This window comes from Cervus elaphus, chromosome 25 (genome assembly GCF_910594005.1).
Source record: "Cervus elaphus chromosome 25, mCerEla1.1, whole genome shotgun sequence".
In the NCBI taxonomy this organism is placed as follows: domain Eukaryota; kingdom Metazoa; phylum Chordata; class Mammalia; order Artiodactyla; family Cervidae; genus Cervus; species Cervus elaphus.
The window spans coordinates 70,901,112-71,014,513 of NC_057839.1; the positions used below are offsets into that span (position 1 = coordinate 70,901,112).

General features: G+C 59.7%; 2 protein-coding genes across 3 annotated transcripts; both read left to right on the forward strand.

The window, feature by feature from the left end:
• Positions 1-4,990: 4,990 nt before the first annotated feature.
• Positions 4,991-43,786, forward strand: LPCAT1 (lysophosphatidylcholine acyltransferase 1). Its single transcript, XM_043887300.1, has 14 exons — positions 4,991-5,232; positions 20,836-20,978; positions 24,567-24,781; positions 27,973-28,085; positions 29,328-29,388; positions 29,640-29,698; positions 30,654-30,688; positions 31,457-31,511; positions 33,072-33,154; positions 36,107-36,232; positions 36,780-36,933; positions 37,207-37,305; positions 40,501-40,639; positions 41,692-43,786. Exons 1-14 carry the CDS (start codon positions 5,098-5,100, stop codon positions 41,874-41,876), a joined length of 1,602 nt encoding a protein of 533 aa, XP_043743235.1. The 5' UTR covers positions 4,991-5,097; the 3' UTR covers positions 41,877-43,786.
• A 13,033-nt stretch (positions 43,787-56,819) lies between these two features.
• On the forward strand, positions 56,820-91,219 carry SLC6A3 (solute carrier family 6 member 3). Of its 2 annotated transcripts, none has more exons than XM_043887299.1 (15): positions 56,820-56,941; positions 58,638-58,965; positions 60,252-60,383; positions 64,105-64,330; positions 67,948-68,086; positions 68,723-68,857; positions 72,879-72,982; positions 74,341-74,465; positions 76,870-76,982; positions 77,949-78,077; positions 79,026-79,125; positions 81,651-81,751; positions 82,812-82,979; positions 84,342-84,413; positions 90,800-91,219. In XM_043887299.1, exons 2-15 carry the CDS (start codon positions 58,680-58,682, stop codon positions 90,821-90,823), a joined length of 1,854 nt encoding a protein of 617 aa, XP_043743234.1. In that variant the 5' UTR covers positions 56,820-56,941; positions 58,638-58,679; the 3' UTR covers positions 90,824-91,219. The 2 variants fall into 2 exon arrangements, with proteins under 2 accessions (XP_043743234.1, XP_043743233.1); XM_043887298.1 differs by having other exon boundaries at positions 74,299-74,465; positions 90,800-90,966.
• The last annotated feature ends 22,183 nt before the right edge of the window (positions 91,220-113,402 follow it).

Sequence of the window (113,402 nt, forward strand, 5' to 3'; positions counted from 1 at the left end):
GTAGATTCAACAAAAATCTCATCAAAATCCCCCAGCAGATGTTTTGAGACATTAACAAATTGATTGTAACATTTATAAAGGAAGTGAAAGGCTCTGGAAGAGGGAAAACAGCCCTGACAAAGAGGAACAAGGTTGCAGGACCCACGTGATCTAATTTCAAGACTTACCACCACGCTCCAGTGATCAAGGCAATGTGATGTTAGCAAAGGTTGTCGGCGTACAGGTAAACGGGACATGGGGTCCAGAAATGAACCCCAGATTCACGCCAAAAGTTGCCAAGGTGAGTCAAAGGGACAGGCACGGTCTCATCAAGAAATGGTGCTGGATACCCCGAGAGAAAAAAACGTAAGCGTCTGCCTCCATCCTCTCCACAGGGCCTCACAGGAGAGCAAAGCATGATCCATCACAGACACACATAAAAAGGCTTCATCAAAATTCAAAGCATCCTTTTTGAAGAACGTTGTTGATACTCAGAAACCACGCCAACGCTCAGGGACTCACTGCTTCTTGTGAGGCTGTGGTTTTCCTGGGAGGTTTGTGCCCTGCAGAGGCTGGGGTCCCTCACTCAGCTGTGACGGTGGGGGAGTGGGGGGCTGCAGGAACCCCCACAGGGCCCCTGACTAACCTCACTCAATCTTCAAGGTCAACAGTCAGTACTGTTCCTTCATGAGTCAGGAACAATTAGAAAAATGAATAAGAGACAGGATTCATTACTTTACAACTGCAAAATTACAACATATCCAGGAATCAGTCTAAGAAAATGCAGAATCTTTATGTAGAAAAAATTTATATGCTATCAAAAAATTAAAAGAAGACCAATATAAATGGAAGAATAATCATACTGTTGAAAGATAATGCTTCAAGTTGCAAAAGGTCTGTATCTTTTGCATTAATTGTCTTTTAATACAGATACTTTGATGTCTTGTGGAGAAAGAAATGGCAACCTACTCCAAAATTCTTGCCTGGAAAATACCCTGGGCAGAGAAGCCTGGCGGGCTACAGTCCACAGGGTCGCAAGAGCTGGACACGACTGAGCGGCTCAGCACACTTTGATGTCTCGGGGCCCGGCTGACCCTGAAGGACCACCCTTAGGGCTACTTCCGTGGGGTCATCCTTCCAATGCAGCCGGGCCAAGCCAGAGCCCGCACCCAGCCCTCCGCCACGGGGCTCGGATTCGCGGCGGCTGTCACAGCCAGCGACAGTCCACCGGGAAGCGCCAGGACCCAGGGAAGTGACCCACGCCAGCCAACTCTGAGCCTGTTCCCCCCACCCGGCCCGTGCCCGCCCACGGGCACCACTTTCTCCTCGCCCTCAGCCTCCTGAGCAGCTTCCCGGGGGCCCTGAGGCTTGTCACCACTCCTGTCTCCGGGGACCCCTGGGCCACGCTTCTTCCTCCAAGCCTGTCTTCCTGCATCTGTGTATCTTACCAAGTATAAGACAAAGTCCAGGTCCCCTTATAACACATTCTTACCAAAGTAATATAAACACTTCATGCAATTCAAAACAAAACTGTCAGTGGGAGTTTTGGGTGACTGCATAAACTGATTCTATGTTGTTCCAAAGCTAAGTCCTGTCCCACTCTTTGTGACCCCATGGGCTGCAGCACACCAGGCTTCCCTGTCCTTCACCATCTCCTGGACTTTGTTCAAACTCAAGTCCATTGAGTCAGTGATGCCATCCAACTGTCTCATCCTCTGTCACCCTCTTCTCCTCCTGCCCTTGATCTTTCCCAACATAAAGGTTTTTCCAATGAATCAGCTCTTCCAATCAGATGGCCAAAGTATTGGAACATCACCTTAAGCATCATTCCTTTCAATGAATATTCAGAACTGATTTCATTTAGGATTGACTGGTTTGATCTCCTTGCAGTCCAAGGGACTCTCAAGAGTCTTCTCCAACACCACAGTTCAAAAGCATCAATTCTTCAGCACTCAGCTTTCCCAACTCTCACATCCATACATGACCACTGGAAAAACCACAGCTCTGACAACAGGGACCTTTATCGGCAAAGCGATGTCTCTTCTTTTTAATACACTGTCCAGGTTTGTCCTAGCTTTTCTTCCAAGGAGTAAGTGCCTTTTAATTTTGTGGCTGTAGTCATGAAACCGATTCTATATTTGGATGGAAAAACTAAGTTCTATGAATCATTAAGACAGCTCTTCTTTTTTAATTTGGCTGCACTGGGTCTCAGTCGTAGCACGTGGGATCTTCATTGCGTCACTGGGGATCTCTCGCTGTGACGTGCAGGCTCAGAGGTTGCGTGCAGGCTTAGCTGCTCTGCAGCAGGTGGGATCTGTTTCCCCACCAGGGATCGAACCTGTGTACCCTGCATTGGAAGGCGGATATTTAACCACTGGATAGTCAGGGAAGTCCCAAGACAGTTCTTGAAACACCAAGTGGAATTCCTCCTACTGGGGACCACAGAAAGAGAGACTAGAACAGTGTGGAACCAGCACAGGAACAAGCCAACGTGGTAAAATAGAGCATCCAGAAATAGCTTTATATAGACACTTCTGTTCATACCCAAAGCAGGACAACAGTAGGAGAGACTGATCAATGGTGTTGAGAGTATCCACGTTCCAGGCGGAAAAGAAAAACCTGTAAATGGGTTAGAAACAACCCCGAAGGGCAGAACTAAAAACAAACATTGGAACAAAATGAAAGGACCTCTCTTCCTCTTCCTTAAATAACTCTAGAATTCAAAACATAAACAAACCCCCACCCCCACCCCACCCCCCAGGAACAGGCAAGGCCCGAGTGCACTCGGTGGACCTGGAGCCAGAGGTGGATCGCCTCCGTCTCCAGCCAGAGCAGGCAGCGGCAGGACGGAGCTGCGTCCCCGGAGCACAGCCAGCGCCCCTGGGTCCGAGGGTCCTGGAGGTCCCAGACGACGGGCTTCAGTGGTTCAAGGACACACCAGGCGGTTTCACCAAAACCAAGAAGCGAGGGCCCAAAGATAGTTGAGGCTTTTCTTCCTCGTCCACTGAAAGGAACTGCTGTAACTGCCCACCAAGAGCAGCTTCTCCCGACCAAGCTTCAGCAAAGTTCCACCACACCATGAGAACCAGAGCCCACCTGGGAGCAACCAGTGTGAGCTGGCGAGCTTCCCGGCCCCTGCCCCAGCCCCACCCGGTTCCCAGCTCCCTCACGGGGGACCCTCACCCCCAGAGGCTCCCCCCAACCCCTTCCCCTGATCTGGGACCCTTCAGGGTTTCCACCTCCCCTGTATGGGGCTGGCTTTCTGCCTCCTCCCAGACCGTCCCCAGGGAGCCTAACCCCTGGATCCTGACCCCCCTCCCCAGGCCTCCACCTCCTGCCTGCTCCTCCAGCCAAGCTTCCCCACTGCCCACTGCAGGTGGGTCTCCACCGTATCGACAACCACGGAGTGGCCATCCCAGCTCTATCCTGGCCGGTCCTCCCAAGGGGATGACCCCAGACTCACGCCTCAGTCCCCGGCCCAGCTCTCCCGGAGGGCAGCCCTCCACCCTCCCCAGCCACTCGGAGCCAGCAGGCTTCGGCCTGTGGTCAACAGGGATGCGCCTCTGCTCCCTTCCCCTCTGCCTGCCCAGACCCTTGCACTGTCCCACCAGCCGTCCCCGCCGTCAGAATAACCGGCAACTTAATGTCCAGGAGGTCAGCAGAGGGCTGCTGGCCTCAGAGTTTCCCTGGTCCAGCATGGCGCCCAGGGCTTTTGTGTGGTCAGTCACTGCTCCACTGGCCTCTTACAGGTGTGACTCCCGAGATTCTGAGGAGTGGTTACTCACCCAGGCGAAGCGTGAGGCTTCGGAGAAGCCTGGACCCAACCTGCACTTTGCCTCCTGTACTAACAACTCCTGTAGGACACCAGAGACTTCAGGGGGGGCCCCCTCCCCCCAGAGTCTCTCCATGGAAACACAGAAGGGCCTTCAGTCAGTGAGTCTTCACCACGTCACCTGGTGACGGCATCCGCTGGGTCATCAGAGGGCCGACCACTCCCTGACTCACCGCCCAGGCCCAGAGTGGCCCGGAGCCCGGGCCTTTGCAGAAGGCCAGCCAGGCGGGGCTGTGGTTTCAGACATCCACATGCCCGCTGGTCCTTCCTCATCGCGCACCCACCGCCTGGCCCTCTCCATCTCCTGCTGTCTGGGCCGCAAGGATGGACCGGCAGAAATGCAGCTGTTCCTGACACTAAGGGTCTGTGGCGACTTTGAAATGTATAGATTCTGAACAGGGTGTACTTTGCATTTACCCTAGTTAGCACTGCGCCCACCATGAACCAGGGACCCCAGTGTCCCCTCTTCACCCACAAGGTCATGCCAAGAACTAGAGTCATTACCCCCTTCTCAAACCACTGGGTCTGAGTCAGCAAACGCCTGGACCCTGTGATCGGAGTGGACCCCAGGCGTCTCGGATGAGGCCTGCCCTTCGGGGCTGCTGGTCCCCAGCCCAGAGCTGGGCAGGCAGGATCAAGCAGCGCAGCGGGGCGCATCTGAGGAGGACCGGGGTCTTCGGCGGGCATGCAGCGGACCTCACACGCGCGGCCTTGGCAGGCGCGGCCCAGCGGTGTTCCTCGGGGTCCGAGAGGACAGCCCGGAGGCTCGGCGCCCCCAGCCCGGGGAGCGAGTGCCGGCCGCGCCGGCTGCCCCCACGTGGCTGCACGGCGCCTCCTCTCCCGGCCGCGCCCCAGGTGGGCGCCCTGAGCAACGGAAGGGGACAACGTGGCGGGGACCCACGGGGCGCGTCCCTGTGGTCCCGCCGCCGCGACGGGCTCTCGGCCAGGGCCTCGGCGCCGCTCGGGACCCGCCCCCAGCGGTTCGCTGAGCCGACCGGGAGCTGGGCCCCGGGCGCCGAGCGGGGCGCGGGGCGGGCGGGGCGCGGGGCGCGGGGGTGGCCTCTGGGCGCCCGCGGGGCGGGGCCAGCACACGCCCCTCCCCGGCCCGCCCGCCCCTCGCCCCCCGCCCCGCCCGCCCACGTCATGCAGCCTCCCCTCCCGCGCCTGCGCGGCCGCGCGCCCGGCCCGCTCCAGCCGCCGCGCATCCTCACCCCGCGCCCCGCGCCCGGCGCCCTGCTCCGCACCCGGCCCGGCGCCCCGCGCCCATCGCGGCGGGCGGCGCGGCCATGAGGCTCCGGGGACGCGATCCTCGCGCCGCCCCCTCCTCCAGCGCGGGGGCCGGCGACGCGCGGCGGCAGGCGCCCCCGGGGCGGAACCCTTTCGTGCACGAGCTGCGTTTGGGCGCCCTGCAGAAGGCCCAGGTGGGTGTCCGCCGTGAGCCCAGGCCGCCCCGGGCCCGGGGCCGCGCCGAGGCTCAGGGATGCGCGGCCGGAGAGGGCCGGGAGGGGGACCTTGGGCGCGGCCCAGCAGCGCGCTCCCCGGGGCCCGCGACCGCCACCCTTCCCTGCGACCCGCAGGGCTCATCCCCCGCCGTCCGCGCCCCATCCCCGGTTCCCGCCACCGGCCCCTGGAACCTGGCTCCGCATCCCCCTTCCCCAGGTCCCCGCACCCGGCTCGTCCCCCTTTCCCCGATCCCTGGACACCCCCCGTACCCCTTTTCCCTGGGCCCTACATCCCGGCCTCGGAGCCACTCCCCGGTGGGTGGACGCCGCGCGGTCCCCGGTCCGGGCGCCCACTCCCGCCGCGTGCAGGCCCCGCGCCGGACTGGAGCGGCTCCCCCTGGATGTGAGTTTGTCACTTGATGCGCTTCGTGTGTGGGGACCTCGCTGGTCCCCAGAGTCAGTGCAGCAGCGGTGGGGGCGGACTCTGGGGTCCTGGGGTAACTAGCAGAGGGGTTTGGGGGGGGTTTCTGGCCTGCCCCGGTTCCAAGTTGTTCTGGGGGATCCTGGTGCTTGTCTGGGGCCTGAATGGGTTACACACAAGCAGGTCCAGCCCGGTGAACAGTCCAGGCGCCTGCTCTCCGCACGCTTTGCCTGTGGGCTGCTCTCGCCCTGACTGGGGGGCACTCGGGGCGCCCCTCACCATCGGTCCTGCCTTCCCCCGCCCCCGACCTGGCGGGCTGCTTCTCTGCCCTGGTGGGACCTCCGAGTGGACCGTGCGGACTCTGCTTGTGAGCTGTGTGTGCCTGTCTGTAGGACTGCTCACAGGCCGGCCTGTCTGTGACTCCAGAACTACCAGTAGGAGGAGCAGAGAGTTCCTGGTTGTCCCCGGTGATCTAGCCGGTGGGGAGCACACCTCCACCCGTGACAGAGCTTTTTGTGGGGAGATTGGGGTTTTTAACGTGTAGGGTAATTCATCTGAAGTAATGTTAAAGTGAAAAGTTCTTGAAGTCAGTCTAAGGTGGTCATTTCCCCAGACACCTGCCTTTTTCTCTAAGTGCCAATTCGGCAGGCCTGGTGATTGTCAGTGGGGCAGAAACCGGCAGATTGCAGGGTGGGGTCGGGGAGGGGACAGAGCGGCAGTCCTCCTGGTGACGTGAAGGGACAGAGCTGTCCCCGCTGGCTCTGGGGCCTGTGCCTACCCTTGTGGTCCCTGGCGCCTCCCTCTGGGAGTTCTGGGGTGAAGTGGCCCCCTAGGAGGGAGTCCCCTCCGCCCTGGGGGTCCTCCTCCGTGTCCCTGCTGGCTGCCCCGTTCCCACAGGTGCCTAGAGGACAGCTCTGTGCTGACCGGGACTGTGCTTGCCGCCCCCCGTGGGGTGGGGGGGTCCCCGCGGGAGCCAGCTGGCTGTTGAGGGGCAGAGGTGAGCACCGTGGGCCCCGGAGGCTCCGGCCTGGCCCTTCTCCCCGGCGTGTGGCTGAAGTCCGGGAAGAGCAGGCGGGCCGTGTTCTCATCTCCGGGCAGGGCAGGCATCCTTGGTGCGTCCCTGGTTGCCAGGCAGGGTTGGGACCGAGTCCGTGTTTCTGTCCAGAGGCCTGCGGCGCCAGGCCCGATGTGGGGTGTGCGGTCCACGGACCATCCCCATGCCAGTCCGCGGAAACGTTCTGCTTTCCGCCAGCGGCGTTCCACACTGCTCTTCCCCTTCGTGTGCTTACTTGTGGTAGAGTTTGCAGAGCCGACTGGCCTGTCCACGCAAGGGCAGCCTTCCTCTCCAATTCAGCACATAAACAGATCCCTCGATGTCCGAGACGACCCAGGGCCGCTCGGAAGCTCGCCTCCCTTCATCCTGAGTTGGGACCGACCAGTCCGGCGCCTGTGTTTACCTGTTGGCCTTTGCTGGGGGGGGAGGGGCTGCTGCCTGTCTGGGGATTAATGACCCCTGCGCCCATCTGTCACTTAACGGCAGATTTAGTGAGGAGCTTAAGCATCTCTTAGGATGGAAAACAGCAAGTTGAGATCTGAGAGCTATAACTCGTGGGCCGTCGGGCCCTCGCGTGGAGATGGTGTAGCTTCGCAGTCGGGCAGTGGTCTTTGGCACCCTCCCCCAGGTCTGGGGACTTCCCGCTGGAAGCCCCAGGCGAGCACGCCCCGCAGCTCTGATACTTCCCCATTTCTGAGCCCCTGCACCGGTGTCGCGGAGAGTTTACTTCCTGGACGGCAGCCTGGTTTCCCCAGCACCCTGGAACTGGGCCCCAGGGGTCACCAGGAGGGTGAGTCCAGGGCCAGGCCTGTCCGGGGGCCCTGCGTGCAGCCTGATCACCCAGGAGCGGGTGGTCTTGGTCTGATAACAGAGCAGCAGCAGGTATCTGGGGGCTCGTCTGGATGCAGCATTAGTTGGGGGGGCCTCTCGGGGAGGGGAGCTGGGACGCTCCACTCACCAGAGGTCTGATTCACATCTGCGGTGGCCCCGGTAACCTGCCCCCACAGGCACACAGACCAGGCCCCGCCCTCTCCCCAAGTCTGGGTGCTCCTTGCAGGAGCTGCCCCCACCCTGGGCAACCCTTCCTCCAGCCCCTCCTGGGACCCCCAGGCCCTGCCTGGTTGGGGCGGAGAGGATGGGTGAATGAGGAGGTGGCCTGGCCCAAAGCCCGTGTTCTCAGGGGACTGGTGATACAGCAGCTGGGAGAGAGGGCTGGGGGTCCCCTGGGAACGCATGTGTCCCAGGGCAGGACCAGGCTGGTCCCCTGGGGATCGGAGAGGCTCGGCCCCGAGGCCCCGTCACCTTCTGACAACAAGGAGCGCGGCCCTGAGACCCGAGCAGGTGAACAGTCGGGCTCTGTGCCCTCCTCCAGGCTCGGCCCTGAGGCCCCCCGTAATCTTCTGACGACCAAGAGCGCGGCCCTGGGACCCAGGCAGGTGAAGAGTCAGGCCGTGTCCCTGCATCCAGGTGAGGGGCCGAGGCCAGGGCCCGTGCTCTCCGTGGATTCCAAGCCGCGTGCACTGGCTCTGGGCAGATGTCTGACCTGCCCACTTTCTCCCCTCCACCCGCCGGGAGCCCCCTGTGACCCGAGCATCATTTTCTGCAAGGCTCTGCACTGAAGCCGAGCTGCGGTTAACGATGAGGAGTGAGGAGGGGGTTCAGCGTGGCGGGCCTCCTCCGTTCTTTTGTTTGGCTATGCTGGGTCTTGGTTGCAGCCGGTGGGATCGTGTTCCCCACCCGGGGATGGAACCCAGGCCCCCTGCATGGGGAGCATGGAATCTTAGCCTCTGGACCACCAGGGACATCCTGGTGCTTCTCCATAGTCACGCTACTCTGTCCTGGCAACGTGCACGCGGACACAGTCTTCTCTTACCCCCGCTCTCATCTCTGAGCGCTGAGCTAAGCACAGTCAGCCTCACTGCTCCTTTAAAAAGCAGGGTTTTGTCCCCAGGAGTGGACCGCACACGCCTCTCCCCGCAGGCAGGACCGTCTGAGGAAGTGCCCGGGCTGCGGTGCCCGGTGTTCTCAGCAGAGCCCCCACAAGCCCCTGTCACCTGGCTGGACCTGCCCCCCACCCCGGGGCCGTCACCACACGGACAGGACAGGGCCCCCGTCCCCAGCAGCCTGGCCCGAGCGGAGTTCTCCTGTGTTTGCTGCGGCCTCAGGGCTGGTGTTTCTGAGTCCCGTAAGCCCCTCTTCTCGGTGTGAGTTACTCCGGGAGGAGCCCAGAGGCAAGTGTGTGTCAGGAAACCCCTTGTTGAAACGTGGTCCCGCTGTGTTCCCCGGAAGCCCGCCTCGCCGCCCCGCCACCCATGCCCCTTTGCAGTGTCTGCTCATTCACACAGTGCTCTGAGTTTAGTCCACCTTCCAACCTGTGAGCCAGTGTGTGTGTGTGTGTGTGTGTGTGTGTGTGTCACCGTGGCCGAGCGCCCCCTCACTGCCATCTCAGCCTCCCTCTGGGCCTCCCCTGGGCCTCCGGGGCTCCCTCCTTGGGCATAGTGTCCTGGGCGGTGCTTGGCAGGGTTCCTGGGCAGGGGCTGTGTCCGGCGGCCTGGGGCCTTAAGAGTCCTTGTTTCCATCTCGGAGCCGGAGGAGTGACTTCTTTTCCCTAAAACGTGAGTTGTTTAAACACTTTTCTGGACCCTCCCATCCTGGGGCGGGGCACACAGCCGGGCTTTGCCGCAGGGGGCTGCACTTGGGGTCCTGAGGTCCGGAGCGGGTCGCCTGGCGGGCCCCAGCCCTGGCCACCCTCGGAGCCCACGCTCGCAGGGCAGCCTCGGTGCCAGGACCACAGGGTGCTGACGGGCTGGGCCAGCCTGGGGTGGGGGCCTCTCCTCTGGGGTCCGTTTGCCCCCCAGGCCAGCCCTGGAGGACGACAGTCCCTCGTCCAGAGCAAGCGGCATGACCCCCCTCCGTAGCAGTGGGTGTTTCTCCCCAGCGGGGAGTCCGTGGTCACTGCTGCACCTGTGACTCTCGACCTGCACCCCGCCCTGGCCCGTGGGTCCCTCCAGCTGGGCGCCTGTTACCCCCTCCCACCAGCTCCCCTCATTCTGCTGGTCGGGGGGCCTGCGACCACCCAGCGTGAAGAGGCCATGTGGGACGTGGGAGCCCGCTCCCCCCAGTTTCCCCACTGCCCCCAGAGGAGTGGCCGCCTGGCGGGGGTCAGGCTGCCCGAAACCCTCCCCCCGCTGCTGTGGCGGGGCCCCAGTGTGCCCAGCGGGCGAGGCGTTGCTGCAGCCAAGGGGGCCGAGCGGGGACGTGGGGGGTCTGTCTGCTACTGGGAAGTCCCCGCCTGGGGGTCACCTGCAGCCAGAGGGGGGGTCCTGCCGCTGCGATCAGAGCCAGGATGTGGTTGGGGGGAAACTCCTTGCAGTTGGGGGTGGGGGCAGGATGTGGGCCTGGACCCAGAAATTTGGTTCAGGGCCTCTCCAGCCTGTGGGGGTAGGGTTGAGCTGGGAGGTCCTGGCGGGGAGGCTCCGGGTACCTGAGGGCGGGTTGGTGTAGGACGTGCCGGTGTAGGACGTGCCCAGCCAGGAGCCCAGGACCCAGGGTAGGGGGGCTCCCACCCCTGCCCTCCTGCTCTGGGCAGGGATTTGCTGAACAGGCGAAACCCGCAGAAAAGGCTGCAGGTCCAGAACTTCGAGATTCTTTTACTCAAACCCTGAAGTAAGGGCCTTGCAGAGCAGGCGTGTCCCACAGCACCCCCTGAGATGATGGGGGGGGGCTGGTCCGAGCTTGTCAGGCCCCTCCTCTGCAGGCGGCTCTGTTGCTGGGCTGTCTACGCACCCCATCCCCACCCCCCATTCCCATGGCTTCTGCCGCTGCTGGCCACCTGCCAGGGCACCCACTCCCGACCGTAAAAGTGTGGAAGGTGTGTCCTTAGAGCCCCGAGGGCAGGGACGCCATCAGGGCCTCATGGGTTGGTAAGCACGGCCTCCGGCGCTCAGACCCCAAGGTGCCCCAGCTCCCCGCAGCCCCCTGCTCCCGCCCCCTCAGGGAGACGATCCCCGAGGCTGCGGGACACCCTGGGCCAGAGCTTCTGACATGTCTGTGAGACGCGCAGCCTCCTGCATCCATTTCTGCAGGTGAGCCCATGGACCTGTGATTCCAGGGTGTCCCGGCCGCACCGACCAGCCGCCTGTGGAAGCAGCTCAGTGGCCTCTGTGTCTCTGAGCCCCGTCTCTGGGGGACTGTCGGGTCCAGGAAGCCGGCCAGCCTTCCTGCTCCTGCCCGCCCGCCCTCCTGGGCACGGGCAATGCGGGGTGCTGGGCTCGGGGGACCGGGCAGCCGCAGGAGGGCTCCAGCCGGGGGTTGGCTTCACTGCGAATGTCGCGCCCAGAGGGGGCAGGAGCTGAGGTCACAGTCACCAGGGCCTTGGGATGCAGGGGTCCTGAGAACCCGGAGGAGCTGAGATTTTGTGCAAACTTGAGTGAGTTGGGAGAGGAAGGAGAAGGCCCGAGGAGGGTGCAGGCAGGCCCATGGGGGCCCTGCCCACCCACTGGCCCGCCCGCTCCTCCAGGCCCAGCCCCACGTGGAGAGTTCTCCCCTTTGCGCCTCACATACTTCCTTCCATCTCTGCTTAACTCCCACCCGTTATTATTGTAGGGAGCTTTCTCAGCTGCCCCGGAGACACGAGTCCGCGTGGCAGGCGGCTGGCTCACGGTGGCCCCAGGGTTCGCTCCTGCGCAGGCTCCTGTGTCCCGAGCCCTCCAGCCTGGCCCAAGGGCTCTGCCGGCCCCTCCGTGCCTCCAGAGCTGCCGTCTCTGCTGCAGTCCCCCGGACGGCCCCAGCAGTCCCACCACGCTGACTGCAGGCCCTGGGGTTGCTTTCCTGACTCCTTTCCCCATGGACCGTGGGCCCTGCTGCCCCCGGCTGCCCATGGGGTCCGGGAACTCAGGACCTGTATGGGCCAGCCCTCTGAAACCATCGTTTTGGGGCCGTGGGCCAGAGGGCAGGATCGGCAGATGTGAAGGTGTGACCCCCCCCCCGCCCCAGACCAGTGGCCGGGGCTGCAGAGTCTCACACTTCGGGGTCTGATCCCCCAGAGAAACGTACGATGGCCAGGGCTGCCCCCACAGTGGCCCCACCATCAGCTGTCGCGTGCCAGGAGAGGCGCGTGTGGTCGTCCGGGAAAGCCGCTCTGCGGTCTTCTCTCCTGTGGGACAGGTTTGTAAACTCCGTGAATTACTGAAAGACACCCGTTCTGTGGAAGCCTGCAGCCTGGGCGATCCGCGCTAAGGTTTGAGTTGAAAGCTCTTGAATAGAGTGACTGGGATGGTGGGGAAGCTGAGCCTGCCTGAGGGTTTGAAAGAAAAAATAGCTCTTTTAGAAAAGCTATATTTAATTTTAGATTTGAGTGGGAGAGCTCAGAAGAAACAGCTTCTGTACACAGTCAGCATGGGCTCTGAGAGGAGAGTTTTCCCAAGTGGAGGCACAGGTTATCCCCATAGACACACAGCAGGGAGGAAAACCCGAGGTCAGAAGACACTCACACCTTAGTAAGAAAAAGAGGGTGAACCCGGTGTGAGTTTGGGCACAGGATTTACCTCCACAGCAGACCCCAGAGGAAGCCCAGATCCCAGCAAGCATAAGGTGCCCCCTCAGCAGGGGGCGGGACTGGGATCCCTGGACCCCAATGGCCCTCCCACCCACCCTCGCTCACTGCTGACCTTGGGCCTCTGGCCACACTCGGCGTTTTGTTCGACAGTAAAGGGGAGCCTTATCTGGAGGTCAGATGTGTGTGATGAGGTACAGCCAACAGCCTGGGTTCAGACTGCCAGCTCTTTCCGTTTCACTTTTGCTTTCACGTGTTTGAACTATTCGAGTTACTTGTGAGGACTGCTTGTTTGCTATTTGAAAGCAGGATATGGTTTGAACTGGAAGGCGTTTTACGTTTAATAAAGGTGTTTTTACAGACGGGGCAGGCAGAGGGGAGGCGTCTCCAGGCCGGTTTGCTGGGTTTGCGCCTCACTGTCGGGTCCCCCACTGATGCTCCTCCTTTGCTGCTGTGAATTCGGGGGCCTGGGGGTGGGCAGTGCCAGCTGGCGGGACCCCTGGGACACCTCTGTCACTGCCTCCTCGCAGGAGAACAGTGAGGTTAGCAGGCGTGTCGCTCTTCTCTCGCCGCTGCGTCCAGCAGACGAGTGTTTCCGAGGCTTTGCCCACCTCCTGCCCCGCAAGGCTGGGGTGCAGCCCCACGCTGCCAGGGCATCAGTGTTGCCTTGGCACTTTTAGCATCTTCTGTCCACTCTAAATCAGGAGTCTCAAAGACAGCTGGCTTTATCATTTTTGATTTGTTTCTTTTTTAATATAAAGCAAAAGTGTTAGTTGCTCAGTCATGTCAGACTCTCTGCAACCCCATGGACTGTAGCCCACCAGGCTCCTCTGTCCATGGAATTCTCCAGGCAAGACTGGAGCGAGTAGCCATTCTCTTCTCCACGGGATCTTCTCGAGCCAGGGATTGAACCCATCTCCTGCATTACAGGTAGATTGTTTACCATCTGAGCCACCAGGGAAGCCCTTTTTATTATGAGTAGCAGCAAAAACAAAAAAAAGGTGATTTCCAGATAAGGCTCCTGTGTCTGTCCTGCGTGCCTCGGAGATCTTTGTGCAGAATTTGCGAGTCTTGTATCTAATCTGCTCCTCTCGGGACACCCTGGAGGTGCCCATGACCAGCTCCAGGGGAAGCGCATGCCAGCCCCAGAATCCACGGCTCCCTTGCCTTCAGCACTGACTCCTAACCCCTGCTTCTTTCCGGGGGTGACCTCTGCCCAGACCGCAGCCCGTCCGTGTCAGCGGTGGCAGGTGACTCCTCCGGTGTTTGGAGAAGGGCAGGGGCTGGAGGTCTGGCCCCTCACCCTCTGGGGGTCTGGCACGGCCCTTCCCTGGAGCTGATGGGTGCGGGGCTCAGGAGCCCCTCTGGCACTTTGGGGAAGGCACCCCCTGGGGAGGTACCAGCCTAGGGGAGGGGACCTGGGGCCTGAGGGTGACTGCAGCCCCGCATGCAGGGCGGGGAGGGGTCTGGGCTGTACCTGGGGTGGGGGGGATGGGATTCTGAATTTGGGAACGGAGCTGGGAGGGGTAGGAAAGAAAGGTATCAAATATGATGCCCAAGTGTGTGTCTGAGGAGCCAGCGGGGCGGGGGGCCCTAGGATGCTGGTTTGGGGCGGGTTTCCAGCGACCCTGTTGATGCCTCTGGAGCCCAGGGCAGCTGGGATGGCAATGTAGGGACATGGTCCCCGTCAGGCCCACGTCCTGGACGTGCGAGTGCTTGCTGGAGGGAGGAGTCCTCCAAGTGTCACATCGGGGGGTGTCCTCTGAGGCCCATGTAGCTGGTAGCTCTTCCCCGGGCTGGTCCCTGGCGTCCGTCACGCAGGTGACCTTTGCTGCACCTAGCCCGGTGCTGACCCCGAGGTCTCACCTGCTGCACAAAGGCCCCAGGGTCCTCAAGCCTGGGGCCCAGGCCTGAGCTGTTGCTCCCGGAGCCCCAGGAACACGTGGCCCCAGCTTTCCGCTCAGCGTCCACAGCAAGGCTGTGCTTTGGCCTTGTGAGTCCAGGGCCGGCGTGTCTGTGGTCCACACCCACCTGTTGGCTCGCGGACCCAACCCACCGCCAGAGTATGGTCTGTGGTGCCCACAGGCGGATCAAGTGCCCAGTACATCAGCTTCTATTTCTGTCGCATGCCGCACAGAACCGCTGAAAGCAGAGATAAGGGCCGGGGACGTGGGCGCAGGGCCAGCTTCCGCAGCCAGCGGGCCTGCGTGTGATCTTGCTGATGTTTTCCTCTCATCGCGGGAGGAGTGCTTTGCCCTCCAGCCTCTTGGAGGTGCGTTTCCCTTGGGATGGCGGGATTTCCCCACGCGGTCACAGCCAGCGCTGGGTGGGAAGAGGCCTTGAGGAGGGTCTGCTGTGCCCGCGGGTCAGCTCGCTGACAGGCGTCTGGGGCAGCACCGGCCCCCCTGTGCATCCTGACACGTGTCCTGTCAGGGTCCCATGTGCTGACTGGGGTCCCCGGGGGGGCAGGCGCTGGAGGACACAGCCCACGTGGTGCCCTGGGGCCCGCCCTCCCCAGGAGAGGGCGCGGGTCTCTGCAGAGATCTTGTCTTGTCGGTAGTACGTGGGTGCTTCCACGCTGGTTGTGCAACACAAGGCACTTGGGCCAGCTTGCACGTGGGTGATGCCAGTGACCCTGGCAGCCTGGGTGGGGGGGAGTGCTCCCCGGGCTGGTCTGAGCCGGGGGTGGGACTGCGGGTGCTGCACTTGGAGAGCTCCGGACCCGTGGGTTCCACACACTCGCTGTGAGCTGGAGAGCGTTTTCCATCCAGAACAAGCGTCACTTTCATGGTTCTTACCACGGGCCGTTTGAAACACACAGCCAGTGTTTTTGCTTGGGCGACCGAATCGAAGCGCCGCAGGGGAGTGGCTTCAACAGCAGGAGTTTGTACCTCCCCACTCTTGAGGCTGGAAGCGGGAGATCCAGGGTTGTAGGGTTGGTTCCTCCCGAGGCTTCTCCCCTGGGTGTGGCGGTCAGCTGTCTTCCCCTGTCCTCACATGCTTAACCCTCTGTGCGCGTCTGCATCCTGCCTGCCAGTCACGTGAGATTAGGGCCACCCCCGTGACCGTGTTTACCTTAATCTCTTCTTTAAAGACCGAGCTCCAAAGACAGTCACATTGTAAGGTGCTGGGGGTCACAGCTCAGCCCCTAACACCCCCCGCCTCCACACCCCCCACTGATGGCCTTTCTGGACCCACTGACCCCGCCCCCTCCAGCAGTGTTCTGGAAGCGGTGCCCAGGTGTCATTGCGCCCGTAAAGATCCCGCGTGTATCCGCATCTCAAGGACAAGGACGTCCAGCGGCCACCGTGTGGGCGGTGTCGCCCTTGAAGGCACGGTCCGCTCCTTGGCACTGGGGGTGGGCGCTGGGCTCGGCCAGCAGGTGCCCGGTGCTGGCTCTTGGCTGCGTCTACACGGCCCGCACCCGCACGCACACTCTGATCAGAGGGTTTGGTTTTTTCCTGTGCTTGTTTGGGGTGTCTGTGTTTGCTGCTCTGTCCTGTCTTCCGTATCTTCTGGAAGCTGGTGGCCTGACCTAGCGCTGGAGGGCTTCCATTTCTGTCAGGCTTTCAGGCTGGTCTGCCTCTGAGCAGGACCCTCGGCCCTGTGGCCGTCCCTGGAGGGAGGGCTCTGGACGCACATGCCAGCCCCTCGTGGGCACACCCCGCCCACCCCTCGGCGGGTGCCACAATCAGAAATGAGTCTCCTAGAGTCACCCAAAGGCAGTCGGTGAGGCTGGGGTGCGTGTGTGTGGATGTGGGCCTGTGCCTGTGTGGTTCCCCCCACACGGGGACTGTTCCTGTGTTCCTGTGGCTCCATCTGCGTGGGGCCCTGGGTCCTTTTGGTGGGAAGCGGAGCCCCGGGCCTGGACAGGTCATCACCGGGACCCACTGTGCCGGGACTCACGGCGAAGTGTGCTGGCTGAGAGCGGGCGGTGCGCCTGCCGCTCTGGGTTAGACGGCTGACTGACCACATGGACGTGCTGGGAGCATGCACGCCCAAGTCTGTTCTTGCTGAGCCCATTTTGTTTTGTTTTTCTTTTTTACACCAAAACCATTTTTTGTCGGGGTGTAGCCACTTAACAGTGTTGTTCAGGCGAACAGTGAAGGGACTCAGCCATACGCATCCACGTATCCACCCTCCCCCAAGTCCCGCTCCCACCCAAGCTGGCACATAGCACTGAGCAGAGTTCCATGTGCTGTGCGGTAAGTCTCTGTTGGTGGTCCGTTTTAAATACAGCAGCATGTACATGACACTGGGGCAGTTTCTCCTGAGCAACCTCTGATAGTTCCCACCAAGTAGCTCAGCCCAGGACCCTGAGTGCCTCCCTTGTATGGCCCTCAAGAAGGGTGACCACAAAGTCGGCCTGCCACTTTTGAGGATAGTGGGCTCCTGATGATGGCGGCGGGGCGAGACTGTGGGCTGCGCCTCAGGAGGGAGGCGGGTCCCAGCTTCTCAGGAAGCCAGGCGCTCCTGCACCTGTGGGCTCCGGAGGTGCCCGCCTCCTCCAGGCAATCTTCACAGCCCAGCGTGCTTCCGGCCCCCCCGACCCTCCACAGAGCCCAGGCGGGTCTGCACCTCAGGCCACGTTCCCTCTGCACCTGCCTGTCCTCCTCTGTGGGTGGGGGCTGTGTGGTCACTCACACGTCCTCTTCCTGCTGGCTGCAGAGCTCAGACGCCAGGCCTGTGTCTCCTCAGGCACACAGAGTGGGCGCAGGGTGCATTCTCCGGGGGGCAGACATGGTCACGCGTCACGTCCATGAGAGTGACCGGTGAGCCCTGTTGCGTTCAGGACGCTGTCTGCTCATTAACCAGCAACTTCAGCAGTGGCGCTTGTCCCAGCTTTGGGGCTGCCCCTCCAGGCCTGGTCATCACCCTCTGTCGGTCCAGATGGACTGGGGTGCTGCCTCCGAGCCCCTTTCAGCTGCACTCCTCAAAGGCCTGAGCTGTGTGGTTCCTCTCTGTCACTTGGAGGAGCAGCCGTCCTGGGTGTGGCTGCGCCGGCGCGTCGCTGTGCACCCGTGAGCGCGCTGAGCATGATGGCCCCCACAGCCCCTGTCCACCGCCGCTGTCTGCTCGCGCTCTGGCACAGGCAGCAGCTTGAGGGTCCATTTGTGGGGACACACAGGGGACTCTCCAGGGACCCAACCGTCTGCACCCTGGAGGGGCTGGCAGCACAGGACGTAGGAGGAAAAGGTTCGCAGCACAGTCCCTGGCGGGCCCTGGACTGTCTCCTGGACAGGCAGCCCAAGAGGTGGGGCCAATGATCAAGAGGCGGGGCCAGTGGCCGAGGAGGCGAGGCCAGGCAGCCTGAGAGGCGGGGCCAGACAGCCCAAGAGGCGGGGCCAGTGGCCAAGGAGGCGAGGCCAGGCAGCCCGAGAGGCGGGGGCAGTAGCTGAGGAAGCGGGGCGTCTGCCTTCTATTTCTCTGTAACGAAGTTACAAGATAATAGCAAGGGTGCAAAAGGATATAATATTTAACCTAAATTTTAACGGGAAAGAAAGGCTATGTTTTAAAACTAGTGGGGTTGAATTTAAGTACTTATAGAAAGTAGCGTTCTCTGTGTGAATTGGGGGAGATAAGGTATTTCTGAAAATAATGCTCCAGGCTCTTCCCTCAAGAAGTTAGAACAGCAGAGTAAACACGAGTGGAAGAGAGAGGCGCCTGTGAGATCCAGAGTTCATACGGCTGAATGGTCACAGCAGAGACGAGGGACAAGCTGCAGGAGTGGTTCTGTGAGCAGGTTAGTAGAGGAGGGGCGAGTGTGTCCTCTCAGCCTGAAACGTCTTAGAAGCACAAACCACGCGAACCACACACCGGGGATCAGGGCAGGGCTCGTGTAACTCCAGGGCAGCGGCTACACGCGATGACCTTGAGGGTGAATGACGGGAAATCCACTGGAAAGAGCACCTGCCAAGGACCCGCAGAAACTTCCTCCCAGGTGAAAACGCTGAAATAACTCCAGAAAGTGGGAAATCCAGGTAAACAATTTGAAAGCATGGGAGCAGCCATCAGAAAGCTCCGTAGGAATTCCCCCAACAAGGTGGGCTTTGGTTACGGAGTACAAGTTACCATGTGCAAGTTACTGTGCTTGCTTTGTTGTTATGAACAGAGAGCGGGGAGGTGAGGAGGTAAAGTGAAAAGGCCATTAATCTTGCAGACATCTCCTGGAAGGGCCAGTCATGGGGAAGGCTATGTTAATTCCTTCCTTCCTGTAGCCTTCCACAGGTGGGCAGGGTTCCACGAGTCAGGCCTTTATGTGTGGACAGAATCCTTTTAGTGAACAAAAGCAACAGGAAGCAAAGGTTAAAATAATAAAACAGATCCAACGGGGTGTCAGGATTGGCTCCCGTAAGCAGCACGTGGAGATGGCCCACACCGGCTGCGGGCAGTATAGGCCACTTGTGGCTGTTGGGCACCTGGAACATGGCGTGTGTGATTGAGATGTGCTGTGTCTGGATCCCCGGACATGACGGGAGAGAAAGTAAAGTGGCTCATGCACACTTTGTCCTGAGTGCCTCCTCAGATGATTGAATTTCAGGGGTGTTGGCTTAAATTAACTGCGTTTTGAACTGATTTCATCACCTTTGTGTTTTTAAATGCGGCTGCAAGAGAAAGTAAAATGGCACAGATGGCTTGTGTTGTATTCTTGCCGGGAAGCGCTGGCCTTGATGGAGACCCCAGGAATCAGGGAAGGTGGCAGAGACCAGTGGGGGTGGGGGGTGGGGGCGCGGCAGTGAGCAGCTCAGACTTGGATCTCTTCCTGCCTCTTCTGTCTCCTGTGTGCCAAACCCACATATCTCATGTGTATATTCTTGTAAATCATCAAAAACTGCACCTGTTGCTCATGAGGCTCTGCGAGTCTTAAGTCTTTTCATCACTCCGCCCCCTCCCCATTTTCTAATCAGGCCCCCTGAAATCAAGTTCATCACAAAACTCACTGGTCCTGAGCATCCCCTTCCCCTCGCCACGTGGATCCAGAGCATCTTTTGTGCAGAAGCACTGGACCTCCCGCACAGCTGCCCATCCACTCGGCCCTTCCTGACTCGGCCTCCACTGACCCCGTGTGTCCACCCTCACTGCTCCCCCCAGGCTTGTGGCTGTCCCCCTCACCTGCAGAGCCTCTCCTCCCCACAAGCCCCAGCCAGCCTTTCCTGTGTCCTCTGCACCAGACCTGTGGCCTTGGACGCCCCATCCCTGCTGGGCCTTCCTCCCATCCCTGACTTCTTGGGGCTGGGAAGTCCCCGGGTCCCCCTCTCCTTGTGGTCCAAGCCCTCTTCTGGCGGCTCTGTGCCTCCTATGGCATGTAAATGTGCCCATGTTGAGGTGCTGAGAGCAGGGGGCTCCAGCGGGCTGTCTGTTGGGATGGGCGGGACCGGGAGTGGGTGGGCTGTCTGCTGAAAGTGGGCGGGGCTGTGTGCTGGGATGGGCGGGGCCGGGAGTGGGTGGGCTGTCTGCTGGGAGTGGGTGGGGCTGGGAGTGGATAGGCTGTGTGCTGGGAGTGGGCGGGGCTGTGTGCTAGGATGGGCAGGGCCGGGAGTGGGTGGAGCTGGGGGTGGGCGGGGATGTCTGCTTGGGTGGGCGGGGCCGGGAGTGGGTGGGCTGTGTGTGCTGGGATGGGCGGGGCCGGGGTGGGCAGGGCTGTGTGCTGGGATGGGCGGGGCCAGGGTGGGCGGGGCTGTGTGCTGGGATGGGCGGGGCCGGGAGTGGGTGGACTGTCTGTTGGGAGTGGGCCGGGCTGGGAGTGGGCGGGGCTGTGTGCTTGGGTGGGCGGGGCCGGGAGTGGGTGGGCTGTCTCTGCTGGGAGTGGGCGGGGCTGTGTGCTGGGATGGGCGGGGCCGGGAGTGGGTGGGCTGTCTGCTGGGAGTGGGTGGGGCTGGGAGTGGATAGGCTGTGTGCTGGGAGTGGGCGGGGCTGTGTGCTAGGATGGGCAGGGCCGGGAGTGGGTGGAGCTGGGAGTGGGCGGGGATGTCTGCTTGGGTGGGCGGGGCCGGGAGTGGGTGGGCTGTGTGTGCTGGGATGGGCGGGGCCGGGGTGGGCAGGGCTGTGTGCTGGGATGGGCGGGGCCAGGGTGGGCGGGGCTGTGTGCTGGGATGGGCGGGGCCGGGGGGGGGTGGGCTGTCTGTTGGGAGTGGGCCGGGCTGGGAGTGGGCGGGGCTGTGTGCTTGGGTGGGCGGGGCCGGGAGTGGGTGGGCTGTCTCTGCTGGGAGTGGGCGGGGCTGTGTGCTGGGATGGGCGGGGCCGGGGTGGGCAGGGCTGTGTGCTGGGATGGGCGGGGCCGGGAGTGGGTGGACTGTCTGTTGGGAGTGGGCCGGGCTGGGAGTGGGCGGGGCTGTGTGCTGGGATGGGCGGGGCCGGGAGTGGGTGGACTGTCTGTTGGGAGTGGGCGGGGCTGTGTGCAGGGATGGGCGGGGCCGTCTGCTGGGGATAGGTGGGGCTGGGAGTCGGCAGGGTGCCCATCTCCAGGTCGTCCCCTCGGCAGGCGGCTGGGGCAGGGCGGGCCTGGCGTGAGGAGCCCGGGGCAGCCCCGCAGTGACCGTGCCCTGTCCGCAGGTCGCCGTCTTGACGCTGACGCTCTTCCCTGTCCGGCTGCTGGTCGCCCTCCTCATGATGCTGCTCGCCTGGCCCCTGGCGCTCGTGTCTTCGCTGGGACCCGGCGGGCAGGAACCGGAGCAGCCGCCGGTGTTGTGGCGGAGGTGAGTCCGAGTCTGCGGGGGCTCCAGGGCAGTGGGGGTGTCGCAGAGCCGTTTCTCCGTGGCTCAGTCCTCTTCCCCGTCCCGGCACAGGCCACCTTCCCCCGCTGCGCCCCTGCCGCTCCTACTCGGAGGCTCCTTCCAGGACTCCGCGAGCCGCTTAACCTCTGTGCGGTGTCCTGAGCACAGGCTCCCGCGTGTTTCCTGCCCGCAGCCCTCGAGGCCGCGTGTGGGCTTGCTGCCCGGGTCTGCTCTCTGCTTTTACACCATGGACAGTGATAAACCACGGCTTCATGTAGATGGACGTGTAAATGCAGCTTAACTAAAGCTCCCACAGGGATCCAGCAAAACAAAATGAAGTCACAGCCTTTTCTTGTGTTAAATACCTAAGGCTGTTCCTTAACTCTCTTTGCTGGGCTTCCCTGGGGGTTCCCTGCCTGCAGTGTCTGAGCCACAGGTTTGATCCCTGGGTGGGGAAGATCCCCGGAGGAGGAAGTGGCAACCCACTCCAGTATTCTTGCCTGGGGAATCCCATGGACAGAGGAGCCTGGTGGGCTACAGTCCTTGGGGTCACAAAGAGTGGGACAGAGCGAACACATGCAAAAGCTATTCCTTAACTAACTCTTCACTGTTAGTGAAGGGAAACAAGCCAGTGGAAGGATTTTCCTGGGTGTTTTCAGTGTCTTAGAAGACACTGTTCCTGTTGAAACCAAGGTGTTCACAACCTGCTGTGTCTATATCTCTGATCCATCCTGAGGGCCCTGGGATGGTTTATTCAAAACAGATTTGTTATTAGTTTTATCATTAATTAATAATAAAAATGTTACTAGTTTAGACGAGCCCACAGCCCAAACGTGCCACCACCTGCTCTATGAATGAGGTTTATTGGGACGCGGCGCTGCCCACTCGTTTCTGCACCAGCCCAGGCTGCTGCCCTGCAGCGAGGACTCCTGTGGCCGAGGCCAAGGGCCCACACGGCCTCCGGTGCCTGCTGCCCCGCCCCTAAGATTTACAGACCAGCTCAAGGCCCTCCTCTCTCTCCCGCTGTCTGATGATGCCCTAAGAGGCTGCGAAATTGGTGTCTCTCCTGGGCCTTAGTTCTCCGCTGCCCACGCGCCACGGTCAGAGCAGCAGTTACCACGTGCAGGGCAGAGAAAGCCGGTTGCTGGTCCAGGGTTTTCTGAGCCGTGGATGAGCACCACGCCTGGGGGACGCCTCACCCCCCTCGCGGCATTTCTCGTCCGCAGACCGTCCCCAGTTTCTAGTGAACCGTGGTTATTCTTCCTCCCTTGAAACCGGAGGCAGGTGTGGCCAGCTCCACAGGTGTGTCCCAGCACATCTGGGCCTCGGAGACTGCCTGGTGTCACGGAGCTCTCCAGAATGAATGAGCAGGTCCGTGAGTGAGCGATCGAGGGTGAACGAGAGCGAACCAGAGGGGGACAAGGGACCAGGCTTTCTAATCTCTTTGGAAATCATACTTTACCTTGAGAGTTTTTTTTAACTAAAGTATGAGGGAGTAGGGAGTGAAAGTCGCTCAGTCGTGTCCGACTCTTTGTGACCCCATGGACTACACAGTCCATGGAATTCTCCAGGCCAGGATACTGGAGTGGGTAGCCTTTCCCTTCTCCAGGGGAGCTTCTCAACCCAGGGATTGAACCCAGGTGAATTTGGTACCAAATGTATAGTCAAGGAAAATAAATCCAGGCCAAAAAGGAATCAGAATTTCAGTTTCTCTGGATTGAAAACCTACAGAAACCAGAGATTTTGTAGTTTTTACCCAGAAGGAGTGATTTGATAAAAGTATCTTTATTCCCTTTTTCCTTCCTCCACCCGGGCTGGGCTCCTTTCCCTCCTGTTCTCACCTCGCACGGCCTCCGAGTCTGTCTTTTCACATAGGTGACTCGGGGCTCCTTGCATTTCCCTGTTCTGACTCCCTGTGGCTTTTCTTGTCTGCAGTGATGCACTTGATCTCATCAGGTGATAAGTGGACCACAGCCAAGTTTAGTTCCAGCAGCCCACTTCACAGAAGCATCGTGTGTGTGTGTGTGTGTGTGTGTGTGTGAGAGAGAGAGAGAGAGAGAGAGACAGGCCCATGATGTGCCCCACGTGCAGAGACATGGGGTGGTTTCACAGGAGGTCTGGGTGTTCACGTCCACAGAGACTGAGCATCGTTCTGAGTGTATGCCTGTGTGTGTGCACGAGTGTGTACAAATGCATGTTTGTGTGTATGCGTGTGTGCATGTGCATACACATGTTCGTGTACTGGCATGTACCCCAGCAGCACGCACACCTACCTTGTGTGGCTCTTCTACCGTGGCCTCCATCGCCCAGGGAAGGAGTCGGGTGCTCTGGGCCTGTTGGGGTCAGAACCCAGCCCTGAGGGGCGCCAGGTGGCCAGCAGGTCTGGGGCCCCGGCTGGGCAAGGGTGGCGGTCAGGGTCACCATGGGCTTCCCTCACACATGGCTTCTTGAGGTCACCTGCATATCCGCCTGCTGTGGGAGGTCTGACCTTTCCTTCCTGTATTGTCTTTTTCCGTTTTATGGAATTTCCAGTTTTATGTTGCCTTTTACCAAAAGAATGATGAGCCCTGAGTATAGCCTCAAAATTCTCTGTCCCCAAGGTCCCGAGGCTGCGGCCTGGGGGTCGCTGTCCCCTCGGGACCCGGGGCCCTGACCCCAGCTGGTGCCTGTCCCTCTGCTGCTCTCTCGGGCGTGGTCTGCATTCCCTGGGCCTGTTTTCTTTTTGTTTGTTTGTTTTTCATCCAAGATTTTCTGGAGTATCGGATTCTTATCTCAGAAAGAAGATGCGCGGAAGGAGCTCGTTCCGTTTGTGTCTGGAAGTGTCTTTATTCTGCTCTGTGTGTTGGTGGGTGTTGAGTTAGGTGTAGAACTGACTCAGTGCTTTCGTGACACACTGCTACCTGCAGCTTAGATGCTAGAAGCCCACCTGTTCCTCTCTGGAAAGTTTCGAAGTCTCTGTTATTGGAAATTTGGAAACTTTTGAAAGGAGATTGCATGAATCTTTTTTTTTTTTTCTTTAACAAAGTGCATTCTGGTCAGCGCCTTGACGTGGTGCTGGGAGTCTGTGCCCGCCTTCAATCTGAGAAGCTGTTTTCTTGGTGTCTTATAGTTCTGTCCTGGCTTTTTCTGGCATGTTCTGGGAGGTTCCCTCTCCATTTTCCAGCCTTTCTGAGGAGCTGACATTTCTGCAGGAGACATTGGATTTTCACACATGCTTTGTTTTTCTTGTCCTCTGGACGATTTCAGAGCACCCTGGCTCCGTAATGTACTGACATGTGTGGGTCTCTTCTGATGCCTGCCCTGGGGTCTCCTCGGACCTTCCTCTTCCCCCCACACATCCGAGTCTAAGGTGTCTCCCTATGTGAGGAAGGGAGGACGGTGGGGGCGAGGGCGGGTCGCTGCCCTTGTAGATCTGCCCCCCGGCCCCCTCCCTGGAATGGCTCTGCATCTCCAGTGTGAACGGTGCCCTTGCCTCAGGAACGGGGTGCTGGCGCCAGCTGGGGTCGGCGTTGCCCCTGACGGGGTGTGGGCGGCAAGGCGCTGTCCCCGACGGCCACGCTTCTGTTGCAGGGTCGTGGACGTGCTGCTCAGGGCCATCATGCGCACCATGTGGTTTGCGGGCGGCTTCCACCACGTGGCCGTGAAGGGGCGGCGGGCACTGCCCACCGAGGCCGCCATCCTCGCCCTGGCTCCACACTCCTCCTACTTCGACGCCATCCCTGTCACCATGACGATGTCTTCCGTCGTGATGAAGGCTGAGAGCAGAGACATCCCCATGTGGGGAAGTGAGTGAGCCCCCCATTCCGCTGGGGGAGTGAGCCCCATCCTGCTGGGAGAGTGACCCCCATCCTGCTGGAGAGAGTGACAGCCCCCAACCTGCTGGGGAGTGAACCCCCTGCTGGGGGAGTGAGCCCCCATCCTCCTGGGAGAGTGACCCCCATCCTGCTGGGGGAGTGACCCCCCATCCTGCTGGGGTAGTGAGCCCCATCCTCCTGGGAGAGAGAGCCCCATCCCACTGGGAGAGTGACCCCCCCATCCTGCTGGGAGCGAGTGACCCCCCATCCTGCTGGGGTAGTGACCCCAATCTTGCTGGGGTAGTGAGCCCCATCCTCCTGGGAGAGAGAGCCCCATCCCACTGGGAGAGTGACCCCCCCATCCTGCTGGGAGCGAGTGACCCCCCCATCCTGCTGGGGTAGTGACCCCAATCTTGCTGGGGTAGTGAGCCCCATCCTCCTGGGAGAGAGAGCCCCATCCCACTGGGAGAGTGACCCCCCATCCTGCAGGGAGTCAGTGAGCCCCACCCCCTCAATCCTGCTGGGAGACTGCCCCCCCATCCTGGTGGGAGTGCTGAGCCCCCCCTCCCCGTCCTGGGGGCACTGACACCTGCCCTGCTGGCTGGTCCAGGTCACGTGACGGCAGACACGTCTGCACAGGTCCCACCCCCGTGAGCCAGGCCCTGACCTTGACCTCTGTGTTACGATTTCTTCTGATATTACTGTGGTTTTCATTTTTTATTAGCACACAAGTACCCTCAACTGTGAGGTGTTAAAGCGCTCCTTCAAGCTCTAACACAGCGTGTTGCCCTTGGCTCACAGAAGCGCTGGAAGCTGGGGCTAGCTCAGTGCCCGTGCCGGGGGTAGCTGCTGGGCTGTACCAGTCGGTGGGCTCACTGCCTCATCCTTCTGGGTGGTTCCACCAGACCTCCCTTTCTCCCCATGGCCCTTTTTAGCAGCGTCAGGAATAATCAGTGAGGAAGGATGAAATAGTGTCAATTGCATGAAAAAGCAAACTGTTTCAAGACATGTGACAAAATATCACTGAGATGCGCTTAGATTTTTTGAGTGCCATGGACCCAACTAGGTAGAATTTTATTCTTTTTAAAAATGTTTTCTTTTCAGTTTTGTAAGACGTCCAGGAAATAAAGGTCATGAAACATTATTGTTTACAAATAGCAAAAATACTCAGAAAAGAAGCTCACAGCCCATCTTGGGCCCCATGAGGGGTGGCCCTAGGGCAGAGCAGGTGGAAACCGACCACTGTGGCCTCACCAGCCCGGGAGGGTAACCGACTTCCACGGCCTCCACTTGCCGTCAGGTCAGATTTTCTCTCCTGAGAAGTACTTCCCACCTTTAAATCCTTATTCAAGGACCAGCGTGTTGGTTGTCACCATCAGCTTTGGTCGTGGGAGTCCTGAGTGCACTCCTGCCCCCACAAACACACACTCTCACACACACACACTCTCACACACTCACATTCACACTCACACACTCTCACACACTCACATTCTCTCACACACACACACTCATATGCACACATTCTCACACTCAAACACACACTCACACACAAACTCACACTGACAGTCACACACACACACATTCTCACACACTCACATTCTCACACTCACACACACATTCTCACACTCACACACACACACACACACACTCACATTCTCACCCCCACACACTCTCTCACACACTCACACCCACACACTCACACACACATTCTCACACTCACACACTCACACACAAACTCTCACACTCACACAGTCACACACACATTCTCACACACACACACATACACTCTCACACACACACTCACAGTCACACACACATTCTCACACACACACACACACACACTCGCACATACACACACACACTCATACACTCACACACACACTCACACACACATTCTCACACTCACATTTGCGCACGCACACACACACTCGCACACACTCACTCTCACACACTCTCGCACACACACTCACTCTCACACAGTCACACACACACACACACTCTCACACTCACACACAGACACACACTCTCACACACACACTTGCTGGGGGCTGAGAATGGAGTCTGTTTCTTTTGTTTTTAACCACGCCGCTTGCAGGGTTTAGCTCCCTGACCAGGGATTGAGCCCATGTCCTCGGCGGTGACAGCACAGAACTTTCACCTCTGGACCCCAGGGAACCCCTAAGAAGGGTCTCTGTGTCCTGGAATGGGGACCAAGCACCGCGGAGCCTGGGGTTTAAAATGACAGGAACGTGTGTTCGCTCATCGTTCTGGGGGCCAGACTCCAAAACCCAGGTCTCAGCAGGCTGGTCTCAAAGGAGAACCCATCCCAGGCCCCCCTCCGGTGTCCACTGTCCTTGCCCTCCTGGGCGAACCTGGCTGTGGCCATGTCCCCTCACCCTTGTCTCCGTCGTCACCTGGCCATCTGTCCTCCTCACGAGGACACCAGTCCTTGAGCAGGGCTCACCCTGTGCAGTGTGACCTCATCTTGACTTGGCCACATCTGCAGAGGTCCTGTTTCGCAGGGAAGTCAGCTACGGGTCTAAGGAGGTCAGATATGGGCCCAGAGAGGTCAGCTGCAGACCCAGGGAGGTCAGCTGCAGACCCAGGGAGGTCAGCCACAGGCCCAGGGAGGTCAGCTGCGGGTCCAGAGAGATCACCCATAGGCCCAGGGAGGTCAGCCACGGGTCCAGGGAGGTCAGCTATGGGCGCAGAGAGGTCACCACAGGCCCAGGGAAGTCAGCCACGGGTCCATGGAGGTCACCTATGGGCCCAGAGAGGTCAGCTGTGGACCCAGGGAGGTCAGATATGGGTGCAGAGAGGTCACCACAGGCCCAGGGAGGTCAGCCACAGGTCCAGGGAGGTCAGCTGTGAGTCTAGAGAGATCACCCATAGGCCCAGGGAGGTCACCGCGGGCCCGGGGAGGTCGGCCGTGGACCTGGGTTCTCTGGCTCTTCCATCAGTGACGCAGGTGACCGAGGGCTCTCCAGTCCAGCGGGTCAGCCCACCGTCTGTCTCTCTCCCGCCTTGTCGTCTGTGGCCCGCAGGTGGTGGGGCTCCCAGTCAGTGCTGTCCCTGCTCCCTTGTGGCCGGCAAAGCCCGCGGGGAACCTCCGGGGGGATCACCATGCCACGAGCCGCCCCCACCGACCCCACCCCCCACAAGCGCCCCGCCCTCTCTTTCAGCTATGATAAAGTACATACGGCCGGTGTTTGTGTCCCGGGCAGACCAGGACTCCCGCAGGAAGACGGTGGAGGAAATCAGGAGGCGGGCGCAGTCCGGCGGGAAGTGGCCACAGGTAGGCTGCCTTGCTATGTCCTGCACGGATTTACTCTGAAAGACCTGAACATAGGGGTCAGAGGGGAAAGAAACCTGAGAGCCAGAACTTGACTTCCCTGGAGACTGGGTTCATTGTGTTTCACATTATTTTTGATAAGTGCAAGCCTAAGAATGTGCTTGTATATCAGGTATTTTTGGTTCTGGCATTTTAAAAATAAGAAATGGGGGAAAATAATTTTCACATGCATCTGAAGTTCCCAAGTCATCTTTTAAGTTCTCCGTCAGAAACAGCTGGCTGGCCTGGCTCTGGAGTCAGCGGCCTCGTGCCTGAGTAGGGCACTGGGCTGCGTCCACTTGCTTCTTAAAGCTCTGAGCTTGCCCGGCACGCTTTGGTTCCCTCGAGGCACCAGGAAGCCTGGCCTGGGCTGTGGGGCAGCATCCTCAGCCAGAGGCAGCCGTAGGTGCGGTGTGACCCCTGCTGTGTACACATGTAGTTTTTCTTTTCTATTGAGCCGACCTCAAGAAGCCGGAGCCCCACAGGACTCTCTGGGTTCTGGCTGCTCAGAAAACAGTGACAGCCTTGCTGTGGCCCCCTGCCCATGGACGAGCAACCCCTGGGGGGCTGTGCTTCCAGGGTCCCGGCTGCCACCCACCCCCAAGCATGGCATGACCCTGCCTCCTCCATTCAGCTCACCTGCCTGACCCAGGGTTGGACCAGCCCCCTGGAGCTGGTCTTTCCTCCAGGGCCCAGGGTTGAAAGCAGCATTATGGGCTGTATTTTCCAGCACGTGGGGGAAGTTAGCTTCCATCCCCCTGCTGGGAGTCAGTACGAGTTAGAGAGATGGGAGATTCCGGTGACAAGGCGTTACCTTTGCTGCTGGTTCCGAGGGTGTCTGCGTTGTTGGCCCGGCCCCGGTCCACGAGGCCCCGTCCTCAGCCTCACGCTTCCCATCCGTGCGCCTCTGTCCTGCCTGTGCCGTGGGCTGGTCCGTGTCTGTTCCACGCGGCAGCTCTGGAGGGCACTGTGCGTCCTGCCACTGGGAGACGCGTGCTGTTTGTGTGTCTGCGTTGCTTCCAGATTTTAGTAAAACCAGCAGTCAGAGGGGGAATTCACGAATGCTTCTGTCTGCCTCTTACCTTTCTCCACTGAATGTGATTGAAGTGCCTGAACTATTTCAGGCCCAGAAGAAGCAGATTGGGAAGTTGGCCCCTGAACCGGCCCTTTGATGCTGAAATTTTTTTTTTTCCCTCTCATTTCAAGATAATGATTTTTCCAGAAGGCACCTGTACCAATAGGACGTGCTTAATCACCTTCAAGCCTGGTATGTAGTGCCTTAATTATCTTTCTCTCTCTGCGAGAAGGTGGGGAAGGCCCTCACTCCCAGCAAAGTGCCTCAGCCCGGAGGTGTTCTCATATCTGTCTCCTGCGACCCTGGGGTTTGGTCTGAGTGTCCATGGCCGGCCCCCAGTGACCTCTGACCGAGAAGCCCACTCTGTGCTGAGACCCTCCCGGGCCGTACGGGCGGGGGACGTGCCGCCACAGAGATGAGACGTATCCCTTCTCCGTCCGCAGGTGCGTTCATCCCAGGGGTTCCCGTCCAGCCCGTGGTTTTGCGGTACCCGAACAAACTGGTGAGTGCATTCTCCTGGGCACACAGGTCCAGCGAGTGTCCTGGGCCTGAGAACGGCCCGGTGTTCCAGAGCGTTCCCCCGCACTCGCTCCTGAAGCCCTGCTCTTGTGGGTCAGAGTCCTGGCCCGTCCTTGAGCCGGACCCGTGGGTATGAGACCCCCCCCACCAGGTCTCCTCAGCATCTCTGCCACCCAGTTCACACTCAGGACATTTTAAAACTAAGTCCCGAAGGCTAGAGAGCAGAAGGGAGCGGGGTTAGCCACCTCCGCTCTCGGTCCTCCGGGGACACAAGCGCCCTCTTGACGGTGCTCTTGGCAGAGCCCAGCTCGGCTTCCAGGGTGAGCCCCGGACGAGGCCTCAGGCCCCGGTGCCCGTGGGCGCCTCTCCCCGGCCGCCTCATCTGTAATCCGCCCTGCCCCAGGCTGCATCCTGCCTCTGCAGGGGTGTGCAGCTCTGGGGTCCCTGCCTGCCTGGTGCTGGCTGTGAGAACCTCCCTGGGGGACCCAAGGTGTATTCGCTCACACGAGCTCCCTTGGGAGCTTTGTCACGACAGGTCATGGCAGGGGGCGGGGGGCTGGTTCAGATGTGGCAGGATCCCTCTGACGTCTGTGGGCCCCAGAGGCTTTCAGCGCCCCTGCTTCCAAGCCGAGCCCGTGGGCCCCAGGTGTGTACGCTGACCCCGTGCCCGCCGGTGTAGACAGACCCGGTGTCTGAATGCCAGTAGAGCTGGCAGCCACGTGGGCTGGTGCAGCTGTCCTTACGGCCCTGAAGAGGCTCGCCCTTTGGTCGGTTTCTGAGAATGAGGATCTGTCACCGGCCTGTAGAGCTCTAGATTTCCCCCTCTCCAGTTTGTTCCATCGGCTCGTTTGAAGCAGGGCGCTGGGCGGCTCTGGGAGGAGGGGGGTCGCGGGGATGAGGGGCTCCGTCGGGACTCACGGCTGCTCTCCTGCCCCCAGGACACCATCACGTGGACATGGCGAGGCCCGGGAGCGTAAGTCAGAGCCCACGCTGTCCTCCCCTCCAGGCGCCACCGAGCCGCTTTAGGGGTCGCCGCGCCGGCCTGCAGTTCAGTCTGGCTGCACGAGGCGGCCTTCCCCACACCCGGGATCCTGGGACTGAAGTTGATGGTCCTCCCCCCGGTGGGAGGGGAATGGATTCCTCTTCCCACCTGCGTCTGTCAGCTCGCTGGTTGAGCGCACAGCTTGACCCCGGAAAGGAAGGGGGTGCACGGGGGCCTGGGCGCCGGTGTGTGCTGGTGTTGGGGGGTGGGGGGGCGGCCCTCCCGGGGCCCCTGGCCTGCCCGAGTGGCGGAGGTGGCATCGCCAAGGCTGAAGGGTGGAGTGGGAGGTGAGGAGCTGGGGGGAGCTGGGAGAGAGTCTGGGAAGGGGGTCCTTCAGGTTCCTGGCGAGCTGGGCTTGGAGCGGGCCGTGAAGAGGTGGACAGTGGTAGGGGTGCCATGACCTCGGGCCTGGGGGCCCTGGAGGGGCCGGATGTCGGGGAGACGAGGCGTCCTGAGCCGGAGGCCAATCAGGGAGCGCGGCCTCGGGTTGCGGCAGGCCGGCGTGGGCGTCTCTGAGGCGCTCAGCCTTGTCCTCAGGGCTGCATTCGCCGTTGAGATTCAGGCCCAGGAAGGCTCGGCGCCTCCTGGAGACCAGCCTGCTCAGGGGTGCCCTCTGCAGGGGAGCGGGGCGTGGAGACCCGGCATCAGAGCTGCAGGGAACCGAGACTTCACCATGCTGTAAATTTGTTCACGTTTAAGGTTGAAGATCCTGTGGCTGACGCTGTGCCAGTTTCACAATCAAATGGAAATTGAGGTTTGTCCGGATGCGGCGTCCACAGCGTCGCGGCCGCGTCTGTGCTGACGGGATGTTTCACGGTGTTGTGTTGTGCATGTTATTGCAATGTCGCGTTATGTCATGTTAGGGTCTCCATAGACAGTGTTACCAGGTTGAGGTCCATAGAGATAGGATGTTACATCGGGATCTCTACGGACGTGATATTATACATGATGCTGGCATCTGTAGGAGGTTACGGGTTATCTGTCTTGCTTTGAACGCTCCATTTCTCATGGCTTCGTAGAGGGCTTCCCAGTGGTTCAGTCAATTTGTGTCTCTTGTATGACCTTTTATCCATTCAGATAGCATTTTAAATATCCGCAGGAAGCTAAGTCCCTTGTTCCCTTATTATGGTTAGCGTAGCTTGACAGCATATAAAGTTTGCACACAAGCAGTTAATGATTCTCTTGACTTACATTTTCACCTGATGCTGACGTGGCTGGCATCGTGCTGTTGAACTTATCACACTCTTGCCCTCTGTTGAATGCCCGGTCAGACCAGGCAAACTGCCCACGAGTCTTCAGCCCGTCTCCAAAGTCCCAGTACCCGTGCTCTCTGCTCAGATAAACATGCCACATTCATGCAGCCTGTAAATTTAATCATGAGGAATAGAGTCTGTTTTCTTAAAAGTGGAATTCACTTGCTACTCCTACATCTGAAAAATGAAAGACTAGTCTTACACAGCGTAAAGCTTTTCATTTGTAGAGTAACGCTGAATTTACACATGATCCCGGCCTTCAGCCAGGCTTTCCACTTCAGCAGAAATAAGCCACTTAATAAAGAACTGAGCTGAAAGGGCCATGGCCCACGTCCAGGGGCGGCCGGCCCACAGCCCAGGAGGTTTGCTGTGGCTCGTCTGCTGGTGGCCGGGAGGCAGCGGCGGGCCGAGTCTCCGGGGAGGATGGATGCTCTGTCTCAGCCTGGTTTCTAATTTTAAGAGTTGAAACTGTGTGGCTTTGTGACGCCGCTCTGAACTCCTTCCTGTGTCTCTCTACAAGATGCCAGTGCTGAGGTCAAACTGCTGCAACTTGCAGAGTTTTTAAAAAGGTAGCAGTGACAGCCTAGAGCCTTTCCTATGATGGAGCCTGGCCCAAGGCGTGGGACTTACGTACATAAAACACTGTGAGCTTCAGTCACAGAGAGACCCGAGTTCCTGGGGCGATTTATCATGCAGTAGCTGTCCAAAAGCTGCTGAGAGCCTCTCAGATGAAACACGAAACTGAGACCATGAGAAATGGGAGCACATGTATGATTCTTCTGCATCTAAAGACTGAGCCCCGGGGTGAAGTTACCGCTCCAAGCCCTGACTCCTGTGTCGAGGGAGTGGTGCTCCTGCTGAGGCAAGGCAGTTTGGGAGTGTGCACACGTGTGTGGGTGTGTCTGTGTGTGCACACACGTGCACCTGCTTGAGCAGGAGTGACAAGCCCAGACGATTCCAGTGGAAGGTGCTCGGCCGTCAGGGTGGAGGTCGCCTTGTGGTGGTGATGGCGGAGCGGGGAGCCCACGCCGTGCCGGTGACCGGCTTCTCTGTCCCTGCAGTTCCTTCCGGTGTACACGCCCTCGGAGGAGGAGAGGAAGGACCCCGCCCTGTACGCCAGCAACGTGCGCCGCGTGATGGCCGAGTGAGTGAGCCCCGCGCGCCGCCGGGTCGGCGCTCCGTGCAGCCCCCGCGCCCGCGGCCTCCCCGGCTCTCATCACTCGGTGACCTTGTCCCCGGCGTCCTGGCCTTGCTGGAGACCACCCGGCAGCCGGGGCGGGCGATGGGTTTGAACCAGCCTGGCCGAGCGTCAGCCAGAGTGTGCTTGGCCGCACGCTCTGTCTCCCCGTCCTGTCGGCGGACGTTTCTGCTTGTTCAGCCTTCAGAGGATGGGTCATTGCCCCCGAATTCTCTGCATTGCAGCCATCGCTGTGAGCCAGCAGTGCCCGCGGGGCTGTGTCCGTGCGTGCGCGTGGAGACGGGCAGCGGGGCCGTGGTCACGAGCGCACGGGAGGGCCTGGGCCGGCACGTCCTGGCTGCCCTCCTCCTGGAGAGCAGTCCTGAGGTTCTTCCTCCGCAGAGCGCGGGTTTTGTGCAGTTAATCCCGTGGCGCTTAGAGGACGGCGTGCCTGCAGCCAGGAGCATGCCCGCCTGAGTTTCCCTGCAGCCCCTGGCTGGTTTCGGGCCCTGGCAGCCTCACCCCAGACCCCAGGCGTTCAGCCTGCCCACACGCCTCAGAGCCTTCAGCGCTGGGAGCAGAGTCTGGGGGGGACACGCCCCCCACCCCGACCCCCGACGCTGACTCTGGGACACAGAGCCGCCGGGCAGCAGGAGGCGCTCGACTCTCAGCTTTTGGGAAGTCAGGGCAGTGAGGGACCCTGATCAGCCCCTGGACAGATATACTCTCCACAGAGTCAGAGGCCTGACAGTTTGGGTGTGATTTTTTTTTTTTTAGTTTATATTCAGTAAATTAGCCATTAAAAATCTTAAGTACCTACCCTAAGGAAACTTCTGTGTTGTCATACGGTCCGTGTTGGCTCAGTGGAAAAGGACAGATACCCATCGGGTCCTGTCTCGCCTCACGGCTGCAGGAGGATTCCAGAACCGTGAGGGTCCCACCCAGGGTCCCACAGGCTTTGCAGGCAGCCAGGGGACCCTCCGGACCTGCAGCAGCTCTGGCTCCTGTCCCCACACGGCCAGACCTGAGTGCTCTTTAGGGGAGTTCAGCAGCCGCAGAATGGAGCCTTCAGAGTCATTGCCATGGCAACCAGGAACCACAGCCATATCCTCATACCTGCCAGGGACTGGGTCCAGGGCCCTCAGAGACCAAAGTCCAGGGAGGCTCATGCGCCTCGTGTGCGATGGCCTCGCATGCTGCCCCTGTGTCCTCAGATGTGGAACCTTGGATCGGGAGGGCCGACTGTCCCGCCGAGACGAGCGAAAGCCCCCTCGGTTACAGAGACAGGGTTGGCGGGGTCGTTCTCGATACCTGGTAAATTTCCTACTGTGAATGCACTTTCCATAAACGTCAGGAGGAGGCTGCTTTCCATGGAATCTGAGACAGCCTGTGGGATGACCGGGTCCTGCCTCCCTCTGACCCCAGGGCGGTGCCAGCCTGGAGAGCAGGGTGCTCTGCATCGCGAGGGCGGCTTCCTGTCCCTGAAGGCGCCAGATGCGGGCTCCGTCCCTCATGGGCGGAACTGCTGAGGCACCAGGCTGACCCGCGGCTGGGCAGCCCCAGGCCCCAAGTCACTGACGTATGGGGTCAGCTATTCAGCCTTTGTGTTTAGTGCCGAGTGTGGTACTTCCTATCATTGCTGTTATTTTGTATTTTGGCTCATTGCTTGGCACTCGGGATGGTTCCCTGACTAGCAATCGACCCCAGACCTCTGCAGTGAAAGTGCCAAGTCCTAACCTCTAGGCTACCTGGGAGCTCCCCGAATATGCTCTACACACCTCGGCGTCCAGAGCACTCAGCGCCCAGTGGCTCCTGTTAAAGGCTCCTACGTGGGGGTGGTGGGTGTTTGCGGGCTCCGCGGGCACCTCATCCCATCCTGCAGGCTTAGGGGCGCCCAGGGGGAGGGTCAGGGCCTCCGACCTCCCTCCAGGCCCAGCTTAGGACCCTCCAGATGTGGCTTCTGGGGGGACCGACAGGAGGGGCCTCACTCCGGCGGGGCTGGGAGCAGGCCTGCGGCTTTTCCCCGCATCACTCCCAGGTGGGAACGGCCGAGGGAAGCGGAGTCTGCCACGTGCCACTGGGTGGACGGGGCCGCCTGTGTCCTTAGCCCCAGGACAGGGAAAGTGGGATTTTGCCAGTGTTCTCTGCATGGCCCTCCATCTGAGCCGGCTGGGCTCACGCTCAGGAGGACGCGCCCTCCTTCCAGGCCCGGCGCTCACGCCAGAGGACTCATGGGGCGCTGCCTGCCCCGCCTCCTAGGCCGGGGGGTGGGGGGGCCCCCAGAGCAGCTCGTCCCCTCACACGTGCGTGTGCCCTCATCCGGCCTTCACACCCCTCTGATGCTGCGGGGCTTTGCCCCCCGATTCCTTTCTCGCAGCTGAGTGCCGGCACACCCTGAGCGGCGCGGACATACCAGGGCCTTTGCCTGGGGAAGCCACCCATTTCTCCAGCACCCCTGCGCCCCACTTCTCACCCAGGGGGTCGTTCCTGTTCTTGGGGAGCTGGTTCTCTCCATGACTCTCCCCTCCACCCTGACCACCACCTGTATTCTTATCAGCTTCTACTTTTAATGTGTAACTAAAGCTTCACTGAGGCTGCAGAATGTGGAAACCTAAGCAGAAGTGCCACTTAGGGTGCAGACAGCTTGGGTCATGTGGAGGGCAGTCTTTTGTTAAAAATGCACGCATTCTGGGGACAGACCGCTCCAGGGCTCCGCGCCCACGGGTCCCGGAGCAGGAAGCAGGACGTCTGAGTCGGCAGGCCTCGCTGTCGCGTGGGTCTCCGCCGCCAGAGCTGAGCGTGCGAGAGGGGCCGAGACCCTGGGCCTCTGCGTGTGACGCTGCTCTTCGGCCGCTCCCTCCCTGGGACGGCCCCCCTGTTGCCCGGAGGGCAGCTGACCCAGCCCCTCCTCTCCCACAGGGCCCTGGGCGTCTCCGTGACCGACTACACGTTTGAGGACTGCCAGCTGGCCCTGGCGGAAGGCCAGCTCCGTCTCCCCGCTGACACCTGTCTGCTGGAGTTTGCCCGGCTGCTCAGGGGTCTGGGGTGAGTTCCCTGGTCCTCGCTGGCGGGCGCTGAGTCGAGGCGGCCGTCTCTCAGGCACCTGGGACGAAGGAGACCGTTCAGAGGGCACAGGCTTCATGTGGGCCCCGCAGGGTCCCCACCCGGGCACTGATGACAAACCCAGAGGTCGCGGGCGGAAGCCAGTTGAAATGATTAACGGTGCTCTTTCTGAGGTTTGGGTTATTTTTTCTTTTTTGAAATGCCAGCATCATTCCACACAGAAGTGTCTTAAACCCTGAATGGCTAGCCTGACTGTCTCTTTATGGACGGCCTCCCCGCCCCCAGCCCCGCCCCGAATCCTAGGAGGGCCGGTCCCAGGGTGGGCCCGTGCACCGCGGGGTCCCAGAGCTTGGGGTCGGGGGCACAGTTGGCCCTCAGTCTTCCAGACGAGCCCCTTTTCCCAAGGACTGACTGCTGCTCTGTCTATGAATCATCTTCAGGGTTTGCTGGGTCTTTAGACATAAAGCTTCCGTTTTCAGCATTCTGTGACTTTATTGAAAACAATCCTCCCCTCATTTTTTTTCTTTAGACTAAAGCCAGAAAAACTTGAGCAGGATCTGGACGGGCATGCAGAAAGCGCCAGAATGAAGCAGGGCAGGAGGGTGACGCTCCCTGAGTTTGCAGCCCAGCTGGGGGTCCCCGAGTCCCAGTCGCTGGAGGACCTGTTCTCCCTGTTTGACGAGGTAGGGGTGGCAGGGGACAGCTGGTTTTCCCTGGGGGCAATTTTGGAAGCAAACGAGAGACCAGCCTTTGTTGCCCATCTTCCAAGCCACCCTGTCTTTTGGAGTGTTTTGTCCTGTGCTGTCAAATGCAAAGAGAAATTTGGCTTTTAAGTCAGTGTTTGTTGGCAAGCACGCCTGTAGTTGGGAGAATTGAAGCAGGTCGCTCAAAGACCCCTGAGTGCATGCGTGCCCTCGGGAGGTGGCGGGGCCCTTGCTAACGGTGTCTGTCCCCAGGGTGGCGGCGGGGAGGTGGACCTACGTGAGTACGTGGTCGCCCTGTCTGTCGTCTGCCGGCCGGCCCGGACCCTGGACACCATCCAGCTCGCGTTCAAGGCAAGTGCGGCGATTCTGCAACCTTAACATGTGGGGTCGGGGAGACATGGGCTCGTCCAACCTGTGAGACACTTTGTAGTCCCTTAGGATGTTGGAGAACTTAGTCGTGCGCTGGCTCTTTTCACTTGAGTGTGTACCAGCCATTGCTTGTAAAAAGGCCCAGAAGCGCCTCTGCCCGGTTCCTCCTAGATGAGAGCCCTGCTCACCTTCCCGAGTCCTGCTGGTGCCTAGCAGGACCGCTGGGCCGTCTCTCCCCAGACAGCCTCCCTGTCGGCCTGCTGACCGGAGGGAAGCAGGGCTTCGGGGCTGAAGAGCCACCAGCCCCAGTGTAACTCCAGGCCAGTCTGCTCACGAGGTGGGCAGTGAGTCTGGGAGGCAGGGAAGGGTCACGCTGGGGTCCTGGCCCACCTGGATCCAGCCAGCAGCCCTGAAGGCCGCTTGTGGGGTCAGTCTGCTAGGATGGAGCGAGGCAGGCCTTGCCCGCCGAGAGACAGGCTCCATCTCACACTAGCGAGACTCATGGGCACCTGCTGTGTGTAGGTCCGGGGAGCCCTGTCCCTCGCTGGTGGGGAACGCCGTCTCTGCCTTCCAGCCCCAGCAGGCCTTTCCCACGGCTGGGAGGGACCCCACAGCGCAGGGTGGCTCCACCAGTCCCGGCAGAGGAGTTGACGGGCAGCATCAGTGCTTGGTGGACCAAGACCAGGAAAGCCCGTCCGCATCCTCTGGCCTCAGCGGGCACCTCTCGGGGCCCATCGCCCCTTCACTGACATGGCTGGGTAGAATCTGCCGTCACAATGGCGGCTGGTGGGGGGGCGGGCGACCTGCTTTCAGCACAGCAGCTGAGCACAAGCATGAACTGCTAGGGCGTCCACCCCGGGGCCAGGTGCACGGCCGGGGGGGCAGGGCTGCCTGAGCAGCTGACCCGAGGGTCCCGGTGGTTCTCCACAATGGCCTCCCCTGCAGGGACTGCCCCTCCCAGGCTCCCCAGAAAGCGGGCGGCCCCTGTGTCTGGCATCCCTACAGGGTGCCCGCGTGTCCTGCTCGTGTAGACGGCCTACTCCACCTGAGGTCGACGACCCACAGGTTCCCCCTCCGTCTCCACCCACAGCCCAGGATTGGGGCGTGTGTGAGCAGGTGCGGGGCAGGCGGCCCCGAGATGTGGTGAGGAGGGTCTGCGAGGTGCCCTGCCCGGGGACACGGACACCCCTGTGCCTGTCCCCCTGGGCTGATGGTTGAGACCCAGCATTATGGCGGAGTTCAGGCTCCCAGAGACCCGCGCCAGTGCTCGCAGGCAGCGTAACGTACTTCTGGGTCCCTTGTCTCCACCTTCTCTACTACCGTCATCGATTCAGTTCAGTCGCTCAGTCGTGTCCAACTCTGCGACCCCGTGAATTGCAGCACACCAGGCCTCCCTGTCCATCACCAACTCCCGGAATTTACTCAAACCCATGTCTGTCGAGTCAGTGATGCCATCCAGCCATCTCATCCTCTGTCGGCCCCTTCTCCTCCTGCCTTCAGTCTTTCCCAGCATCAGGGTCTTTTCAAATGAGTCAGTTCTTCGCATGAGGTGGCCAAATATTGGAGTTTCAGCTTCAGCATCAGTCCTTCCAATGAACACCCAGGACTGATCTCCTTTAGGAAGGACTGGTTGGATCTCCTTGCAGTCCAAGGGACTCTTCACGAGTCTTCTCCAACACCACTGTCCGAAAGCATCAATTCTTCAGTGCCCAGCTTTCCTTACGGTCATCATCATGTGAAACTGCAGATACAGTCGTGGTACAAACCCCACGAGCTCAGGAAGGTGAGGGGGGCAGCCCGGGGCCTGGTCCTCCCGTCACAAGTCCGGTGCCTCCTGGCCTTTCTCAGACAGACGGCAGGGTCATCTCGGGACGCAGAGACAGAAGTCCCCTCGCCTTCGGCGTCACAGCTTCAGGCCTCAGGCCCGCTGGTCCCCCTGCAGCAGCTCTGAGCACTGGCGGGCGCGAGGCGCCCGCAGGCCGGGCTGGACTGTGGGGCTCTGGAGGCTGCAGAGAGGTTTGTCTGCAGGTGGTCTGGTTTGACGCATATAAAGAGCGAGATACGAGGGGACTAGGCCAGGGGCAGAGCGGGCTGGGCCCTGGGAGCGGTGGAGGCGGCCCTCCAACACGGAAGCGCCTGGCAGCGGGCCTCCCACCTGCGGAAGGCTGTGTGAGTGGGTGGCCGGCTCGTCTCGCTGACAAAAGCCAGTGAGCCCCTGGGGGCGCCGGGCAGGGCCCGAGCTTTGCCTGACCCAAGGAGCAGGCATCCTGCCCCAGGGAGCCCGCCTCCAGGCAGGAGGGTAGAGTGGATGCTCCAGAGGTCGTGGGGTCCAGGAGCAGCTGGGCCTGGGGGCCCCTGGGTCACAGTGGGGAGCTGAGCCCACAGGCGGCACGGGGGGCAGCCCCGGTCAGCCTCGGGGGTCAGGGGGCCTCCTCCAGAACCAGGCGGAAGGGGCGTCGGGAAGGTCGGCTGCAGAGGGTCGGCGGCTGCAGGCGGGTCTCAGCCCAGTGTAACCGGGGCTATGGCTGCACCGGCCCGTGTGGCCTCACTGGTTGCAAGGCGCCCGCAGTGATGACCGTCAGGGAACCTCGAGAGGACAGGCCCATCACCCTCAGGTCCTGGAGGGCCCATGGCGCGGGTATAGCCAGGTCACAGGGAGAGAGTGGGTCAGGCTCTGCCTTTGTGGGGGGTAAGGATGGGGCCTGGGGCTTGGGGATTCATTCTTCAGCGGTGAATTCAAAGCAGAAGGGGGAAGTTAGAGGAGGGAGAGGAGGTCACTGCGGTGGTCCGCTGTGTGGGTCACCAGGGCTCCTTGGAAGGGACCTCGGGGTCTGAGGGCCGGCCTAGCTCCTCACCCTGTGGTTTTGCCAGTGACCACGTGTCACGGCCGTGGTGTGTTCACCCAGGGGGACGTCTGAAGCGGGCGCCTTGCAGGCAACGGCCAAATGCCAGGCGATTGCACTGCAGTGCCCGGAGCACCGTGTCTGGTGGATTTAAGACATAAGAGCGGGGAACTGAAGGCCCGAGGGTTGGGTCGTGGAGCTGGGCGCCAACCTTCCGGACTCTGTGGGCTCCAGTGGTCCCGACCCTATGGGGTCCGGCCCAGCCCAAGAGCAGGAGCAGTCCGGGGCCGTGGGGCAGGGGAGGCTGCTGAGTGACGCCTGCCCCGCCCCGCAGATGTACGGGTCACAGGACGGCAGCGTCGACGAGCACGCCCTGTCCAGCATCCTCAAGACCGCCTTGGGGGTGGCTGAGCTGACGGTGACCGACCTCTTCCGGGCAATAGACCAAGAACGGAAGGGCAGGATCGCGTTTGGTGAGTGGCCGGGAGCCGGGGAGGACACCCCCGTGCGAGGTGGGGCGCCCCACTCCCCTGCCCCGCCCCGAGACCGGGCAGGGCTGGGGCGGGGCTCCCTGTCTCCTCCGCGGGCGGTTAACGGGCACGTTCCGCGTCTGGCCATGAAGCAGATGCCCTCCCCAGCGTCTGCCGGGCGGAGATCAGAAGGTCCCTGGGGCCAGGAGGGGTTCCGCCCTGACGCCTAGGGCACCTCCTCTCCGGGGGGCTTGGCCCTGGCACCTGTTGCCACACACGGTGGGACGGCTGCGCGCCTCAGGCGGGAACCCACCCGGGGACGAGGCCTGGGCTGCAAGGGCAGCAGGAGCCTCCGAGGGTGGCGGGCTCATCAGAGGATGAGCGGTAATCTCCCTGAGATAAGAGCAGAGTTTGCTCAGGAAAGGTCATCGTGCGCCTCTTGTTTGGCTGTGTTTTTAAATCACAGCCAAATGTCAGGAGGAGCCGCCGGGCCTCGCTTTGGCTGCGCACGCCTGCGGTAAAGGGGCCACGCCTCGCGGGGAGCGGGGGCTGTCGCGGCTCTGAGCCCCCGAATTGCAGACCCCGTGGAGGCTGTTCCCACCGGCCGAGGGAGCACGGGCGCTTCTCTTCAGCCGCCTGGAGCCTGCGGCGCCCCGACCTGGGGCTCAGAGCATCGCCGCGCCCCCAGGGTGCCCCACCCCGAAGCTGGGACCCAGAGTCACCGGGAGACACAGCGCAGGCCCCGCGAGGGCTCGGGGGACGGTGCGCCCGGGGTCCCCAGGGCACAGCCGAGTCCATCTCAGGACGCTGCGCACCCGGGACACACCCCGGAAGTGACCCTTCAGTTCCCCCGAAGCGGGCGTGGCCGAGGCGTTGTGGCGGCCGCCAGGGTCTCCGCAGGGACTAGGGCGCCGCAGAGAAAACAGGCGCGGGGCCTCCGGGCCGTGCACACAGATCCCAAGACGCCCCCGGGTGTGAGGGGGGCGCCCGGGAGAGACGCCGGGCCCGAGACCTTCGCCCCCGAGCTCTTAACCAAGATGCCTGTCTCTCTCCAGCCGACTTCGAGAGGTTCGCGGAGGCGAACCCCAACTTCGCGGAGGAATACCTGTACTCCGAGCAGACGCGCCTTCGGAGCTGCGCCCGGACGCCCCCGGCTCCCACCCCCAACGGCTTCTGCGCCGATTTCAGCCCCGAAAACTCAGCCGTTGGGACGGAGCCTGTTCGCAAGAAGCTGGACTAGGGAGGCAGGGTCTGGGGAGACCAGGCCTGCGCGCAGCCGCCGGCCGGTCTCACTCTCCCGCGCGTGCTGCCCCTGCCCTGCCCTCGGGCGGGCCAGGCCGGACCTTGAGCGCCGGAAGCAAAGCCACAGCAGCTCGCGGGGCGGCTCCGGCGCCGCTTCCAGGCAGCAGTCGGGGGCCCGCGGTTGCTTTGTCCTCACCTCGAGCCCCGGTTCTGCCCCCATCCTCTCCCTCGGGCCTTCCAGTCCGGTCCAGTCCTGTCCGGGCAGCACGGGCCGGCGGCCTCCATGGGCACTTCAAGGCGGCACTCCCGCCCGCGTGTCGATTCCAACAGTCTCCGCCGCCCTCTGCGGAGGAGGGCAGGGCCGCCGTCCGATTTTTAAACGTTTCTATATTTGCAGGAGCTCATGAGTCTTTTGTAAACTTCATTTAGATACTTCAGGAAACATTCAGCCTTTTTTTTTACAAGAAGAGAATCGTTTTTCTACTTCGTTTTCCTTTGAGGGTCAGAGGATATTTATTTATAGGCCCTTTTTTGATAGATCCCGGGGCTCTTTGGAGCTTTGAGTTGACCTTCTCTCCAGCCCCTCCCATCCAGGCAGCCCCCCTGCCCCGCCCCTGCGTTGGGGCGCCACAGGCACCCCGTCTGGAGCTGCCTTCCTGCAGCATCAGCCCTTTTCAGCCCCGCTGCTCTTACACCAGCTTGGGGTTTCTGTTCTGGGGTGACCGGATCCACGTCACCGACTGCAGGCTGCGACCAGAGCCCTGAGCGTGGGGAGGGGAGGCCGGCCTCGGTGGAGACCAGCAGGGGGCTCCTGTCTCCCCGGCTGGCACCCCGAGGGCACCGGCAATCCCCGGGAGGCTCCACCAGCCGCTGACTCCCCCCAGCACCCACCTTTTGCCCCAGGTTTCCCGGGGCATCAGGAGCCAGAGCAGCCTCAGGGAAGGAAGGTGTGGGGAGCAGGTGGTGGGTTTCAGGGAGACCCGGGGGCTGGGGTACCTCTCTGTGCCCGGAGGTGGGGGGCGGCAGCTCCGGGCTCAGAGAGGGGCTCCAGGGGCCTCCTTCACGGTCACGAAATCACCTTGATTCATTTCCTCAGGACGTGATTAGAAACGTCTCCTCAAAGCACAATGACAACCACACGGAGTGTGTTCCCGGAGCACAGCCTCTGGGTTTGTTTGGGACTTTTTTTTTTTTTTTTTAATTTCTAAGGCGATTGGATTTTCTCTTGGGGCCATCACCATGGAAAGTGACCACCAGGGCTGGAATTGCAGAGCAAATATTTACTGACTTCCTGGGGCTCAGAGACCTGCATGTCGACCGACAGATGGACAGGCGTCAGGAAAGAAAACCCCCTGTAACTTCCGTTCATTCCAGAGCCCCTCCAGCCCCACGCTGGGCAGGGGGCACCTGACATCATTCCAGAGCACTGGCCCGCTGGACACAACACTTCTAGCACAGCCTTGGCAGCGAACAGGACTGAGGTCGTGACCATAGAGCGCATGAAGGTTCATCTTTACAAGACAAAACCCCACGCCCAGCTATGAAGGAGGTGAACGAGCCAAGATGTTCTGAGCAGGGGCGTCAGCCCGCGTCTGTGCATGAAGGGTTTTTGAATGAAACGCTGCCATGCGTTTTCAGGAAAAAATCTCTGATAAACAGACCTTGAATGGATGTTTGTTCCTCCTGATTCTCTTTTCTCTTTCGTAGTGACTTAGGGTCGTGGGTTCAGAGCTGTGAATGTACAGAGCTTGGGGGTGGATGCCCCGTGCGTGGGACCAGGAGCTGCGAGGGGCCCACCGCCTGCAGGGGCCCCGCTGGGTGCTGGGGGTGGGGGGGTGGGGCAGGCAGCTCCAAAACAACCAGAGGTTTTCAACAGAACGAATAAAACATAACGTCTTAAATGCTTGAGGATGTATTTTCTTATGTGTGTGGTTTTTTTTAGAAAGACAACAGCAGACGTGACTCAGACTGTCACAGGAGCACCGTCTGGCTGAGGTTTCTTGGTGCTTTTCTAGGAGGCTAGGAAAGCACGGTCATTGAAATTCTGTAGGAAACACTCTCTGGGTAACAGGAGGGTCTGGATGTTTCGCGCTTACATGGACAGCGGCGGACATTTCCCAGAACTCAACCTCCTAGGCTGTTTGCAGACCTGCAGTGTCAGTTTCTATCCTTTCTCTGTGAAACTCACACCTTCTTCACAGGCTGTTGAGCAGAGACAGGGATCTTGAATTCGGGCCCATTGAATCAGTAAAGGATTTAGAAATGGAAGAGCTGAGGTACTGCAGCCCCAAAAGCCGAACGTCATGAGTCTTGAACAGGGGGTGCTGCCGAGAGCAGCAGGCGCCTGGTGACCGCACTGTCCATCCCTGCGGCCACACGGTGTCCATCCTGACCTCCCTGTGAGGCAGTGACTCCCGTGATGTTATAACCCCTCCTCCACACACGCTTCACTTCTGCTGAGAAAGTGGGGTCCCACTGCCTCCACTTCCATTCAGGGGAGTTCTTCTTGTGCCAGTGGACAGCATCGGATGCTCTGTCACATGGGAAACTAGGTGATAAAGTTCCCGCTGTAAAACGACCGGATGTGTAGGTAGACACATGTAGTACATGTGTGTGCACGCACGTGTGCACACAGGTACCCACACGCATGCACGCACACATGGGCATGCATGTGTACATGCATGTGTCTACATACACATGCACACGTGTATACACAGGGACATGTGCACATACCTCTGTGTACACAGGCATGTGCACACCCAAGCATGCACACATGCATGTCCATACATGTGTACATGTGTGCACACATGCACGTGCATACATGTGTACACACAGGCACACAAACATACATGTACACGTTCACGTGCACGCACACATGCCAGTCAAGAAAGCAGTCACTCGGGCACTGCAGTCCTGCCTCCCGGGGCTGGTGTGTGGCTGAGACTGGTATTCTCTGCTTCCTTCCCCCACCACCCCCCCGCCCCCGTGCCATGGTCCCCACATACCTTGACCAGTCAGGTCTTTCCCAAGAGAAAGGAGTCACATTTTCTTTCCAAAGCACCTGGAGCCTTTGTGGTCTTGCCTCCACTGGTCACGGGATCAGCTGGGAAAGAGCTGAGAGGTGCCCAGAGGGTCCCCTGCCCGCCACGCTGTCATTAGCATCTGTCACAGGGCGCCACCCTGTTACCTCACTGGCAGGAGGACAACCAACAGCTGTGACCACCTAAGCTTGCAGGGCAGTGGCCCCACCATGTCCCTAAGTAGGAGCATCCCAGCCGGGGGAACTGAGCCCTTGAAGACGGACGAGCCTGGAGCGGCAGAGAAGTTTCAGGGCAGTGACAGGTGACCCTCACTCACTGTCCCCAGGCGCCTCCCCCTCCGCGCATCCCCACATCCCCGTCTGCCCACGTAGCCCCTCTCCTGGGACCCGCCAGGCGGACGCTCAGGGAAGGGAAAAGAGGCTGACGCTTCTACAGAAGCACAACGCCAGCCCCGCTTATGTTTCCCAGCCACTGTGCACCATCTGGCCCCCAAGCCCCAAAGGCCAGACATGTGTCCAGCGGACGGCAAGCCAGGACATCCCCAGACAGAGCCACGCAGGCCCCTGGGGTCACCAGGAGAGAAGAGCTTCCCCTCGGCTTCTCCCGACCTCCCCACCCCGTGTCACAGGCATGGGCCCTGCCGAGACCAGCTCCACACACACCCGACATGCCACGGGCATCCTGTTAGGACCGACCCCGGCACTGAGGCGTCAGACGCTGACCCTCTGTCCATCAGGCTGGTGCTTCTGGTGGGGACCTGTTCAGAGTGCCAGGCTTCCCTTGCAGTGAACGTCCCTTGCCGACGTAACCCGAGGTGGGAGGTCAGCGGTGGTGAGCTCTGCCCTCGGTGCCGGAGGAGGCTCGGAGATGGGGGTGGGGGACAGGGACAGCATTACGACAGGACAAGCCCTTCCCCTCCAGGACAGGAGGGGCCGGGGGGGTGGGTGGGGTCTGGCCACAGCCATGCCGGCCTTGGCTGCTCTTGGCTCAGCTCTGGGTGGGGCGTGTGCGTCACCCCACCCCCTCTGTCCCTTGTCACCCGTACTCGCTGGGTTGGCTGGAAAGAGAGGCCACAGCCACCACCCAGGTCCTACCCTGGACGGGGTACCTGAGATGCACGCTGCAGGGCAAACACCGTGAGCCCCTCGTGTGCGTCCGACGGAGCACAGACGGAGGAGGCCGACCCAGAGCGGCACTAAGGGTCCCATCACGGGAGACACCAGTCCCAGAGAGGGGTGTAGGACAGAAAAAACATTGAACAAATGTTAGCCAGACTTCTCCCAGATCTATCAGCTCAGACAGCCAAGAAGCTCCATTAACCACAAACAGAAGAAATACAACAAAAATACTGCAAGGCTCATCACAAAAGGTTCTGGAAGCTGCTGGTAAAGAGAACCTTAAAGGCAGCCAGAGAAAAAGAAAATATTGCTGTGGAAACAGGTAAGCACGGGACACACGTGGGGACCCGACTCTGCAGAAAAGACGAGTGTTACCTGAAGCGGGGCTGTGAACACTTAAAACGCAGGTGAGCCTCCAGAGAAAGCAAAATAAAACAGAGGGAGGACTTCCCTGGTGGTCCAGTGACTAACGATCAGTCTGCCACTGCAGGGGACACGGGTTCAATCCCTGATCAGGGAAGATCCCTCAACCGTGGGCAGCTCCGCCCGAGCACCAGGACTACGGACGCCCACGGTCTAGAGCAGACTCTGCAACGAGAGAAGCCAGCGCAGTGAGAAGCCTGCACACCCCAACTCGAGAAAAGCCCGCGTAGCAACAAGAGGCCTGGCACAGCCAAAACTAAACAAAAAATAAACAAATTTTTTAAAAAACATATTGCTATAACTAATAAGCCTATGGTAGAAATAAAATGGAATATTTTTGGATAATAATTTCATCCAAACTAAGCAGGGCAGTAAAGAAAAGAACAAAGAACAGGTAATACAAATAGAAGACAAACAGCAAATGGTAAAATGAAACCAACCACACTAGTAATTACATCAAATACAGACCCAAAACTCCTAAAGGACAGTTGCTAGGCCAAACTAAAAAACAAACGAAAAATTCTAACTATATGCTTTTTAAACACATACTGAAAGTTAAAAAACAGGAAATATATGTAATATGCAAACATAACTCTGAGACAGTTGATACGGCAGGATTAATAGCACTAAGTGACCTTTAAGATGAGGCGGATTACGGTGTCAAGGCAAACACCGCAGCTGATAAAGGGTTCAGCTCCCCCGAAGGACCAGTCATCCTAAAGGTGTGCATCCCCAGCAACGCAGCTCGGAGTGTGCTAAGCAAACACAGACAGAATGAACAGAGGAAACAAATAAATCAGCAAAGAGAACTGGAGATTTTTCACATAATTCTCTCAGTAATCAATAGACCCACCAAGGAAAGAAGCGCAATTATGTAGAAAATGTGAACAACCTCGTTTACCAAACTTAATTGCTATTAAAAATGCACATGAAGCAGCTGACAAAACAGACTCTTTGCCTGGCTCAAGGGTAACTCTCATTAAACCTCAAGACATTTACGGCCGGCGCTGTCTGTCCTCTGACCAGCAGGAAGCCTCCTGCTCCAGGGGCAGAACCCAGCTCCACGGACTCGTCTGGCCGGGCCTGCGGGCCGAGGGCCGGTCTCTGCCACGGGGTCGTCAAGGGCTGCTCAGGCTCTGGTTAGTTCTTTTCAGCTTAAGAGAAGTTAACGAGTCCACAATTTCGCTTCTGGTCAAGACGGAGGAGCAGTGGCTGGTTTCACCTCTGTCCTGGAAGAGGTGATCAGTGCAAACTCAGATGGGTTTTGCCTGAACCATGAGGAAATCGTAGCCCCTCAGCCAAACACGATGCTGGTCCCAGCACACAGAGCTTACGACCGAGACCTGAAAGAATGACCAAACTCTTTGCAAGGAGCTTGCCTGCAGCCCAAAGTTCCAGAATATTCAGAGGGATATACAACTACCCAGCACCCAAAGGGTCAAGTTCACAACGCTCTGCCTCCCATCACAGGTCACGTAGGTGCAAAACTCCAGGCAAGATGACCTGTCATCAACAGAAACAGACCCAGAAGTGACTGAGGTGATGGAATTAGTAGATGAGAGCATTGACGATCACTATGCAAAAATCGCTGGACTCTGTGTTCAAATGCCGGCTGGAAGCAAGGCTGGCCATGGTGGAAATGCAAAAAGTGTCTTTTAAAAGACACAAATCTGGACTTCCCTGGCAGCCTAAACCACTGAGCCCACGCGCTGTGAGCACTGAAGCCCTGGCGCCCACGCTCCAGAGAGAAGCCTGAGCACTGCAAACGGGGAAACCCGCACGGCAGCGAGACTCGGCACAGCCCGACGTAGATGCAGAGACAAGATGTAAAAAGACAGATCTGAACCCTGCAGACGTGAGCCACAACGTCTGCAATGCAAGACACCCCGGCTGGGAGGAAGGGAGACTGACCTCACAGAAGGGACGGCAAGTGACCTCGAAGGGCAGCAGCAGGAGCTGGCCAAACCAAAACAGAGGCAAGAGGCAACTAACCGAGCGTCCGTGAGTGCGGGACTTCACGTCGCCTGACAGACCTGCCGCTGGAGTCCCCACAGGAGAAGGGCGGACAGAAAAATATGTGAAGAAATACTTTCCCAAGTTGGATACAAACTATAAAGCCCTGGGTCCAAGAAGCGTAAGGATTCCAAGCAGGAGTGCCATGGAGGAGACGCACCAGGAGCATCGTAACCAAATGCTTAGACCAGACGAGGAACAGAGAGTCAGCAGGGCCAAGGGCTCAGAGCAACAGGCGAGCAGAGAGCGGAGCCGCACCCCGCGGCATCCACGGAACAGAGGACGCTTCACGCAGCAAAAGCATCTCTTTTTTAGCGTGTATTTTAATTTTAATCTCTTTTAACACCAAAAAAAAAAAAGAACCCAAAGAAAAACAAAAGTGTTTCTAAACTCAAAAGCTGAAAGAATCCATCGCCAGCCGGCTGGCATACCTCACGGCACAGTGAGAATGCAGGTCCTCAAGCCTGAAAGTGACTCCGCTCCGGACTCGGGCCTGCGGGGGCTCAGCAAGAACCACGTGGGGGACAGAAGCACTGCTCCTCGTTGTTCAGAGCTCTGTCCACAGTGGTTATCTGAAGCGAAGGTGACGACGCATCCCAGGGTTCATGACACACAGGTGATGATGCGACGGTGGCCGGGAGAGGTGCCGAGCAGCAGCCCCGGGTCGGCGCAGAGGCGGCGTGCAGCGGTGTGGCGTCACGGAAAGGAGACGCTGGAACAGCACAGCAAAGAGACACGGCTCAGAGTCCAGCAGAGGAGGCAGACACGGACTCAGAAACAAAACTCCCAGCCTGAAGGACAGCAGAAACGTCGGTAAAGGGGATGGAGGGCACGGTGCCGTACGTGGTGGACTTAACCCAGCTGTTTCAGCACCACATTAAACATAAATGGTCATGGACCCTCAGTGATCAGCGGAAATTATCAGATAGGATGTAAAAGTGAGACCTGACCACGTAATGCCAGCAAGCACACCTATCACGGATACCAACGGGCCAAAGGAAAAGGGCGGTGCCAACCGCATCAAGAGAAGGTGGGGTGGACGTCAGTCTCAGAGCCCAGGTGGTCAGCCCAGGGTCTAAGCGAGGTCATGCACGATAAGAATGTCGCTCCCAGGAGGACGTGGTGACCCTGAGGTGTGCGGCTGACAAGAGGGCTTCCCCGTGAACGACACACGTCGGCAGGACCCCAGGGATGTAGAGGCCAGCCCACACGGCTGTGCCTCAAGTTCTCAGCACGTCTCTCTGAGTGACCCACAGGACAAGGAAACGAAACCGATCTACACTTTACACCATGCAAGCGTCAAACAGGTCCTACACACAAGGGCGCAACCTAAAACTTAAAACTCTCAGAGAAAAACTTAGGAGAAAAATTTTGGCAATCTTGGGTGAAGTAAAAATTTCTCAGATACAGCACTAAAAGCAGGATTCATTTTAAAAACTGGTAAGTTGGGCTTCATCAAAAGTAATAACTTCTCTTCTTCAAAAGACTCAATTAAGAGAATGAAAAGACAATCCAAGATTGCAAAAGATGTTTGCAAGTCATCTATCTGATGAAGGACTTGTATCCAGAATATATAAAGAACTCTCAAAACTCAACAGTTGTATAAGAATCTAACCTAACAAGCGGGCTTCCCTGGTGGCTCAGAGGGTAAAGAATCCGCCTGCAATGCAGGAGACCTAGGTTCGATCCCTGAGTTGGGAAGATTACCCTGGAGAAAGGAATGGCTATCCACTGCAGTATTCTTGCCTGGAGAATCCCATGGACACAGAAGGAGCCTGGCGGGCTACAGTCCATGGGGTCACAAAGAGTCGGACACGACTGAATGACTAACACCTTCACATAACATAACAAACAACCCGAATGTGCATAAGATTTAAACAGCCACTTGACAAGAAGTGATGAGGATGGCAACCACACACAAGAGGGACTGCAAAACACTTTAGTCACTAGAGAAATGCCAGTTTAATCTGTCCCAAGATTCTGCTGCGCGCTTATTACAATGGCTAAAATTTAAACATTTAAATCAAGTGGCCATTCTAAGTGTTGATAAGGACACAAAGCAAGAGAAATACTCATACACAGTGCCCACGGAATGTCAAATGGCATCACCACTTTGCAAAACAATTAGTTTTAAAAAACAGTTAAATGCACATCAACACAAATGGCCCAGCCATCCCACAGCTAAGCTCTTACTCAAGAGATGGAAGCACATGTCCACACAGAGGCTTGTATGCAAGTGTTCACAGGGGTTTTATTTGTAAGATCCAAACGTCCATCAACCGGTGAAAGGGTGAATAGATGATGCTCTATCTATAATGATGGAATACTAGTCAGCGACAAAAGGAAATCACTGACTCAGCAAACAGCACAGATTCAACTTAAATACGCCGGAGGGAGGAAGGGACCAAAAAAAACAGTCCTTATGGTGTGGTGCCAATAATATAAAATTCCAGGAAGAATAAAGGATCTGTAGCTGGCAGACAGTGTTGCCTGAGTGGGGCGGGATAAAGGAGGATACACAGGGGCATGAGGAGGGTCTGAACACAAGCAATATGATCCTCACGGTGCTGTTCTGTGACCACAGAAACCTCCCAAATTGTGCATTTCACATCCGTGCAGTCATGGTTCATCGATCAAACACCAATAAAGCTGTTTGTAAAGCAAGGGCATGAATGGCAAGATAATGACAGAAAATAAGATCAGCTTTATGTGGGTGGTTGGGTCACAAAATGTCCTGCAATCTTGGTCTTTTTTCAGCAGTGTTTTGGCTATCCTGAGTCCCTATACATTTAGGAACCAACGGGTTGAGCTCTTCAAAAAAGCCAGTTAGAATTTCAGTTTGAGAAGAATTGGCATCTTCGTGACACTAAGACTTAAGATCATGGATGTGGTCTCTCCACTTCCTTCAGCCTTTTAGTTCTTCAGCAATGTTTTCAACATTTGTGTCTTGCACACACATGGCAGTTTGTTTTGGATCCTATTCAAAATGAAATTATTATGAGTTTTATTTTACGGTAGCTTGCTACTGGCACACAGAAACACAACTGATGTTTGTATATCCAGGGACCTTCTAACTTCCCTTGTTAATTCTAGCATTTGTAGATAGGTGATTACATCATCTGCAGATAAAGCTCTTATCATTAATTTCTCAATTTCTGTGCTGTCTCCACGATACACTAGCCAATGCGATAGAATCACCGAGGCCCACACCTCTGACCCTCCCCGCTTCTCAGCTCAGGGTGCCCTCCTGGGGTGTCTGCCCCCAGGACGATTCCCCTCCCTGCTGAGTGCAGCTGCCTCGCTGGCGGGGTCAGCACACGTCGGAACCCATGTCCTTCTGCGGTCACATGGTCGTGAGATGGGCCCTGCCGCCCGGGGATGGGCTGACGGAGCGCCACCGATGGGGGCGGGGGCAGCGCGCCTCAGCTCACAGCGAGTCTCTGTCCGAGCTGGACAGGTGGGCGAGCATTCCAACTGACGGGGCTCGCTCACCTGGGGACGGGAGCTGTGGCTCGGAGCATACTCACCCCAGAGGAGAACAAGGGTTTTCTGAAGAATGTTGTTCTGTTATTCCCCAAAACCCCCAAGGTCTGCACTGAGCCCCTGCAGGGCTGCCAGAGGCTCCACGCGGCACCCTCGTCTTCCAGAACCTTCCGCGCCCCATGGGTCTGGCCAAGTCCCTGCTTCTTGGAGTGTGGTCCGGGACCAGCCAGCAGCTCATCCCCCGGCAAGTTGTTAGGAAGGCAGGCCGCCCCCTCCCCAGGTCCCCAGCCCAGCTGACGGGGTCTCAGGGTGAGCCCCAGCTCCACGGCACCCTCTGGGGGAAGCCGCTGGCTCCGGGCTCCCCTCAACACTGAACCTTGGGAATAACTCGGACGTGCGCCCGCCCACCCGCCTCCTGCGCGGTCTCCGGAACGGCCGGCACGCACCGGCCCAGCTCTCCACCGCAGACTCCCAGCAGCGCCCTCGGGAAACGTGGTCCTGGGCTCCCAGCTTCCTGCCGGGGGCGCCCGGGGTGTGGGGGGTGGGGGGACTCCCGGGGGTGACGGGAGGTGGGGAGGGCCTGACACCCGGCCGTGTGGGGGGGCGCCGGTCCCGGAGAAACTCGGGGGGACCGGGCGGCGACTTCTCACTCCGGCGCCCCCTTCTCCCCACCCCGCCCCCCTCCACCCGCGCCCTCGGGCTGCATGCAGCGTGGCTCTTCCTTCTCTGCTCACGTGCCTCTGTCCGCCGCCGAGAAGCAGGAGGGCGGGGCGTCCGGGCGCCCCCGAGGGCATAAGGCTGCCGAGCAGAGAACCCCGCGCTCCCTGAAGGTCGCGCCTGAAGCGGTGGCTCTCTGGGTCCTCTTTGCACCGTGTGAGGGTGGGCAGCCAGCAGAGAGCAGAACAGAGGCCAGGACACTTCGTGAAGGTCGTGCAAGCCCGTGAACCTGGGGTCGGGCTTCAGGCGGGTACCCAGAGTCCTGCCAGCCCCGTGGGCACCGACTCTCCGAGCACCGGGTCAGGAGGGGCAGGGGAGCCGCGTACAGATGACCCGTGGGCTCCGGGCCTCAAGGAAGGTGCAGCCACAGAGCGCTGGCCCCCCACATCTAAAGCAAGGCTGGAGGGAAGGAGCCTGAGCTAGGGCCCTCCATCCTTCCAGTGCCCTGGGAGGGGGCATCCTCTTCCACCCTCCAGCGGCAGCGCCCCCGAGAGGCCCTTCTTCCCTGAGAGCATCGGCTCGCCGGAGGCCAGCTCTCCTGCACTGGCTCTGTCTGCCTCCAAGTCTGCACGTCCTGGCCTGAGCTGCGGGACCACGTGTCCTGTGTGTGTGTGCGCTTAGTCACTCACTCAAGTCCGATCTCTGCAACCCCATGGACTGCAGGAGGCTCTGACAAGTTCTGAGCTGCTCCCCTGGAGAATGGGCCTGTTGTTGTTTAGTCACTAAGTCCTGTCTGACTCTTTGCAGCCCCACGGGCTGCAGCACGCTAGGGCCTGTTAAGGTTCCTCTTTGTTGTGGGTTCAACTGTGCTCCCAAATTCAGATGTCAAAATTCTAAGCCCCAAGACTTCAGACTGTGGCCTTAATTGGAGGTGAGTTCTTTACAGGGGTTGTCGAGGTAAAAGGGGGCATTAGGGCAGGCCTGATCCAACATCACACACACATTCACACGCACACATTATACCTTGTGCGTATACAGGCAGAGATGGGGTGATGCTTCTACAAGCCCAGGGTCCCAGCAAACCCTCAGAAGCTGGAGGAGTCTGAACCAGACTCCCCCCCAACACTTGCAAGGTCCAGCCCCTCCAGGACCTTGATCTCAGACTTCTGGCTCCAGAGTCAGCCCTGGCAGCTGGAGCAAGCCAGTCACATAAAGTCTTGGCGGGGACCAACCCCGTCACCTGCATGGCGACTCCTGAGCACTCTAGCTCTTCCCTCTGAGCTTGAGGACACACGCGTCCCTCCAGCCAGGCACCTGCTGGCCTGTGTGGCTTGGGGACGGACCATCATGTCCTGCGCTGCTGACCTGCTCCGCTCGGTCCCGCCCCACTCCACCACCCTCACCTGCAGGCGGCCTTCTGATGCTCAGATAGAACCTGCATTCATCCACCAGGGCTCCAGCCTCTCAGGAACCTCAAAGGCATGACCCTGACGTCAGCACATGGCCTTTGTCCTTTGTGGGTGGGGCAGCTGTGGGGGGGCACCCACGCAGCCCCCCGAAGTTGGGGTGCTGAGACAGGGCCACACCCAGCGGCGACCTCCAATGGGGCAGAGCCGCAGTGGGGACAGTGGCCTGGCCACAGGCCCCCCCGGGCCCTGCGGCTGCGGCTGGTCCACGGCAGACGGTGAGCGACTCCTCAAGGGTCAGCAGGACAGGACTGAGTCACCATCACCCGTGGAGGCCTCTGAGCCAGCAGCAGTCACTCTGAAGATAAACTCTGGGCCGAGTTCCAGTGAAGGCCGGCTGTTTAATCAGCTCTTAACCCCACAGGTTCTACCTGCACAGGTGCGGGCCGGGGGGCCGAGGGGGGGGACCCCGCCCAGGATGATGCAGGCGCACCAACATCAGGCAGCCAGCCTTCTCAGTCTTCTGCGGCCAGGCCTCGGGCCCGGCTCCCTCAGTCACTCTTCTCCAGCACCCCTGGGTCCCTCGTCCTGAGGCTGGGCGGGCGTCAGCGCCCCGGGACGCCCACAGCACCCTTCTCCTCGTGCAGGTTAGCGACGCCGTGACGGGCCGCTCCTGTCTGGGTCTGTCTGGCACAGGGGCGGCAGCCCCGTCTGGGTGGGCTCGGGCCTCGGCTGGCCCCCACGGGGATCACCCGCCTTCCCAGGTCTTTCCATCTAGTGTGTGTGCTTGCAGACATACACGTCTGAGCTGGCTGGTTCCACCCTGTGTTCCTGTGACCCTGTCCATCAAGCCCCAACCTAGGATGCCTCTTCTTTCTCGAAACTCATGATGTGGAGAGTCTGTAGGCAAAAAGCCTGCTGGGATGGCCACTGGTCCTCACAGGTTCAAGGTGGCGCGTCACCATCTCGTGAAATCCCTGTCATCTCCCCGCATGCACGTCCCCAAATCCATGCTGATGCCCTCCCCCCAGCCCAGGATGGTCCTGGAGGGTGGCTCTGGCGGGATGAGGCCCCAGCGGGGGCTGAGCCCTCATGAATGGGGCCGGTGCTCTTATAAAGGCGGCTCCAGAGCGCTTCTGGGCCCTTCTGTCCTGGAGGGACTCAACTCTGTAAGCCACCCAGCCTGAGACATCTTTGTTTCAGCAGCAGGGAGGCTGGGACATTGAGTGTTGGGCTCTTCCTTCCTGCTGGAAGGGTGGTTCCTGCCTGGCACCAAGTATCAGCCCCGGCCCGGGCACCAGTGGTGTTCTGGGCACCAGGTACCAGCCCCTGGTGGGGAGGCTGCGGGAGGGGCAGGGAGGTGTGGTCTCTGGGATGAAGCTGGAGCCCTGGGCATGGTGGTACTGAGGAGCCAGGGTGGTGTACAGGCCCTGGCAGAGGGACAGTGCCAAAAAGGGACATGCATGTGGCTCAGAGTGGAGAGCGATGTGTGGACGCCCCCGGGCTGGGGCCGCCAGGTGGGAAAATCAAAGCTTACACGGAGTCGGAAGGGGAGGGTGGCCGCCGCGGCTTGGGGGTCCCGGAGGGCTCCTCCTTAAGAAGAGCCAGGGTGCCACCTACCTGGACGCTGTCCTGCACCTGAGGGTCCGGGGCCTGCTTGGTGGCTTGGGAACTCCATCCCTCCACGTCCCGAATGTACAGTCTTGCGGGGAGTCATCTCGGCAAAGATCCCAGTCCGCCTGGTCAGGGAGCAGGTATTGACCGCTGTGGTTTCCGGCCGTCCGGGAAATCATTTTCCGATGCGAGCGTGATTCAAGCCCTTTGATTCCAATCGATTCGCGCTCCAGGTCGGCAAAGCGCGGGGACGCTTCTCTCCTTGCCCGACGCGCGGACACTGGCTCCTGCGCAGGCGTCTCTCGGGCCACAGAAGGACTCGCATCTCCGCAACCCCGGACCCGGACGAGGATGGGTACCTCGCCGCAGGGGTGCACAGCCAGAGGAGAGAGGGCGGAGACCGGGCGGGGTCTGAGACTGCCCACCAGGGCGAGGCTGGGGTCGCGGCAGGACCCCCTCTCCCAAGCCGCCCCAGCTCGAGAGGGACGACTGGTCAGGGAGATGTCCCCAGGGCGCCAGACAGACCTCGGGAGGGGCGGCTGCGGGGGGAGGAGACGACGGAACCGACGAGAGAGTTCCAGACGACTGGTCTGGGGAGCGGGGTGGGTACAGCGTCAGAGTGCAGGCCGGTGCAGCAGCGGCTGGGGGAGAGGAAGCTGAGGGAGGCAAGACCCCACTCGGTCCCCGCCCGCCGCCCACCTCCTTCCCCGTCGCGACTGCCCTTCCCGGGTTTCACTGGGGCGGAGCAGTGGGTGGGCCGAGGGAGCCCCAAGCTCCAAGCCGATACAGGCGCGCGGGGCAGCTCTGGGGTGCAAGCTGGGGTGGGAAGGAGACGGAAAAGCGCCCTTCCTGAAGAAGGAAATGGCTACCCACTCCAGTATTCTGGCCTGGAGAATTCCAAGAACTGTATGGTCCGTGGGGTCGCAAAAAGTCGGACACACTGAGCGACTTTCACACTTGGTCTTGCGAGGCCTGGGACCACAGGAGTTCCGGGTCCCATGCGCCCCAGGCCCCAGGACGCCTGCGGCCGCGGGCAGAGCGCGCTGCGGGCCGGGGGACCGGCACCGCAGACCGGACTCCGCCGAAGGTTCCCGCGGGCGGGGTGCCCGGGGCGCGGGGCGCGGCCGCGCTCACCCTCCGCCCACCGGGGCGGCACGGAGGCGGAGCCAGGGCGGGCAGGCGCCCCCGTCGGCCGGCGGGGCGGGTCCCGGAGACAAGATAAGAGCCCTGAGCGCCGCGGGCCCGGAGCTGGAGCTTTCGCGGACGCCGGGTGGCGGGTCTCCAGCGGCACAGAGGCTGGGCGCGCAGGTGAGTCCGGGCCACCCCCGTGGGCTGCGCCGCTCACCGGCGTCCCCTGAAGTCTGAGGCCGAGGGCGCGGGCCCGGGCGGGAACCGTCGGGGCGGGGTGGGGGGGGGCCCACAGGCAAAAGTCGCCGACAGTTGGGATGCACAGCGCACTGCAACAGGGCAACTGGCCATCTGAAGGTGAGGTGGCCGAGAGGTGTGAGCCCGAGACGGGGCGCGGGCCTTGTGTGTGTTCCCCGTGGCCCCTGCCCCAGACTAGGAGAGGGCGCTGGGCAGGGGGTGGCTGTGCCCGGCTTCCCTGCCCAACTGGCTCCCTGTTAAACTAGACCTGTGCCGGTTGTGGGCCACTTGGGCAAGCGGCCCCCAGATCCAACCCCGGGTGATTTTCTCAGTGTGGCTTTTTCCGCAGGGTTTAGTCTTTGATGTCTAAGATGGGGCAGGGATGCCCAGGGAGGTGGGGGTGTGTGCAGGCTCCGGGCATGCAGGCTGGCTGTAGGGGCCGACTGCAGCTCTGTTTCTGCCCTGGGCTCAGAACCACGCTGCCTAAGCACCACGTTTTGCTTCCTGTGCCCAAGCCTGGCCTGTGAGGCCGTGGCTTCGGGCATGAGGTGGGCTCACCCCAAATGCCGAGCCGGGGTTTCCCCGGCAGGTGGTCTCCGGCCCACCTGCGAGGGCTGCCGTCAGAGCAGTCCGCTGGGGTCTGCACAAGCCCCGCCCGCTCCCCTGGACCCTGCAGCAGGCCAGTCCCGCTGCTCCTCCCCCCGAGTCCCTTCTGTGCCTCTTCATCCGTCTCAGGAATGTGCTGTGATGAGTTGTGTTGTGAGTTTCTGTTCAAACTCGGATGCAGAGGAAAGTCACCCCGTTCCCGCTGCCTCCTGCTTCAGAGTGTGTGTGTGTGTGTGTGTGTGTGTGCACACACACGTGCACACCTGTGAGTGTGTGCAGTTGAAACATCCAGACGCCAGAAGAAGTCATGTTTGAAGTTTCCCACAGCCTTGAGCGCCCACCTTGCTCTCTGGCGTGACTGTGTGATTTCTTCCATCCTCCCTGACTCACTACCCAGAGTGTCGTGAAGGTGACTAGGAAGTGATCTCCTGGATGAAGCCCCTCCCTGGGAACTAGTCCTGTGAGCCCAGTAAATCCCAACCGCATGCTCCCATCCCTGCCTGGGCCGTCCAGGGGCCACATGGATGTGGATGTGCAGCGGTTCCTTGAAGGAGACTTTTGTAATCGCTACTTTGAAACTTTGAATTCCTGTGGGTGACCCTGGTTTTAAAATTTGCTTTTGACTTTGGTTGCTGAGTGTAAAGAATGAGTGTGCACTGTTGTTAAGAATGACTATGGAAAACCATTTGAAGATCGTCACATTACGATGGCAGTGGGGGGTGCGTGGAGGTAGCCTCTTGCTAACTAAAACCACATTAGAGGTGACGCCACCCTGCACCTTATGGAATGGACTGGGGGATGGGGAGCAGGGCAGGGGTCCGAGGCCCCCACAGCTTGTCTCCCAACCCCACAAGGGGTGTAGGTCATCTGCTTACCCCAGCTCTGTCTCCTTAGGTGCTGGGACACCTTGTTTTCTGCCCCCAAAGAAACGTCTGGAGAGCCACACCTCCCTGCTCCCCCGCCCGGTGCATCATAGTTCTGGCTGCTAAACCCGTGCATCCCTGTGTGTGTTTATCTTTCATGCTGGCTGAAGACCGAGAAGGTGGAAGCACGGGATTCCCGAGTCCAGGAGGCTATGAGTGAGGGCAGGTGCTCTGTGGCCCTGATGTCTTCCGTGGTGGCTCCAGCCAAGGAGGCCAACGCCACGGGCCCGAAGGCGGTGGAACTCATCCTGCTCAAGGAGCAAAACGGGGTGCAGCTCACGAACTCCACCCTCCTCAACCCCCCGCAGAGCCCCACGGAGGCCCAGGATCGAGAGACCTGGAGCAAGAAGGCCGACTTCCTCCTCTCCGTGATCGGCTTCGCCGTGGACCTGGCCAACGTCTGGCGGTTCCCATATCTATGCTACAAAAACGGCGGGGGTGAGTCTGTCCGCCCGCTCTCTGCCCTCCCACCTGAGGGCGCTGGAGGCTGGGCTCTGGGGAGGGGTGTGGACCCGGCGGAGCGGGGCACATGGATGTCCCGGAACCCTACAGGGTAGCGCTCAGAGCGGTCTCGTCCCCTGACGGTTCTGTCTGGTCGAGGTTGCCGAGGCCAGGAAAGCAGGAGGGGGGCTGGAGGCACTGTGATTCTGCCTTCTGTTTCCCAAAAGTGGCCTTTACTTCAGAAAATTCTCCAAGGCCCAGAGAACAACCTCTTTGACCAACCCGCCCAGTGTTCACAGTATGCGGCAGCCCTTGTGCTTGGAGCCCCAGGATGCCCAGGGAACGTGTCTCCGCCCCTCCCCGGCCCCTGCCTCCCCTGCACAGCCAGCCCTAGAACTGCTCCATCTGGGTTCAAGGGAGAAAACTAAGAAATGGGCCTGGGTCACCCCCAGAATCCAAGCTGAGAAGCCAGTTGGTTGGTGCTCGTTTCCCATGAGTCTCCTAGACGCTGCCACTCATCAGGGTCATTCCATGCCATGCCTTCGGGGCTTCAGGAGGCTTCCTTGGGGAGGGCCTGCCAGGGCACCGGTGAGCAGCTGGGCATTTCGGAGCAGGCACAGAAGTCGATTCAAGACAGGCAGCCCTGTGGGGTCTCCCTACTTCCCCCGACCCTCCCAGGAAGAGCCATGGCAGAACCACCCTCCCATGAGGCAGAGCGAGACAGCTGAAGACGGCTGAGCCGGTGGGGCCCCGATATCTGTGCTCAGAGCGCAGTCCGCCTGGAGAGACCCCAGCCCGGCGGTGGCACTTGCCAGCAGAGAGCTCTGCCACAGCCCGATGGAGGCAGGCTGGCTTCCTGGGAGCCAGGCTGCATTGGACCCCAAGGATCCATGGCTCACGAGGACAGACATCCCCATGGAGAAGAGAGAGGGCACCCAAGGCCGGCCGGGCGGAGAACAGACAGCATCGAGGAGTAGAGCAGCACCCGGGCCGAGCTGGTCCGCTCTGCTCCGGGGCCTCCGCGTACCTGGCGGGGGGGGGGGGGGGGGGGGGGGGGGGGGGGGGGGTGCGGGGTGACCGCGGTTCCCAGAGGGATGTGTCAGGGTGCGGGGACAGGGGGGCCACGCACAGAGGCAGGAGGCCCAGCCCCCAGCCTGCGGGGAGCTTCGAAGAAGGGTGACAGCGGTCGAGTCTGGGACACGCGTGGACGACGGCGCTCTCACTGGATGACACTGGGCTGGCACGTCCTCGGGTCCAGGCTGAGCGTGCTGTCGCGTCCCCAGGTGCCTTCCTGGTCCCCTACCTGTTCTTCATGGTCGTCGCCGGCGTGCCGCTGTTCTACATGGAGCTGGCCCTCGGGCAATTCAACAGGGAGGGGGCGGCAGGTGTCTGGAAGATCTGCCCCATCCTGAGAGGTAACGGGCGGGGACGCCCCACGTGCCTGGCAGAGGGTGGGCCAGGGCGGGGCGTGGGGCAGGGGTGCGGCCGGGGCAGGGCGGGGCGTGGGGCGAGGCGGGGCGTGGGCCAGGGCGGGGCGTGGACCTGGGCGTGGGGCGGGGCGCGGGGGCGTGGGGTTGGGGCGGGGCGTGGACCTGGGCGTGGGGCGGGGCGGGGCGCGGGGCGGGGCGGGGCGTGGACCTGGGCGTGGGGCGGGGCGGGGCGCGGGGCGGGGTGGGGCGTGGACCTGGGCGTGGGGCGGGGCGTGGACCTGGGCGTGGGGCGGGGCGGGGCGTGGACCGGGGCGTGGGCCCGGCACGGCTGGGGTGATTGCGCAGCTGCATTCTGTGATGCGTTGCTGGGTGTCTAGGCACTTTAATGCCAGGCCCGCTCTAAAGATCGGTCACGACCGAGGGTTTGCGAGTGTGTGTCCTTGCTCCCAGGCGAGGCCAGCCTGCAGTTCCTGGCTGGTGGTGCTTTGTCAAAGTGCTAAAACGGTAGAAAAGGTAACACAGCCTCCTATCTGTGTCTCTGTGATCTACTGTCTGTCATCTGTGTTAGTTCACTGGGGCTGCTATACAGAGTGCCATAAACGGAGTGGCTTAAATAGCAGACGTTTGTTGTGTCGAAGTTCCGAGGTCCGAACTCAAGGTGCTGGTTGGTTCCTTCTGAGGCCGGGGGAGGGGGCCCTGCTCCCAGCCCCGCTGCTGGGGTCGTGGGGGACCGTCCTCTCCCTGTGTCTTCACGTGTGTCTCTTCATCCGGGCTCCCCTTTTTATGGGGACATCAGTCTCAGCGAACTAGGGCCCACCCTGACTTGATTTTCCTCTGTAAAGACCTTGCCTTCAGTAAGATCACATTCTGAAGTACTGGGGGTTACTAAAACTTCAACAAATGGATTTTGGAGGCCACAATCCAACCCATAGCACTGTCTGTCCCCCACCTGTGTATCCATCCATCAGTCTATCCATAGGTCTGCCTCTCATCTGTCCGTCTGGCTATCATGTATCAGCCATCTATCATCCGCCTGCCTACCAGACTTATCAGGTCTGTTGATCTATCGTCTGCCTCTCTGTATCTGCCGCCCTTCTGCCTCCGGGCTGCTGTGCTGCCGCTGAGGGGCAAAGCCCACGTCCCCTGGGAACCGCGCCAGCCCCGGGTGCCCTCGTCACTCTGCTGTGACCATGAGCAACCTGGCCCACCCAGGAACAGGTTGTGCACAGCCCTGGGGTCAGAAGGACCAGCGCCTCAGGCCACTCTCCCTGGGACACAGAGCTGGGTCTGCTCTGGCGTTTGGTCAAAGGTGGCTCTGAGTTCCCCAGACCACAAGCGGAGGATTTAGTGTACAGAGTTGTCACCTTCAGGAGATCTCCGGCAGCCACCCATGGCCAGCTCACCGCCAGGGAGCAGCTTCCGAGAGGTGCTTGGAAGCCGCATGGCTTCCCGACTCTGCGGCTGCCGGGCGAGTCCACCGTGAGCCAGCTTCTCCCGGGGAGTTCAGGGGAAGGAAGTGCAGCGAGGAATTGTTCCCCGAGGACGGGGTCCACCCTGGAGGAGGCCTTCGGAAGGGACAGCGTGGATTTTGTCATCGCCGCTACTGAGCATGTCTTCCGAGAGGGGCCATGTACCAGGGCCTGTCTGTGCTGTGTGCTCAATCACCCCAATCGTGTCTGACTCTTCGTGACCCCACGGACTGTATACAGCCTGCCAGGCTCCCCTGTCCGTGGGATTCTCCAGACAGAAACACTGGAGTGGGTTTCCATTTCCTTCTCCAGGAGATCTTCCTGACCCAGGGATGGAACCCAAGTCTCCTGTGGCTCCTGCATTGCAGGCGGATTCTTTACCGCTGAGCCACCAGGGGAATCATTCCTGATACTAGATCTGTTTAATGTCTGCACATTAGTAAACCGGAGTCACTCTTTCTGCTTTCAGGGTAGGAAGAGAGTTTTAATGAAGTGTCCTGAGCAGGAAAACAGCTTTTCCTAAGGGTCAGAAAACCTATGACAAACCAAGACAGCATATTGAAAAGCAGAGACATTACTTTGCTGAAAGAGTCCCTATAGACAAAGCTATGGCTTTTCCAGTAGTCATGTACGGATTTAAGAGTTGGACCATGAAGAAGGCTGAGCGCCAAAGAATTGATGCTTGAGAGTCCTTGGACTGCAAGATCAAACCAGTCCATCCTAAAGGAAATCAGTCCTGAATATTCGTTGGAAGGACTGATGCTAAAGCTGAAGCTCCAGTACTTTGACCACCTGATGTGAAGAGCCAGCTCATTGGAAAAGACCCTGATGCTGGGAAAGATTGAAGGCAGGAGGAGAAGGGGTCAGCAGAGATGGTTGGATGCTATCACTGACTCAATGGACATGAACCTGAGCAAACTCTGGGAGATGGTGAAGGACAGAGGAGCCTGGCATGCTCAACCAAGGGGTCTCAGAGAGTCGGACACGACTTAATAATTAAACAACAACAAACAAGGAGGGTTAGACCCACAAAAAAAAAGCCAAGGCGCTCCCTGCAAAAGTCACCGTGAAGACAAGCTCCTCCTGGCCACAGGCAGGCAGGACAGGGCCGGTGCCCATGAGGTCCCAGGATACTGATGCCCAAGCCAGTCCCAACAGCAAAACTGGGAAAGAATGTGGAAATGAGAGAAGTCTGTGTGGAGCTGGGTAAACTGAACCCCAGCAGTGGGACGCAAGAGCGCTTGTCCACCACCAAACAGGACCAGCCGTCCACCACGGGATGGACGCGCCTCCAAAGACTGCTCGCCCCTCTGTTCTGCTCCAGTGGTCAGGAGCCCCTCAGTGACTCTCCCAAATTCCAGGTCTTGTGACCCTGCAGAGGTCACTCTGACATGCCCAGGGGACTCTGGGTGGTCAAGCATGACCCTGGGAGACCCTGGATGGTCATGCATGGTCCTGGGTGATGTTAGGTGGACCCAGATGCCTCTGTCTGCCCTGAGTGGCTTGGGGGAGGGATGGTTAGTAAGGTGGCCGTGAGTAGCCTTAGATGACTGTAGGCAGCCCAGCTGGGTGGGGCTTGTCTTGGAGGCCTGGCTGGTCCTGGATGAGCCCGGGTGGCTGTGGGCGGCCATGGAGACCCTGGTCATCCTTCCGTGACTGTTAGTGGTCCTATTTGGCTCTGGGAGACACAGGGTATTCCTGAGTGACCCAGGATGGCCTTCAGGGCCCTATTGGCAGGGGTGACCCGGGGTGTCCTTAGGTGACCCTGAGTGGCTTGGGGTGGCCTTCGTTGACTTGGTGTTTTGTATTCTTGGGTCTCCCTAGATGGCCCTGGGTGGCCCAGGGTAGTGGTGAATTTTTCTGATGGTTTTATTCGGCTGGTGGCCCTGGATACCCCTGGGTTGAATTGTCTTGGTGACCCAGGGTGGTCCTAGGGGACCTTATGTGAGCCTGGGTGTCCCTGACTGGCTGTGAGTGATGGTGGGCAGCCAAGGTGGCCCCTGGTTCTCCTGTGTGTCTGCAGGCGATCTCGGGTACCGGGGTGTCCCTGGATGGCCATGCAGGTCTGGTAGGCCTTGGATGGTGTTGGAAGGGGTGGCCCTTCCTCCGAGACAACGGCGGGACCCCCCCTCTCGCTCGTCTCCGGGCGTGTTTAGAGGCACTGCCTGGCTGCAGGAAGCCGGGTGCAGCTGCGTCCCGTGGGGAGGGGCGCCGCTGACGGGCCACGCTCTCCCCAGGCGTGGGCTACACCGTCATCCTCATCTCGCTCTACATCGGCTTCTTCTACAACGTCATCATCGCCTGGGCGCTTCACTACCTGTTCTCCTCCTTCACCACCGAGCTGCCCTGGACGCACTGCAACCACACCTGGAACAGCCCCCGCTGCTCGGATGCCCGCGCCCCCAACACCAGCTCCAGCCCCAACGACACCCTGAGGACCACGCCCGCCGCCGAGTACTTCGAGTGAGTGGGGTCTCCTCAGGGCCACCATCCCTGGGAGGGGAGGGCGCCGGCCCGGGGTCACCCACGGGTCTGTGCTGCCCCCGGGCTGCGGGGAGGCACCTCCCCAGCCTGTGTCTCGTCCCACTCCCCGGGGCTCTCGAGCGGCTTCTTTCTGACCCCACCTCCCGCCGCTCAGCTCCGCTCCTAGGGGGAGACCTCCCAGGAAGGGGGACTGGACAGGAACCCCCCCACTGGCCCCCCGGGCCAGCTGCCCTTCCCCACATCCTGAGAGAGGCCACTTCTCTTGAGAAAGGCATTCGCAGTGACTACTGCGGGCTCCTGAAGTTCCCGGCGACTGCGATCTTCCTTTAGGACTGAAATCCTGGTTGGGTACAGTCTGCTCATGTTTCTAGGTGGAAATGAGTGCACCGACAATTTAGAAAAGTGAACCTCAGCCCAAAATATAATTCCGGTTTTAATTGCAGGTGGGCACAATTTCAAAGCTTGTTTTCAGGTAGGAAACCGTGAGCGTACACACGAAGGCCATCTCAGTGTGAAAGTGATAAAGTCTGTCCTGGAGGAGGTGATCACACATCCGGGGCAGAGCCACTGGCAGAGGGGCTTCCAGAGGACCCCTTTTATCAGCAGCCGGCAGCCCAGGGTGGTCCATGAGGGGCGGGCCCTGTCCCACAGGGTCAGCAGAGCCGGGGGAGACTCCAGATGTGCAGGGCAGGGCCGAGCCCTCGGTGTCGGGAGCATCTGTCGTGTGGGGGTCGGAGCGACCCTGCCCGGGGGACGAGCGAGTCCACAGAGCCTGTGGATGTCTAGGGTCTGAGGTTGTGCGTTCAGATAGTCGGGGTCTTGTGCTCAGCTCTGGGGGCCCCACGTGGGGAACATGTCTCTAGGACTGGCCGCTGTGGAAGGCCGCAGCAATGGGCAGGGACACAGTGCCAAGGCTTTGGGTGGGGGGCACTGGGGGCCCTCCAGAGGGGACCAGGCCCTTCCTCAGAACTTACCAGGAACAGCATGGCTAGCACATGGCTGGTGTGCGGTGGGACCTGTTTAGTTTTTCAAAAGAGACTCCTTTTGGTGGTTTGGGATTAGCGGGTGAAGACGTCTGGAAGGAGGGGAGGGGTGTCCGTGACAGGGAGGTCAGAGTGTCACTGAACACCCGCCTGCCTGGAGAAGGGGGGTCCAAAGCTGGGAGATGAGGGCCTGGTCTCCGGGAGCTCTCAGCAGCGGCCAGTGGGTTTGAGAGGAGGGCTGGAGACAGGGGTCCGCCTGGGGTCGTCCCCATCAGATCCACCTGAGAAATGCTGAGACAGACATCCCCACGGGAAACGGAGGCCCAGTACCGTCACCTGGGTGTGTGGTCAGGATCAGAGTGACAAGCAAGCCAGAGGTGGTAGGTTCCTCCAGGAAAGGATGGCAGAGAGTTGCCAGTCGCTCCGCCCTCTGAGGAGCTTGCCGCCTCCCGGCTCATTGCCGCGGGTCCCAGACTTAGGAGTGTCTCATCCACAGAACAAGGCCTGGGCTCCACGTGTGCTCCCCGCGGTCTGCTGAGCCCAGACCTGGTCTACTTTTGACCTCAGTGTTAGCCTGTGATGGCAGAGAAGGGACCAGAAGGGGAGAGGGAGGGGGCCCTGCACCAGAAGGGGGAGAGCAGACGGGGCTAAGGGCAAGTGCCTGGGGGCACCCCGCCCCCCAGACCCCCCACCCCATCCCACCACTCAGATGTCTAGAGACAGCTCTCAGTGGAGCTGGCTTTGTGTTTCACCAACAAAACCGCGGCTAAGTTTCCAAGCTGGGGTGTTTCCTACAGTTCTCAGATGGATTTTGGTGCTGTCTATAACGTTCAGAAAGCTGTCAGAGATGTGGAATGTGCCAGGTGAGGCCATCTGGGGACCCTTAGGAGAAGGGCATGGCTACCCACTCCAGTAGCCTTGCTGGAGAGCCCGGCGGGCAACAGTCCACGGTGTCGCAAAGAGTTGGACACAACTGAGTGACTAACACTTTCTTCACTTTCACCTTTTGTTTGGGAGGTGCTGAAAAAGTTGATTTATGTAAGTGATTTTCAGATAAGAAAAATAGAGGGGGAAAAAGTGACTAGTTAGTGATTTATTATTGAGAATGCTAAAAGGAAAGAATATATGTGATAGCTGGATTAAAAAAAAAAGAGAGAGCTGACTAGGGCAGTCTGTTTGGAAATCCCGTCTGGAAGAGAAGGCTTGAGATGGAAAGCTGCCTGCCCCTCCCCAGGAAGAGCTGTCAGCAGGAGCAGACATCCAACCATAGCTGGAGGTGATCCCGGGATGGAGGCGCAGCCTGTGAAGGTTTACAGTGCAGTCAAAGATCATTAATGACACAGTCAATTATTAAACCACACCAAGAATACCCCCAGGTGATCCCACTAGCAGTGAAGACTGAGTTTCCCTGAGACAAGCTCCAGTGACTGTCAGGTCTGAAAAGGTTTTCTGGAATTTAAACTCACCATACAAAGCCTGGTGGGCTACCATAAAGGCCAAGGAAGTTATTAATACAATCACGAAGTTGTAAAGCTGTAAGTCCTACAAAGTGCGAGCAGCCTTCAGAAATCCCACAATAAGCCCGTGTAACTCCAGCTCCATAAACACTTATTAAAACCACCTTCACCTACTTTCTAATACACACTTGTTGCTGTTCAGTCAGTCGTGTCCAACTCTTTGTGACCCCATAGACTGCAGCACGCCAGGCTTCCCTGTCCATCACCAACTCCCAGAGCTTACTCAAACTCATGTCCATTGAGTCAGTGATGCCATCCAACCATCTCATCCTCTGTCATCCCCTTCTCCTCCCGCCTTCAATCTTTCCCAGCATCAGGGTTTTTTCCATGGAGTCAGTTCTTCGCATCAGGTGACCAAAGTATTGGAGCTTCAGCTTCAGCATCAGTCCTTCCAGTAAATATTCAGGACTGATTTCCTTTAGGATGGACTGGTTTGAAAGCTATATATTTAAAGCTACAAACTAGCCTCTAAGAGGCCACTTTAACTGCCTCCCTCATGTTTGATACGTTATGTTTTCATTTTCACTAGTTTAAAGTGTCTCCTTGTCTGCCTTGTGATTTCTTCTTTGAATCCCAGGAGATGTTTAGAAGTTTGTTCTTTGATTTTGAAATATTTGGAGGTTTTCTAGGTACATTTCTGTTATTGACATCTAACTTAATTCTGACTTGGTGAACTAATATATTTTAAAACTTCATTATTTCTAAATCTACTGAGGCTTGTCTTCCTGCCCAGTATGTGGTTTATCCCTGTGTGTTCCACGTGCACTTAAAAACAATATGTTTCCTGCCACTGATGGGTGGACGTGTCAGCTGGGTCATGCCCGCTCCGACATCCTTACCCTCACCTTGTCTGTCCGCCGCTGTGACAGGCATGCTGAACTCTAGACTGTAGCTCTGCATTTGCCTGCTTCTCCTCACAGAGAGGGTAGGCCTGTGTCTCCACTGGGGCTGGGGGCCTGGCCTTTCTGGAGTGGGGACAGGGGTCCCCAGGCAGTCAGGCCAGGGCCTTGCTGCCGTGCCTTGCAGGGGAGGGCAGGTCTCTGGGCCGGCCGGGGTGGGGAGGCAGCCCCCAGGAACCCATCCCCCTCCTCCGTAGGCGCGGCGTGCTGCACCTCCACGAGAGCCAGGGCATCGATGACCTGGGCCCTCCCCGCTGGCAGCTCACCTCCTGCCTGGTGCTGGTCATCGTCCTGCTCTACTTCAGCCTTTGGAAGGGGGTGAAGACGTCCGGGAAGGTGAGGGGGCAGGGCTCGCCAGCTGGGGAGTGGACAGGGGGCCATGGTGTGTTGGGACAGGTGGCTGTGGTTGAGGAATGGTGTCAGGAGAGTGGTTTCAGCACAAGGGGAATCACAGCAAAATATTTGTGCTCATGAAGATGTTTCGGTCATTGTCTGGGTGCCCAAAGTAACGATCGCCCAAACGCACCCATCACTTGGGCTAACACTCCTAGTCATGTTCCAGCCCCCGGAAGCCTTCCAGTGGTGCTATCCTCTGCCTCACCCATGACCCAGAGTCTGTCTTTCACATGTGATCCACGGGCACATTTGCATAATCAGTGAGATGCAAATCATCCGCATCTCACTCATCGGAAATCCAGCCACTGCTGCCTACAGCCACGGCCCAAATGCAGACAGAGAAGGCCCCTTCCCTGCCAGACTGTCCTGTTTCAATCCCCGGGAGAGACATACAGGAAAGAGGGTACTGAGTGGTCCCGCTCCGGGGGCGTTTGCTGAGCTGACATCCTGGGACTGTCCAGGACACCGGGCTTGCCAATCCAAGGCCCTCTGTCTGAGCACACGCCATCAGGGTGACCCTGTGCCCAGCCCTGCCCACAGTGGCCAGTGCGGTCGGGTGACGCGTGCTCTCCTCAGGTCGTGTGGATCACGGCTACCATGCCGTATGTGGTCCTCTTTGCGCTGCTCCTGCGAGGCATCACTCTCCCGGGGGCCGTGGACGGCATCAGAGCGTACCTGAGTGTGGACTTCCACCGGCTCTGCGAGGCCTCGGTGAGTGCGCCCTCCGCTCACGGCCCGTCCAGCAGGGCTGGCAGGGCAGGCCGTTAGTCTTTCTGCATCTCGGGCAGGAAACGCTTTGCGTGGGGTGACCTGCCCTGCCCAGCAGAGTTCACTATCCAGGTGAGAAGGCGCCGTGTGGGCACAGCACGGAGCTGAAGGGACCAGGGTAAGAGGATTAGGGGAAGGGGTCACCCCGGCCTCTGCAGGGAGAAGGCAGGGCAGCTGCCCCTTGGCCTCCTCACCTGGGCCGTCCACTCCCTGGAGGAGCCCTCCTGGGCCCTCAGACGAGCACCTGGGGGTGGGGGTGGGGCGCCGTCTGTGCCCAAGGGTGTTGGCACCCAGCTGGACCGAAGCCGGAGCTCTGGCCCTGGCATATCCCGAGCTGGGCTGAGGTGCTGGCTTGTGTGAACCAGGCCCACCGCGGGGAGCCAGACTTTGTGGTCAGACGCCCCGATGCCCACACAAGGTGGTGATGTGACCATCTCGTGAACAAGTTCAGTCCACCGTCCGGCTGCGGGTTTCCTCAGCAAAGGACGACATCATCTGGGCTGAAATACCAGGGCTTGGCGGGGCAGTGGAGGGGGGTGGCCAGGGAGGAAGAGAGAGAGGAAGAGGCGGCAGGATGACAGCCCCGGGGGGTGGGGGTGGTCACTGGCGGGAGAAGGGGCTATTGGAAATCCAGGTGGACCACACTTGGGCAGCTCTCTAGACATGGGGCCCCAACAGCTGCCCGGGGAGACTGGGTCACTGGGAGGAGCAGTCTCGGCCAGGGCGTGGGGGCCCCAACGCTGCCAGGTTGTGAGTCAGGGGCAGCGCTCATGGAGGGGAGGAGGTTCCATGGGGTGGAGGGCTGTGGGCAATGGGAGCAAAGCGCAAGAAGGGGCAGTCGGCAAGGCTGTGAGCCCCCAGGAGCCCCGGGGGAGGGGAGATGCAGAGTGGAGGCCACTCACTGAGGAGCAGAGAGAGGAGGGCGCCTTGGCCATGGGCCCACAGGCCCACAGGGGAGGGCAGCCATGTGCGGCCCCGGGGAGCCCCCCAGGCAGCCCACCTGTGAGACCCGTGAGAGCTGCACGCATGTCCCCACAGAACCAAGGGAGATGGACATGGGTGGCTAGGGGAGCGTGAGGTCAGTGGGGGTCGCGGGGCCCCACCGCAGAGCCGGGCCCAGGGCGCCGATGCATCAGCAGAGTGTCGTCCTCGGGAAACCCTGCGATGGGCAAGGTGTGCTGGTGGGAGGAGGTGGCCGTGGCATCAAAGGCCGGGTGGGGTGTGACCCGGAAGTCAGAGAAGAGTCAGGTGTCAGGGGGAAGAACGTGCAGAACAGCTATCAGCCGTGTGGACAGATGTGTCTGTGAAGCAGAAGGAAGTGGAGACCAGAGGTTGGCACAGGTGAGGTTGATAGGCAGACGGATAAGACAGACAGACAGCAGAGTTCATGTGGATGGATGACAGGGAACAGACAGGCAGACAGTGGACGGTGGATGGATGACAGACATCGGTGGCAGGCAGTGAGGAGTGGGACTGCCCTGAGTGTCCCCTCCTCTAACATCCCGTCAGCTTGGGCAGGAAGGGACAAAGTCAGGACAGAGCGGTGCACAATCACTGGGTTCCTGGGAGCCCTTGGGCCCAAAGGCCGGGTCCCTGCACCCCCAGCTCAGAGGTCAGAGCGGTTCCTGTCCCCCCCACAGGGTCCTGGCTGACCTTTGCACCACCACCTCCAGGATAAGGCAGGGGCTGGGCCTCACCAGCTTGGTGGCCATCCTGTGCTGTCCCCTGGGCTGCTCCAGGCCCAAGTGCTGCCTGGACACCCTCTCCCCAGGCTCAGGGTGGCCTCCCTCAGAGGCTGAGCGGCCCTGGCATCTTCCTGGGGGCTGGGCAGTGTGAGGGCAGGTCCCATTAACTCCCCTGGGATGTGATTAGAGACTGGTTCAGATTGGGGTTCAGGTCCCCAGCACCTTCCCAGGCTGTCTGTCCGCTGGGGGTTCAGAAGTGGCAGCTCAGTCCAGGGGCCACAGTGGGAGCCCTGGCCAGTGTCCTCTCTGGTCCAGGCCAGTGGGATCGGAGCAAGTGGTCAGGGCAGAAGGACCGTCAGCTCTGTCCCCTCTAGTGTCCCTGGCACCACAGATCCTGTGCTGCTCTGACATAGAGACGGACCTCCATCTCCTGGGGGCCATTTGTAGGTCTTCATGGGAACGAGGGCACCGCCTTTGGAGTCAGCGCCACTGTGCTCGGTCTGTGTCCAGGCTCTCGGCCATTCATCTGCAGCTCTTGAGCCACTCTGCTGGGCAGGTGGGGTCTGGGCTGGGACCCACACTGTGCTCTTCTGGGGAGGGGGGGAGCTCCATCCCAGCAGGGGGAATGAGTCCAGGCAGTAAAGGAAGGACCGGTCTGGGTCGGCCCCAAGAGGCTACCCAGCGGGTCCCAGGGTGGGCTGTGGGCGGGACCCAGGCTGGGTCCTGGGGCAGCAGTGAGCAGAGGCCTGGACAGATGGCCAGGCCTGGGTGGGTGAGCCACACATGCTAGGGCTCTGGGGTGACCACCAGCCACAGAGGACCTGGGATTGCAACAAGGCAGGAGCCCCCAGTCCCAGGGCCACCAGCCCCTGTCTGCAAAAGCCTGCTGCCCAACGACCAGCACCTTTACCCCCTGCCCACCCAGCCACTCCAGGCCTCGAGCTAAAGCCTGGTCATGCTATTCTCAGTGCTGGGGTGACCCAGAGGCTCTGGGTGTGCTGCCCAGAGGACTGAGCCACATTGGTCCTGGTGTAAGGGCTCCGTGTCCAGCCCCCTCAGTGGGTCATGCTCACCAGCTGCCCTGTGTCCCCAGTCAGGGGCTCTGGAGTCACAGCTGGGGAACCCAGCCCATAGGCCTCATCTCGGGCTGGGGGACTTTGGGAACAGCCCCCAGGACCCGCCCATCCCCACCTTTCACGCAGCGGGCCTGGCCGATCCCCGAGGGCAGGTGTCCTCTGTCCTCCTCACCCCCGCCCCAGGCTCTGCAGGGCCCAGGGGTGCCCACGTCATCATCACCGGGTCGTAGGGTGGTCTCTGCACCACCTGACCCGAGCAGGTCGTGTCCGAAGTCTGAAATAGCGCCTCGGTCCAGTATCGACCACATGGCCTCATTTGTCACGTGTGTCAGCCGCCCGGGTGTCACCTGTGCCACCTCCAGCGAGTGCAGAGCTTTGGAGCCACGTTGGCGCCACGGGCCTTTCTGCGTGTGCCGCAGTGGGCTTCCGCGGGAAGGCTGGGAGGCGGGTGCTGGGTGGAGGCACCAGCATCACACAGCCCTGTCGTAAATCCCTGCTCTTACCCGGGTCGTGGGCCCACTGAGGTAACCCCAGGCCCCGCCCCAGGACGCAGCCCCCTTCTCCTCAGGCCCTCTCAGGTTTGTTCCCTGAGGTGACATTTGCTCACTGACAGTGACGCCAAGTTTAAGTGTGACTGTTCCTCAGAGCCCGTGGCGCTGAGGGCCCAACCCGTGACCCCGCTTCTCCCCAGGCTGGCCATGCCCCCACAGGGACCTCTCCCCTCGGGGACCGCTCACCCCGCTCTGTCTCCCCACGGGGAGCTCTCCCTGTGGGGCCACTCACCCCACTCTGTCTCCCCTCAGGGATGGCTCACCCCGCTCCGTCTCCCTGTGGGGACGCTCACCTTGCTCTGTCTCCCTTCAGGGCCTGCTCACCCCACTCTGTCTCCCCTCAGGGATGGCTCACCCCGCTCCGTCTCCCTGTGGGGACGCTCACCTTGCTCTGTCTCCCCTCAGGGCCTGCTCACCCCACTCCATCTCCCTGTGGGGACGGCTCACCCCGCTCTGTCTCCCCACGGGGAGCTCTCCCTGTGGGGCCACTCACCCCACTCTGTCTCCCCTCAGGGACGGCTCACCCCGCTCCGTCTCCCTGTGGGGACGCTCACCTTGCTCTGTCTCCCCTCAGGGCCTGCTCACCCCGCTCCGTCTCCCCTTGGGGGCCTCTCCCTGTGGGGCCGCTCACCCTGTCTCTCTGCTCCTGCAGGTCTGGATCGACGCAGCCATCCAGATATGCTTCTCACTGGGCGTGGGCCTTGGGGTGCTCATCGCCTTCTCCAGTTACAATAAGTTCACCAACAACTGCTACAGGTGAGCCCCGGGCTCTGAGAGAGGACTGTGGAGTCCGGCGGGGGCGACTGACCCTGCGGGGGAAGTGTCCCTGACTTTGGGAAACTTTGTGTCCCTGGGTGAGGGGAGGGGAAATGAACTGTGCTTACAGCCCCTTAACCCGCACATGGAAATGAGACCGGAAGCGACGGGCCAGTGCTGGTTCCTGCTGAAGGGAGGCTTTGAAGCAGGAAGACGCTGTCCCCACCCTGGGGGAGGCCTCTCGGGCCCCCCCAGGCCCCTCCTCTGCCCGGCTCAGCCGCCCCATCCTCCCAGCATCCAGGGTCCGGCTGTTCACCCCTGTCCCCAACAAGGAAGGGCCTGTTCGTGTCCCCACCCGGCCTTCACTGAGGGAGCCGGGGCCCCCGGGGTGCCCCAGACCCCGCGGAGCCCCCCGCAGACTCAGCACCAAGACAGGCAGGAGCTTGGCCGTGGCACGTGCCAGAGCCCCAGCAGCCTGCCAGCCGGTGTGGCCCAGCCCAGGAGGACCTGAGTGGCCTGCAGCCACTTGCCGGCCCAAAATCCTTCTAAAAACACAGAAAGGATTTCCTCCGGGACTGTTTTCTTTGACCTTTGAGCCAGTATTTGTTTTCTTTCATATCGTGAGGATAAAAACGCAGTTAAAAATACAAAGGCAGTGTGCGCAGCAGAATGGCCAGACTGACCCCTACCCAGAGGTCCACACAGAGGTGGCGTCTGCATGGCAGGCCAGACAGCGGCTCCCGAGCTCACCCTGTGCCCACCCGGGTCTCTGAAGGTCCTTGCGCTCGGGCACCAGGGAGGGCTGGCCCCGCAGCGCCCCCTCCCTGCTCTGAATTCTCGGCCCTCAGAGTGGGGTCCCCGGGCCAGCAGCCCTGGACCCCCAGGCATGTAGAGGGAACACAGCATTGGGGGCCCACCAGACCCATCCCGTCAGCACCTGCATCTTAACAAGTTTCCTGGGAGGCATCTCCAAGCCCTGCCTGGCAGCCCTGTGGGTCAGGGTGGGGAGCCCGTGGTCACCTGGGCTGCCCACCGGAGCCCAGCTTTGCCTGTGGGATCGTCTCGCCATCAGCGCTGAGTCGAGAGTCCCAGGAGCCCCTTGGTCCCCAGGCAAGCGTTGTGGCCAGCGCCCAGAGCTGCTCAGCGGGGGGTCCAGGCGGGAGGCTCACCGCTGTCGCCGGGCGCCAGCCTCCCTCGCGCAGGGCAGCCCAGGACAGGCTCTGGGGTCACAGGAGGGGCCGGCCTGCCCGTCTGGGGAGCGCCCGCAGCCCGCCGGCACCAGACAGCCAATTACGAATAATGACGGGAAATTGCAGCGGCGCCCGGCTGGGCTGGGACAGCGTGTCTTGTTCCTGCAGAGATGCGATCATCACCACCTCCGTCAACTCGCTGACGAGCTTCTCCTCCGGCTTCGTGGTCTTCTCCTTCCTGGGGTACATGGCCCAGAAGCACAGCGTGCCCATCGGGGACGTGGCCAAGGACGGTGAGTGGTGAGGTCCCTGCCCTCCCGCTCCCAGCCACCCAGTTCTCAAGTGCTTCCCTGGAAGCTGAGAGGGATGCGCACGGGCGCCCAGGGCCCTTCCCAGGAGCAGCTGACGCAGCGGAGAGCAGGGTACCTGGGCGCCCGGCACCTGCCACCTCCACGCACTCCCAGCTCCTGCCCCCTCGGGCCAGCCTGCTGGACGTCCAAGGCCGGGTCGAGGTTGGTCCTCAGCCCAGGGCTCCTCGCAGAAGCCACTCGGGCTGCAAGGTGAGGGTCCGGTTCCCCTCACCTGGTGGGGGATGTGCAGCTGAGGGCCTGGAGCCGTTCCAAGCGGCACAGACGCCGGACCTCGGTGTGGTCAGCCAGAAAGAGGCTGGGCTGGCTTGGATGCCAGCAGTTACTCTGTTCAGAAGCTTTTCCTGCAGCCCTCCAGGAGCCTTGGCATATACACATGGGAGTAGGGTAATAGCACAGAAACCCCCAGAGTCTCTGGCACATGGAGGCGACAGAGACCCCCGTTCCCAACCTGCTCACCCAGCCGACGCGGATAGGAGTGTCCGCAGATGAGGGGTCAGAGGAGGAGAGTGGGCAGCAGAGTCGTGGGCACCGGTGACTGGCGACATGTGGGTGACATGGGGAGCAACCTGGGCCAGCAGGAGAGGACTGGGGGCCCTGGCCCAGAACAGGGTGCTGGAGGGCCCTGATTGCTGTGCCCCTGGGCATTCCGTGCAGGGGGAAGGTCTGCTGGTGCTAGATCCTGGGTGGAAGGCGTGACTGAGGCAGTTTGGAACTGGGTCAGTCCAGGACCTGGGCCCGAAATCACTGCTGGCCCCGTTGGCCTGCAGGGTGCTCCTCTCCTCCTGGGTCTTCTTACTCTTGAGCAGGAGGGTGACGTTAGCAGAGCAACCAAGGAGAGCAGAGGGCTGATCCCACCGGCGCCCTGAGCTCTCAGCGGGTCAGCCCATCAGTCCATCTGTCGAGTGTGGGAGCCCCACTTGGAAAGAGTGGGGGACAGAGTTTGGAGCCGGGCGGACAGGCCCCTCTGAGTCTGGCAGAAAAGCTGGGGACCCGGATGAATTTCCACGTGCTTCCAAATCCACTCTTTCCTCCAGGAAAAAAAATCCAATAAAGGCAGGAAAGGGAACCTAATGCAAATAAGGACGGAGCAGTGGAATTTACTCACCGTTGCATTTATGCATTTTCACCGGCTTTTGCCCTTTATTATGATAAATAGCAATAGTTTGCAAGAATCCCCATTAACCCCTGAAAGTTAGCTGACTGTCTTCATTGCATTTCCCAGAAAAGCAAAGTAAATGTCATTTATGGCTCTAATTCTCAAGAAAACAGGGGGAAATATTAACCCAGGAGCAAAAATGAGAGGTGAGGATACTGGCCTTAGTTCAGCCAAGCTGATGGGCATCTTCCAGGCTCCTGGCGCTTAGACTTTAGGGCTTTTCAAACCATCTGCCTGTCCCCCCTGCATCAGAAACTTCACTCTTCCCTGCGGTGTTGGGAGCCCCAGAGGCCAGGTCAACACCAGGGCCCCTGACAGATCTTGGAGGTGGAGCCTGGCTCCAGCCTTTGATGCTCTAGAAGCATCAGTAAGTGCCCGTTCAGTTCCTATCGGCTGATGCCTGACCCAGGCCCCACTGAGAACAGGGAACCAGGGAAGTGGTAAGTTGTACGTGCATGAGCAAGCTCTCAGAGGCCACGCAGCACTTCTTGTAAAACTAATCCTGAAAGTGATCAACTGGCAGTTTCCTGTGGGGATATTCTTTACTCTGGGGTCATTTGCAGTCAAAGTGCCCGAGTCCTGACGGCTCCCACCCCTCCCCACCTCCACCCAGATCCCACCTGCTGGGGGTGAGGGAGCTGGCGTGGCCCCGGTGTCCCCACTCCCAGGAGTGTGTCTGGGAGACAGTCCGAGGGGACAGAACCATGCCGTGTTGCAGGGAGCACGTGGAGAAGGCGCGCTAAGTTGTGGCATCTCTGTAACAACATGTGGTTTTTAAAGATCACACTTAAGAGTCGTATGCTGGCACAGAAAAGAATCTACCGTGTGGGCTGCCAGACCGCAGCGAGCGTGAGTGTGAGTGTGTGAGCGACAGGCACAGGAAAGCAACCGGGAGGCCCCCAGGGTCTGGAGGGAGGAAGCACAGGGCCCCCCGGGCAGCCCCTCCCGCCCTCCCCCTGCTGGGGTGCCCCCTCTTCTGGGGGCACGGGCTGTGGAAAGGGTCGAGGGCTAGCGGGGACGGAGCAGAGCCCTCGCTCCAGAGTCCTGGGCCCCGAACTCAAGGAGGGAGGGCTTTGCAAGGAGAGCAGTTTTTGCACCGCCTTAGGGCCGGGTTGTGGGCGGGCAGTACCTGGAAGGTCAGCGGGGGGTAACTGGAGGGTCTGCTCTCAGGGCCAGGGCTGATCTTCATCATCTACCCTGAGGCACTGGCCACGCTTCCGCTGTCATCCGTCTGGGCCGTGGTCTTCTTCGTCATGCTGCTGACCCTGGGCATCGACAGCGCTGTGAGTGATCGCCACGCTCCGCAGGGGCCGGCCAGCCTGGAGACCCCTGGGGCCCCACAGTTCCTGGGGAGGGCTCTTCAGACCACTCTCCCCTGCTGCCCCTGGGAGCGGGGCGAATCCCGGGCAGGGGAGGAGGGAGTAGGGTGCTGCAGGAAATGGGGGCCACACAGCACCCAGCGAGGCCCGGCCTGACTCCAGCTTTGCCTGCCCCGTGTCCACCGGCATGAGGGGGTGCCCTTTCAGGGTTGGGGGGGCAAAGGCTCCTGCCTGGCCCACTGGACACCCATCCTTGGTGGCCCTGTGGGCCCTGGGGAGGCAGACTCCCCCACGCTCCTCCTCCACGCGGCCTGCTGGGGACCAGCAGCTGAGATCTCAGGTCCCGTGTTCCCCCCCAGCTTCCTGGAAGGAAGAAGGAGCCCCCAGTCCCTCCCCTGTGAAAGCTGCTTCTCCCAGTCAGCCTTCTCACCTGCCCCCTGGGTGGACACCACCCGTGGTGGGTGAGTCCCGCCAGCAGCACTTCCCAGAGGAGGTGGTCCCAAAAGAGCAGGGCAGAGGCTTCTTGGAGGCCAGGCTTCCTGGAGACACCCCCTCCGGACAGTGCTGAGAGTCAGGAAGGCCACGTCAGTGAGGACACAGCCAGTGACCAGGCCAGGCCTCCTGGGAACAGAACTCAGCTGTGCCGTGGGGCAGACACTTGCTCAGAGAAGCCGGGCAGAGCTGAGCCTTTGTGGCGATGCAGGGCGCTGTGTGACTCTGGCCCCGCAGCTCCCCACCAGAGGGCGGGACGCCAGCCCGGTCCTCCGTCTCCATCGGCCATGTCGGGGGAGCAGCCCTTGGGGGCCGGGGGTGCTCTCTGTCCCCCAGACCCCGTGTGGCTCCCGACTGAGCACGTGGGTGGAGACGCCACAGGTGGCCTCCAGCCGGGCAGAGGGCCTCCCCACAGCCCCCGCTCTGTCCCTGCTGCAGATGGGCGGCATGGAGTCTGTGATCACCGGGCTCGCCGACGAGTTCCAGCTGCTTCATCGGCACCGGGAGCTCTTCACGCTGCTCGTCGTCCTGGCCACCTTCCTCCTGTCCCTCTTCTGTGTCACCAACGTGAGTGCCCGCGCTTCCCCAGACGCAGTCTCGGGAGCACCCGCTGCCAACAGAGCGGGGCACCCCCCACCCCCACGAACAACCCATGGCCTGTGATGATCTGCGGGTGTCCGTGCTCACACACACAGTGGCCTTGAGTCAGGCAGGGCGGCGCCCACGGTCACTCAGAGCCGCCGCGGTCGCACGCAGGCCCCGGGCGCCTGAGGGCCTGGTCTCCAGTGTTTCAGCACCTGGATAGCTCCCTGCGAGGCGCCATTGGGTTTGTGGGGCAAGAGGGTTGGGGGGCTTCCCTGGGGGCTCAGCTGGTAAAGAATCCACCTGCGATGCAGGAGACCCTAGTTCGATTCCTGAGTTGGGAAATCCCCTGGAGAAGGGAAAGACTATCCACTCCAGTATTCTTGGGCTTCCCTTGTGGCTCAGCTGGTAAAGAATCTCCCTGCACTTCGGGAGACCTGGGTTCACTCCCTGGGTTGGGAAAAACCCCTGGAGAAAGGCAAGGCTACCCACTCCAGTATTCTGGCCTGGAGAATCCCATGGACTGCATAAGCCACATGGTCGCAAAGAGTCAGACACGACTGAGTGACTCACTTTCACCCAGGTTTGGGGCAGTTCTCTCCGGGGGCGGGGGTACAGGGCCTAGGGTCCCCTTCATCACAGAGGCTCTGCCATGGCTGGCATTTGCCGGTTTTCATCCCTAACTGTACCAGGAACCCTAGAAAAGTGGGGGAGAGGTTGGTTGTTTTGTAATAGCCAGGTTCCCAAGTGGCTGCTCGTGGACTGAACTTTAGTTTCTTTCCTGAGTGACACTCCACAGAGAGAAAAATAGAAGGTGTCTGTAAGTTGGCACCTCAGGCCAGGTTGATGTTTTGGGAGGAGCACTTCTGTGGGCAGGCTTGAGTGCCGGGCACCTCGAGCTTAGCAGATGCTCCCCTCCGTCCCCCTGCCCAGGGCGGCATCTATGTCTTCACGCTTCTGGACCACTTCGCGGCCGGCACGTCCATCCTCTTCGGGGTGCTCATGGAGGTCATCGGGGTGGCCTGGTTCTATGGTAAGAACAGAGCCCTCAATGGGACAGCGCGCTCCCACCGGCGGGACCAGAGGCTCTGCTGGCGTTGTGAGCGGTCAGGCCAGCATCCTCGGGTTGGTCACTGTGGCACCCAGCGGCCCTGTGTCGTGGGCAGTGTGGCATCAGAGCAGGGCTTGGCCGAGGCTGTTTGGTTGGATCCTTGAAGGCAGTCAGCTTGGACGGCACCCTGAAGCTCCCCCTGTGGTCAGGGCCCTCGGTGTGACCCTGGGCTGGGCCTGGAGGAGGAGGGCGCGCTCGGCTCTGGGTGCCGCTGCCGGTGGAGGCAGTCTCTGCGCCCCGCTGAGCACAGCCCCGGCACCAGGGAGGCAGGGGAGCTGGCCGAGGGGGCGTGTCACTGGGCACAGGTCACCAGGGCCCTGAGCTGATGGGAGGGAAGAGACAGTAATGTTCAGTGCGTGCGCCAACGCTCAGTCTCAGGCCGGAGCTCCTGACCGCACGACGGCTCCACCGGACTCCTGACCCACCTCTCCCGGGTCCAGCACTCATCCGTGCGTTAGGACTGGGAGCCCCTCAGGGTGGGGGACCAGCTGGTCGGCAGGTGGCCCCCAGAAGAGGCTGGGCCCAGCCTGCAGCCGTGTGCCCCTGCCCCTCCTGCATGTCCACCGTGTTTCCCTGGATGTCCTGATTCAGGTCTGACAGCAACAGCAAGCCGCCCTGCAGAAGCTGTGTCCTTCCCGGCCCGCCGCCCGTACCCCCCCCGCCCCCCCCCTGCTAGCTCTCTATTTCTCTCCCGGAGCTTGGGTCCTGGTACCGCTTGGCTCACCTGACCAGGCGTCCTTGAGGACGTTCGCCATGAAGGCCCAAGACAACAGGCACACTGCTTGCACGTGTGTGCGCTCCAGCCAAAGCCAGAGGTCTGTGCTGTTCAAGAACCGCAATCTTGAGGCAGCCCTGGTGCCACGTGAGGGGTCATGGCCTCTGCTTCAGCCCTGGAATTATAACCCGAAAAGCACTCTAGCGTTGAGAGGCTTAACCGACAAATAGTTCGTATTCCAAGAACGTTTTTCCAATTACATTTCCTTTTCTACAGAAAAGGGAAACATCAGCCTCTCTGTACTTTCATTGACACCTGGAATCAATACCTAGTCTACAGTTTTAGATTGTAATTTCCCCAAATCAATCCTGAATGTCCATTGGAAGGACTGATGCTGAAGCTCCAATACTTTGGTCACCTGATGTGAAGAACTGACTCATTGGAAAAGACCCTGACACTGGGAAAGACTGAAGACAGGAAGAGAAGGGGACAACAGAGGATGAGATGGTGGGATGGCATCACCAACTCGATGGACCTGAGTTTGAGCAAGCTCTGGGAGATGGTGAAGGACAGGGAGGCCTCAACTGCTACAGTCCATGGGGTCGCAAAGAGTCAGACACGACTGAGCGACTGAACAACAACATCCCAAAATAAAACCTCAGAGAAAGAGAGAAAGTGCCTCAAAGGTATCCAGCAGCCATGAACACCACAGAGCTGGTGGAGGCCCAGGGGAGCTGGCCTTGCCACAACCACACGCTCCCCAAAGCCTCTGAAGGCAGAGACCGGGCTTTCTGCAGACAGCAGTTCACACCCAGAGCAAGCCGGCCTCTCAGTGCCCTGAGGTCCCTGTGGTCTCCGTATGGGCCGGCGTGGGAGGGGCTGCCTGTCCCGGAGCTGCCCGAGGGGCCCCGGGGGACACCCCGTCTCTGTGGGCCTTTAGGTTCAGCCTCCACCCCGCTTCCTCACTCCCTCTCTGATCCAAGGTCTGGTGATGGGGCCGGGTGTGAAGAGGGAATCCTGCATGGAGTTGTCTCTTTGATGTCCCTGTGTGACGTGAGACTGTCCGCGGGGCGGGAGAAATCAGCGTGAGATCTGGAGAAACTGGCTCATCCAGCTTCTAGCAGGAGCTTTCCCTACCATATGATGATTGTATACGTGTAATGAGATATAGTTCAGCCCTAAACAGTGGGACACTCGGACAGCTGCTCCTGCGTGGGTGAGCGTGCAGGACGCTGTGCTCGGGGACACGAGCCGGTCACAGAAGGACAAATCCCCCGGGAGTCCCGGGAGGTCCCTGGACGGGCCAGGGTCACAGAGGCTGGAAGCAGGACGGGGAGGGGCCGGGCCCTCAGCTGGGGAAGGTGAGGAAGGCCTGGGGATGGTGGCGGGCATGGCTGAACAGATGACTGTGCTTCAGGCCGCTGAGCTGTGTGCGCACAGTGGTTAACACGGAAAGCTTCAGCTTATGTATGTTTTACCGTGATTTTTGTAAAGGAAAAAAATGTTCATTACAGAGGGGAGGCAGGGGTGGCCGTGGGCCTCGGGGAGGAGGGTGGGAGCCCCACAGGCGCTCCCTTGCGGTCGTCAGTGACGCAGGGTCACCCTGGGGATGTGCACAGGGGCGGGCGCGTGACCCCCCAGGCGGCCTGGGCAGCACCGTGCGCCGGGCTCCGGGGGACGGGGAGCCTGTCTCCGGGCGGGCCGCGCTGACGCCCTGCCTGGCCCCCTGCAGGTGTGTGGCAATTCAGCGACGATATCAAGCAGATGACCGGGCAGCGGCCGAGCCTCTACTGGCGGCTGTGCTGGAAGTTCGTCAGCCCCTGCTTCCTCCTGGTGAAGCCCCGCCCCCTGCCCCCCGCGCCCCGCCCACCCTCTGCCCACTCCGGCCCGCCCACCCTCCGGCCCCCTCCCGCCTGCCCCTGGGCCAGCGGGGGAGCATGTGCCTGAGGCTGGGTGAGGGGCTCCCCGCTGTTACAGGACACCCCCCCAGGGGCGGGAGTCCGCAGGTCACGGAGCTCGGCCGGGAGGGCGGGCTGGCCCCCCAAACCCTTGGGTCTCCTGAAGGCGTGGCCCCCACCCTGGGCCCACCAAGACAGCCGGGCGGGCGGCAGGGTGGTCCTCACCCGACTGAGACCTGTGAGCGGCTCTGCCCGGAGGTCTTCAGCCGCCCTCTGCCTGGAGGCGGGGGGGGGGGGGGGGGGGGGGGGGGGGGGGGGAGTCAGCCTCGGGGTCAGCGGGTGCTCGGCCACCAGGCGGGGCGGGAGTGGACGGGGTTCACACAGTGCGGCCCGGGGCTCCCCTGCACGTGCAGCGGCTGCTCATGGTCTGGGCCGGACCGGGCAAGCTCAGGCTCAGGGGCAAGGACCCCTGCGGCCTGTTGCGTTGGAACCCGGCCGTGCGTCCACACCACGGCTGCAGGGCCGGGTGGCCGCGGCCAAGTTCCGGTGGCTCAGGAGCCCTGACTGTCCCCCCTACCCAATGGGGCCGTCCAGCCCTGAGCACAGAGGCCAGGCAGATGGGGACCAGCAGATCTCAGCCCCCGCCCCCACCCAGCCAGCCCAGCCCCCCGGATATGAGGGGACGCGGGCAGCCCCGACCCCCAAGGGCCAGCAGGAGAGGACGTGGAGCAGAGGTGAGGCTCCTGGTCCAAGCCCACTCAGGGGTCACCGCTCCTGCTTCCAGAGCGAGGTGTCCTGCTTCTCCCCACGTGGTAACCCGGGGATTACGGAGGGCAGCGAGAGAGCCCCTCCCATCAGCCCTGAGACGCAGGGGGATGTGCCCCGCCAGCGCCGGGGCCCGCAGCCCCAGGCTGTCGTGTGGGGGAGCCTCCTCCAGAGTCCCCGCTCGGGAGCCCCTGGCCCCAGCTGCCCCTGACCCTGTTGCTCGGTTTCAGTTTGTGGTCGTGGTCAGCATCGCGACCTTCAGGCCCCCGCACTATGGAGCCTACGTCTTCCCCGAGTGGGCCAACGCGCTGGGCTGGGCCATCGCTGCGTCCTCCATGTCTGTGGTCCCCATCTATGCCGCCTACAAGTTCTGCAGCCTGCCTGGCTCCTCTCGGGAGGTGAGTACCTGCACGGGGCCCCCTCTCCTGCTCTCCCGCCGGATGCGAGGCTGTTGGCGAGGTCAGGTGGGAGTTGCAGGCCTACTCCCACCGGCTCATCTCAGACTAGCAGGAGAGTCTGGAGTGGGCGGTGACCATGCTAGGCATGAGGGCTGGGGGAGGGGGGGCGGGCACTGTGCCTGTGTGTGTGTCTACACCCGTGTGTCTCTGGGTGTGTCGTGTGTGTGAGCCTGTGTGTCCTTACGTGGGCAGGCACATGTGTGTCCTCGCCTGCGGGTGTCTCTGGGTGTAAGCACGCCCGCTCTGCATTGTGCAGACGGCCATAGTCTCAGGGTAGGGACCAAGTACGCACCATTGGTCCCTCGGGACCAAGCCCACCCAGGGCTGAGCCAGGGCAGCGGGACTGCCAGGCAGGACCCCCGTGAGGGCGGAGGTGGCTGGGCCTCTGGGTCAGGCCCATTGCTGTGTCCCCTGTGGAGCAGGGTGTGGGGGGTAACCTGTGACCCGAGCACAGGGGTCTGTCTGCCTCCCACTGTGGCGCTGGGATTCCTGGAAGAAGAGATGGAGGCTGTGGCCCCGCACGTGCTCTCGGAGCCCTCAGACGCTGCTTGGTGCCCGATCCCAGTCTCTCTGAGGAACACAGGGAGTGAAGCCCCTGGCTGTACCCCAGCAGGTCCGAGCGTTCCCCGAGGGCCACGTGGCATCTCTCTGGCTTGGACGCAAAGGCGGGGGCCCCTCGCGGGCTGGCCCGTCCCTCAGTGTCAGGCAGGCCCAGCCCAGGCCCCTGCGGCTGCAGCAGAGCCGGATGGGGTCAGGCAGTGGAGGCCCCGCTCACAGCCCCCTCGCTGGCCTCCGGGGGGCAGCCCTGCAGAGAACTGGCCCTGGGAGAGACCCCTCTGTGTGGGCTGGGGAGGGGGGCCTGCAGGCCAGTGAGCTGGACCTCCCGCCAGCCAGACTCTGCTCCCTAGAATCTCAGCACTGAGGTGGGGGGGTCAGTGACAACCGGGGGGATGCCCAGCCCCAGACAGTCCATGGTCCAGCTGCTGAGAGGCCCGGGGGGAGCTGTCCAGGGGGACAGGCAGCGGGTGGGGAACCAGCATCCCCTCTGGCTGTGAGAGATGGATGGTGGGGCCTCCCGACCCCCACCCAGCGGGAGCCCAAGGAGCTGCTGGAGCCTACAGGCCCCGCTGTCCGCAGGGCCCGCCACCGAGACTCCACGCCCAATCCTGGTTCCCTCCGGTCGGCCTGGACTTTGCTCCAGGGTCTAAGGAGACCTGGCCGTCAGCCCCTGCCCTGCGTGGCGGTCACCCCGGGCCTGCCCACTGCGCTGGGCCGGCACCACGGTAGCCCCTTCTCTTCTAGAAACTGGCCTACGCCATCACGCCCGAGACGGAGCACGAGCGGGTGGACAGTGGGGAGGTGCGCCAGTTCACGGTGAGTGCCGCGGGGGGCTCCTCCCGCCCCAGGACGCCAGCGGCGGCCACAGGCGCTGCTGTGGACACTGACTCAGACACCCTGCAAGGGGCATGGCTGGGCGGGATTAATGGACAGAGAACTTGACTTACGGAGACTGCAGGGTGGCTGACTTGGCGCAGGACACACTGTTCCAGCTTTGTCTTCTGTCTCCTTCCTTCCAACTCTGATGTCTTTATTTAGAAGAAAGTAGAAGATTTTCATTAATCTACTCTGTCACACCTTAACTAACTTCTTAATTTAGACCCTGGATCGTTAATTTTCAACCTTTCTTCTTTCCCCACATAAGCATTCAAGGCTAAGAATTTCCCACAAAATACCCTGGTGGCTGCATTCCATAGCTTTTAACATAGCATTTTGTTTATTATTTAGTTCTAAACATATTTTAGTTTTCGTTGTGACTTCTTCCACCCATGAGTAGCTTGTAACTCTGTCTGAAATCCCCAAATACATGGGGATGGCCTATTTTTTGTTATTCATTTCTAAATTAATTGTATTGTGTTCAGACACCTTTTTACCCGTTCTTTGAAGTCTGTTAATGCTCCTTTGTGGCCAAGTACCTACCCAGCTTTTATAAATGTCGCTTGTATCTTTAGATGAGATGTCTTCTCCAATTGTTGATACACAATTCTCCTTCTGTCCATTAGATCAGGCTGGTATCTGTGTTGTTCAAATCTTCCACGACTTTGCCCATTTCAGCTCTGTTCGGCCATCAGTAATCAGGAGACATTTACGGAATATCCTACCGTGAAACCATATTTGTCCGTTTTCCCCTGTAGTTCTACTGGATTCCACTTTATCTGACCTGAACCAGTGTTCTGGGACTGATATGGGCTCGGGATTATCAATCTTCCTCGTAACTCAGCCTGTCCTCTCGCCCTTGAGGTGCTTTTGCTCTTAAAGTCCTTTTTGTCTAGAGGACTATAGCTGTACAAGGTGTCTTTAGAGTTTACGTAAAACGTCTTTTGTAATCTTTTAACTTCCAACTTTGCAGTCATCCTAAAATTTAGGTGTCTTTTGCAAACCTCGAATACACTGAAATGTTTTAGTCTAGCAATTGGGCAGATTAGTCTATTTACTTTTGTTAGGATTACTGATATAGTTGGGCTTGATTCTGCTATCTTTTTAACTCTTCCATTTTTTGATGTTTATTTTTCTCCTCTATTGTCTTTTATGATTGATTTTGGAGGATTTGTTTTCTTATTCTACTCTTTCCTCTCTATTTGTTTGAAACTTATATGATTTATAAATTTTATACTTGTTTTTAAAACAAGTATATTTCTTGTTTATATTTAAAACAAGTATATTAAAACAAGTGTATTTCTTTTAAGATTTTTTTGATGCGGACCGTTTTTTAAGTATTTACTTATTTGGCTGTGTGTGGTCTTTATTTGCTGACACAGCTCTGTCATGTGGGATCTCTCATTGCAGTGCACGGACTCTCTAGTTGTGGCAGGCGGGCTCCAGAGTGCACGGGCTCAGTAGTGGTGGCCCCCAGGTTAGTTGCTCCACAGCCTGTGGGGCCTTAGTTCCCTGACCAGGGACTGAACCCACGTCCCTTGCGTTACAAGGCGGGTCTTACCCACTGAGCCACCAGAGAAGTCCCTGTAACAAGCATGTTTCACATCAAGTATAAAGTTAAGCATTGTATGAACCCCCATCCTGATTATCACACGGACTTAAATTTTCCTCCTATTGAGTAATGATGCTAATAATAATTTTGGTGTTTAGTCGCTAAGTCGTGTCTGACTCTTTGTGACCCCATGGGCTGCAGCACACCAGGCTTCCCTGTCCTTCACCATCTCCTGGAGCTTGCTCAAACTCTTGTTTGTTGAGTCAGTGATATCATCCAACCGTCTCATCCTCTGCGCCCTCTTCCTTTTGCCTTCAGTCTTTCCCAGCATCAGGGTCTTTTCCAGTGAGTGAGCTCTTAATTAATAATGAGCTATCGTTAGCCAGTGTTGCATTTATGTCTTTTTTAACCCGCAAATTAGGCACTGTTATTATTGTTATCGCTGTTTTCTCCAGAAACTGCTCTGGACGAATGTGCACGTCCGGTGTTTATCTGTTCACTGTACTTTTTGGCATCTACCTCTTTCCTTGCAAGATCAATTTCTTGCCTCTCAAAAAGTGTCCTTCGGACATTCCTCTAAGGGAGTGTTTTTTAATCTGTTTATTTTTAATTGAAGCATAATTGCGTTACAGTATTGTGTTGGTCTCTACCAACATCGTGTATCTGTGAGTGTCTTTACTTTGCCCTCATTTATGACAGAGTTTGTGCAGGCATGCGGTTCTCGATTGAGTCACCGTCTCTGGGCATTCTGACGACAGGGCTTCTCCACCTGCCGCCCCACAGTCCTGCTGGGACGGGAGGTCCTGTGGGGCGGGGTCTCCTGTGGGCGGGGTCTCCAGTCCTGTGGGGCGGGGTCTCCATGTCCTGTGGGGTGGGGTCTCCTGTGGGCGGGGTCTCCTGTGGGGCGGGGTCTCCATGTCCTGTGGGCGGGGGTCTCCTGTGGGGCGGGGTCTCCTGTGGGCAGGGTCTCCATGCCCTGTGGGCGGGGTCTCCTGTGGGCGGGGTCTCCAGTCCTGTGGGGCAGGGTCTCCATGTTCTGTGGGGCGGGGTCTCCTGTGGGCAGGGTCTCCATGGCCTGTGGGGCGGGGTCTCATGTGGGCGGGGTCTCATGTGGGCGGGATTTCCGTGTCCTGTGGGGCGGGGTCTCTGTGTTCCCGGGACCGTCCAGCTTCCTTTACCTTTGGGGCTGGTTGCAGTCTCCCTGTGATGTGTCTGAGCACAGATTTCTGTTATTTGTATTATTACAAAACTGTCATAAGTAGTTTTATTTACGTATCCCTCCCAGAACATTTTGTGTGTCCGGGGTCTGTAAATTCTTGTTGTTAGTGAGTTCTGGGAGCTTTGCAGCTGAATGTTAAACCTCGCCCCTCACCTCTGTGCGACCGTCCTGGGCTATGTGTCTGATTGTCTCCCTGGCCCCTCGGGGTCTCATCCTCTGCCAGGGGTCTTTTAGGCTCTGTGTCCAGGTGCTCCATTGTGCATTGGCCCCCGCATGGCTGTTTCTCATTTATTTAGCCACATGACAAAATACACCCTTGTGAACGACCGTGCAAGCCCCGCCTTGACAACAGTTCACACCCCCCTCCCCGCCCGCCTTCCTCTGCCCCTGGAGTCAACACCATCTCGATGCAGATGGTCGTCTCCTGGGCCTTTTCGGCTGCGCAGTTATGTGCCATCTATGGGTACCGCTCGATTCCTGAGAAGTGGACTGTTTGGTTTCTGTCGTTTTTAACTTTATTGAAAGGGCTTCATGCTGAGTCCTGGAGCTCATCTCTCCACTGAGCGTAGTCGTGCACCAGGATTCATGCTTCTTATACACACAGTCCCTTGAGCCTCTTGGAACTGTGAGTTTACAGTTCTCAGTGTATTTGGAAATATTTGCTGTCATTTCTTCCATTTTTCCTGCCTCGTCACCTTCAAGGGTTCCGGTTACACACTTTAGGCTCTTTAATTCTCTCCCTCTGTGTGATTCATTTCGCGTGCTTTCTGTTGCTTTTAGTTCATTAGCTTTTCATCTCAGTAAAGCCCTATCTGCAGATAAGCCCACCCTGGATCTGTCATTTCACACACAGTAGTTTTCACCTCTAGAAGTCCACCCTGGACATTTTATGTCAGTCATGCCTCTGCTTACCTCTCTGGATGTGCAGTGCAGGTATGATCACTGTGCAAGGCCTTCATCTGCCAGTGTTAACATCTGTGTCTGTTCTGGGTCAGCATCAGTTGACTTTTCTCATAAGATGTTAAATTTTGCTGATGCCTTGCATGTCTAGTCATTTTTAACTGAATTCTAGATATTGTGAGTTTTACCCTGTTAGAGCCTAGATATATTTGTGTTCCTTTATATATTCTGGGGGCTTCCCTCGTAGCTCAGTGGGTAAAGAATCTGCCTGCAATGCAGGAGACCTGGGTTCAAGCCCCAGTTCGGGAAGATCCCCTGGAGAAAGAAATGGCAACCCACTCCATTATTCTTCCCTGGAGAATCCCATGGACGGAGGAGCCTGGAGGGCTGCAATCCCTATGGTCACAAGAGTCGGACACGACTTAGCGACTAAACCACCACCAGATATTCTGGAGCTCTGTTCTGGGTCATCACTGAGTTACTTGGAGACACTTTGATCTTTGGGGGACATGCTTGTGAAGACTTGTTAAGTGGGACCACCACAGCATAGGATGTGGGGCTCACCGCGCTCCTGATACTGGGGCAAGACCTTGGGGAACACTCTAGTCAGCTCCCTGAGAGCCATGAGATGCTGCCACCTGGCTGTGGGGCAGGCTCAGCCCCCAGTCTCTAGGTTTGGGAAATGTTCCCCGAGTCCTGCTGGGAGGGTCTCTCCGGCCTCGAGTGCCTGAGCGTTCAGCTGAACCCGTGTGTCCCCGTGTAGATACCCAGGGCTCTGAGTGCTGCGCCCGCCCCTCTGGAGCTCCGGCCTGTGGACTGCAGCCCCCTGGGGCTCTCCCACGCTCACCCCATCTCACTAGCCCCCGGGTTCACTGCCCCCCCGGGCTCCCTGCCCCACGCTGCTGCTGGAAAGTCCCTGGAGGCTTCGAGAGGGGGCAGCTGGATGCCTCATCCTCCTGGTCTTTCTCGGCATCTCTGTCCTTTGTCATCCAATCTCCTGCTGTCTGAAAATGCATTATACATATATTGTTCATTTTAAGTGGTTTTGGATGGTGGAGTCTATTAGGTCCCAGTTACTCCATCTGGACCAGAAATACCATTGTTTCTCCTTCTTTTTGGCTGTGCTGCTTAGCTTATGGGATCTTACTTCCGCATCTAGGGACTGAACCCAGGCTCTCGGCAGTGAAAGCCCCGAGTCCTAACCACTGGACCACCAGGGAGTCCCTGGACCAGGAATCTCTTTGTCTGTCTCTCTGGCCATTCTCTCTGACACTGCCCTGCCCATCTCCCCGTACCCCCCATTGTGAAAGCTCCATCACCTCTGACACTGCCCTGCCCACCCCCCATACCCCCACTGTGAAAGCTCCATCACCACCCCCTTCCGGTGCCCCTTCACTGGCAGGGGCCTTGTTCGCGTCTGCTCGGGAAGCAGCCTTTGGCCTCTGAGCTGTGCGGCTCTGGCCGTGTCCCCTCTTAGCCGTCTCTCACACGGCTGCCCAGCACCCTGAGGGTCGCCCGCTCTCTGGTCCAGGGGCCTGAACTGGAGTTTCTGGCTCCTGCTGCCCACTGCCGTGTTTCTGGTGTCCTGGTCGCCGGCTCACGGCTCGAGCTGCCCTTGTGGGACCTCTGAGAGGCCTCTTCTCCATCCCAAGAAGGTTGCCTTGGTCTTGTCCGTGGCTGGGACAGAGGGCCGCTTTACCCCGGGGCTGGGTCTCAGCTGGGGGTCCCCAGTGTGCCCCCCACCCCGGCCTCAGCGCTGGCCTGAGGTCACCACGCAGCCACCGCCCCGGCCCCGGCCCCTGCTGCTCCGTCCCCGCCAGGCCCTGCCCTCCAGCGGCCTTCGGGGCTGTAGTGTGTCCTAGGCCGGTCCCCCAAGGGTGGGGGAGGGCCCTGCAGTGGAGCCGCCTCTCCCCCCCGCCCCCGCCGGCGATGGCTGGCCCTATCGGAAACAAGCCCTGCTTGTCTTTGTTTGGAAATGCTTACAAACACTCGGTTCTTGCCATTCAGTGCGATCAAATGGCTTGTGCTCAGAAACAGGCTGAACTAACAGCTGGGTAATCACAGGCAATGACATCTGTGGACAGCTAAATAGGGGCCTGTCCACCTCACCCGTCCCCCGAGCCGGGAACGAGGCCGCATCCCGCACCTGCGGGGTTGCACAAAGCAGCCGGCGCTGCAGGGCGCAGGGCTCCCTCGGGGCGGGACCGGGGGCCCCAGGAGAGAGGCTGTGGGACATGGGGCTCCCCCGGGATGGGACGGGGGCCCCAGGAGAGAGGCTGTGGGACATGGGGCTCCCCCGGGACGGGCCTGGAGGCCCCAGGATGAGGCTGCCGGGGGCCAGGGGGATCACAGGTTGCGGGTGGGCTGGCAGTGTGCGCTCTGGGACCCTCCCAGGCCTGCAGCATCTGGTGTCTACCCACAGCGGAGGCCACGGCGCCCGGGGCCGTGGGGCCACGTTCTGGCCCCTCGAGGCCGCCATGCTCTTTGTGAAGCGGTGACTTGCCTCCAGGAAGCGACCGGGGTGTCAGGTCTATGGTGCCCAGGAGCTGCCCTGGTCCCCGCCCCCCCAGCTACGGCAGGGCCCCCAGCCCAGGAGCCGCCTTTGTCCAAGGGGCACCTCACTTTGTGTCTCAGCAAACACTGTTTCCTTTGCAGCTCCGCCACTGGCTTGTGGTGTAGGCGGATGGAGGAGGAAGGAAGACCTGCTGGGTGCTGTCGGCGAGGACCAGGGCGAGGAGGGCCGCCCCGGACACGCACGCGTCTTTCCCTGGACAGGCCGCACCCTCTGTGCCCTGGGGGCTGACCCGCCGTCCACCTGTCGCTGTGTGACCCCCTAGTCTGTGCTCGTCCCGCAGGTAGAAACGACTGCGCTGTGTTCCGTGCGTTAGAGCCGCCGCCTGCCCCCGCCCCCTGCCAGCCCACCAGGGCCCCCTGGAGCTCAGGCCACAATGCTGGTCCGAGTGTGGAGGAGAAATAACAATAATTATAGGTTACGGGTTCTCTGCTGAGAATCCCAGCACTCGCAATAGCTTCCTAGACCCTCTGTTTTGCTCATATTAAAAAAGCCAAGTATCATGTGTGGCCTTCTTGTGCAGCCGTGAAATGGGAGAAGCCACACAAAAGGTGACGCGGCTTGTCCACACATCCCCACATCATATGGGTCCAGTCTGAGCCCCCATGGGCGGGGGCCTGGGTGGGAGGCGGAGGTGCTGCCTGTTTCCTTGTAGCTGAGAGAAGATTCGATAAAACCTGTGTGGACCCCCACTGTCCCGCCTGATGTGGGTCCCAGTCAGCTCACGGTCACTGCACCACGGACCCCCAGCCACAGAGAAGGCGAGCTTACCAGGAGCAGGGGCGCCCCTGCGGCTTAGCCTGGATCCCCCAACCTTGGGAGGGAGGCCCGGCAGCCCAGCCGTGGCTCTGCTTTCCTTAGGGAACAGCTTTCAGAGGCGCATTGAGCCGGGGATCAAACCCGCGCTCAGCAGGCGGGGCAGATTTCTGAAGCCTATTGGCTGATGTTGCTGAGGTCGCTGGAGAGGACGTCAGGCTCTGGCGGACGCCCTGCTGGCCTCGTGCCCAGGGCCACGGGGAGGCTGGCGGACAGGCCCACGGAGCCCTCTCAGCCGTCTCTGGGAGCGGCCCAGGCCTGTGGAACCGGCTGCTCAGGGGAGCCACGGGTGGACTGGCGCGCGGGTGCGGGTGTGGCCAGGAGGAGTCAGGGCCCCGTCCTTCCCAGGAGGGCTGAGCACTCGTAAGAACACCCGTGGTGTCTGCATCCGTCTGCGTTCATGGTGGCCTCTTGTGTGTTCCACCAACAATAAAGAAACCTGCGGGAGACGGCCAGGGCTGTGTGGCCGCGTTCCTGCCCCACGACGTCTTGTCCCCGCCCCAGGCAGCTGCCTCGGGCCCCAGACACCCTCCCTCGAGAACCCCCTTCACTCACCTCCGCCCGCCTAGAGGGCACACAGCCCTGGCCTCCCAGGTCTGCTGGGCTCAACCCGACCCACCCGTGGCCCCGCTGCTGTATCCCCCTGTCCCCCCATCTGTCCTTCCTCTCTCTCAAGCCCTCGTCTGCCCAGTCAGCTCCCCTGCAGGCTCCCCGGGGGTCCAGACCCCGGCCAGGCAGGCTGACCGTGGCTACTGCCCAGCCCGAGCACCTCTTCTGGGGACACGACACCAGAATCCTGAGTGGCTCCCTGCCTTTGGTCCCTAAGGATCTCTCGTCCACTCTGGAGAAAGAGGTCCTTCTAGACGCCCGTCAGCTCTGGCCACAGCCCAGAGAGCAGCCTTGTGGTTTGTCATTCTGCTCGGATGTCACCTCTGGGGGTCTGCTCTGACCTCTGCTTCTGGGTTCTGCCCCTGGTCAGTGCTCATGAACCCCCACTCTCCCCAGCAGGTTCCCATGGAAGGGAGAGTGCTCACTGTCTCCCCAGTTTGAGCAGGAGCTCCCCCAGGAGCAGGGGCTGAGCTCATCTCGTGCGTTTCTGCCAGTGTCTTAGAGCTGGTACACAGTAGGCATGGCACTCGATGTATATTTACAGATGAGTGAGTTAACAGGGAGGGGGTACGGGTAGGTGGGTGGGTGGGTGGATGGATGGGTGGATAGAAGGAGGAAATGGAGAAAGGAGGAAAGAAGAGAGGAAAAATGATGGGTGAGTGGATGGACGATGAGTGGACAGATGGAGAGATGGATGAATGGATGGATGGAGGGCTAATGGGCAAGTGGTTAGAATGATAGATGAATGTTGGATGGATAAATGGTGGATGGATGGATGGATGAGTAGATGTATGGATGGATGGGTGGGTGGATGGATGGATGGATGAGTGGGTGGGTGGATGGGTGGGTAATTTTTGTGTACTTGAGTGGATGGACAGGTGGGTGGATAGGTGGAAATAGATGGTGGAAGGTCTTCTATTACATCTAAAGGCTGTCATTCTGGTCCAGTCTCACACACCCCAGTGGGGCTAGCGACCTGAATGCTGCATTTGATGTCTGTTCTCCAAGGGGAGGTCATGCTCTTTAATACAAGTGAAACGTGTCAGTCTTGAAACACCTGAGTACGTGTTTTCTTCCGCTCTGAGTGGGTGCGGAAACGAGCTCCTGGGCGGGAAGAGGCCGCCTGAGCCCTGCTCTGTCGACGGGCGGCCTCGGCTCCTCCATCCACACTGCACTTCGCCATCAGACAGATGCGCTTTGCCCAGTGACCTTTAGAAACAGTCTAGGTGTTACAGCCCAGAAAAGCCATGTGATTTTTCCTTGGAGAGGAGCATTTTAATAAAGGCTGGGCAACAGTGAAATCGGTGATTTAAAGGGTAAACGGATCCCTCCGTGTTTGGCTTTCCTTGGTTTTGCTCCACAATCCCTGCTTAATCTCTGTAGATGCACCTGACCAGCATCTTTACCCATCTCCTGGTCATGGACAGCAGGAAAGGTCACCTTTTCTGAGACAGTTAAGTAGCAAGCCCCGTATTCCATGGTCCTCCCCGGAAGATGCTGCCATGTCCTGACCTTGAGAGACTGGCCTGCTTCCCACCTCCTGCCCCCCGCAAGGACCCCCAAGGGCCCCGATACCACCCACAGAGTCTGAGGCACCGGAACCTCCCAGCTGCCCAGGGTCCTGCAAACCAACCCCTCACCGCGCACAGGTACCAACTGGCCACATGGAAGGTCCATTCACCTCTGAGAAAACAAAGCAAAAGCTGACAGTCACACTGGCCGCCTCCTCACCCTCTGACCTCAGGTGACAGACAGGGCCAGGCGACTGGGCTGCCCCTTCCCAGAGCTGCGGCCATTCCACAGGATGGGAGACATCAAACCACTCTGATTTAGTGGGTCTGGCTTGACTGTTTTTTTTTTTTTTTCATTTTAACAAAATAGAAAATATCAGAGTCGGTGCCCCTGACGGGGCAAGTTCTGCTTTGTGAACTATGTTTCAGGTGCGTACCTTATCTGCCTGATGGAGCATCAGAGAGAGAGAGAGCTGGAACGTCAGAGGCAGAGGTGACGGGACGGGGAGGGAGACAGGCCCTGCAGGTCGGGGTCAGAGACGACCCCCGCAGCCCCTGGCCCGGCAGGAGGGCCATGTCTGCAGCCCCTCTGCGTCCCTCGAGTGCCAGCGGCAGCTTCCACGTACACAACAGAGCTTGAGAATCGAGTCCGTGTCGCCTTGGTGCTGAACTCACTTATCTAGAATTTGAATAATTTTACTTATTCCAGGAGCTAAGTTCCTCTTGTATGTGCTAAGGCGTTTCACTCATGCCTAACTCTTTGTGACCCCACGGACTGCAGCCCTCCAGGCTCCTCCGTCCATGGGGTTCTCCAGGCAAGGATACTGCAGTGGGTTGCTATGCCCTCCTCCAGGGGATGGTCCCAACCCAGAGATCAAACTCCAGTCTCATTGTTTCCTGCAGTGGCAGGCGGATTCTTTACCGCTAGCGCCACCTGGGAAGCCCAAGCTCCTCTTTGCTTCAAGTCATTTGTTGTGTAGGCAAGAGTTCCGTCAGAGGGGACATTTCTCTGGGTTAAAAGCCGCCTGCTTCTGTATTTACACAGCGGTGTGCTTGACTGGCTTGATCCTGCTGGATCAAAGGTTAATATCTGGAGCAGTTTTTCAAGAAACATATTCAAAGATGGTATTACGATCCATCAGCTGTTAAATGCTCTGATATCCTTTAAGCCTTGTTCACACAGAGACTAAATGTAAAATTCTAAACCGTTCTACTACACCAGAGAAACCTTAGAGATGGAGGTCTCCTGCAGGTCCAGCTCCCCGGGGAGCCAACGAAACCCCCAGGAGGGTGACCCTGTTGGCCTGGGTGCTCCAGGCTCCAGCTCCGGGGATGGGGCCAGGCCAGCTCACGCTTCACTTCCCGGCAGGGACCGTGGCTGTTTGAGGAGGAAGCCGGAGAGGAAGGTGAGGGCGGGGCTGGCCCAGCACGCGGCCTGGGTGAGGGTCCCGACCTCTGGGGCCTCGGTCTGCCCACCTGCTGCAGCGGCCGCTGAAGGGGTTAAAGTGTTAGGATGAGGGAGGTGCGGAGAAGCCCGGCCTGAGCGTGGCCGTGGCCGGTGACAGCGTTGTTTCCGGCGGCTCTCAGTACCCCAGATGGTGAGGCGAGGCTTTGTAACTGCTTCCCGGTTACAGCGGGCACAGAGAAAAGTTGTTTTCCATCCAGTCAATTGTTCGTTTTTATGGCTCTGTCTGATGTCGGAAATACTAATGGATCTAACCCTTATCTGCCAGTTCCCCCCTCTCTGAGCGCGGCACCGCTCCCTGTGGGCACGTGGGGACGCCGGGCACTCTGGTGACATCTGTGGTCCCCACGTGGATGCAAGCGCTGCGGCCTTGGGGGCGAGGGCGCGGCCTCGGTCTGGGGGGCCCTGCCCATGCATGGAGCGTCCCGACCGCTGACCAGGACTGAGGAGGAGGGAGCGGGTGAGGCTGGGCGCTCGCGGGTCCAAGGCGCGGCCCCCACTCCACCCCACGCTGAGAAGCTCACTGCCTCGCCTCCAAGAGCCCGCCCCTCATACCACGACTGGGAAAGGCCCGGAGGTGACACCTGGGCAGGATGCAGGGAGCCCAGCAGCGTCTCCAGCCCGGAGGAACCCTGCGAGGCCTCTGGGTGCAGGTCTGAAGTCGGGTTTAAACACCCACTGTCTGTGCTGAGACTCTTCAGCTGAGAAAAACCCGAGACCTCCTGGTTCTCGGATGGAAGAAAACATTCCTTGAGTGTCTGGACTCAAGTCAGGAAACGTCCTTGTTTTAGGAAAACAACAGACTTTTTACCAGGAAAAAAAAAAAAAGGCTTTCAAATTAAAACTGTAAAACTGCACAAAATGAGATTCACGTGAAAGCGGAACTAGAAAATTCCAGGGGACAGCGGGCTGCAAACAGTCTTTACGTTAGAGCCTCAGACAAGACCCCCCAGCCCGCACACCGGCCTCCACCCAGGACCCCGAGCAAACAGAGTCGGAGCTTGGGAACCCCCACCCCGGAAAGGCCCTGGTTGTCTCCGAGCCGCCAACCACCATCCGGCCCCTGGGGTCCCTGCGTGGCTTCTCCTCATGTCACCAGACCCGACACGCGCCTGCCTGGCCTGCCAGGGCTCTCTTTGCTGTCCCCCCAGGAGGGTGTGGCTCCCACCCCCCCACCCCACCGCCCAGGTGGCCCCACCAAAGCCCGCACCCCGGCCCTGCAGAGGTCTTCACCCCTGGGCCAGGTGGGCCAGGCCCGGCCCCCCACTGTCTCCCACTGCCCGTGGAGGAGACCATGGGACCCTCTTCCCTCCCCACACCGCAGGCCTCCTCTGTTCCTGGGGTCCTGCCGCCCCAGGGGGATCCACAGACTTGGACGGTCTGGCTCGTGGAGACGTCCCACCGCACAGACGCCCCGGCCAGAGCCGCCCCGGGCAGCGACACTCTGTGGGAAAGGGGTGGGTGGCGGGGACCACAAGGCCCACGGGTGGGGGACAGACAGCGGCCCAGGGCTCAGGAGCCTCTCCCAGACACCCCGAGAGGCAGGGCTGCCCACCCACCCTCCACCCCATGGGGTCAGCTGCCCCTGGGTACAGCCCGACCCCGGGACAGGGGGCACATCACCCACCCACTGGGATCAGCGCACTGCTCCGGGATTGAGGTCGAAGATCAAAGATCACAATGTGACCTGCTCCCTGCGAGGTGCCCACACCCCACCTCCCAGAGCTCATGCCCTTGGGTGACCCCTCTACCCACAGCCCCCACAAAATCAGCTGTTGTTTCTTTAGTCGCTAAGTCATGTCTGACTCTTTTGGGACCCAATGGACTGTAGCACGCCAGGCTCCTCTGTCCGTGGGGTTTCCCAGGCAAGAAGACTGGAGTGGGTTGCCATTTCTTCCTCCAGGGGATATTCCTGACCCAGGGTTCAAACCCGGGTCTCCTATATTGGCAGGACACAGCAAAAATGAAGGGACAGACCACTGAGGCCGCGACGCCCGTTTTCCTGGAATCTCCTCCGCGGTGAGGATGGAGCTGGCCCAGGGTCACAGGCTGGCGATCAGCCAGATGCCAGCAGCCAGCAAACAGAGTCCTGAGCCCGCTGCCCCACGGGTGGCCGGGGCGCTTAGCCACGGTCCTGCCCCAGCAGGCCTCGGCCTGAGGCCCTCTCCTGCCCCAGCCCCCAGCCCTCCTAAAGCAGCAGAGGACATGCCACAGACCAGCGGCTGAGCACCAGGAGCATGAGCCCCCAGGCTCTGGGGAGGCCATCGGGGCGCTGCAGCAGAGGAAGGACTCCCGGGGCAGGGGGGCCGTGCCTTTGAGGGGACCCGGGGGCCGCCACCCTTCCTGCACGTGGGCTCCGGAGCAGGCTGGGTCCTGCAAGCCCGTGAGCCCCCGGCCCGAGGACTCAGCGCACAGTGGGTGCATGGAGCTGGGGCTGAAGAAAGACAAGGGGCCTCATGGAGAGGTGGGGCCTGGACACTGGCTCCCCGGGATTTCCAAGACCCCACCCCCACCTCTAGTCCTCCCCCTGGGGCTGCGCTTGTTCCCCCAAACTCGTGTTGAAGACCGAACCCCAGGCACCCGGGCATGTGGCCTGTTTGGAAACAAGGCGTCCGTGGCTGGACCTGATGAAGCTGAGGCTGCCCTGTAGGGGCCGGGTCCCCATCCAGTAGGACTGGTGTCCAATGAAGCTGGACGATTGGAGACACACACTCGCAGGGAGACGCCATGGGGAGGGGGCAGAGCTGGTGATGCTTCCCCGGGTCCAGGCGCCACAGATGCCGGCCAAGCAGCGAAGCTGGAGGGGGCCTGGGCCGGAGTCCCCCTCGGCCGCAGAAGGAAGCCACTGCACCGACACTGTGACCTTGGACTTCCAGCCACTGGGACAGGACACCCACATTCCTCATCCTTCTGTCCAGGGAACACACACGACCTCCTGCCAGGCGCCAGCACCTGGGGGGGCTGCAGAGACGATGGGGCCGCAGACAGCCGGGCCAGGCCCCGGGGGCTCAGCAGGAAGACCCTCAGCCCAGCAGTCATGGCACAAACACTCACACTGCCGTGCAAAGAGGCCAACGGCCTGGGGGGCAGCGGGGGGCGGGGGGCGGTCCCAGGACAGCAGGCGGGCCTCGGATGGGATGCCGCAGTGACCCACCGAACCGAGAGGGACACCGGAGTGGGGAGGCCGGTGTGGCTGGCACAGCCCCTCCTGCCCGCCCTGGGAGCCCCGCTGGGAACACGCAGGCTGCGAAGCAGGGGTTGAGGGCAGTGTGCCCCAGCCTGCGGGTTGTGACCATCAGTGGGTGCAGGAACCAACGCGAGGGCAGCAGCTTTTCTTTCAGCAAATCAGAAAATGCCACGTGCACGAGGTAAGGTCGTTTCAGGAGGCTTCGTTCAGTTACCCACAGGCGGGTCCTGTGTGCAGCAGGATGAGAACTAACCTGCTTCCTGCCAGGAACCGGGTCGACATGACTCATGCACACATCCGTGTCCTTCCTGGGACGCTGGCTGTGCCTGGGCCCCAAGACGGCCCCAGAGCCCTTCACAGCCGGTGGGGCCAGAGCTCTGGAGCCACACGGCCATCGTCCTCCCGAGCAGTGGCACAGGGCTGATGCTGGGGCCGGGCCTCAGACCCTCACTTGTCACAGATGCCCGCTGTGCGTGCCCTGGGCAGGCGGCACCCACCTAACCCTGCACAGGACCCCAGGGCCAGCCCACTGCCCCACCCTCGGCAGCACGGGTGTCCAGGGGAAGGGAGAACTGCCACCAAGGTCACTGCCGGCACAGTCAAGAAAACAGGTCACATGTTCAAGGGCACGGCTGAGGTGTGTGTGCACATGTGTGGATCTGCATTCACATGCGTGTGTGCAGGCATGCAGGGGTGTACACATGTGTATACGTGTGCTTGCATGTGAGCGTGTGGAGGCATGTTGGGTGTGTGCACACTTGTGTGGATGTGTGCTCACATGTGAGCATGGGTGCTCATGTGAGCATGTGCAGGTGTGTGGGGGAAGTGCTCGTGTGTAGATGAGTGCTCACATGTGAGCATGTGCAGGTGTGCAGGGTGTGTGCACGTGTGTGGATGTGTACTCACATACAAGCCTGGGTGCTCATGTGAGAGTGTGCAGCCATGTGGGGTGCGTGCTCACATGTGAGCATGTGCAGGTGTGCAGGGTGTGTGCTCATGTGTGTAGATGGGTGCTCATGTGTGCAGGCATGTGGGGTGTGTGTGCTCATGTGAGCATGTGCAGGTATGCACAATGTATGTATGCATATGTGGATGTGTACTCACACGTGAGCGTGGGTGCTCGCATGAGCGTGTGCAGGGTATGTGTACACACGTGGATGTGTGCTCACACGTGAGCATGGGTGCTCGCATGAGCGTGTGCAGGGTATGTGTACACACATGTGGATGGGTGCTCACATGAGTGTGTGCAGGGTGTGTGTACACACATGTGGATGTGTGCTCACAGGTGAGCATGGGTGCTTACATGAGTGTGTGCAGGTTATGTGTGCTCACATGTGAGCATGGGTGCTCACATGAGTGTGTGCAGGGTGTGTGTACGCACATGTGGATGTGTGCTCACAGGTGAGCATGGGTGCTTACATGAGTGTGTGCAGGTTATGTGTGCTCACATGTGAGCATGGGTGCTCACATGAGTGTGTGCAGGGTGTGTGTACACACATGTGGATGTGTGCTCACATGTGAGCATGGGTGCTCACATGAGTGTGTGCAGGGTATGTGTACATACATGTGGATGTGTGCTTACATGTGAGCATGGGTGCTCACATGAGCGTGTGCAGGTGCGTAGGGTGTATGCCTGCACCGTGTGGTGCTGACTGGGAATGGAAGGTGCTGGATCTCCTCCCCGTGGACCTCAGAACAGCAGCCAGAGAGGGGACATGAGGCTGCACAGCAGTCACAGGACGTGCCCACGAGGAGGGAGGACCCAAAGCTTCCACAGATCCTGCCCATGGCACCGGGCTGGGCACACGGCCACACGGGCAGCGGGGGCCTCCGCAGAGCCACCCAGTGGGGCGGGCGTCCAGGCGGTCACCTCTGAGCCCAACCAGGCTGCCGGCCGCCCGTCCGGTGTGGGAGGGGCCTCGATGCTGCCAGCCGCCCTCTGTCCACCCTGAGCCGCTGCCACTTGGTGAGGTCGATTCAGTTAAAGCTGAACGGCCGGCTGACCGGGTGCAGGTGAAGCACAGCGCACGCAGCCCTGCCATCGGCCCAGAGCCCAGCACCTGCTTCCGCCCCAGCAGACAGGGGCCAGCACCCCCAAGCCCGGCCTGAGTCCCCCTCAGCGCCCCTCCCTGAAGGGCCGGCTGACCATCCCTGGGCTGAGGGCGTGTTGGGCAGCCCAGGAGGGTGGGTGGGTGGGTGGACACCTGACCCCGGCCAGCCCGGGGCTCTGCAAGATGGTGTTTTGACCGAGAACCGGAAGACGTAGAACTGTGCCCTAGTTAGGCCGTTTGTTTTGCACAGAGATGAGTTAGCAACCCTGAAATTGCCCGGTGTTTATTCTAGACTTGGGCGAGCAGGGGTAATCAGAACGGCTGCATAATTTGCAGGTTCTGTACAAAAGGAGAACACGGGGCCCGTGTTCAAAACTCGTTAAGAATTTCTGGATGGTATCAGCAGAGCCGTGAACAGGCCCCTCCGAGCACGGCCTTGGATAATCCCTGGAGAGTCTGGGGATGAGGCCGCAAGTCAGGAGCGGGGAGGCAGGGGGACAGGCTCCTGCCCCGCCTGGAGTCCCCACGTGCTCCGGGTTGTAACACAGACACATGTGTCTACACACACGTAGGCGGGGCAGACCTGGGTCCCGGTGTGTGGGGGAAGCATGTCTGAGCTCTGGTCTGAGAGGCGTGGCACCCAGGTAGGCCCTGAGCCCTCCCAGAGTTCAGACTACAGATCCCAAGGGCCTTGTCCTGCGAGAGGCCTCAGGACTCCCTGGAGAAACCGCTGGTTTCAGAGCCCAGACCCAGGAGGCGGCAGCGAGCAGGAGTGTCTCCTGGGGCTGCAAAGGGGGGGCGGGCCGGGGGAGGGACAGACCCCCCCCAGAGGGCTCCCAGAGGCCAGACACGGGACAGATGACCAAGGAACCACAGTAATGACCGTGGGAATGACGACCCTCTGACGCAGCCCAGGCCGCCCCGACAGGCCCCACCCAGGCCCACGACCCCTACAGCCCCCAGGGGTCAGAGCTTCACCCCACTGGCAGGGGGCTCACACCCGTGTCCCCTACAGTCCACAGGGTCACAGCCTCACCCCACGGGTGCAGGACTCACACCCACGTCCCCTGCAGCCCATGGAGGTCAGGGCCTCACTGCATGAGTGCAGGGCTCACAGACATCAGCTGGGAAAACACGCCAGACAAGGAAGAGAAGCCCAGCGCGCGTCCCGTTGGCAGAACTGCAGCTCACAAATAGAGAAGGGCCAAGGGATGCAGAGCGGCCGCTTGGCAAACACCGCAGCAATTGCGTTTCAGGTCAGAAATATCAGGGACGTAAAACCTGGGGGAAAACGACGCTGAAAAGTGAGATGGTCAGCCTGCCCAAGAGCCGTCAACGGGGAAGGAGGGGCTTCGAGGGGGGAGGGGCTTCGGGGGGAGGGGCTTCAGGGGGAGGGAGGGGCCTCGGGGGAGGGAGGGGCCTCAGGGGAAGGGTGGGGCCTCAGGGGAAGGGAGGGGCCTCAGGGGGAGGGAGGGACCTCATAGGAAGGGCGGGGCCTCGGGGGAGGGGCTTCACAGGGAAGGAGGGGCTCAGAGGAGGGAGGGCCTCACGGGGAGGGGGCCTCAGGGGTAGGGAAGGGCCTCGGGGGAGGGAGGGGCCTCAGGGAGGGAGGGGCCTCGGGGGAGGGAGGGGCCTCAGGGGAGGAAGGGGCCTCAGGAGGAGGGAGGGGCCTCAGGGAGGGTGGGGCCTCAGGGAGGGTGGGGCCTCGGGGGAGGGAGGGGCCTCGGGGGAGGGTGGGGCCTCGGGGGAGGGAGGGGCCTCAGGGGAGGGAGGGGCTTCAGGGGAAGGGGCTTCACGGGGAGGGTGGGGCTTCGAGTGGAGCCGAGCGAACAGTCCGCGCCCCGGGCGTGTGCACGCACGGTCGGGAGGCCCCGGAAGGCCCTGCAGCTCCCGCATGTTCCTGCCTGACGGGCGCGTCCTCCGTGGCTGCGGGCGGCAGCGACGAGCCCCGGCTGAGAGGCTCGGTGTCCCTGAGACGTGCCGAGAATGAGGAGCCGTCCCTGGGAGGAGGCCCGGGAGACGTGAGCGCTGAGCACTGAGGGTGTCCGGCAGCGGGCCCTGCTCAGGGAAAGTCGATCAGACCCCCACCCCTCCAGGGCGCTACGCCAGCCCCAGGACTCACCAGTGCCGAGCCCCTGCTCCTTCAGGGGTGAGAACCCAGCCTTTGCTCACCAGCGGCCGGGAGGATGCGACCCTGGCTGGGGCCTTGTCCCCCTCGGAGGGACTGAGAGGGCCTCCCCAGGGCCCCCCGAGGCCACCCCCACTCCGTCTCAACACCGCTCCCCGCAGCGGAGCCCTGAGCTGTGGGGCCTCCGAGGGCCACCAGCCCGGCCCCCAGCAGCCCAGCCCGGCCCCTGGGTCACGTGACACCCTCCCTGTGGGGAGGGGGGAGCAGGAGGCAGGAGGCGCCTTGGGGGGCGGCGTCCCGGTGACGCCCTGCGGCTGTTGGCTCTGCAGCAGGAGGGTTCCAGCACCCCCTCAGGACCGGTAACTCAGGGGCTCCCCGCAGTGCAGGGGCCACAGATCCAGGGCCCGAGACCAGGAGGCGTCCTGCAAGGTGACGACATGCCCAGGCGCCCGGCCCGAGCCCCAGACCAGGGTTTTTCTGGGTGTCAGCACGTGGCCCCGGAAGCACAAATTGCTCTCATCAGGGGGACATTCCAGGCCTTGGAGTCAGGGGCAGACGGCCAGACCTCACCGGGGCCGGGCAGGCTGCCCCGTGGATGTCTGCTGACTGCCTCGGTGTCCACCTCATGCTAGAGCCCGAGACGCTGCCCCACAGAGACCACGGCAGCGTGGACGGTCCTGTCAGATTCTCCGCTAATTCAAGTGGGGACAAGGGACTGGCCCCTGGGGCTTCTGACCTTCTCGAGGAAAGACAGCAAAATCTGAGACATTTGGCTCCACACGAGAAGGAGGGGCCTTGAGTCAGCTTCCAGGGAAGCCAAACTTGAGGTCAGGTTAAGAGAGAGGTGAAAATGGGGGGCCACCAGGGAAGAATTGGAAAGCCTCAGCTCTCAACTCAGCCTGGAAAGAGAGACTTAGAGAAAGCTAACCATTCAGAACGAGACGCCCGGGTGGCCAGCAGAGGGGACTGGAGATGCCTGGTGGGGGGTGTCCAGCTGTGAGTGGCTGCACAGAGCAGCCTCGGAAGTCTAGCAGGAGGAGTGTGGCTGCAGATAGCAGGAAGGCTGCCTGGAGGAGGTGGTGTGAGGTTCCCAGGCGCTCTCTCTTCTTGCAGGGTCTCCCTTTGCTTGCAGGCCCAACACAGAACCAGGAGCTTCTGGAGGCCCAGGCCCCGCCTGAGGTTGTGTGGTTGAGCGCCAGCTCAGATGGAGGTGTGACCGGGCAACACGTCTGGGGAGAGTGTCACACAGATGCAGTTTATTCAGAGAGTTGTGTTTATTTCATGAGCAGACTGTCTCCTGCTCCAAGTTCTGAATGTTGTATGAAAGGGTCGAAGTAAATGTTTATGTCCTGTCCCCTGCACACACGCGCACACACACACTCACAGACACACACACGGTGAACCCCGATGTCACTGGAGCCTCGAAGTCCGTCGAGCGAGGGCTGCACCCTCTCTGTGACAAGATGCGGATGAGGACCCGACCTGACCGGCCCGGGGGAGCACCCTGCTCCCGGCTCTAACGGTCGCAGCACGAGCCGGCCCGGCCTTGGGCAGCGGAGAGGCCAGGCAGGGATGGTGACCAGGACCACGCCCAGCCCGCCCCAGGGGCCCGGCCCCAGCTGCCAGGCAGGCCTCACTGTGCTGCCAGGCCCCGAGCTCAGGCCACCCCTCCTCCGTCGGGGGTCTCACACGGGGATGCCACCGTGCCACCCATGCTTGCCGGGGCCGCTCCCCTCCACTGACGCCCCGGGACCTGTTGCTTCCACCCCCGGGGCAAGGCGCGTGTGGCCCCTCCTGTGCCCTGCAGGGCTGTGGGCAGACGGGAGACCCACAGGCCCTGCGGCCTGCGCCTGCCGGCTCTGAGGGTCCAGCACCTCAGCAAGTCCTCAGACGCCTCCTCCCACCTTTGCCTTCCTCGTGGGCCTGCCTGGCCTCCACCGCCCAGCCCTTTGCACACCAGGCAGGGATGGAGGCGGCGGGCAGCACAAGAGCCACATGGACGGCTCAGGGTGGGCGGCTGGGGGTGGTCGGGCACCCAGCCTGCCGCCCCAGGCGCCTCCGGCTTCCACTTCCTCGTCAGCATGTTGCTTGTGTCTGGGGCAGTTGTGGGTGTTGAGCTCGTTTATGTACACCCACGTCCCGGGGACGGCGTTGCTGGACACACTTACACCGTTTCAGCCCGGGCCGTACCTGTCTGGGCCCCCCGCCTCTCTGCACTCAAGCCCGGCTCCCTGCGCACTGGGCGGGTGCCATCTGCCCCTGCGGCCCGCTGCGGGGCCGCCGTGCCCTCTCCTGGGCGGGCTCTGCACCGCTGTGGCAGACTTTCCCCGAGGAAGGTTGGGGCTGCGATTTGGGTCTCGATCAGTCAGGGGGGTGATTAAACAGCAACCAGGCGCAGGCCTGGAGCCCGGACAGAATGCTGGAACCTGGGGAGGCAGGCAGGGCACCAGACGCGCCACCTCCAAGCAGGCTCTTCCTGCTTCCCCCTCAAACTTCTCGGCCTTCAAAAGCCGCTGGGCTCCCCTCACGTTCCAGGGAAGAGAATCTATTATTTGTTCAAAAATAGGTTGCCAGTGCTGACCCGGGGCGTGTGAGCCACTCTCCAGGGGGCCTGCCTGGCTGTTTGTGTGATAATAACAGCTTAGCGCACTGAGGCTGAAGCCTGTCATCTCATCAATCCTCCTCCTGGGAAGCTGGTCCCTCCATGAGGGTTCAGCCGGAGTGGACTGCCCGCCAGTGCCTCCCTGGGGGCAGAGGGGTCAACCAGCCCAGCCCCCTGGAGCCCATCAGGACACACACTGCCCTCCCCAGCCCCCCACCCAGCCAGGACACCCCCTGCTGCCTGTGGGTGGGCATGGCCCCCTGGGGCCAGGGCCAAGGCAGCCTTCAGAGGGCAGAGAGCGGTCGCCTGCTGGTCCGCGCCCTTCCCTGACCCCAGGTCCCTCCCCGCCAGCTCCTCTAAGCCCCGAAGCAGCAGAGTTTGGCAGAGGATATGCAATGGAGGGCTGCATGGGATGAAATGCTTCCCTCCAAACTTCCATGTGGACACCCTAGCCCCCAGTGTTATAGCCACGCTCTCCGGGAAACAAACTCACTCAGAAGGACAATGCAGATAGTGGAGTGCAGTTTATTACGCCGGCGGGCCCAAGGCAGAGTCTCCTCTCAGCCAAGGACCCCGACCAGCATTTGTGAAAATCTTTTATACCCCATGTATACGATGTGTACGTGTCCAAACCCACCACCCCAATTCCCTTGAGACTTACATAAACAAAGGAAGGGTAAATACAACTACAATAACCCCATCATTCACGTGTTATGTGTTCAAACAGTCAATAATCAATAAGCCCGCAGTTACATTCCAAACAGTTAATAACCGATAAGCCTGTGCTTACATTCTGATAGATAGTGTCCGGAGGCAGGGGTGATTAGTGTCTGTTTTCTCTTAGGTGATGAGTAAGCTGGATATGATCTTCAAGGTTCCCCTGTCCGGAGGGGGTCTTATCCTTCCATTGTTGTTCCCACAGGCACTAAGCACAGAGTTCAGAGTCCACTGGAGAGGTGGCCGAGCACGATCAGCACAGACAGGCCTGAGATGGAGTCCAGGCCCTATGAATTCCTTCTTCACCAGGACTCAGGATGGTTTTTAAAAACGTGATCAAGCTGAACAGGGTCGTCAGGGAGGGCCCTAATCCAGCCTGCGTGCTGTCACCATAAGGGGGGGGTGGGGGCAGGACACAGGGACAAAGGGCGGGGGGGGCAAGCTCACAGTGAGAGGCGGTCCTCGGGGGTCCCCAGCCTCCAGCACTCAGACCAGGAACGTCTGATGTCAGAGCCACCACAGGGACCCATGGCCCTCCTGACGCCCCCTGCAGGCCGGCCACCACTCACTGGGCAGCCGTCCAACAAACCGTGGTCCAGACGGTCTCTGTGCTGGGCACTGGGCTCGCAACATCCGCTCTCCCTGACAGCGCCCCTGGAAGGGGAGTGATCCCGACTCCACCAGGGGTAACAGGAGGAGGGCGCCCATGTCTCCCCTGACGTCCAGCGTCCGGGACTGACCGCTCACGGCTGTCTCACTGACCCTGCTCCCTGCACCAGTTGTCTCGCTGCATCTCAGCGTGCACACTGTCCGCTGCGCCCAGGGCAGGCAAGGTGCGAGCTGGGAAGCAGGAAGAAACTGCTAGGAGCTGTGGGAACTGCAGACATGTTTATCCTCTCCGGGCTGGCACGTCAGCCCAGCAGACACGCTGTATTCTCTCCTCTCGTGGTTGACCCAGCGGACACAGCTGTAACAGCCTCAACAGCACAGTGCAGCCACGATGGAGCCGCAAGGGCTTTTTCAGGTGGAGCTTACACATGCTCACAGAACAAAGGTAGCCCATGGCCGAGGGAGTACCTTGTGATGTGCGTGCACAGTGCTCTAAGCGATCTTGGCAGTGACAGAACTGTGTTTACAAAACGTGGGGCCAGAGCAAGAGGGCATAGGCGAGAGAGCCTGACCACCGCCATCTCGGCTAATCTGCTCTCTCCCGACAACGGCCAACCTCACTCCGCTGGACGTCACCGCGCCTAGGAGCAGAAGCTGACCTGCTTCCAGGGTAGGAGGAGCCCAGAGGCCATTGCCCACCCTGTCACCCCGAACCGCGCCTACTGCTTCCACGTTTGTCCGTGGTGGCACCTCAACCGCACTTCTGGGAGTTTCTCTTCATTTTTCCTGCAGGGACCCTGCAAAGTTGTCTCTGAATCGCTGAGGTGAGTGGGTGCGGGGCAGGGTATTCCCTGCGCTCAGGAAACACCCAACGTTCAGCACAGAATGGGGCTCAAAACAGCCACAGCTCTGCTCCAGCGCACCCGTCATCCCTCACCTTCAGAGACACAGCCACGAAAACTCCCGTCGCACGACCACATCTCGCCCGTCCCGCGGGGACCCTGGACCCTGAAGGCGGAGCTCCAGAAGAGCAGGCAGGCTCACCCAGCTGCTGGGATCCCAGCAGGGAGCCGCCAGGGGGGACAAGGCTGCCCCTGGTGAGAACACTGGGCATTTACCATCTGAATCCATGCCACCAGCTCTTACAACCCACCTCAGACACAGTCAGTAAACGTGAGAAAATGTGTGCTCAAGGGTACACGTTACAGCCCTCGTTTTAATAACTGAGGGCTAGGAACAACCCAACTGCCTATCAACCTGTGCAGACCGTTGGGTAAATGGTGGTGTGTTCAAAACCACAAAACGGAGATACGTGTGGCCGTGAAGAGATAGAAGGGATATCACTATTTGCTGTAGGGCGTTTTCTCCAGATGCAGGGGGAAAAAAAAAACCTCATTGGCGTGGGATGGGGAGGGAGCTTCCAGAGAGAGGGGACATGTGTATCCCTCTGGCTGATTCATGTTGATGTACAGAAGAAACCAACGCAGCACTGATGCAACTGTCCTTCAATAAAAAATAAAGTTTTTTAAAAACCCAATGGGACCTCTAGAGATGAAAAATATAACATCTAAAATGAAAATTCACAAGATAAGCTTAACAGCAGTTTAGAAACCTCAGAAATTTATCATGAAGCTTAAATACATAGCTTTCAGTTCAGTTCAGTTGCTCAGTCGTGTCTCTTTGTGACCCCATGGACTGCAGCACGCCAGGCCTCCCTGTCCATCACCAACTTCCAGAGTTTACTCAAACTCACATCCATTGAGTCAGTGATGCCATCCAGCCATCTCATCCTCTGTCATCCCCTTCTCCTCCTACCTTTAATCTTTCCCAGCATCAGGGTCTTTTCAAATGAGTTAGTTCTTCACATCAGGATTGGAGCTTCGGCATCAGTCCTTCCAACGAATATTCCTCACTGGGCTGATTGCTTTTAGGATTGACTGATTTGATCTCCTTGCAGTCTAAGGGACTCTCAAGAGTCTTCTCCAACACCACAGTTCAAAAGCATCAATTCTTCACCACTCAGCTTTATGGTCCAACTCTCACATCCATACATGACTACTGGAAAGACCATAGCTTTGACTAGATAAACCTTTGTCAGCAAAGGTTCTCTGCTTTTTAATATGCTGTCTAAGTTCATCATAGCTTTTCTTCCAAGAAGAAAGCATCATTTAATTTTATGGCTGCAGTCACCATCTGCAGTGATTTTGGAACCCAGGAAAATAAAGTCTGTCACTGTTTCCATTGTTTCCCCATCTATTTGCCATGAAGTGATGGGACCAGATGCCGTGAACGTCATTTTTTGAATGGTGAGTTTTAAGCCATTTTTTCACTCTCCTCTTTGACTTTCATCAAGAGACTCTTTAGTTCTTCTTCACTTTCTGCCACAAGGGTGGTGTCATCTGCATTTCTGAGGCTATTGCTGTTTCTCGCAGCAATCCTGATTCCAGCTTGTGCTTCATCCAGCCCAGCATTTCTCATGATGTACTCTGCATTTAAGTTAAATAAGCAGGGTGACAATACACAGCCTTGATGTACTCCTTTCCCAATTTGGAACCAGTCTGTTGTTCCATGTCCAGTTCTAACTGTTGCTTCTTGACCTGCATAAAGATTTCTCAGGAGGCAGGTAAGGTGGTCTGGTATTCCCACCTCTAAGAATTTTCCACTCTTTGTGGTGATCCACACAGTCAAAGGCTTTGGTGTAGTCAATAAAGCAGAAGTAGATTTTGTTCTGGAATTCTTTTGCTTTTTCTAAGATCCAACGGATGTTGGCAATTTGATCTCTGATTCCTCTGCCTTTTCTACATCCAGCTTGAACATCTGGAAGTTCTTGGTTCACACAATGTTGAAGCCTTGCTTGGAGAATTTTGAGCATTACTTTACTAGCGTGTGAGATGAGTGCAATTTTGTGGTAGTTCGAACATTCTTTGGCATTGCCTTTTTTAGGAATTGGAATGAAAACTGACCTTTTCCAGTCCTATAGCCACTGCTGAGTTTTCCAAATTTGCTGGCGTATTAAGTGCAGCACTTTCACAGCATCATCTTTTAGGATTTGAAATAGCTCAGCTGGAATTCCATCACCTCCACTAGCTTTGTTTGTGGTGATGCTTTCTAAGGCCCACTTGACTTCACATTCCAGGATGTCTGGCTCTAGGTGAGTGATCACACCATGGTGGTTATCTGGGTCATGAAGATCTTTTTTTATAGTTTTTCTGTGTACCCTGTGTCACCTCTTCTTAATATCTTTTGCTTCTGTTAGGTCCCTACCATTTCTGTCCTTAATCGTGCCCATCTTTGCATGAAATGTTCCCTTGGTATCTCTAATTTTCTTGAAGAGATCTCTAGTCTTTCTCATTCTATTGTTTTCCTCTATTTCTATACATTGATCACTTAGGAAGTGATACATAGCTTTAGAAGGTATTCAAACCTAAGCAAGAAGAGGGGATAAAAGCTGAGAAAATTAACACAGCTTCACCAACACAGGGACAGCAAACCGTCTAATACATACACCTAACACACACCCACAAAGAAGAGACAGATAAAACATATGTGAAGGTATCTTGGCTGCAATGTTTTAAAATTTAATGAAACTCACAAATTGAATAAGTTCAGTAGGCCTCAAGCAGGACTGTCTTGCTGATCCTGCTCACTATACCAAGTGTCTCACTGTTCCCTGAACCCAACATAGTCAAAGCACAAGCAGGAAAGCTGGAAGAAAACTCAAGGAGTTGTGGGAACTGCAGACACATTTATTCTCTCCTGACTGGCACAGCAGTGGTAGCAGCAGACACATTGTATTCTCACCTCTCATGACTGACCCAGCGGACACAGGCATAATACAGGCGTAACGCAGACCCTTCACAGCACAGCCAACACACACACATATACAGGCACAACATAGCCCCTTCACACCAAGGGCTTCCCTTGTGGCTCAGCTGGTAAAGAATCTGCCTGCAATGTGGGAGACCTGGGTCTGATCCCTGGGTTGCAAAGATCCCCTGGAGAAGGGAAAGGCTACCCACTCCAGTATTCTGGCCTAGAGAATTCCATGGACTGTACAGTAGCAAACAGTCAGACATGACTGAGCAAGTTTCACTTCACAGCACAGCTAATACACACATGCATGCACACGCACACGCACGCGCACACACACACACACACAGACTTTCCAGGTGGAGCTTATATATGCTTATAGAAGAAAGGTTGCTCACATACACACGGACTTTCCAGGGGGAGCTTATATAGGCTTACAGAAGAAAGGTTGCGCGCGCGCACGCACACACACACACACACACACACACACACACACACACACACACACACACACACACACACACACACACACACACACACACACACACACACACCAGGGGGAGCTTATATAGGCTTACAGAAGAAAGGTTGCACACACACACACACACACGGACTTTCCAGGTGGAGCTTATACATGCTTACAGAAGGTTGCCCGTGACTAAGCGGGAACATCGGGAACATCGTGACGCACACGCTCAGTGCCGTAAGTGATCTCAGCTGTTACCGAATCATTATTTACAAAACGTGGAGCAAGAGCAAGAGGATGTGGGGCGGGAGAGTCTGACCACGCCATCCTGGCTAATTTGCTCTTTCCCTACAAGAACAGACAAGGGAAACTACTACAGCAAATTGCTGAAAACCAGTGACTTTTTATATAAATTCTAAAAGCAGCCAGAAAAAAATAGACTGCACAGTTAAACAAACATAGGCATAACCGCCAATTTCTCATCAGTAACAGTGCAAACTGGAAGATAATAAAACAATATTCAACACGCTGGAAGAATGCCCATCGACCTAGAATTTGATACTTAGTGAAAATCTTTCAAAAAGGTGAAAGCAGAGTAAACGCAGTCTCATTCAAGCAGTGGTTGACAGAATTCACCAGCGGATCTGCTGAACAAGAAACTCCTAAGCTTAGAAGTTACTGAGGCTGAAGGAGTAAACAGCAGCGAGAAGCCAGGCTATGCGCAAAAGAGCAAAGAGAGCAGAAGTAAATTTTACTTAAAAGATAATAGACTGTTTAGAGCAAAAACAATGGTGCAGCTGATGGCGTGCTTAGAAGCAAGTGAGGACTGAGGTGGCTTCCCCCCTGAAGCGGGCGCCTGCCGCGGGGAGCCCGGGTCCATGGCCTTCGCCCTGAGCCGCCCATGGTATTCATCCTCAGGGGCGGTGGTGAGTAGGTCTTGGGGCCTAAAAATACGGTAAAAACTTAGGATCACACCAAGAGTCCTCTCGGCTTGGGGTTGACCGTGAATGAAGTATAGAGAGGCCCCTGGGGAAGAGGGGTGCTCCCTGCAGCCCTGGATGGCTGCAGCGTCTCCTCTTCCCTGGGTGAGCCCACCCCCACGAGAAGACGGTGATGCAGAGCACCGGCCCCTGATGGTCCGCGGGGTGGGTACGCGCGCACAGAGGTTCTGCTCTCACACAGCGCACGGAGCCGACATTTGAGGGGCCCTGAGAATGAGTCTCACTCTGGAGAATGGTTTGCATTCGAAGAACCCAACCAAATGCCCAGGCTCACCAGGTCAGTTCTCCAAATCACCAGCTTCATTCTCCAAATATCACCTATGAACCAGCACCAGGAGATGCTCAGATACATGAGCGCTGGTATGAATAATTTTCCAACGGTGGGCATTTTTCCCAGGTGGGAAAGAGAACCCTGTGGGAGCCACATCCTCACCAGGAGGGCCGGGCATCAACACAGGGCGTGACCTGGAGTCTGGAACCTGGGTGGGCCCCAAGCTCCCACACGCCATAGCTGACGCACAAACAGCAGGACACCTAGCTATGCAGGACAGCTCTCCTCCCTGTGTGCCAATAACTAGCTGCACCTCGGATGAGACTGGAAGAGCGGTCTGAAGCTGCACCCAGAGCTCCTCCCCGAGGCCCGCCTGCATCCTGGCCTTTGGGGGCCGTGAGCCCCACCCCCCTCTCCTACCCATCCCCCCTTGGGCTTCCACGGCTGGCGCTGGTCTGTGTCCCCCACAGGTCACAGGCCTACAGTGCACCTCCCTCCACTGCAGAGCAGTGCAGCGGGGGCAAAGCTGTGAGGTGGGGAGCAGCCTGGCCCTGCAGGGGTTCCCCCAAGTGTAGTAGGAGCGCAGGGCATGACGGCCAGGGCACAACTCACTGCTAAGGAGGATGGATTTTATACTCAAGGTAACAGGGGTCAGCAAAGGGTTTCCAGCAGGGGGGTGGCTGTGCTGAACAGAGAGCTGGCTGGAGGGGAAGACAGAGAACGGGGTCCAGCTACATGCTATCCCAGTGGCTGGGGCCAGTAGGGCCAGGAGCAGATGCTGCATGAGTATACAAGAGGCAGGGAAAAGTCTCCGATGTCCTCAGGGTCCCTGGCCCGTATCCCAGGGGCATGGCCCAGAGCCACCGCTGCACTCCGCCCCATGCCTCGTTCCTGGGAGGCCTCCAGCCCTCCACTGCTCCTGATCCAGCAAATCGCTCTCCTGTCCACCCCCTTCTCTGAAACCCTGAGCAATTCACTGGGGCTTTAACAGCATCTACCACTTCTATAAATGCTTAGCAACGTTTTTGATTGCCTGAGACAGAAGGAAAAGCGAGAGAGAAGTAGATGTGAATAGGAACGCAGGTGGTACGCTCTCCATCACAGGGAGCTGGCCACTGGGCATGGGCAGCTCCAGTGAACCAAGGGTCCTGATTCCACAGGCTCTCGGATGGAAACAGGAAGAACACGTCCCCTTCCAGAGGCCATCAGGGCATCTCTCAACAGGAAAACGTGAGCACCATCAAGCCACACAAGTTCCCTCCCTCCCTGGATCCCCAGCTACTCTCCCTCCAGCAGGCGGTGGGTTCTAATGGGAGCTCTTGAGGATCAGGTTCAGCCCTTGATGACGGTGGCTCCCAGGACGCACTGGAGAATGATTTTTACAAATTTCTTCAATGCTCACATATTGATACAAAGAGATCATTCTGGCTTATATATCAATTC

What these genes read in the sequence shown, in the direction of transcription:
- SLC6A3 (XM_043887298.1), top strand. Translation starts at nt 58,680, where the DNA reads ATGAGTGAGGGCAGGTGCTCTGTGGCCCTGATGTCTTCCGTGGTGGCT. An exon ending in ATGCTACAAAAACGGCGGGG is followed by an intron (nt 58,966 to 60,251) that starts GTGAGTCTGTCC and finishes TCGCGTCCCCAG; the next exon opens with GTGCCTTCCTGGTCCCCTAC. An exon ending in CCCTGGGCATCGACAGCGCT is followed by an intron (nt 76,983 to 77,948) that starts GTGAGTGATCGC and finishes TCCCTGCTGCAG; the next exon opens with ATGGGCGGCATGGAGTCTGT.
- LPCAT1 (XM_043887300.1), top strand. Translation starts at nt 5,098, where the DNA reads ATGAGGCTCCGGGGACGCGATCCTCGCGCCGCCCCCTCCTCCAGCGCG. An exon ending in AGACATCCCCATGTGGGGAA is followed by an intron (nt 24,782 to 27,972) that starts GTGAGTGAGCCC and finishes CCTCTCTTTCAG; the next exon opens with CTATGATAAAGTACATACGG. An exon ending in ACAATCAAATGGAAATTGAG is followed by an intron (nt 31,512 to 33,071) that starts GTTTGTCCGGAT and finishes CTGTCCCTGCAG; the next exon opens with TTCCTTCCGGTGTACACGCC.